The 144,179-nt window shown below is 40.9% G+C and overlaps 1 protein-coding gene across 1 annotated transcript; it reads left to right on the forward strand.

Annotated features, from left to right (window-relative positions):
• The first annotated feature begins 21,340 nt into the window (after nt 1–21,340).
• Nucleotides 21,341–22,844, forward strand: LOC147634853 (aspartic proteinase nepenthesin-2-like). The gene has a single exon (XM_086803422.1). It carries the CDS (start codon nt 21,344–21,346, stop codon nt 22,727–22,729), a length of 1,386 nt encoding a protein of 461 aa, XP_086659548.1. The 5' UTR covers nt 21,341–21,343; the 3' UTR covers nt 22,730–22,844.
• The last annotated feature ends 121,335 nt before the right edge of the window (nt 22,845–144,179 follow it).

Consider the following 144,179-nt stretch of genomic DNA (forward strand, 5'->3'; position numbering starts at 1 on the left):
ATTGCAACCATAGCTAGGACTAGCACTCAAGCTAGTTTAGGATCTTCATCACCATCTTATTGGAGTGCAACCTTGGCAAGGCAAATTGACCTAGAAGCTAGCGGCAATTTCCAATAGGGGAGAGTCTTTTTTTTCTCTAATCTCATCATCATGGCTCTAATCCTTGCCATTAATGGTTCATAAGGCTTAGAAATGGTGTATTTCTTCACATTTTGGATTATTTGAAGCCTTTCTTGGTGGTTATGGAGCATGGAGAAGAAGGGGGAAAAACCAGTAAATTGAGCTTCACAAATCTTTATCTAAATGGCTTCTACTTCAACCATTGACAAGCATACAACTCTTGGGAGATCATTGGTGATGAGTGGCTATTGCCATTAATGCAAGATTTGATGCATTTCTTGAAGGTTTGGGGTAAGAATTAGGGTTTATTACTTGGAAACCCTAATCAATGATCATTGGCTAATCTCTCATGAAATTAGTATTACTTATTCATCATTAGAATCACTAAGAATTAGGGTTTATTACTTGGAAACCCTAATCAATGATCATTGGCTAATCTCTCATGAAATTAGTATTACTTATTCATCATTAGAATCACTAATGATGCTATTATGCAAACTAATGATCCATTTAAGCCATTGAGCAAACCCTAACTTTCAATTGAGGAAATTTGGCCAAATTGCAACAAGCAATGTTAATTACCATGGCTTCTCATAGGATATTGGAAGGCCAGATTGCAATTGGCATTGTTATCATCACTTGGTGTTGTTGGATGTTGCCTTGTGTTCATTGCATCATATGGGATCTGAAGAAGAACATAAAGCATGAGTACATGCTATTGTAATGGTCATATGATAAGCATAAGTCATGCTTAAAAGCATTTGTAAGTGATTCCATCCCTACACTTTGGATTGTACACCACTCTCACACACATTGTATCCACTTTGATTCATAGAATCTAGCATGTGTGTGAGGGTACCCTTGGCATTGGTGGAGAGGCCAAGGGGGAGCATGGAATGAACTCTCCTTGTCGTCGTGAGTGCTTTTGGTAAAGCGGTAAGGAGGGGGATTAGGTACTTGGATGTGAAGACTTGGCCCCAACTTGTGCCTAAAATCGGACTAGGTACGAGGGTGGAAAGGCTTGGTCGGGAGATCGGCAAGCATAAAGCTTTTCTTCAACACACAATCAACTATTGCAAGCATGCGGAGGCTATGGAAGCCATTGATCACTTGATTAGATATGCCATAGATGTTTGCTACTAGTGGAGGTCAGCATAAAGGTCACATGAACAAGCATATGCCTTTGATGATGATTATGTGGGGCATTACATCATGATTGGATATTGGGAAATTGCTTTTACATTTTGATTGAGATTTGGGCCAAATTGCGGGGAAACTATGGCAAAATTTTTGTGAAATTTTTGCACTCTGCAATGGGCAAAGAAGTGCAATTCAGTCCTGTGAGATCCCTGTTCCCACCGAGCAACGGATTCGGGGTACTAGCAGCGGAAGTAGCACTTCTCGCGCGGGACAGGGGTCCCACACTCGGGGCCTCGCCCACGGATATCCGGACAAGAGACTAATTCGTCGGTTTGTCCAAAACCGAAACCGGAAAAACTTCCTTTACCCGGAAAGCACGGGCGATTCCACCAGGATAACTCTTTACTCTAACGTAGTCAAGATCATTACTGATCAAACTGATCTGACTGCACCTTTAACGGTACTTGGTCAAATCAAGGAAGAACTTGCACTTGGATCATTGGGATCAACGCTTTTTTCCCCATCAAGAGGCACAGCCGTTGATTCCTATCCATAGAACAATTTCTATCCGGGATTTACTTCATCTATCGTAATAATAGAATTTAAATCTCGATTTACGGATCCATCAGTCCAGCCTAACCCCATCCGATCCCATGGGTTAGCCAACCGCCCAACCACTGTAGTGATGGGATCCAATTTGGAATTTGGTTAGGTTTTGTCCCGGGTACCAAGGAAAAGAGTTCCAAGGCCCCCTAGCCGGAAGTTCATGCAAACATAAAACTAGCCACACCACTTACACACCCAATATGAAATTGCCTTTTTCTTAGCATCAGCTAACTTTAAAACAATCCTTTAAGGAAACCATAGTACCACTGATCACAATCTTCCAATTTATCCAGTTGATTCATAATTTCCCATCATTCCTTCATCAGAGTATCTATGGCATCATTGGCAACTAGAACGCTCACCACCTGTCCACACAGGGGCCTTTTCAATAGTTCCTAGCCCATAATACTCGGCAATATAATCACTTATAAAAATCAAGATGGACTCTCGTTGAAGATCAGCAAGATCAACCAACAGATCCATATAAAGAGCCATGGACTCATCCATTGAAGACCAGCAAGGTCAATCAACCAGATCCATGCCCGGTTTCACAAAACAACTCTTACTCCTTGTTCCAATATCTTCCACGACGCACGTGTGGGTATCTTCGGCGACCCAGAGCCCGAGCACCGTATGGTCAGCACCCTCTAGGATCCTTCGCAGGTGACCTAGCGCTTCACTCATAGGCCGCTTCCTTGGTCCCTCATCCACCGTACCGGAAGCTCACCATTTAAATCGAACCGAGGCTGGTCAAGACCTCGGTCGACCTTGCTACGCGAGACGTCCTCCATTGACTCTCCGTCAGCAGTTGCAACTTTAACAGTTAGGTCTTCATGACCTTAATCCATAAGACAGTCAAAATGCTTCCCCAGCATTCTTGACATAAAACAGTCATTTACAAACAGTCACAAAATACAGTTTCTAAATCGAACTCTCGTCTTTCCACATTATCCCTCCTTAGTCCACATTACTTATTCCACATTCCATTCAATGTGTACTCATTCTCATCCATTTCCTCATATCGACGACACATTAATTCACATACACATTCACCTTCACATCCATACATCCACATTTACATGTATACATCCATTTTCACATCCTCATTTATACATCCACATCCCATATCCACATTCATACATACACATCCATATCCACATCCAACATCCACATCCACATCCACATTCACATTCATATCCACATTCACATCCTCATTTATACATCCACATCCACATCCACATTCACATCCATACATCCACATCTACATACATACCTCCATTTTCACATCCTCATTTATACATCCACATCCCTTATCTACATTCATACATACACATCCATATCCACATCCATACATCCACATCCACATCCACATTCATATTCACATCCATATATCCACATCTACATGCATACATCCATTATCACGTCCTCATTCATACATCCACATCCACATACATACATACATCCACATCCACATACATACATACATCCACATCCACATTCTCATTCACATCTATACATCCACATCTACATCCACATACATACATACATCCACATCCACATTTCCATTCACATCTATACATCCACATCTACATCCACATACATACATACATCCATATCCACATTCCCATTCACATCTATACATCCACATCTACATCCACATCTACATCCACATTCACATCCACATTCCCATTCACATCTATACATCCACATCTACATCTATATCCACATTCACATCTATGCATATACCTCTTCATGCATACATCCATTTTCACGTTCATATATCCATTTTCACATTCATACATCCATACTCCCATCTCCACATCCACACATCCACATACATACATCCATTTCCACATTCCCATTCATGTAACCCCATATGCCTTCACGTCTAATCTTTTACATCACATCCATTCTCGTCCTATCACAACCCATATGCATCTTATCCTATCACATACACTTCTTACCTCATCCCATACACATCTTATCACATCTTAATTCATCTTATCACCTCTTATCATCTCTTATACACCTCTTATCACATCCTATCACATCTCATATCTATTTATAGAATACAAGAGAACTCTTATATTTGATATAAGATTTATTTACACATTTATTTATGCATAAATTCCATTTAAGAAGATTAATACTTTCGAAGTAAAAATCAATCTTTTTTTGCATCTTCCTATGCATAAATTCATTTTAAATGAAAATGATACTTTTGAATTAAAATTCAATCTTTTATGCATCTTCCTATGCATAAATTCAATTTAGATGAGAATGACACTTTTGAATCAATCTTTTATGCATCTTCCTATGCATAAATTCAATTTGGTAGGAATTACACTTTTAGAATAAAAGAATTTCTCTTATGCATGTAATTTATGCATAAAATCCATCACACTTTTAGTATAAAAAGAATATCTTTTATGCATACCTATATGCATGAAATCCAATATGATAAGAGTAACACTCTTACAATAAAATAATCAACTTTTATGCATACCTCTATGCATGAAATTCAATTATGATAAAAGTCACACTTTTATAATAAAATAATCGACTTTTATGCATACCTCTATGCATGAAATCCAATATGATAAAAGTAACACTTTTGATATAAAAAAATTATCCTTTATGCATACTTCTATGCATGAAAATTAAAAATGATAAAAGTAACACTTTTAATATAAAAAAATTATCCTTTATGCACACTTCTATGCATGAAAATTAAAAATGATAAAAGTAACACTTTTGATATAAAAAATTTATCCTTTATGCATACTTCTATGCATGAAAATAAAATGGATAAAAATAACACTTTTGATATAAAAATTTACCCATTATGCATACTTCTATGCATGAAAATAAAAATGGTAAAAGTAACACTTTTGATATAAAAATTTAACCATTATGCATACTTCTATGCATGAAATTAAAAATGGTAAAAATAATACTTTTGATATAAAAATTTATCCATTATGCATACTTCTATGCATGAAATAAAAATGGTAAAAATAACACTTTTGATATAAAAATTTAACCATTATGCATACTTCTATGCATGAAATTAAAAATGGTAAAAATAATACTTTTGATATAAAAATTTATCCATTATGCATACTTCTATGCATGAAATAAAAATGGTAAAAATAACACTTTTGATATAAAAACTTATCCTTTATGCATGATATTAAAATTTAATTTCTCCATGATTATAATGAAATTCTTTCAATTAATCTAGGATGATAATTCCTAGAATATGGTAGGAAGTCCTCTTTTTATGCTTTGAATGAAATTATTTTATGCATAATTTTTATAAAAATTTTGCCATAGCTCCGCTGCTATGACTGATAAATCTCAATTTTTCTAAGGGATAATGCTTATCATTAAGAAAATAATTAAAATAATCTCTAATTGGATTATCAATCCATAATGGATTGAATCATTAATATACATAAACTAAAAGCATAGAAAAAGCCATTAATTTGGCCTCAAGCATAGCTTAATCTTGGGTTAAGGAAAAGCTTTATGAAAAGCTTGATTTGGATTGAGAACGGTTCATGAGTATGACCATTTCTTGAGTGAGAGAGAGAATTTACATAAAAATCATTAGAATTTAAACATAAATGAAAATTAACTTCAATAGCATTATGTAACTCTTCACTACTATTCAAACTTCAATAGCATTAAAAAAAAACCATACCAATTAAACTTCTCAAGCTTGAGAGGGGTTGAGAAGAGAGAAACATTGAGAAATTATAGAAAGATCAATATTCACTAATTACCTTACAACTTGCTTGATTCTTTGTTCACGGTAGAGGCCCCCAACCAATCAATTGGTTAAGTATGTTGATGGAGCCACTAATTGGGATTGAAGAAAGAGGGAAGCTCCAAAAACTAGTGAATTATTAAATGAATTCACAGTTCTTGGCTTAGGTGGAGTAGAGTAACGATGCATAAACACTATATATTTTTCAACAAGGGGGAGGCTTCTATTTATAGGAAAAATTGAGCTCCTAACCAAACAAACTGATTCTAGAATTTTCTAAATCAGTTTGGTCAATATTTGACCATTTTTAGGTCAGTTAAGCTAACTTTTTGGAACTAGACTTGAATGAGGAGAGAGGAGAGATGAAATATCTCAATTTTTATGAGTTTAAAACTCATTCAAGCATGTGAAATATGCACCTCCTTTAAAGAATTCCCCTTTCTTACATATGTCATATTTTTAATATTGCTCATAGTTTTTTTACTAATAAACCTTGTACATTTTCAACTCTTCATCTTATGTGAAATATGCACCTCCTTTAAAGAATTCCCCTTCCTTACATATGTCATATTTTTAATATTGCTCATAGTTTTTTTACTAATAAACCTTGTACATTTTCAACTCTTCATCTTATGTGAACATTTAAGGGACTCCCCTTCCTTACATATGTGTCATAATAAAATCATTATACCCAAAATATCTCATATTTTTAATATTGCACATAGTTTTTTTACTAATAAACCTTGTACATTTTCAACTCTTCACCTCATGTGAGCATTTACTCATTTTTGGGTATTTTCTTTTTACAAGTTGGATTTATCTCCTCCCTACACATGGATTGATGCTATTGGTCCATAGGAACCTTAATTGGACCATAGTCTAAAGATTTCTGAAAATCTAGACCCTTAGGCTAAGGTTCTTTATAGCTATTTTCAATTAATTCCAATTGCACATTGAAAATTCTTTTTGAATTTCTGTTTCAGGGGAACTCATCTGCATTAGAAGAGATATTTTTCTATCCAAAAATATTCAAAATCTGAATATTCTCTCTCTAGAATATTTTCTCTCTCTAGGTTAAAACAGTTAGAAACAAGTCTTTTATATTTCTGAAGAGGGATTGATTACAGGGGAAGATACTAGACATCAAAAAGGGGTTGGGGGAGGAATCTTACATTCTACCCCACTTAAAAAACGCGAGATGTCCTCATCTCGCAACTTGTGATAATTTCGCAAGATTCACGAATATGAGACTTAGAAAAAAAAATTTAATCAAGATTAACCACCAAGATAAGTCTTAAAGAGAGCAAGATTCAAAATACGAATAAGATTTAAACTTTATTCATTCTCGGAACTTATACAGTAAAGATAGAGGAACTCTTTACACTTCCATAAGCCCGTCCATCATATGGTCACAAAAGCAGTCCTCACAAGCTGCACAAGTATAAGGTAACTCATCTATGGGAATGATTCTGTGGGTTATTGCTGCGCCTATCTCAGTGGTATGAGGTGTTCTAAGAAAAGGACCTCTGAGAGGCAAGCCAAAAACGGGGTAAAGGCATATCTTCTCATGAGGAAGAAAACACGCCAGTAAGAAGACCCGCTCAGAAAACCCAGGATGCCTTGATCTCATGACGCAGTAGTATCGGGGACCCAAACCCAAGGCTTCAATAACCATGGCCAAGCGGACATTGTTGCGAAAGTGCTGCTGACCCCAGGGTGTTACCCTAGTTATGTCTTGATAGGTCCGCCATTTGGTCTGCGCTACAGAAGTTCCTAGGTGAGGAAAAAGTGAGCGCTCATACTGCTCTATAAAATCTTTCTTCACAGACTCCCTTGCGTCTTGAAGGTGAGAAATCATCATGGATAAAACTAATTCTTGTTGCCAAGCCATGAAGGAGATTAAGAAAGAAAGAAGATCGATGGAAGTAAGATTACTGTGAACGACAAGTAAAAGTTACGACTTATATAAAGGAAGGAGCTAGCGTAACTTAGAAGCCAACGGTAACTTGCCACTGAAGTTTTACCGTCTTTTCATGATTTGGGTTTGGCACATTTTTCTATAGAAGGCATTCAGAACCTTGAGATGAGGAGATAAAAGAAGTTCGTAAGCTAAATCACCTACTTTCTTTGGTCCACAATATCTGGGAGATAACTTCTTATACTTCCCAAGAGATAAAGAACTTCTTTTGGGCCGTACTCGAGACCAAAACCTTGATATCCAAAACATCGATTCTCACTTCTGAACTCGTTGTTCTGAATCCTTAAAACAGGTGGGACTCTTGAGAAGTATTCAGGAAAAAGGTTCTTCCTTTTTTAAACAGAATCTTTCTTTTATTTTAGAGAGAGAATAATTATAAGATCAAAAAGGGAGATTCTTACTCCTGTATACCTCTAAGGCTGGGGGAGGAATCTTACATTCTACCCCACTTAAAAGGTGCAAGATGTCCTCATCTCGCAAGTAGAGAACAACTCTTTTGCTTAAGATCCAATTTATTCTAGGGTTCCTTATATTCCGGTCAACCCAACAGAATATGGGGATAAATATCCCTTATATAGAACTCATCATTAAATAACAATTCATTCAGATCATATCATTCATATTTTTAACACGATAATGGTCCATTAGACCGAAAAATTTTCTTCTGAACATTCCTCCACAGGAATTTTAGTCAAGCAAGTTCTCAATTTGTCATCCCTTAACTTGATCCACCAAGTCAAGTATTAATAGTAGCAATCTGACAGCACAATCCACTAATCTCATAGTGATTTGCTGAAATCATTTTCATCATTCCAGTTATGAATATCATCACAGGGACTCATCCCATTCATCCTCATTGAAGCTTATTACATTTCAACCAAATTTCAGGGATCATCATTTTTCAATCAGAATCCAAATCAATTCATCAATTCTCAAACAGAATTAAAAATCATATCAACCACATTCGAAATCATCCTCTGGATAGTATTAACACTTATAATTTCAAGTCTTAGATTTACTCGTATATACTGTCGGTAAAGAGCTGCAGTTATACCCTCGGTATATACGGATAGTCATGATACTCGAAACTATAAGGTAAATACCATCATGTCTAGGTCTCAAGCAAGTCAGGGTTCCATACAATTGCGGTACTTCAATTGAAGACCCAATTACTAATTTACGAATTTCAATTTGAATTAACAATTTGTATGAATTATATCAACAATTACAATCTTTTTGTGCGTCTTGATAAACTTTTGACATAATTTGCTCCTCAGTTGATCTTATTGGAGATCTATGACTTAAGTCTGATAAATAGATTTTTCTTTATCCACAGATCGTCCGCCGTAACAATCATTTATACAACAAGAATTTTTTTTTTCTCCGAAAAACATTTTTTTTTATTTATATAAAAGTTGCATTATGTACATAGAGCAGCTCGGCTCCAGAATTCAAAATCTCCTTGGGAAACGCATATGACGACGGTATTGGGCCATAGCCATGCCCTGATACAAACGTCCACTTACTGACAAGGGAGCTATTATATTCCATTTAGGAATAAAACAACTAAGAAGTCTGTAGACTTGACATGCAAGCCTGAAATTTCGAGGCGTTGAATGATATAAAATGACGCCACGTACGATTTTCAGCTTTAACAAAATCATAGCCAATGAGAGGTTCTCCCACAGCATTGCACAGCGGTTGCAAGAGGCGTGGACATATTGCCCTGCAAACCACTTATGCTGAGTTCTCTCCGCTGGGTTAGGAAAATATAAATCCTCGAAATGGCGTGCGAGTCTTCTTCGGCTTATTCGAGTTGAAGCGGAAGAGATGAGATGCTCGAAGGCAAACGCAATCATATCTTGAGACTGGGTGAGGTCGGGAATACCAGATAAATGGGGAACTTCCATCTATAAAAACAATTTTTTTTTGATTAAAATTTCTTCATTAAAGAAGCTTACGGAATGAAAATACATTATGAAAATGCTATTTCTGAATTCTTTTTACCAATTTCAGATAAGAATTTAATTATCTTTATTAGCTTTCAAAACCGCTCTGATACCAACTGTGAGATCCCTGTTCCCACCGAGCAACGGATTCGGGGTACTAGCAGCGGAAGTAGCACTTCTCGCGCGGGACAGGGGTCCCACACTCGGGGCCTCGCCCACGGATATCCGGACAAGAGACTAATTCGTCGGTTTGTCCAAAACCGAAACCGGAAAAACTTCCTTTACCCGGAAAGCACGGGCGATTCCACCAGGATAACTCTTTACTCTAACGTAGTCAAGATCATTACTGATCAAACTGATCTGACTGCACCTTTAACGGTACTTGGTCAAATCAAGGAAGAACTTGCACTTGGATCATTGGGATCAACGCTTTTTTCCCCATCAAGAGGCACAGCCGTTGATTCCTATCCATAGAACAATTTCTATCCGGGATTTACTTCATCTATCGTAATAATAGAATTTAAATCTCGATTTACGGATCCATCAGTCCAGCCTAACCCCATCCGATCCCATGGGTTAGCCAACCGCCCAACCACTGTAGTGATGGGATCCAATTTGGAATTTGGTTAGGTTTTGTCCCGGGTACCAAGGAAAAGAGTTCCAAGGCCCCCTAGCCGGAAGTTCATGCAAACATAAAACTAGCCACACCACTTACACACCCAATATGAAATTGCCTTTTTCTTAGCATCAGCTAACTTTAAAACAATCCTTTAAGGAAACCATAGTACCACTGATCACAATCTTCCAATTTATCCAGTTGATTCATAATTTCCCATCATTCCTTCATCAGAGTATCTATGGCATCATTGGCAACTAGAACGCTCACCACCTGTCCACACAGGGGCCTTTTCAATAGTTCCTAGCCCATAATACTCGGCAATATAATCACTTATAAAAATCAAGATGGACTCTCGTTGAAGATCAGCAAGATCAACCAACAGATCCATATAAAGAGCCATGGACTCATCCATTGAAGACCAGCAAGGTCAATCAACCAGATCCATGCCCGGTTTCACAAAACAACTCTTACTCCTTGTTCCAATATCTTCCACGACGCACGTGTGGGTATCTTCGGCGACCCAGAGCCCGAGCACCGTATGGTCAGCACCCTCTAGGATCCTTCGCAGGTGACCTAGCGCTTCACTCATAGGCCGCTTCCTTGGTCCCTCATCCACCGTACCGGAAGCTCACCATTTAAATCGAACCGAGGCTGGTCAAGACCTCGGTCGACCTTGCTACGCGAGACGTCCTCCATTGACTCTCCGTCAGCAGTTGCAACTTTAACAGTTAGGTCTTCATGACCTTAATCCATAAGACAGTCAAAATGCTTCCCCAGCATTCTTGACATAAAACAGTCATTTACAAACAGTCACAAAATACAGTTTCTAAATCGAACTCTCGTCTTTCCACATTATCCCTCCTTAGTCCACATTACTTATTCCACATTCCATTCAATGTGTACTCATTCTCATCCATTTCCTCATATCGACGACACATTAATTCACATACACATTCACCTTCACATCCATACATCCACATTTACATGTATACATCCATTTTCACATCCTCATTTATACATCCACATCCCATATCCACATTCATACATACACATCCATATCCACATCCAACATCCACATCCACATCCACATTCACATTCATATCCACATTCACATCCTCATTTATACATCCACATCCACATCCACATTCACATCCATACATCCACATCTACATACATACCTCCATTTTCACATCCTCATTTATACATCCACATCCCTTATCTACATTCATACATACACATCCATATCCACATCCATACATCCACATCCACATCCACATTCATATTCACATCCATATATCCACATCTACATGCATACATCCATTATCACGTCCTCATTCATACATCCACATCCACATACATACATACATCCACATCCACATACATACATACATCCACATCCACATTCTCATTCACATCTATACATCCACATCTACATCCACATACATACATACATCCACATCCACATTTCCATTCACATCTATACATCCACATCTACATCCACATACATACATACATCCATATCCACATTCCCATTCACATCTATACATCCACATCTACATCCACATCTACATCCACATTCACATCCACATTCCCATTCACATCTATACATCCACATCTACATCTATATCCACATTCACATCTATGCATATACCTCTTCATGCATACATCCATTTTCACGTTCATATATCCATTTTCACATTCATACATCCATACTCCCATCTCCACATCCACACATCCACATACATACATCCATTTCCACATTCCCATTCATGTAACCCCATATGCCTTCACGTCTAATCTTTTACATCACATCCATTCTCGTCCTATCACAACCCATATGCATCTTATCCTATCACATACACTTCTTACCTCATCCCATACACATCTTATCACATCTTAATTCATCTTATCACCTCTTATCATCTCTTATACACCTCTTATCACATCCTATCACATCTCATATCTATTTATAGAATACAAGAGAACTCTTATATTTGATATAAGATTTATTTACACATTTATTTATGCATAAATTCCATTTAAGAAGATTAATACTTTCGAAGTAAAAATCAATCTTTTTTTGCATCTTCCTATGCATAAATTCATTTTAAATGAAAATGATACTTTTGAATTAAAATTCAATCTTTTATGCATCTTCCTATGCATAAATTCAATTTAGATGAGAATGACACTTTTGAATCAATCTTTTATGCATCTTCCTATGCATAAATTCAATTTGGTAGGAATTACACTTTTAGAATAAAAGAATTTCTCTTATGCATGTAATTTATGCATAAAATCCATCACACTTTTAGTATAAAAAGAATATCTTTTATGCATACCTATATGCATGAAATCCAATATGATAAGAGTAACACTCTTACAATAAAATAATCAACTTTTATGCATACCTCTATGCATGAAATTCAATTATGATAAAAGTCACACTTTTATAATAAAATAATCGACTTTTATGCATACCTCTATGCATGAAATCCAATATGATAAAAGTAACACTTTTGATATAAAAAAATTATCCTTTATGCATACTTCTATGCATGAAAATTAAAAATGATAAAAGTAACACTTTTAATATAAAAAAATTATCCTTTATGCACACTTCTATGCATGAAAATTAAAAATGATAAAAGTAACACTTTTGATATAAAAAATTTATCCTTTATGCATACTTCTATGCATGAAAATAAAATGGATAAAAATAACACTTTTGATATAAAAATTTACCCATTATGCATACTTCTATGCATGAAAATAAAAATGGTAAAAGTAACACTTTTGATATAAAAATTTAACCATTATGCATACTTCTATGCATGAAATTAAAAATGGTAAAAATAATACTTTTGATATAAAAATTTATCCATTATGCATACTTCTATGCATGAAATAAAAATGGTAAAAATAACACTTTTGATATAAAAATTTAACCATTATGCATACTTCTATGCATGAAATTAAAAATGGTAAAAATAATACTTTTGATATAAAAATTTATCCATTATGCATACTTCTATGCATGAAATAAAAATGGTAAAAATAACACTTTTGATATAAAAACTTATCCTTTATGCATGATATTAAAATTTAATTTCTCCATGATTATAATGAAATTCTTTCAATTAATCTAGGATGATAATTCCTAGAATATGGTAGGAAGTCCTCTTTTTATGCTTTGAATGAAATTATTTTATGCATAATTTTTATAAAAATTTTGCCATAGCTCCGCTGCTATGACTGATAAATCTCAATTTTTCTAAGGGATAATGCTTATCATTAAGAAAATAATTAAAATAATCTCTAATTGGATTATCAATCCATAATGGATTGAATCATTAATATACATAAACTAAAAGCATAGAAAAAGCCATTAATTTGGCCTCAAGCATAGCTTAATCTTGGGTTAAGGAAAAGCTTTATGAAAAGCTTGATTTGGATTGAGAACGGTTCATGAGTATGACCATTTCTTGAGTGAGAGAGAGAATTTACATAAAAATCATTAGAATTTAAACATAAATGAAAATTAACTTCAATAGCATTATGTAACTCTTCACTACTATTCAAACTTCAATAGCATTAAAAAAAAACCATACCAATTAAACTTCTCAAGCTTGAGAGGGGTTGAGAAGAGAGAAACATTGAGAAATTATAGAAAGATCAATATTCACTAATTACCTTACAACTTGCTTGATTCTTTGTTCACGGTAGAGGCCCCCAACCAATCAATTGGTTAAGTATGTTGATGGAGCCACTAATTGGGATTGAAGAAAGAGGGAAGCTCCAAAAACTAGTGAATTATTAAATGAATTCACAGTTCTTGGCTTAGGTGGAGTAGAGTAACGATGCATAAACACTATATATTTTTCAACAAGGGGGAGGCTTCTATTTATAGGAAAAATTGAGCTCCTAACCAAACAAACTGATTCTAGAATTTTCTAAATCAGTTTGGTCAATATTTGACCATTTTTAGGTCAGTTAAGCTAACTTTTTGGAACTAGACTTGAATGAGGAGAGAGGAGAGATGAAATATCTCAATTTTTATGAGTTTAAAACTCATTCAAGCATGTGAAATATGCACCTCCTTTAAAGAATTCCCCTTCCTTACATATGTCATATTTTTAATATTGCTCATAGTTTTTTTACTAATAAACCTTGTACATTTTCAACTCTTCATCTTATGTGAAATATGCACCTCCTTTAAAGAATTCCCCTTCCTTACATATGTCATATTTTTAATATTGCTCATAGTTTTTTTACTAATAAACCTTGTACATTTTCAACTCTTCATCTTATGTGAACATTTAAGGGACTCCCCTTCCTTACATATGTGTCATAATAAAATCATTATACCCAAAATATCTCATATTTTTAATATTGCACATAGTTTTTTTACTAATAAACCTTGTACATTTTCAACTCTTCACCTCATGTGAGCATTTACTCATTTTTGGGTATTTTCTTTTTACAAGTTGGATTTATCTCCTCCCTACACATGGATTGATGCTATTGGTCCATAGGAACCTTAATTGGACCATAGTCTAAAGATTTCTGAAAATCTAGACCCTTAGGCTAAGGTTCTTTATAGCTATTTTCAATTAATTCCAATTGCACATTGAAAATTCTTTTTGAATTTCTGTTTCAGGGGAACTCATCTGCATTAGAAGAGATATTTTTCTATCCAAAAATATTCAAAATCTGAATATTCTCTCTCTAGAATATTTTCTCTCTCTAGGTTAAAACAGTTAGAAACAAGTCTTTTATATTTCTGAAGAGGGATTGATTACAGGGGAAGATACTAGACATCAAAAAGGGGTTGGGGGAGGAATCTTACAAGTCCCAACTCACTCAAGATCTCTCAAGGGCCTTTGGAATTCTTAAAAGAGTGTCTTAAGGAAATTCCAACTAGCTATCAAGTGGTGGATTCGAACACCATCTCAGGGTACAAAGTGCACATTTTTGTCAGGCTGAAAACCCTAATTCATTCAAAAATGGTGTGGGCTGAATTAAAGGTGTTTACATAACTTGAGAAATCTATTCAAGATTTTCCCAAATGAACCAAATAGTTTTCAATTCTGTGACCGTATGGATGGTCAACTCTCATAACTGACTTTCAGCTAAAATTCAAAACAGAGAGGTATAGGGGTGTTCGAAGTGGTGATCCAGGGTAGTAGAAGTGTTCTTCTCCTTGAGATGGAGCCTTTGATCTTTCAATTCCGACATCGGTAGCACCAAAACTCCTAATTTGGTATCGTGGGTGACCATGATACCAAATTCCGACATCGGTAGCACCAAAACTCCTAATTTGGTATCATGGGTGACCATGAACAAGAGGGAATGCCTTTACATAACATTAGTAATCACATGGTGAATGAGAGCATGTTAGGGCACACAAGTGAAAGTGCACAAGTTTCTTTAAAGCACATTAATTTGGATATGCTAAAGGTTACTATCACTGACGCTATGAAGGATGCACAAAGGGATATTTGCTTCCAAAACACTGAGCATTTGCAGCAAAGCAATGTTCTCATGGAGCAAATGTCCAATGCTATGAATGAGGGCTTCAAGAAGCTTGGTGATGGGGTAAATGAAGTGCAAAGGTGTGTGAAAAATATTGACACTTCCCTTGATAGGACAAGAGGCTGGTCACAACCAGAAAGATCACTTCCAAATCCATCATCTTTGAAAGATCCCTGTCCACACCGTGCAACGAATTCTGGGGTGTTAGCAGTGGAAGTAGCACTTCTTGCATGGGGCAAGGTCCCTCACTCGGGGCCTTTTCCCACATATATCTGGATAAGAGACCAATCCCTTAGTTCTTCCAAAACCGAACTCGAAAAAACTTCCCTCGCCCGAAAAACACTGGCGATTCGTCCAAGATATTTTTACTCTAACGTAGTCAAGAGCCTTAACTAACTGAACTGATCTGATCAAACTTGTAAGTCCCATAGTCAGATCAAGGAAAAGATTGCACTTGGATCATAGAGACCAATGCTTTTTTCTTCATTAAGAGACACATCCGTTGATTCTTTTCCATAGAACAATTTTTATCCGGGATTTACTTCATCTATTGGACCATAACAGAATTGAGTCTCATTTTAGGGATCCATCAGTCTAGCCTAACCCCATCCAGTCCCGTGGGTTAGCCAACCGACCACTATAGTGATGGGATCCATTTAAGAATTTGGTTAGGTTTTATCCCGGGTACCAGGGAAAAGAGTTCCCAGGCCCCCTAGCTGAATATTCATGCAAACTTAAAACTAGTCACACCACTTACACACCCAATATGAAATTGCCTTTTTCAAAGATTTAGCTGTCTTTAAAACAAACTTTTAATGAAACCATAGTATCACTGATCATAATCCTCCAAAATTAATCCGGTTGAATCCTAATTTCCAATTTTTCCTTCATCGGTGTACCTACAGCATCATTGGCAACCAGAACGCTCACCACCTGTCCACTCAGGGGCCTTTTCGATAGTTCCTAGCTCATAGTACCTGGCAATATATTCACTTATAAAAATCAAAATGGAATCTCCATTGAAGATCAGCAAGATCAACCAACAGATCCATATAAAAGAGCCATGGACTCATTTGTTGAGAACCAGCAAGGTCAATCAATGAGATCCATGCCTGAATTTAGAAAACAACTCTTACTCCTTGTTCCAATATCTTCCATGACGTACGTGTGGGTATCTTCGACAACCAAGAGCCCGAGCACCGTATGGTCAGCACCCTCTAGGATCCTTCGTAGGTTACCTAGCGCTTCACTCATAGACCGCTTCCTTAGTCCCTCATCCACCGTACCGAAAGCTTACCATTTAAATCGAATCGAGGCTGGTCAAGACCTCGGTCGACCTTGCTACGTGAGACGTCCTCCATTGACTCTCTGTCAGCTATTGCAACTTTATCAGTTAGGTCCCCACGACCTCATTCACAAGACGGTCAAAATGCTTCCCCAGTATTTTTGACATAAAACAGTCATTTAAAAACATGTCATAAATACAGTTGCTATAACGAACTCTCGTCTTTCCACATTGTTCCACATCAATCCACATTATTTAATCCACATCCATTTCCTATGTATTCCCATTATCATCCATTTCCTATATGTATTCCCATTATCATCCAATCACATCATTTTCCATCTCATCACATCTTTCCTCATTTATCCTCACATCAGATCTCATCTATTCTCATCTACCCATATCCACATCTCATCACCTCACATTCATTCACATCTCATCCATTCATATCTACCTCACATTCATTCACATCTCATCCATTCATATCTACCCCAATCCACATCACATCACATCACATCCATTTCACCTCACATCTCATTCATTCACATCTATCCCAATTTACATCACATCCATTTCACATCACATCTCATTCATTCACATCCATCACATCACATTCATTCATATCCATCACATTCATTCTCATCGCCATCCCATCACATACACTCTATCCGCATTACATCACATCCACATCATGTCTCATTCATACACATCTCATCTCATTCATCCACATCATGTCTCATTCATACACATCTCATCTCATTCATCCACATCCATCCAATCGTTCACATGTACGACTACCCACATCTATCCATACATTCACATTTATCACTTCACATCCACATATATTCATGTCACATCACATCACATTCTTTCACATACACATCCACATCCATTCTTTAGCATCCCCATCGACAACCTGAGTTGACAACATGGAGGTTACCAACGACCCCCCTCCATAGCTTGCTCTATCACCTTTGAGCTTATGGGCGAGCAGCCTACTTGGCACACTTAAACCATTCATCTAGGAGCAGTATTACTAGGCACCCCAACATCTATGGATTGACCCTGCCTACTTGCCCATCCTCCACTGACGTTGGGCTTGGGACCCCTTCAAGAAGGAAAAGATGGCACCGACACAACATTTCGTGGTTTGCCCCACCGACACCCAAAGCCCCTACACCAAGGTCACTATGCTCATGAAGATCCATGCCTTCATCGACATATATATGAGCATGTGCCTGATCTAGCGTGTGGCCACCATCCGCTTCTTCCACCTCATTATCACACTTTTGGAAGCATTCCCAGATTGAGACCACTACTACGAGCGCAGCCGAGGCCTCATTTTTGACCTCAACAAAGGCCCCACTTTGAAGTAATTATTCGACTACTACGAGCACATCCAATGGATGCCTGTCTGGCACTTGCAGGCCTTTGAAGATATGATGAAGGCTGCTTTTTGGATGAGCTACAAGGTCTTCGAACGATCCCCCGACATCCCAAGTCACGGTCGACTTCATCCGCACTTACTCCATCTACTACCGCTAAGTATCCTAGCCCACTTTGAGGGATGGATTTGAATTAGGGAGGGGGGTATGTTAAACACACTAGTTAACATTATTTTCAAGCACGGTTATGCTTCTTGTAACTCATTACTATGTAACCATGCTAAGCGCTTCATGAAAAAAGATATATGGGATGACTAAGCTTACTACTTGTGTAATGTAGGTCAGGAATGAGCCTAGGTGTACATAGAGCTGGGAAGTCAATTTTGGACCCCAATTATAAATGGACGGCCAACCATTGTAAAAAGTGAGCTCATGTATATAAGTGATTTATGAAATATGAAAAGGGATAATCCCATGATCACAATTGAGTTTTTCCTTCTCTCTCACACTCTCTTGTGGCTATGGTGGTGGTAAGCTTGTGTTGGTTGATGCATGCTTGCTTGATTGTGGTGTGTGCATGTAGGTGATGATTCTTTTCTTGCCTTCTCTTATACTTCTTCTTGAGATCACTCTTGTATACACACTCGGGGGGTTCATGTAAAAATATGTAAGTATAGCACGTGAGTTGAAATAAAGGGGTTTTTAAATTAAAAATGTAAGGTCAATTTACAGAAATAAATTTACAAAAGGGGTTTAAAAATCAATTTTGGAAAAAAAACCCACGAGTCCATAAAAAAAAGAGGTAATTTTATTCATAAAAAATTCTCAGGTAAGGGGTTTTTTAAATACCTCTTGAATACACATGATACATAGGTTTAGTAGTGCACTCCCAGGTAAAGCTTTCCATAGCTCCCTTCCTCTTTGCTCTCTACATAGCTTGTGGAAGCTCCATTTGAGTGACACAAGTGGAGGTGGAGTGAGCCCCTAGTGGCCTCACATCAGGGAGTTAACCCTCATTAGGGTTGGCTAAGTGCTAGTCTTCGAACCGACCCTTGCATGGCTTTTTTCTCTTCTTCTCTCCCTCGCTTTTGCAAGGTAGCATGTTGATTTGGTTAACAATATGAATGCACACATATATATATAAACACATACATATATATGCACACACACACACACACACACACACACACACACACACACATATAAACATATATATATACATATATATATATATATATATATATATACACACACACACACACACACACACACACACACACACACACACACACACACACACATATATATAGCTATAACTATATATATAGTCATACTTAACATTTAAAACAAATGACCAATATCTAGGTACCCATAGGAACAAGTCACTAAAATAATGATAATTTGGGTACATATAAATTAGGCAATATATATAAATTAGGCACAAATGCCTAAAACAAATTCAAGTCGGGTACATGTAAAAATGAGGCACAATTCTCTTAAAGAACAATAAGCTTGGTACATATGAATCTCGTGAGCATGCGTAGCAAAATCTACTCATCTACATCCTCTCTCATTCTCAGTCTCACTGATTAGTATGCTCTCATGTTCATCCACATCCTCTTTCACTCTCAAAGTCTCAAGTATGCTCTCATGCTCATCCACATCCTTTGTTACTCTCAAAGTCTCAAGTATTCTCTCATACTCATCCACACGAAGATGATATAGTAAGGCTAATAGATGCATTTTTTGCTCTTCACTTGTTCAAGCCGAAGCTGTCAAGATTCCAAATCACAGGGTAAGAGTATAAGTATGCCTCACAGTTAACACGGTATTACTCAAACTCAATGAATCGAACTTGCCTTTGAATGTACAAAAAATTAGCAGCCTCTAACAATCATGCTATGAGCATTAAAATATCCCATCACCAGCCTCTACATCCTCATTGAGCACACTCTTAGGCAAAGAACATCTCAACAAATAGTAATCCACATGCTCTAGCTTTCCATTCATAGCAGCATACACATAATAGATAACAAATTAATCAACTAATCATAGTCTGCATTATACATAGCACCAATCTCCTAGGAAGCAAGTGTTGTGTCTCTTATTATGTAGAGGGAAAACAAATACTCACTCCGTTCATCAGCTCATGCATCATCTCATCCATACATCACACAATCTCTCCAATCACTATCAATGTATCGTATTCACACATCACACATCACACAATCTCTCCGTTCACTATCAATGCATACTCCATAAAAGCAATGCAAATTGTTAGCTGAAGATGGTGGGGTCCTAATAGGCCATCCTCCAGATAGAATGATACTCCAAAGTCTCAATCGCGTCCATCAATCGTGTGTAATTTGATAGCATTACTTCAAATATGAAGCACTAGGGCACCCTTCCAACTTGAGGCCTACCAACATTTTGGATACTTTTTTCCACATTCATTATTAGTACCCATGTGGATGCCAAAAGTCTCCCAAGTGTCACCGAAAAGTCCAATTGTCATCCAATTGTTAGGACAAACTTCACCCAATTACCACCAATTGTTAGGACCCAACTTCACCCAATTCCCACCCAATTGTTGGGACTTAACTTCACCCAATTCCCACCCAATTGTTAGGATTCAAGTGACTCCTAATCCCTTACGTCGACCTCTTCTTTACATTAGTTGTAGGACCCAATTACGAAATCTCAGGCTACTTTCTAAAACTTACAGAACTTTTTGAAAACCTGAGTGTAAGTTCGTGTGTCCCAACTTTCAATTGATACATTCAAACGGCTTGCCGTGCCGTATGAATTAAGCATGGGCAGTAGCTGACTGATTAGTGACTATCAAGTAGGTAGATCTATAATTTAAAAGCTATCCACATGAAAAGACGCATATGCATTGTTAAATAGCTCAAGCTAGGACGTAACAGTTAGATATAATTGATCAGATTAAGAATATGCTCATTCGAAAGCATAGCAGCCTACTAGGCCTCCGTTACAGTATTGAAATGGCTCAATCAACCCGCGCACGTCTCCTCTTCTCGCTTTTTTATCTTCTTTCGGAGCTCAGCTGCGCTCGGCAGCTAGGTCATGATGGCTTGTCAGCAGGCCGAAGCCCCGTGTTTAAGCTGTGCCTCACCCGCTCAGCCAACTTAACTCTCTCTTACAAGATCCACAAGGCCTTGCAGCGCAGTTCCCTTCGCCTGAAGCACTTCCAGCAATTCGTCGCACCTGCGGCAAACTATGAAGCTCCTGTGTTTCAAGCTAGAAATCACGCTGAGTTCCTCACCACTGTCTCCATAGGATCGCCTTCTGTGAGTTTCACTGCAGTGATGGACACAGGGAGCGATCTAGTGTGGCGCCAGTGCAAACCTTGCTTACACTGCTATGCCGGCAGTTATAGTGCCACCATTTTCGATCCTTCCAAATCTTCCACCTACAAGATTGCAACATGCAATGATGCTCTCTGCAACGATCTCCCTCAAACACTTAGTTGCAGTAACGATTCCGCTAGGTGTGCGTACACGTATGAATATGGCGATCAGTCCTTCACACAAGGGGACTTGTCCTACGACACCTTAACTCTCAATGACACATCCGGCCGCCCCCAGCGTATTGCCGGTTTCGGATTTGGCTGCAGCCATGACAATTCCGGCAGCTTTGCCGGAGCAGACGGTGTCATTGGCTTGGGCCAAGGCCCCTTGTCCTTGCCATCTCAACTGGGCATATCCAAGTTCTCCTACTGCCTGCAATCCATCACCGATCCCACCTCCAAAACCAGCCCTCTTTTCCTCGGCTCCAAATCAGCCACCATAGGATCAAGCGCCAAACCTTTGCGCACCCCCATTATCACAAATCTCGTTAACCCTTCTCTCTATTACTTGCAACTCAATGGGATCAGCGTCGCTGGGAAACTTCTCAGCATACCTTCAGGAACCTTTGACCTGCAAGCCGACGGTAGCGGAGGAACGATCATCGACTCCGGCACCACCATCACGTACCTGGAAGTACAAGCATACCATGCGGTGGTGGCCGCCTTCAAGTCCAGCATCTCCTTGGCTGCAGGAAATGGATCGGCGGTGGGCTTCGACTTGTGTTACAAATCAAGCGGGCTAACGGCTGGCCGTGTGCCGTCATTGGTACTTCATTTTGACGGAGCAGACCTGAAACTGCCGCCAGAAAACTACTTCGTCGACGTCGGTGTGGGATTGTCTTGCTTGGCTTTGGGAAAATCCAACAGCATCTCCATCTTCGGCAACATTCAGCAACAGAACTTACACATCCTCTACGATCTCGAGGCACAAAGCCTCGCCTTCGCTCCAGCAACTTGCGACTCCCTCTAGCTTGCAGCATAGTCTTATTTGAGTGTACTAGTTGTCGATCCCTGCGCTGCCCTCGGCATTATTGTTTGCAACTTCAAAAGAGACTTCTTTCTGAGACAAAGCCCACTGATCTCTCCTTTGGTTATCTATTTTGTAATATTGCTTTTAAAAAATCTCTTAACAATTGCCTTTAAAAAATGAACTCCCTCTCTTCCCCTCGTCTGTAAATCACACGGTGCATTTAAGAGGGGGTTCAAGTGGGATCGACGGCTGAGGGGGCCCGATTTTGGGCGGGGCCGATCCGGGCCGTCGGATCCCCGAAAGTAAACTACGGCCGAAAAAAAACTCGGCCTGCCAAGTAAACTAGGGATCCTAGTTTACTTTGCAGGCCGTCGGATCCCCGAAAGTAAACTACGGTCGAAAAAAACTCGGCCTGCGAAGTAAACTAGGGATCCTAGTTTACTTTACAGGCCGAGTTTTTTTTTTGTAGGATCCCTAGTTTACTTCGCAGGCCGAGTTTTTTTTGTCGGGGGCTTGCCAAATTGCCTAGTTTACTCCAGTTCCCGAGTTTGGACTTATAATTTTTTTGCCTAAGTCTCAAATTACAAAAGAATGATTTGAACCCACAACGTGCCGCTAGAGAGGCCATAGTCTTACCATTAGGCTATAATTTCTGCTAGCTAGTGTGTTCGGCCTTTATTAATATATGTGCGCGGCAGCCCTAGTTTACTTTCGGACCCTAGTTTACTTTCGGGGATCCGACGGCCCGGATCGACCCCGCCCAAAATCGGGCCCCCACAGCCATCGATCCCACTTGAACCCCCTCTTGAATGCACCATCCAGATGGACTCAGGGGCCTTTTAGTTCCTAGCTCTCATATTACCCGAAAATATAATCAAGTATTACATTCATTTCTTCCCCAACGTACCTATGGCATCATTGGCAACTAGAACGCTCACCACATGTTCACTCAGGGGCCTTTTTGATAAATCCTAGCTCATAGTACCTGGAAATATAATCAAATAAAAAAGATCCTGATGGACTCTCCGTTGAAAATTAGCAAGATCAACTAACAGATCCATATAAAAGAGCCATGGACTCATCCGTTGAAGACTAGCAAGGCCAATCAACCAGATCCATGCCGCCCGAGTTCAGAAAACAACTCTAACTCCTTGTTCCATTTTCTTCCTCGACGCACGCGTGGGTATCTTTGGTGACTCAGAGCTTGAGTATCGTATGGTCTCGTATGGTCAACACCCTCTAGGCTCCTTTGTAGGTCACCTAGCGCTTCACTCATAGGCCGCTTACTTGGCCCCTCATCCACCGTACCAGAAGCTCACCATTTAAATCGAAATGAGGCTGGTCAAGACCTTGGCTGACCTTGCTACGTGAGACATTTTTCGTTGACTCTCTGTCAGCTGTTGCAACTTTATCACTTAGGTCTCCACGACCTCATTCACAAGATGGTCAAAATACTTCCCCAGCATTCTTGACATAAAACAGTCATTTAAAAATAGGTTTTATAAATACAGCTTCTAAGGAACTCTCATCTTTCCACATTGTTCCACATCATTTCTTGTTATTCCACATTCTTCTACATCAATTCACATTGCTTATTCCACATCCAGGCATATGTATTCCCATCGTCTTCATCCATTCTCATCCAATCACATCATATTACATCTCATCACATCTATCCTCATCACATCACGTCACATCCATCCTCATCACATCTCATCCATTCACATCTACCCATATCCACATCACATCACATCTCATCCATTCACATCTACCCATATCCACATCACATCACATCACATCACATCCATTCACATCACATCTCATCCATTCACATCTACCCAGATCCACATCACATCTCATCCATTCATATCTACCCCGATCCACATCACATCACATCTCATCCATTCACATCTACCTAGATCCACATCACATCACATTCACCCACCTTATATCTTATCCATCCATTCACATTACATCACAACCATTTCCATCCATATCACATCTCATCTATTCACGTCTCATCACATCATATTCACATCCATTTATATCTCATCATCCATCCATTCATTCACATTCACATCTATCCACATCCATCCATTCATTCACATGCACATCTATCACTTCACATCTCATTCTCACCCATTTACGTCACATCACACCCATTCACATCTCATCACATCCACATCCACATCCACATCTATTTACATTACATCACATCTCATCCACATCTCATCACATCCACATCCACATCCATTTACATCACATCACATCTCATCCACATCTCATCACATCCACTCACATCTTATCACATCACATTCACATCTTATCACATCGCATTCGTATCTTATCACATCACATTTACATCTCCTCTTATCACATTCACATCTCATCTAGTCACATCGCATTCATTTACATCCCGTCACATTCATTTACATTCATTCGGCTCTACATCACATCTTATCACATCCACTTTTAGTACTGTTTTCTACTTTCGATACCGATGGGACTTTTCTAAGTTTCTGCCAATTGCTTGGCCTAGTTAAAGGTACTTTTTCTCGATGGATATTTTCATATTCTTTCTCAAATTTTTCACGTGAAATATATTCAATATTCTTCTTTTTGAGTAAAAGATTCATGGGATTTACAAAAATCAATTCCACCCATATTTCCCAATAAAATTAATAATGCTCAAAATTTCACTTTCGATAAATACTCATAATTTGAACTATGCCAAAAATTTCTCTTTTACCATTTAATTACTTGGATCTCAATTATCATGGGAATTCTTCTTTTTGCATAAAAATAAATTCACCAAAATTTACTCTTTTCTCATAAATCAATTAATTATGCATAAGAATAAAAAAGTTATCTCTCATGAATATGATAAAAATCATTCTTTTTGCATAGGATGTCCAATCCTAGAATATGGTAGGAAGTCCTCTTTTAGCGTTATGCATAAAAATAAGATATGTATTATTTTTTAAAAATTTTTCCATAGCTTTGCTGCTATTACTGGTAATTCTCAATTTTTTCTAAAGAATAAAATCTTGTAATGAAAATATGATAGTAGTTCCTCTTTTATGCTTAAAATTAAACTATGAATTTAAATCATAATTTTAACCCTAATTATGATTATTCCACTAGATTGATCTAATTTCAATATTCCTCTTTTTCCAATTTGTTAGGATAATCCATTTCTCATTTAGAATGAGTTAGAGTAGTTTTAACTACTTATAAATAATCTAAAAGAATTTGATCTAATTTCAACATTCCTCTTTTTCTTATTTGTTACGATAATCCATTTCTCATTTAGAATGAATTAGAGTAGTTTTAACTACTCATAAATAATCTAAAAGAATTTACCATTATTTTAATAGCACAAAATCATGAAAATATCATTTTCTTAATCTCTAGCTTATCAAGCCTAGAGTTTAGCTTTGAATTAAGAGACTATCATTGAGAAGCATTCTTTTCCAAGGAATTTAGCCATAAAGATGGCTATTCTTTTAGAGAGAGAGATTTACTTAAAGAAAGTATTACAAATAAGCATAAAGATTAGCTTTCTCTTAATTAAACATTAAGATTTTTAGGGAAAGCTTGATTTGAATTAAAAAATCATTTTGAAAGATTCTCAAGCTTGAGAGGGGTTGAGAAGAAGAAAGTCATTGAGAAAATTAGAAAAAACCATAAAATCTGATTTTACTTCCAAGTAAAATCAAGGTTTTCACTAACCAAACTAGTCCGACCGAACCCATAAGTCTCATGGTCAGATTAAGCAAGAGACTTGCACTTGGATCATAGAGTCCAACGCATTTTTCCTCATCAAGAGTCATAGCCATTGATTCTTTTCCATAGAATAAGGGCTATTTGGGATTTACTTCAACTATCGTAACTTAACAGAATTGAGTCTCATTTTAGGGATCCATCAGTCTAGCCTTAATCCCATGGGTTAGCCAACCACCCAACCACTGTAGTGATAGGATCCATTTAGGAATTTGGTTATGTTTTGCCCCGGGTACCAGGGAAAAGAGTTCCAAGGCCCCATAGCTGGCGCTTCAAGCAAAGTTCAAGATAGTCACACCACTTATACGCCCAATATGAAATTGCCTTTTTCACAGATTCAGTTGTCTTTAAAATAATCTTTTAATAAAACCATAGTATCACTGATCATAATCCTCCAAAATATCTAGCTTGAATTCTAATTTTCAATCATTCCTTCATCGGTGTACCTATGGCATCATTGGCACCAGAACGCTTACCACTTGCTCACTTAGGGGCCTTTTTGATAGTTCCTAGCTCATAGTACCTGGAAATATAATCAAGTATTACATTCATTTCTTCCCCAACGTACCTATGATGGCATCATTGGCAACCAGAACGCTCACCACCTCTTCACTCAGGGGCCTTTTCGATAGTTCCTAGCTTATAGTACATAGAAATATAATCACATAAGAAAGATCCAGATGGACTCTCCATAAGAAAGATCTAGATGAACATTTCTCATGGTGAAATTTTTGAAAATAAACTCAGAAGTGAGCAGAGTTTGGATATGTGAAATCTACTCTTCGTTTGATACCTTTCCAATGATATACAACATGATGGAAAATTTTACAAATTCAAAGAAGTTCCCAAATTTGGTGATGACATGGCATGTTATGTGCCATATCATCACCAAATTTGGGGACTTATTGAATATGCAAAATTTTTCATCATGCTATATATCATTGGAAAGGTCTCGAAGACTAGATTTTAGATGTCCAAACTCCGCTCACTTCTGAGTTGATTTGCAAAAAATTCACCATGATCCCATTTTTGTAGAGAGAGAATGTGTAATCCTTAAAGGGTCCAAGTTGAGTCCAAATTTCCTTTAATGCTATGCATAGTTTATTCTTCTAATTGCTATAGTTGGTTGTGGAGACAAGAAGGTGAGAGAGACTATTTACAAAATGGGAAGCTTGGTGAGGTATGAATCTTCTCTTTATTTCACTAGCTAAGTTATATTGCATATTTGGTATTCTCATGCGCTCACAAGTTATGTATTGGTAAATAGTATACATGATTGCTATGTATTAGGTACATATCCTTAAAGGAGATAGATCCTACATCCATTGAGATGGCTCATCTCAATGCTGTTGAGGCAATCGAGGACAACTTTGCTAGAACAATTCTCACTAGCCAATTGCGTCTTGTGGTGCATTTGGTTGATGAAGTGGTGTTGTGTGGTGTTGTTTATGTTCAATGGATGTTTTTCCTTTTGAAAGGTTCTTGAAAACCTTAAATAAAGGACTTTGTGAGATAAAGAGTAAGGCTAGAAGCAAGCATGGCAGAGGTTGATGCAAGAGTCTCGTGTATATCTTAAAACATCTATCTCGCATAGATCCTTCCATGCTACGATTGTGGAGCAATGAGGAGGTTGACTGACTGATCACTAATGTTTCTCAAGGAAAAGGAAGGCAACGAAGAATGGATGACGCATTATGCCAAAGGTGAATACATTCTGCATTCTAAATAGTTCCATCATAGAGAAGTGGATTGGGAGATACAAGGATGCAATCAGTAGACGAGTTGTTGCAAGATCAGGGTGTCCAGTTTTATCCAGTTTATGCTGGACTGGGACAATGCTTGGAGAGCAAGTTTTGGGGGACAAGGTACTTAAAATGAGATCAAGCAAATAATAGAAAATACGCTTGCCCTTAAGTTAACCCAATATAACTTAAATTAATATAAATTAGTCTAATTAATCAAAATTAATAAAAAATATGATGAAATGATTAAAAAATGATCTTTCCATACTTAGAGTGATCCAATTTATTTTTCCATAGATGCACCATTACAAGCACACTAGTCCCTATAGGTTTTATATGATTCACATCAAAAATGTAATTTTACTAATTAGATTATTAATATTTACAGGCCTTCTGATAGTCTAGAAGAATTTTGAAAAAGAGATTATTAAAAATCCAACCATTGGATTTGTAATTTTTACTAACCACCACATTCTACTAATGTCTCAGTATCTACCCACTCTTTTGATCTACAAGATTGGGGATTTTAAGTGGTAGCTATTGTGGGTACAAAAAGTGGCGTATATTATAACACTTTAAAGACCTTGAAATATTTAAAGAAAATAGACAAATATCTTAAAATTTTCTCAAAAAATCAAGTTAAGCTCCATATTATGTGAAGATCTAAGGTACAAAGTGCGAATCTCATATGAGTTTATATGTAAAAGATATTAGCATTTTATGGAATCAGTTCAAATTTGGGACAGGGTGTATACATTGACTTTGTACCGAAGAAAATGAGGACTTTTGACTATCTAATGCTTAATCAAATTATGCAACTATATTTCCAACTTTGAATATGATGTTCCAACAAAAGAACTTGAAACGAAATTCCTTCATTTACTAGGAGAGATTAGCCTCTAAAGGTAAACAAATGCCTGTTTTTTTACTGTTTACAGGGTGCCTGAGTGGACAAAACTGGGCACCCTGATCTTGCAACCACCCAGTCTACAAAAGGATGAGAGAAGTGCTTTCAGAAGAGCAAATAGACGTTTGCCATTCCCGCCTAGCTTGGAACCTCTACCAAATGTGATCAATATAGAATGGATTCGTATGACGATATTGATGGCATCGCAAAATGGAGAGATGATCACAAGAGAAGAGCATGAGTATGCAATAGGATGTGAGACTCAAGTAAGCACATTCTTCATCTCTGTCTCATGTATATACCTTGTTTAATACACTATACTAAATGTCATGATTTTTTTTAATGTTAGTACAAACTATATAATGCAATATGGTCAGAGGGAAGACACTTTCACACGGAGGGTGTGGATTCTAAAAGAAACACATTTGATTGTGGTGTGATGGCAACATTTGAGCAAGAAAGTCGAGCTAGCAGACATGATACTAATGTCACAGAGGACAATCTTGAGTATTGTGGAATGGAACTGTTCAAGATATTCTTGAGGTTAGATTTAGAGCATTTATTCTATTTATCTTTGATGTCAAATGGTTCAAGGTGATATATAGAGGTGCTCAAGTAACCGTGAAGAAACATCCAAATGGGTTCTTTCAAAGCGATTCCACCAAGTTTTGGAATGATGAGAAAGATACTTTCGTACTACCTTAACACTGTTAACAGGTTAGTAACCCAACCAATTCCAAATTAAATCTTGATGTAGTATAATAAAAGTGTAACCCCTTTGCTTTGTGATATCAAGTTGTGTTTCATGCTGATCGAATTGATCCAAAGTGGTGGTATGTTATACAAGTTTTTCCTTATTCAAAACATATCTTTCAAGATCAAGATGTGGAGGTCGAATCTCTAGATGAGGTGCAAGTACTACCTCAAATCGGCTCATTGGAAGAAGATGATGAAGAAACATTTTGGAGGGGGCCGATCAAGAGCATGAGGAACATCAATCCGAAGAAGATGATGAGTCACCTATCAATCATGAGACAATGCTTCATTGGATCATGATAGTGATATTGATATTTTTATGGAACTCTATCTTTTCATTGAGGTTCCATTAGAAAGAGACATTGATGAAGCAACACATATGGGTTTATAACAAGATGGGATAGATTCATGATCTTAACATTATTTCGCTTCTCAAAAGCTTTCAACTTTTTTTTCTTTGTGTTGCTTGAAACATAGCTCCAAGGATTCTGATTGGATGTTTTTTTAAAACTGTAAATCATTTTATGTGTGTATATGACATGACTTAAATTCAACATCCAACAACTCTCTGAAATATTATGCAGTGAAAATAACAACGCAATCTTACTCCTATTTTCGATGCACAACAGGGAAATCATAGTATAGCAGCGAAATTTCACTGTTATGGGCATTGCTTATTAGCAGCGAAATTTCACTGTTATGGGCATTGCTTATTAGCAGCGAAAACGCATTGCTATAAGCACTGCTGAACAGAAAAAATTCGCTACTATAAGTGCTACCCAGCAACGAAATTTGACTGCTAGATAGTGCTATTTCATTGTTGCAGGACAGTGAGTGGAATCCCGACAAAATAAACGCTGCTATGCCTCGAACGTGTTATAGTGTCGCTGGTGCTATCATTCCTACTTCTGTAGCTATTGGATTACACTTCTACCCAATTTGGGAAGCAACTTCCGTTGATGAATGGCTATACAATGGTGGTTCTTATGAACAAATCGTTCTTCACTTCCTACTTGGTGTAGCTTTGATTGAATGGGAATGAATATTAATTGGGCATTTGGGAAGAGAACCCTTGACCATTGGGTGAGACTAATGAGAGACAAAGATTGTGTTATATTTGTATCTTGTATTTTATTGGTAGAATTTATTTGGAGATTCAAGACCAGTTTAATGGGAGTTACCTGAGGCAAACCCATGAAAAAATCCCTTTCTTAGATATTCTTATGTAATTATTACGTCAGATCTCCCGGTAATATTCTCCTGGTAATATTCTTATCTCCCGGTAATATTCTTATGTATGTCAGATTTTTCTCGATATATAAGTCGAGACTTGCCATCCATTATCTGGACACACTCAAAACATGGCATTGGGAAGTGATTCTGTAACTTTATCCTCCATGTCAATAAGATTCCGTTTCTTAATCATTCGAGAGAGATAAAACTCCCATCTTTCGGCTAGTGATGAGGTTGACATAACCAGCTTGAGCTTTGTAAGAATATTTTCAAAGTGTCTACTAACGATACCAAACCACATCACAACTACTCATAAAGTAGAAGTAGATTCTATGAGAAGTTTTGCATGGAGGCTACAATTTCTTTGCAATTATGTCTAAGCACATCCAAATTCATAAACATGATATCTATAGAAAGACACTCTCTTAGGTCTGTAGTAGACCAAGTGCTACAAGGCTACACACAGGCAACGACTATAGGCGGGCAGTGCTCGAGGTCAACGAGGGCAATGAGCTTATGGTAGGTAGCATGTACGTATGGCCAGGTTTGCAGGTGATGGTGGTGGCGTTACAGGTAGCCCGTTCACAAGGGCAAGGTTGCAGGCATGGAAACAACAAAGGGTTGTATGGCTCTGGCGACACAGCTAGTGAGAGAAGAAAGAGGTGGAGGCAGGGAGAATGTAGGAGCGGGTGTGGACACTTTTTTAAAGAAACATTTAATTAAAGAATGATAGCCACTTGCAGTAGAAGCTTTGCTTGTATCTAAATTTTGTTCTTGCTTTGGATGTTTTTTAACAGATTTTCACTTTAGTTACGAGGTTGAAGATGTATGTGCACCGACAGCGGGGTTGTACCTCTACAATAATCGATGATTGTGAATCTATATCACACAAGATTGGTCACATCATCGACTTTATTATCACAGAGTGACAAAGGTATTCCTATTTTTCTCTCTTTTATATTCGAACAAACTAATGGCCACTTTCAACATTGATGGTGTATCTTTCGTTCACTTTCGATAAAAAGAGTGTTATCTAAGAAACGGGGGAAGGGCACATTTTCTTATTTTTATTAAATTTTGGGGAGGATTGTACCAATGCCCCGCCATACTTTATTTATGGGTTTTTTCCACTTGCACAAACAAGCACAAAATTTGTATGACTTAAACAACGATGTGTAACTCAGATTCACATGTACTAACCAATTTGTAATTATCTCTTTTACCTAGGGTAGCCTAACACCCTTGCACAAAAACAAGCAAGGGTGTGATGTACTAACCAATTTGTAATTATCTCTTTTACCTAGGGTAGTCTAACACCCTTGCACAAAAGCAAGCAAGGGTGTGAGGCCACGTAATCATGCTAGATTTTAAAAAAAATGCAAGCGTAAAAAAAAAGCGCGCATGCATCCCTCATGTCTAAAAGGCACGGTGCATTTAAGAGGGGGTTCAAGTGGGATCGGCGGCTGAGGAGGCCCGATTTTGGGCGGGGCCGATCCGGGCCGTCGGATCCCCGAAAGTAAACTGGGGCCGAAAAAAACTCGGCCTGTCAAGTAAACTAGGGATCCTAGTTTACTTCACAGGCTGAGTTTTTCATTGTGAAAAACTCGGCCTGTAAAGTAAACTAGGATCCCTAGTTTACTTCATAGGCTGAGTTTTTTTTGTGATGTCCGCACTTGTGAAAAACTCGGCCTGTAAAGTAAACTAGGATCCCTAGTTTACTTCATAGGCCGAGTTTTTTTTTGTGATGTCCGCACTTGGCCTTTGAAGTAAACTAGGATCCTTCACCTCCACTAGTTTATAAAAGATCTAGGGCCACCCCGCAGTAAAGTCGGGGGCTTGTCAAATTGCCTAGTTTACTCCAGTTCCCGAGTTTGGACTTATAATTTTTTTGCCTAAGTCTCAAATTGCAAAAGAAAGGATTTAAACCCACGACGTGCCGCTAGTGAGGCCATAGTCTTACCATTAAGCTATAATTTCTGCTCTAAGCTTGTGTATTCGGCCCTTATTAATATATGATTTTGTTATGCGGGGCAGCCCTAGTTTACTTTTGGACCCTAGTTTACTATCGGGCTGCCCTAGTTTACTTTTGGGGATCCGACGGCCCAGATCGGCCGGGCCCCCTCAACCGTCGATCCCACTTGAACCCCCTCTTAAATGCACCGTGCCTTTTAGACACGAGGCTCTCTTCCTTTCTCTCTCCATAAATATATGTCGGCAATGCCAATTAATTATTATCAAAAAATTCATAACACAACAAAAAAAAACAAAATATACAAACCATGTTAAGCTCTACGAAAAAAGTATGGAGGAAAAAGCTATGGAAGGCTTGTCAAGAGAGCCCATCTTTGAGTCCCCAAAAAGAATAGAAAGGAGAAGAAGGGCACAAATTGGTTGCGCTTGCCTAACGGTGTGAACCAGGGGAAGTGGATGCAATTGGTGGTGTGATGATGTAATGAAGGTTGTAATGTTACTCGATACAATACTCAACTAGTTTCCTCTCCAGGAGAGCCTTCCTTGGTATGCCCCAAATAGCATCTTACCCTCAGGGTTTCCATTCCCTTGGGTTTTGCTAACAACAATTAGCCCAATGGGATTTGTACCACAGAAAGTTACTCTCCTTCAAACCTATGCTTGGACCTGGGAGTCGACACCTTCAACACTTAGCTTTCTTGAGCCTAATGCTTTGATATAAATGTCACATGCACGGAGTCACATGTGCACACGGAAGCTTTGTGTGTCTTCTTTTAGCCCTAAGTAATTGAATAGGAACCTTGATGCAAGTCACCAACAAAGTGTGTGTGTGTGTGTGTGTGTGTGTGAGAGAGAGAGAGAGAGAGAGAGAGAGAGAGAGAGAGAGAGAGAGAGAGATGTGTTTTCAATATATTATATAGTACAATAAGTGTCAATATGGTTGTACAAATGTGTGGCCTTTGGCCTTCCAAAAAGGAAATCTAAGACCTATGAAGCCGTAACTCTTGACCTACCCCAAAAGGGGGTCAAAGGAATATAATGATTTTTCTAGCCTAGCCTTTTTATTGGCCGTTAACATGCTAGTTAGTTTTCCCTTACAGAGCTGGTGGCTTGCTCAGGATGTCTGATGACATCTACATTTAATGAGGCTGGTCGATAGCTATCTATGCTGACAAGGTCCTAGTCTTATCATAAGGCTTCCCTAAGTGCTTTAAAACAATCTTCAGGCAACAGATTATCTCTCCTTAGAAGCCTATACTCCTTGTCTCCATCTAGCAAAATATATTTACGATAAAAACATTAGCTATTGCAAGATGTAATTTTTGAAGAAAAAGGATAAACCTTACAAAACTCATTTGGTGGATTAATATTTGAGGCGAATGGTATTTGAACAGGCTTGTAGACAACAAATCAAAAAATTCTGTATTTTCCAGTGCCTTTACACCAAAAATCTAACTTATTAGGCTTTTCATAGTCCACAAACATTACATGTACATGAAGTTGATTCGCAATCTTTCACAATCTTAGATTGTAAACTCCAAAGCCCAAAGCTCTCATTGTAAGTGTCTCGACCATACAAACCTAGCAATAATCTTGGTTCTAAAAAATAAAGATATTCGTTGTTGCAAAAAGAATTTATCAATAACAATATAAATTTATCAAATAAAAAGTAAAAGCTACATAAAAAGCAGGTTTTTATATATACCATAAAACACTCGTGCTCTCTAATAGTTTGATAATTAGAGATGCTATTGCTTGTCCTTCCCAAAATGGAGGGTCTACAATTGAGTCACGAATATTAAATAGATTATGAAAAACAATAATATATATGTTATAGCAACTATAAAAAAAAAATTTACCTTCAATATCTTGTCCATCACCATAAACAAATGAAAATGATCTCCTTGCCACATCCATCCTAAGCAATATACCTCTGATATCAAATATAACACTCACTGCACTACTCATTTATATAAGACTTTAAGATCTCTCTCTCTCTCTCTCTCTCTATATATATATATATATATATATGTTCAATATTTTTGTGTCAAGCAAGAAAAATAAATAATGCCATTGTATATAAAAGCAAGTCAAAAGCTAACATTTGCTTATCCAAATGTTAAAAAAAATAAAACAGGAACTCACCGAGCCCCTTCAATCATCTCAACAATTTGAACCACCTCTTGACCAATGATGGGGCACTCCCCTTTTGTGGATCTACATGGCGGCTTTAGCTCAATGCAAGTAGATTTATACACATGAATTTGATATTACCAAAGAGAGTACAACATCAATGTGAAAGATTGCAGAGAAAGACAACATAGATTGCATATGTCACATCTTTGCAAACATGAATCTCCTTTCAAATGCTTACTTCATTGATACACAGATATCTATGAATGTAGTCTCTAGAGTTTGTAAGCTGCTTTATCAATAGCTCATTCTCTACTTTTTGGGCATAGATTATATTTACATTCTTCTACATGCCATTTGCAAAACCTTCTTGTAGACAACATTGGTTGTGAAAACTTCGTTTGAACCTTCTATGTTGCTTTCGTGTTCCACAGTATACTTTACACACACTTTCATTACATCAGATGATCTTACACGTGACATAACAACGTACAATTGTCCATGTGTGAATACTTGTGTGGCCAGATAAAGTCCCAATACACTCAGTGTTTATCCTTGGGATTTATTTATTGATATACCAAAAGCTAACCTTACAGGAAATTGTCTCCTTCTCATGTCAAAAGGCAATTGAAGTATAGTAGGTATGAATGTTATCCTAGGAATAAAGACCATGTCTCCACCAGTGTTTGTTGTAAGATTTACCTGAAGTCACCACCAAAGAGCATAACTTTCCTACCAAACATTGTATCACTTTGCATAATGTTTGTCAATGTCTTGTCCAATGCTTCATATGCATACTGATGCATCATTGGAGCCTCATCCCAAATGATTAACCTTGCAAGCTTCAACACCTCAGCCAATGGGATACTGGCTTTGATACCACATGTGCTAGAAGCACTGAGCACCAATTGGATTTTGAAACGTGAGTGTGTTGTATGACCATTTGAAGGCAACAATGTAGCTATTCGAGAGGATGCACATCAACTTGATTATCTCCACCTAATCGAGACAGCAGGGCATTATAAAGACATGTTTTTCCTAATCCACCTGGTCCATTAGCGAAAAATACACCACCCTGGTTCAAAGAAACAACCTCAAGTATAGTATCAAATTCTCTTTTGACAACTATTTAGACTCCTTTCCATGGAAATGGACAAATCAACTTGTTGAACAGAATCAAACATCATCTCTTCCATCAGTAAAACATTATTGATATAGTAGCAACACTTGATCTATTAGGAATAGGCAACCCTTCTAAATCATGTAGCCACTTTCCATACTATTTTAAGAGGTCTTGCATGTGCAACACAGCTTGATTCTTAGCTATAGAATGACAAACACCAATATCGATACACCCTCTTTACTGCAAGGAATGGAAAACATCATCTAAAAGTTTGATGGAGAGTTTATTCCAAAGCTATCCATGGTATATAGGCTCATAAAAAACCATTATAATGACAAACAATTGATGGAGTTGGAATTATGTTTTCTGAAATGCAGCTTCTTAGAGACACATATACCACTCCTCATCACTCTCCAGCATTCCTCTAGCTTCACATGTAGCCTTAAAATAGGGATACAAATGTCCATTCACTGTTTTTAAATCCTCAAAATATTTGTAGCCTTTGCACACTTCATAAAGTAATATTGCTCACCTGCATCGGACTAACATTATACATATGTTTGATCATATTTTCCCTTTTCCTTTTAGTCCGTGAACGAAGAGCTGAATTCCACACCCACTTGAAAGGAAAATTAACATATAGCAAGCCATTTGCATCTGCATACAATTGATTAGCTATGAACCATTCGGTGAGAGATGTTCTTTGGTTTCTGTCACAACAACTAAAGACTGTATTAGGTAAAGTGGGAAAAATCCCATTCCCACATTGAAAAATTTAATGCATTTAATCTAAAATCTACCTTTTTCAACCTATAAAAAATTTAAAAATGGTTTACTTTATCAAGTGATGCTAGATCGAACCTAGCTTGATCTTAAAATAGAAAGGTTTCAAGATTTTTTAGATCCACCACTTGTATATTTTACAATTGAAGAGGATTTTTAGATCCACCACTTGGCCATTCTACAGTCCATAAGAACCCAAGATCAGATTCTACCATTTGGTCAACCTAGACCCCCAATTAAAAACAATGGTACAAGAGATTGTATATTGAGAGTCCCCTTAGAGTAGGATGCACTCTTCAATTTAAGACTTCATTGTAATGAACAAGACTAAATGAACAAGAATTTTAAAAGTTGACATGGTGAAGGTATCCTTATATACACAACCACTACAAATTAACATTATTAAGGATAGAAAGAGTCTCCTTGGAGTAGGATGCACTTTGTCAAAATTACGATTATAAATTTTCATTTTGATGAAGCTTATTCTACTAAAGAAATAATAAAACTTTTGCATTAACAACCAAAAGATAAAAGGATAAAAGGAGTCCCCTTAAAGTAGGATGCACTTTGTGGATGCATAAGAGGAGTCTCCTTAGACTAGGATGATGCACTCCATCTATGAATTTATTTATTGTGTTAAAAATTATTCAATGCATTGCAAAGATACACAATTGAACAGTCTGCTCCCAAAGTTGGCTAACAAAATGTGCTACTATCATGGGGGTGTAATTTTGATTTTAAGGGGTTCTAGCTCCACCACATGGTAGAGCTAGAATTTCGAGCTAGCTCTACCATGTGGAGCTACAACACATTGAGGAGGATTTAAAGATTTTTAGATCCACCACTTGGCCATTCTACAGTCCATAAGAAACCAAGATATAACATTAAATTGATTGATCTAGACCCCCAATTACAAACATTGATACAAGAGATTGTATATTGAGAGTCCCCTTAGAGTAGGATGCACTCTCCAATTCTAAAGCTTCATTGTAATGAACAAGGCAAAATGAACAAGATTTTATAAATTGAGGTGGTGAAGGTATTATACTTATATATACAATCGCTACAGATTAACATTATTAAAGATAGAAAGAGTCTCCTGGAGTAGGATGCACTTTGTCAAAATTACGGTTAAAAGATTTCATTTTGATGAAGCTTATTCTACTAAAGAGTCCCCTTAAAGTTTGATGCACTTTGTCAATAGATAAAAGGAGTCTCCTTAGAGTAGGATGCACTCCATCTATGACTCCATTATAATAAAACATTGTAAATGAAAATGAATTTATTTTTTTGTGTTAAAATATGTTCAATGCCTTGCAAAAGGCACACAATTGAACGGCACGCTCCCGAAGATGGCTAGATTACAAAGACCCTTTATATTTTATTATAATAGAGATCATTTACAAAGACCATTTACATTCAATTACAAAAGGGAGTAACAAAGACCATTTACATTCAATTACAAAGACCATTTACATTCAATTACAGAAGGGAGTAACAAAATGTGCTAGTGTCATGGGGGTGTATTGGTTGAATGAGGTATTGAGCTTCTTTTTAAGCATGCTCATTTTGTGTACTCTCACAAGATCACACACTTAGATTATTCTCTCAATTATTATCTTGATTATTGAACACATTGTAGTAGCTATCATCAAGTTTCAATGTATTCTTGTTGTTGTTGATTATCATCTTGATTGTTGAACACATTGTAGTAGCTATCATCGAGTTTCAATGTATTCTTGTTGTTGTACAAAACATGGAGACCCCAAAAGAAATGAACTTTTTTGAAGAAAACTCGTGTAGTTATTTGTCTGAAATGGACAATGTAGCGAGATATTTGCCTTGTTGCTCATGTTGAGGTGTCTAGCATGGCTAGCAGTCCAACGTCAATCACTTTATCTCTTCACTTTAGATCTAGCACTTGTCTATTATAGAGCTGAAAAGGATTTCTTGATCCATGACTTATCCATTCTAGATCCTGTTCCACTACTTGGACATTATAGAACTAGACTTCAGTGGATGCAAGCTCCACCAAACGGTAGATCTAGACTCAAAATTCTAGTCGTATTGTATGACTTCCAAAGGTTTAGGTCTACCACACATGGATACTAGCTCCACCATGTGGTAAGGACAACATTCCATGAAGAGACCATGGATGCTACCTCCACCACATGGTGGAGCTAGAGCTCAATATGATACCACATGGTGGAGCTAGCTAGCTCCATGAAATTATACAACTAGACTTCAATGGATGGTAGCTCCACCACATGGTAGATATAGACATAGAATTCTAGCTCTACCATCCCACATGGTAGAGCTAGAATTCTGAGCTAGCTCTACCACGTGGAGCAGGAATGCATTGAAAGAACCAAGATCTACCATTTGTTCAATCTAGACCACCAAGTAAAAACATTGATACAAGAGATTGTATATTGAGAGTCCCCTTAGAGTAGGATGCACTCTCCAATTTTAAGACTGCATTGTAATGAACAAAGACTAAATAATTTGAAACAAGAATTTATAATTTGACATGGTGAAAGTTTCCTTATATACACAACTACTACAAATTAACATGATTAAAGATAGAAAGAGTCTCCTTGCAGTAGGATGCCCTTTGTCAAAATGATAGTTAAAAGTCTTCACCTACTCTACTAAAAAAATAATAATTTGCAAAGTTTGACCTAAAGATAAAAGGATAAAAGGAGTCCCCTTAGAGAAGGATGCACTCCATTTACGACTCAATTATAATAAAACATTGTAAATGAACATGAATTTATTGCTTGTGCTAGAATTTGTTCAATGCTTTGCAAAGGCAAACATTTGAACAGTATGCTCCATAAGAGGCCTGATTACAATATCATATTTCAATATATGGACTTTTATTACATTAAAAAAGGCCAAATGACTTGCATCCTCTACATTTGATTATATTATGGACAAACAAAATGAGCTTCATGGTGGTGTATTACTTTCATGATGCCTCCTCTTGTTGCTTTGCTTGATTTTCACTCTCTGCTTGCCTCTCTGCCTCAGCTTCAGCCTCCTCTCGTTGCTTTCTTTGAATTTCAAGTTGTTCCTGCCTCTCTGCCTCAGCATCAGCCTCCTGCTGTCACTTCCACACCTTTGCCTTTTTCCTATTCTCTACTTCCAATTTCTCTTCTTCAAGCCATTTCTTCATCACATCATCTGAGAATTGGTTAGGTTTTTCTTCAAAGGCATTATCCCATGTATACTCTTGTCGATCTTTATTCTGTAGCCATAAAAACAACCAATTTCTTAAATCTTCTGTCAAAAAACTATACCTTTCCTTGGAAGGTTGATGGTACAATTTTGGGACTGTTAAACCAGGTTCCTCGCTCATTCTTAAACACCTTATAGTAGCTATCATCAATTATCAATGTATTTTTCTTGTTGTACAAAGGATGGAGACCGCAAAAAGTCTCAAGCTTTTTAAAGAAAACTTGTCTATTCTACACAACCCATGTGGATTTTGAACAATGCTCTTGTGAGAGAACACCTGCAAACTTGGGCTTTTGTTGTGGAAATACTGTGTCAATTATTCCAGAGAGCTTAGTTCTCCTACATGCGCTCCAAATAAAAACATAAAAGAATTGAATACAACAATCTAAGAACTCATGTGTATCCTTGTGACATAGGACATAACGATATTGGTTAATTGGGTATTTTACCAACTCATTGCTATAAGGAGGATCCTTCTCATCATATTGGGTTTCGACAACATGGCACAACAAACCATTGAGGTTTAGAATAATAGCCCTCCTATCATCCTCTTTGCATAGGGGTATGCATATTGGGTATGACAAATACCATGTCAGTATGATAACCCCCTTAGAGGGATGCACAAAGTGTAACCTTGCATCAATTTCTTGTAGACGGTCAAGACGGCGCTGAACCAACTGTTTTCATACACTCTGGATTTTCTCGGACATGTGACGTACTAATGCTCTGTGACGAAGAAGTCGCCTTTGCCAATTAGAATCAATCACATGACCTGGAAAAAAATGAGCATGCTTAATGATAAAGGTGGGCATGTGGGGGAAGGCAGGGTCTAGCTCTACCATGTGGTGGAGCTAGAGTCGTAGAGGTAGAAAGCTTTGAGGTCTAGCTCTACCATGTGGTAGAGTAAGAATGCATCGATCTAGCTGTGTTCCATACACATTAACAAAACCAATTACTCCAAGAAGAGACCTACTTCACATGACAATAACCAAGGAGCTAGAATTGCATTTGATCTAGCTCTACGACGTGGTAGAGCTGTATTCTACCTAGACCACATCGTAGGGCTAGAATGCTTTGAGGTCCAACTCTACCATGTGGTGGAGGTAGACTTGCATTCTTCTAGCTCTACCATGTGGTAGAGCTAGACTTCAACGAATGTAACCGACTGAGGTTGAATGTAACTGTGGTAGAGCTGTATTCTACCTAAACCACATTGTAGAGATAGAATGCTTTGAGGTCTAGCTCTACCATGTGGTGGAGCTAGAATTGCATTTGAGGTCTAGCTCTACCATGTGGTGGAGCTAGAGTCGTAGAGGTAGAAAGCTTTGAGGTCTAGCTCTACCATGTGGTAGAGCAAGAATGCATCGATGTAGAAGTGTTCCATACACATCAACAAAACCAATTACTCCAAGAAGAGACCTACTTCACATGAAAAGATCCAAGGAGCTAGAATTGCATTATATCTAGCACTACCACGAGGTAGAGGTGTATTCTACCTAGGCCACATCGTAGAGCTTGAATGCTTTGAGGTCTAGCTCTACCATGTGGTGGAGCTAGAATTGCATTTGAGGTCTAGCTCTACCATGTGGTAGAGCTAGACTTCAATGAATGTGACCGGCTGAGGTTGAATGTAACTCTGGTAGAGCTGTATTCTACCTAAACCACATTGTAGAGATAGAATGCTTTGAGGTCTAGCTCTACAATGTGGTGGAGTTAGAATTGCATTTGAGGTCTAGCTCTACCATGTGTTGGAGCTAAAATCGTAGAGGTAGAAAGCTTTGAGGTCTAGCTCTACCATGTGGTAGAGCAAGAATCCATCGATCTAGCTGTGTTCCATACACATCAACAAAACCGATTACTCCAAGAAGAGACCTACTTCACATAACAAGAACCAAGGAGCTAGAATTACATTTGATCTAGCTCTACCACATGGTAGAAATGTATTCTACCTAGACCACATCGTAGAGCTAGAATGCTTTGAGGTCAAGCTCCACCATGTGGTGAAGCTAGAATGCATTCTTCTAGCTCTACCATGTGGTAGAGCTAGACTTCAATGAATGTAACCGGCTAAGGTTGAATGTAACTGTGGTAGAGCTGTATTCTACCTAAACCACATTGTAGAGATAGAATGCTTTAAGGTATAACTCTACCATGTAGTGGAGCTAGAATTGCATTTGAGGTCTAGCTCTACCATGTGGTGGAGCTAGAATTGCATTTGAGGTCTAAAGCTTTAAGGTCTAGCTCTACCACGTGGTAGAGCAAGAATGCATCGATCTAGCTATGTTCCATACACATCAACAAAACCAATTACTCCAAGAAGAGACCTACTTCACATGACAAGAATGAAGGAGCTAGAATTGCATTTGATCTAGCTCTACCACGTGGTAGAGCAAGAATGCATCGATCTAGCTATGTTCCATACACATCAACAAAACCAATTACTCCAAGAAGAGACCTACTTCACATGACAAGAATGAAGGAGCTAGAATTGCATTTGATCTAGCTCTACCACGTGGTAGAGCTGTATTCTACCTAGACCACATCGTAGAGCTAGAGTGCTTTGAGGTCTAGCTCCGGTGGAGCTAGAATGCATTTTTCTAGCTCTACCATGTGGTAGAGCTAGACTTCAATGAATGTAACCGACTGAGGTTGAATGTGACTGTGGTAGAGCTGTATTCTACCAAAACCACATTGTAGAGATAGCATGCTTTGAGGTCTAGCTCTACCATGTGTTGGAGCTAGAATTGCATTTGAGGTCTACCTCTACCATGTGGTGGAGCTAGAATTGTAGAGGTAGAAAGCTTTGAGGTCTAGCTCTACCATGTGGTAGAGCAAGAATGCATCGATCTAGCTGTGTTCCATACACATCAACAAAACCAATTACTCCAAGAAGAGACCTACTTCACATGACAAGGACTAGAATTGCATTTGAGGTCCAGTTATACCACGTGGTAGAGCTGTATTCTACCTAGACCACATCGTAGAGCTAGAATGCTTTGAGGTCAAGCTCTACCATGTGGTGGAGCTAGAATTGCATTTGAGGTCTAGCTCTACCATGTGGTAGAGCTGTATTGTGAGATCCCCCGTTCCCACCCAGCAATAGATTCGGGATACTAGCAGCGGAAGTAGAACTTCTCACGTGGGACAGGGGTCCCACATTCGGGGCCTCGCCCACGGATATCCGGACAAGAGACTAATCCGTCGGTTTGTCCAAAACCGAAACCGGAAAAACTTCCTTTACCCGGAAAGCATGAGCGATTCCACCAGGATAACTCTTTACTCTAACATAGTCAAGATCATTACGGATCAACTGATCTGACTGCACCTTTAACGGTACTTGGTCAAATCAAGGAAGAAACTTGCACTTGGATCATTGGGATCAACGCTTTTTTTCCCATCAAGAGGCACAGCCGTTGATTCCTATCCATAGAACAATTTTTATCCGGGATTTACTTCATCTATCGTAATAATAGAAATTAAATCTCGATTTACGGATCCATCAGTCCAGCCTAACCCCATCCGATCCCATGGGTTAGCCAACCGCCCAACCACTGTAGTGATGGGATCCAATTTGGAATTTGGTTAGGTTTTGTCCTGGGTACCAAGGAAAAGAGTTCCAAGGCCCCCTAGCGGAATTTCATGCAAACATAAAACTAGCCACACCACTTACACACCCAATATGAAAATTGCCTTTTTCTTAGCATCAGCTAACTTTAAAACAATCCTTTAATGAAACCATAGTACCTCTGATCACAATCTCCCAAATTATCCAGTTGATTCATAATTTCCCATCATTCCTTCATCAGAGTATCTATGGCATCATTGGCAACTAGAACGCTCACCACCTGTCCACTCAAGGGCCGTTTCAATAGTTCCTAGCCCATAATACTCAACAATATAATCACTTATCAAGATGGACTCTCGTTGAAGATCAGCAAGATCAACCAACAGATCCATATAAAAGAGCCATGGACTCATCCGTTGAGGACCAGCAAGGTCAGTCAACCAGATCCATGCCCGGTTCCAGAAAACAACTCTTACTCCTTGTTCCAATATCTTCCTTGACGCACGCGTGGGTATCCTGGGCGACCCAGAGCCCGAGCACCGTATGGTCAGCACCCTCTAGGATCCTTCGCAGGTGACCTAGCGCTTCACTCATAGGCCGCTTCCTTGGTCCCTCATCCACCGTACCGGAAGCTCACCATTTTAATCGAACCGAGGCTGGTCAAGACCTCGGCCGACCTTGCTACGCGAGACGTCCTCCATTGACTCTCCGTCAGCAGTTGCAACTTTATCAGTTAGGTCTCCACGACCTTAATCACAAGACGGTCAAAATGCTTTCCCAGCATTCTTGACATAAAACAGCCATTTACAAACAGCATTTACAAACAGTTTACAAATACAATTTCTATATTAACTCTCATTTTTCCACATTATCCCTCATGCAATCCACATTACTTATTCCACATTTCATTTATATGTGTACTCATCCAATCATATCATTTTCCATCTCTTCACTTCAGATTCCTTCACATCACATATCATATATTCACATCCATATCCACATCCATACATCCACATCCACATCCACATTCGCATCCATACATCCACATCTACATGCTTATCTCCATTTTCACATCCTCATTTATACATCCACATCCCATATCCACATTCATACATACACATCCATATCCACATCCATATCCGCATTCATACATACACATCCATATCCACATCCACATGCATACATTCATTATCACGTCCTCATTCATACATCCACATCCACATACATACATACATACATCCACATCCACATCCACATTCTCATTCACATCTATACATCCATATCTACATGCACATTCACATCCATACATCCACATCTATATCCTCATTCACATCCATACATCCACATTCATGCATCCACATCTACATGCCTACATCCATACATACAAATCCACATTTACATCCATGCATCCACATCCACATCCTCATTCACATCCATACATCCACATTCATACATCCACATCCACACCCACATTCACATCCATACATCCACATCTACATGCTTATCTCCATTTTCACATCCTCATTTATACATCCACATCCCATATCCACATTCATACATACACATCCATATCCACATCCACATGCATACATACATCCACATCCACATTCCCATTCACATATATACATCCATATCTACATGCACATTCACATCCATACATCCACATCTATATCCTCATTCACATCCATACATCCACATTCATGCATCCACAACTACATGCATCTTATCATATCTTATCACTTCCCATATCTTTTATGCATACCTCTATGCATGAAATTCAATTATGCTAAAAGTAACACTTTTATAATAAAATATTCAACTTTTATGCATACCTCTATGCATGAAATCCAATATGATAAAAGTAACACTTTTGATATAAAAAAATTATCCTTTATGCATACTTCTATGTATGAAAATTAAAAATGATAAAAGTAACACTTTTGATATAAAAAATTTTCCTTTATGCATCCTTCTATGCATGAAAATTAAAAATGATAAAAATAACACTTTTAATATAAAAAAATTATCCTTTATGCATACTTCTATGCATGAAAATTAAAAATGATAAAAGTATCACTTTTGATATAAAATTTTTCCTTTATGCATACTTCTATGCATGAAAAATTTAAAAAAATGATAAAAGTAACACTTTTGATATAAAAATTTTTCCTTTATGCATACTTCTATGCATGAAAATTAAAAATGATAAAAGTAACACTTTTGATATAAAAAAATTATCCTTTATGCATGATATTAAAATTCAATTTCTCCATGATTATAATGAAATTCTTTTCAATTAATCTAGGATGATAATTCCTAGAATATGGTAGGAAGTCCTCTTTTTATGCTTTGAATGAAATTATTTTATGCATAATTTTTATAAAAATTTTGCCATAGCTCCGCTGCTATGACTGATAAATCTCAATTTTTTCTAAGGGATAAAGCTTATCATTAAGGAAATAATTAAAATGATCTCTAATTGGATCATTAATCTATACTGGATTGAATCATCAATATGCATAAACTAAAAGCATAGAAAAAAGCCATTAAATTGGTCTCAAGCATAGCTTAATCTTGGGTTAAGGAAAAGCTTTATGAAAAGCTTGATTTGGATTGAGAACGGGTCATGAGTATGACCATTTCTTGAGTGAGAGAGAGAGTTTACATAAAAATCATTAGAATTTAAACATAAATGAAAATTAACTTCAATAGCATTTATTAACTTATGTAACTCTTCACTACTATTCAAACTTCAATAGTATTTAAAAAAAAACCATACCAATTAAACTTCTCAAGCTTGAGAGGGGTTGAGAAGAGAGAAACATTGAGAAATTATAGAAAGATCAATATTCACTAATTACCTTACAACTTGCTTGATTCTTTGTTCACGGTAGAGGCCCCCAACCAATCAATTGGTTAAGTATGTTGATGGAGCCACTAATGGGGATTGAAGAAAGAGGGAAGCTCCAAAAACTAGTGAATTATTAAATGAATTCACAGTTCTTGGCTTAGGTGGAGTAGAGTAACGATGCATAAACACTAACTATTTTTCAACAAGGGGGAGGCTTCTATTTATAGGAAAAATTGAGCTCCTAACCAAACAAACTGATTCTAGAATTTTCTAAATCAGTTTGGTCAATATTTGACCATTTTTAGGTCAGTTAAGCTAACTTTTTGGAACTAGACTTGAATGAGGAGAGAGGAGAGATGAAATATCTCAATTTTTATGAGTTTAAAACTCATTCAAGCATGTGAAATATGCACCTCCTTTAAAGAACTCCCCTTCCTTACATATGTGTCATAATGGAATCATTTTAATATTGCTCATAGTTTTTTTTTACTAATAAACCTTGTACATTTTCAACTCTTCATCTTATGTGAAATATGCACCTCCTTTAAAGAATTCCCCTTCCTTACATATGTGTCATAATGGAATCATTTTAAAATTGCTCATAGTTTTTTACTAATAAACCTTGTACATTTTCAACTCTTCATCTTATGTGAAATATGCACCTCCTTTAAAGAATTCCCCTTCCTTACATATGTGTCATAATGGCATCATTTTAATATTGCTCATAGTTTTTTACTAATAAACCTTGTACATTTTCAACTCTTCATCTTATGTGAGCATTTACTCATTTTTGGATACCCAAAATATCTCATATTTTTAATATTGCTCATAGTTTTTTACTAATAAACCTTGTACATTTTCAACTCTTCACCTTATGTGAGCATTTACTCATTTTTGGGTATCTTCTTTTTTACAAATTTGGATTTATCTCTTCCCTACACATGGATTGATGCTATTGGCCCATAGGAACCTTAATTGGACCATAGTCTAAAGATTTCTGAAAATCTAGACCCTTAGACTAAGGTTCTTTATACCTATTTCCAATTAATTCCAATTGCACATTGGAAAATTCTTTTTGAATTTCTATTTCAGGGGAACTCATCTGAATTATAAGAGATATTTTTCTATCCAAAAATATTCAAAATTTGAATATTCTCTCTCTAGAATATTTTTCTCTCTCTAGGCTAAAACAGATAGAAACAAGGTCTTTATATTTCTGAAGAGGGTTGATTACAGGGGAAGATACTAGACATCAAAAAAGGGGTTGGGGGAGGAATCTTACATTCTACCCCACTTAAAAAACGCGAGATGTCCTCATCTCGCAACTTGTGATAATTTCGCAAGATTCACGAATATGAGACTTAGAGAAAAATTTTAATCAAGATTAACCACCAAGAAACGTCTTAAAGAGAGCAAGATTCAAAATAAGAACAAGATTTAAACTTTATTCATTCTCGGAACTTATACAGTAAAGATAGAAGAACTCTTTACACTTCCATAAGCCCGTCCATCATATGATCACAAAAGCAGTCCTCACAAGCTGCACAAGTATAAGGTAACTCATCTATGGGAATGATTCTGTGGGTTATTGCTGTGCCTATCTCAGTGGTATGAGGTGTTCTAACAAAAGGACCTCTGAGAGGCAAGCCAAAAACGGGGTAAAGGCATATCTTCTCATGAGGAAGAAAACACGCCAGTAAGAAGACCCGCTCAGAAAACCCAGGATGCCTTGATCTCATGACGCAGTAGTATCGGGGACCCAAACCCAAAGCTTCAATAACCATGGCCAAGCGGACATTGTTACGAAAGTGCTGCTGACCCCAGGGTGTTACCCTAGTTATGTCTTGATAGGTCCGCCATTTGGTCTGCGCTACAGAAGTTCCTAGGTGAGGAAAAAGTGAGCGCTCATACTGTTCTATAAAATCCTTCTTCACAGACTCACTTGCGTCTTGAAGGTGAGGAATCATTATGGATAAAACTAATTCCTGTTGCCAAGCCATGAAGGAAATTAAGAAAGAAGGAAGATCGATGGAAGTAAGATTACTGTGAGCGACAAGTAAAAGTTACGACTTATATAAAGGAAGGAGCTAGCGTAACTTAGAAGCCAACGGTAACTTGCCACTGAAGTTTTACCGTCTTTCCATGATTTGGGTTTGACACATTTTTCTATAGAAGGCATTAAGAATTTTGAGATGAAGAGATAAAAGAAGCTTGTAAGCTAAGTCACCTACTTTCATTGAATTCAGATATAAGGCTCACAATATCTGGGGGATAACTTCATATACTCCCCAAGAGATAAAGAACTTCTTTTGGGCCGTACTCGAATGAAGACCAAAACCTTGATATCCAAAACATCGATTCTCACTTCTGAACTCATTGTTCTGAATCCTTAAAACAGGTGGGACTCTTGAGAAGTATTCTAGGAAAAGGGTCTTCCTTTGTTAAACAGAACTTTCTTTTATTTTAGAGAGGGAATAATTATAAGATCAGAAAGGGAGATTCTTACTCCTGTATACATCGAAGGCTGGGGAGGAATCTTACATTCTACCCCACTTAAAAAGTGCGAGATGTCCTCATCTCGCAAGGTAGAGGACAACTCTTTTTCTTAACATCCAATTTTATTTTGGGGTTCCTTATATTCTGGTCAACCCAGCAGAACACTAGGATAAATATCCCTTATATAGAACTCATCATTAATATTCAGATCATATCATTCATATCTTTAACATGATAATGGTCCATTAGACCGAAAAATTTCCTTCTGAACATTCCTCCACGGGAATTTCAATCAAGAAAGTTCTCAATTTGTCATCCCTTAACTTGATCTACTCATCAAGTGTTAACAGTAACAATTTGACAGCACAACCCACTAATCTCATAGTGATTTGCTGAATTCATTATCATCATTCCAGTTATGAATATCAACACTGGGACTCGTCCCATTCATCCTCATTGTGGTTTTGTTCAGATTTTTATATTTCAACTAATTTCAGAAATCATCATTTTTCAATCAGAATTTTCAATCAGAATCCAATTCAATTCATCAATTCTCAAACAGAATTAAAAATCATATCAACCACATTCGAATTCATCATCTGGATAGCATTAACGCTTATAATTTCAAGTCTTAGATTTACTCGTATATACTGTCAGTAAAGAGCTGCAGTATACTCTCGGTATATACGGGTAGTCGTGGCTCTTGGAATTATAAGGTAAATACCATCATGTCTAGGCCTCAAGCAAGTCAGGGATTCTATATAATTGCGGTACTTCCATCTGAAGACCCAATTACCAAATTACGAATTTCAGTTTGAATATCAAATTGTATGAATTATATCACACAATTACAACCTTTTTGTGCTTCTTGATAAATTTTTGACATATTTGTCTTCTCAGTTGATCTTTATTAACCAAATGCTCTGATACCAACTGTGAGATCCCCCGTTCCCACCCAGCAATAGATTCGGGATACTAGCAGCGGAAGTAGAACTTCTCGCGTGGGACAGGGGTCCCACATTCGGGGCCTCGCCCACGGATATCCGGACAAGAGACTAATCCGTCGGTTTGTCCAAAACCGAAACCGGAAAAACTTCCTTTACCCGGAAAGCATGAGCGATTCCACCAGGATAACTCTGTACTCTAACGTAGTCAAGATCATTACGGATCAACTGATCTGACTGCACCTTTAACGGTACTTGGTCAAATCAAGGAAGAAACTTGCACTTGGATCATTGGGATCAACGCTTTTTTCCCCATCAAGAGGCACAGCCGTTGATTCCTATCCATAGAACAATTTTTATCCGGGATTTACTTCATCTATCGTAATAATAGAAATTAAATCTCGATTTACGGATCCATCAGTCCAGCCTAACCCCATCCGATCCCATGGGTTAGCCAACCGCCCAACCACTGTAGTGATGGGATCCAATTTGGAATTTGGTTAGGTTTTGTCCTGGGTACCAAGGAAAAGAGTTCCAAGGCCCCCTAGCGGAATTTCATGCAAACATAAAACTAGCCACACCACTTACACACCCAATATGAAAATTGCCTTTTTCTTAGCATCAGCTAACTTTAAAACAATCCTTTAATGAAACCATAGTACCTCTGATCACAATCTCCCAAATTATCCAGTTGATTCATAATTTCCCATCATTCCTTCATCAGAGTATCTATGGCATCATTGGCAACTAGAACGCTCACCACCTGTCCACACAAGGGCCGTTTCAATAGTTCCTAGCCCATAATACTCAACAATATAATCACTTATCAAGATGGACTCTCGTTGAAGATCAGCAAGATCAACCAACAGATCCATATAAAAGAGCCATGGACTCATCCGTTGAGGACCAGCAAGGTCAGTCAACCAGATCCATGCCCGGTTCCAGAAAACAACTCTTACTCCTTGTTCCAATATCTTCCTCGACGCACGCGTGGGTATCCTGGGCGACCCAGAGCCCGAGCACCGTATGGTCAGCACCCTCTAGGATCCTTCGCAGGTGACCTAGCGCTTCACTCATAGGCCGCTTCCTTGGTCCCTCATCCACCGTACCGGAAGCTCACCATTTTAATCGAACCGAGGCTGGTCAAGACCTCGGCCGACCTTGCTACGCGAGACGTCCTCCATTGACTCTCCGTCAGCAGTTGCAACTTTATCAGTTAGGTCTCCACGACCTTAATCACAAGACGGTCAAAATGCTTTCCCAGCATTCTTGACATAAAACAGCCATTTACAAACAGCATTTACAAACAGTTTACAAATACAATTTCTATATTAACTCTCATTTTTTCACATTATCCCTCATGCAATCCACATTACTTATTCCACATTTCATTTATATGTGTACTCATCCAATCATATCATTTTCCATCTCTTCACTTCAGATTCCTTCACATCACATATCATATATTCACATCCATATCCACATCCATACATCCACATCCACATCCACATTCGCATCCATACATCCACATCTACATGCTTATCTCCATTTTCACATCCTCATTTATACATCCACATCCCATATCCACATTCATACATACACATCCATATCCGCATTCATACATACACATCCATATCCACATCCACATGCATACATTCATTATCACGTCCTCATTCATACATCCACATCCACATACATACATACATACATCCACATCCACATCCACATTCTCATTCACATCTATACATCCATATCTACATGCACATTCACATCCATACATCCACATCTATATCCTCATTCACATCCATACATCCACATTCATGCATCCACATCTACATGCCTACATCCATACATACAAATCCACATTTACATCCATGCATCCACATCCACATCCTCATTCACATCCATACATCCACATTCATACATCCACATCCACACCCACATTCACATCCATACATCCACATCTACATGCTTATCTCCATTTTCACATCCTCATTTATACATCCACATCCCATATCCACATTCATACATACACATCCATATCCACATCCACATGCATACATACATCCACATCCACATTCCCATTCACATATATACATCCATATCTACATGCACATTCACATCCATACATCCACATCTATATCCTCATTCACATCCATACATCCACATTCATGCATCCACAACTACATGCATCTTATCATATCTTATCACTTCCCATATCTTTTATGCATACCTCTATGCATGAAATTCAATTATGCTAAAAGTAACACTTTTATAATAAAATATTCAACTTTTATGCATACCTCTATGCATGAAATCCAATATGATAAAAGTAACACTTTTGATATAAAAAAATTATCCTTTATGCATACTTCTATGTATGAAAATTAAAAATGATAAAAGTAACACTTTTGATATAAAAAATTTTCCTTTATGCATCCTTCTATGCATGAAAATTAAAAATGATAAAAATAACACTTTTAATATAAAAAAATTATCCTTTATGCATACTTCTATGCATGAAAATTAAAAATGATAAAAGTATCACTTTTGATATAAAATTTTTCCTTTATGCATACTTCTATGCATGAAAAATTTAAAAAAATGATAAAAGTAACACTTTTGATATAAAAATTTTTCCTTTATGCATACTTCTATGCATGAAAATTAAAAATGATAAAAGTAACACTTTTGATATAAAAAAATTATCCTTTATGCATGATATTAAAATTCAATTTCTCCATGATTATAATGAAATTCTTTTCAATTAATCTAGGATGATAATTCCTAGAATATGGTAGGAAGTCCTCTTTTTATGCTTTGAATGAAATTATTTTATGCATAATTTTTATAAAAATTTTGCCATAGCTCCGCTGCTATGACTGATAAATCTCAATTTTTTCTAAGGGATAAAGCTTATCATTAAGAAAATAATTAAAATGATCTCTAATTGGATCATTAATCTATAGTGGATTGAATCATCAATATGCATAAACTAAAAGCATAGAAAAAAGCCATTAAATTGGTCTCAAGCATAGCTTAATCTTGGGTTAAGGAAAAGCTTTATGAAAAGCTTGATTTGGATTGAGAACGGGTCATGAGTATGACCATTTCTTGAGTGAGAGAGAGAGTTTACATAAAAATCATTAGAATTTAAACATAAATGAAAATTAACTTCAATAGCATTTATTAACTTATGTAACTCTTCACTACTATTCAAACTTCAATAGTATTTAAAAAAAAACCATACCAATTAAACTTCTCAAGCTTGAGAGGGGTTGAGAAGAGAGAAACATTGAGAAATTATAGAAAGATCAATATTCACTAATTACCTTACAACTTGCTTGATTCTTTGTTCACGGTAGAGGCCCCCAACCAATCAATTGGTTAAGTATGTTGATGGAGCCACTAATGGGGATTGAAGAAAGAGGGAAGCTCCAAAAACTAGTGAATTATTAAATGAATTCACAGTTCTTGGCTTAGGTGGAGTAGAGTAACGATGCATAAACACTAACTATTTTTCAACAAGGGGGAGGCTTCTATTTATAGGAAAAATTGAGCTCCTAACCAAACAAACTGATTCTAGAATTTTCTAAATCAGTTTGGTCAATATTTGACCATTTTTAGGTCAGTTAAGCTAACTTTTTGGAACTAGACTTGAATGAGGAGAGAGGAGAGATGAAATATCTCAATTTTTATGAGTTTAAAACTCATTCAAGCATGTGAAATATGCACCTCCTTTAAAGAACTCCCCTTCCTTACATATGTGTCATAATGGAATCATTTTAATATTGCTCATAGTTTTTTTTTACTAATAAACCTTGTACATTTTCAACTCTTCATCTTATGTGAAATATGCACCTCCTTTAAAGAATTCCCCTTCCTTACATATGTGTCATAATGGAATCATTTTAAAATTGCTCATAGTTTTTTACTAATAAACCTTGTACATTTTCAACTCTTCATCTTATGTGAAATATGCACCTCCTTTAAAGAATTCCCCTTCCTTACATATGTGTCATAATGGCATCATTTTAATATTGCTCATAGTTTTTTACTAATAAACCTTGTACATTTTCAACTCTTCATCTTATGTGAGCATTTACTCATTTTTGGATACCCAAAATATCTCATATTTTTAATATTGCTCATAGTTTTTTACTAATAAACCTTGTACATTTTCAACTCTTCACCTTATGTGAGCATTTACTCATTTTTGGGTATCTTCTTTTTTACAAATTTGGATTTATCTCTTCCCTACACATGGATTGATGCTATTGGCCCATAGGAACCTTAATTGGACCATAGTCTAAAGATTTCTGAAAATCTAGACCCTTAGACTAAGGTTCTTTATACCTATTTCCAATTAATTCCAATTGCACATTGGAAAATTCTTTTTGAATTTCTATTTCAGGGAAACTCATCTGAATTATAAGAGATATTTTTCTATCCAAAAATATTCAAAATTTGAATATTCTCTCTCTAGAATATTTTTCTCTCTCTAGGCTAAAACAGATAGAAACAAGGTCTTTATATTTCTGAAGAGGGTTGATTACAGGGGAAGATACTAGACATCAAAAAAGGGGTTGGGGGAGGAATCTTACATGTATTCTATCTAGACTACATCGTAGAGCTAGAATGCTTTGAGGTCCAGCTCTACCATGTGGTGGAGCTAGAATGCATTCTTCTAGCTCTACCATGTAGATCTAGAGTTCAATGAATGTAACCGGCTGAGGTTGAATGTAAGTGCGGTAGAGCTAGACCTCAAAGCTTTCTACCTCTATGATTGTAGCTCCACCATATGGTAGAACTAGGCCTCAAATGCAATTCTAGCTCCACCACATGGTAGAGCTAGACCTCAAAGCATTCTATCTTAATTACTCCATCTTGGAGCTCTCAATACATTTATTAGTCTTGCTCTACCACATGGTAGAGCTAGATAAATGCATTCTAGTTGGACTTCAAAGTATTCTAGTGCTGGTTATTCAATGATATTAATTATCTCTACTAGGTGGCAGAGCAAGATTAATAAATGTATTGACCAGAATGCTTTGAAATCTAGCTCTTCCATGCGGTGGAGCTAGAATGCATTCTTCTACCTCTACCATGTGGTAGAGCTAGACTTCAATGAATGTAACCGACTGAGGTTGAATGTAACTGTGGTAGAGCTGTATTCTACCTAAACCACATTGTAGAGATAGAATGCTTTGAGGTCTAGCTCTACCATGTGGTGGAGCTAGAATTGCATTTTAGGTCTAGCTCTACCATGTGGTGGAGCAAGAGTCATAGAGGTAGAGAGCTTTGAGGTCTAGCTCTACCATGTGGTAGAGCAAGAATGCATCGATCTAGCTGTGTTCCATACACATCAAAAAAACCAATTACTTCAAGAAGAGACCTACTTCACATGATAATAACCAAGGAGCTAGAATTGCATTTGATCTAGCTCTATGAGGTCCAGCTCTACCATGTGGTGGAGCTAGAATTGCATTCTTCTAGCTCTACCATGTGGTAGAGCTAGACTTCAACGAATGTAACCGACTGAGGTTGAATGTACTTGTGGTAGAGCTGTATTCTACCTAAACCACATTGTAGAGATAGAATGCTCTGAGGTCTAGCTCTACCATGTGGTGGAGCTAAAATTGCATTTAAGGTGTAGCTCTACCATGTGGTGGAGAGCAAGAATGCACCGATCTAGAAGTGTCCCATACACATCAACAAAACCAATTACTCCAAGAAGAGACCTACTTCACATGACAAGATCCAAGGAGCTAGAATTGCATTTGATCTAGCACTACCACGAGGTAGAGCTGTATTCTACCTAGGCCACATCGTAGAGCTAGAATGCTTTGAGGTCTAGCTCTACTATGTGGTGGAGCTAGAACCGCATTCTTCTAGCTCTACCATGTGGTAGAGCTAGACTTCAACGAATGTAACCGGCTGAGGTTGAATGTAACTGTGGTAGAGTTGTATTCTACCTAAACCACATTGTAGAGATAGAATGCTTTGAGGTCTAGCTCTACAATGTGGTGGAGTTAGAATTACATTTGAGGTCTATCTCTACCATGTGGTGGAGCTAGAATCGTAGAGGTAGAAAGCTTTGTGGTCTAGCTCTACCATGTGGTAGAGCAAGAATGCATCGATCTAGGTGTGTTCCATACACATCAACAAAACCAATTACTCCAAGAAGAGACCTACTTCACACAACAAAAACCAAGGAGCTAGAATTACATTTGATCTAGCTCTACCACATGGTAGAAATGTATTCTACCTAGACCACATCGTAGATCTAGAATGCTTTGAGGTCAAGCTCTACCATGTGGTTGAAAAGATGCAGGGGGGAAGAGAGCTTGAGCTCTTGCAAGCACACACACACACTCACAAAACCCTAATAGAGAACACACAAGGTGAGAGGCTGAAAATCTTCTTCTTCTCTACTCAACACTCAACACACCATATACAAGAATAAGAGTACACAATAATATGGAAGGTACTCAACCAATACATACACGGGTTCTCTATAGTGTGAACTCGACTAAATGAGCTGGCGCTATAACTATGCCAGTCTCTAGAATGGCTGTCACACAACCTGTCATCCCACTGGCCGCATATCTCCCATGATCTCACCAACTATGCCAGTGGTGTAAGTGTGGGGCCTATCCCCCAGGCGGGTCATTAGTGGCCACCGCCTCACTAGACGAGCTCGATATCTCAACACTCCCCCTCGAGCTCAACTCCATCTCATGTACACCAAGCGAAGCCCTCAATCTGCGAAGCTTCTCTGTACCCAATGTTTTGGTGAAGATGTCAGCTACTTGATCCTCTGTGCTGACATAAACAAGGTCAAGATCTCCTGCCAAGACCTTCGCTCTGACGAAGTGGTAGTGGACCTCTATGTGCTTCGTACGAGCATGAAAGACTGGGTTCCTGGCCAACTGTATACTGCTAATGTTGTCACAGAAAATGACAACTTGTCTATCCACTGATAGACCCAAATCTGCAAGTAGCTTTCTTAACCAAGCTACCTCACATGCTGCCATAGCAGCTCCCCTGTACTCGGCCTCTGTACTCGATAGAGCAACCGTAGGCTGCTTCTTGCTGCTCCAAGTCACAGCAGCACTCCCCAAAGAAAACATGAATCCACTGGTAGATCTTCTATCTGAGATACTACCAGCCCAATCAGCATCTGTGTACCCATGTACACATATCTCTGTCCCAGTCTCATAGAATAGTCCACAATGCAAAGTAGACTTCACATACCGCAGTATGCGTCTCACTGCATCCAAATGCGGTTTCCGTGGAACCTGCATAAACTGACTCACCAACCCAACAGCATAGCTCAAATCTGGTCTGGTAATCGTCATGTAGATCAAACTTCCTACTATGCGTCTATACATAGTAGGATCCTCCAAGATCTCTCCTGAATCTGCACTCAACTTGCCATTCTGATCCAATGGCACAGAAATAGGCTTACACCCTGTCATACCATACTTGGACAACATGTCCAAGCCATACTGTCTCTGCAGTAATCCAATACCATGTGGTGACCTAATCACCTCAATGCCCAAGAAATATCTGAGCTCCCCCAGATCCTTCATCTCGAACTTCTGTCTAAGCAAGATCTTTACATCAAAGATCTCTGCATCATGGTCCCCCGTAATGATCAAGTCATCTGCATAGATGACAACAAGCATAACCCCTCTATCACCATGTCTCACATACAGCGAGAAATCTGCATTGGCTACATGAAAGCCAATAGTGACAAGATATTCAGAAATCTTGTCAGACCATGCTCTTGGTGCTTGCTTTAAGCCATACAAGGCTTTCTTCAACCTGCAAACATGCTCGGGGTGACCCACATCCTCATAACCAGGTGGCTGCAACATATACACCTCTTCTTGCAAATCCCCATGCAAGAATGCATTCTTTACATCCATCTGATGTAAAGACCATTGCTTTGACACAGCCACTGCTATCACAACTCTCACCATTGCCATCTTAGCAACTGGGCTGAAAGTTTCCTCATAATCAATCCCGTATGTCTGTGCATATCCTTTGGCTACCAATCTAGCCTTGTACCTGTTTATGCTTCCATCATTGTTATGTTTAACTTTGTACACCCACTTGCATCCAATGGCTTTCTTGCCTTCAGGCAATTGCACTAAATCCCAAGTTTCATTTCCATATAGTGCATCCATCTCCTCATCCATAGCTTTCTCCCAACACACATTTCCAACAGCCTCATCAATGCATGTGGGCTCTACAACCTGCACAACCTTTGCCATATATGCATAGTGATGTGCCACATAACCATCATATGTAAATCTCTGCACAGGGTTCTTCACTCTCCCTGATCTTCGCAGCTTTTCATTCATGGCTTCCATAGCCTTCTTTACACCAGGTGTTCTCATAGCTGGGATCCCAAGCTCCTCATCAAGGCTCATATCTGAGCCACTAGACTCTCCATCAACATGAGAATGCCCTGCAGAAATGTCAGGCATACCAAGGGGCTCAACCACTTCCTCTTTTCCTTTACGTGATGTACTAATCACATTTGCAGGGCTGGTATTATGACGCAGCCTGCCACTCCATGGTCTATCAATAGACCCACTAGATGAGGACTCTCCTGGTCCACTCAAAGATTGTGATTGCTGACCTGCATTCTGTGCAACCACACTTCCACTCACATCAGCCCCAACAGCTTCTTTTTCAGCAGCATACCAGCTGCTCATCTCATCAAAGACTACATCCCTGCTTACCCTCAACTCACGTGTAGCAGGGTTATAACACCTGTATCCCTTTTGCTCAAGGGAATATCCAATAAACACACATTTTTCAGCCTTCGGATCCAGCTTAGTTCTTAGCTCATCTGGCACATGCACATATGCAATGCATCCAAAGACTTTCAGATGAGATAAATCTGGTTTTCTGCCAGTAAACCTCTCTTCTGGTGGAGTTACATCATGTATGGCTGCCGTTGGAGTCCTGTTCATGATGTATACCGCTGTAGAAACAGCCTCAGCCCAATAGCAATGCGGCATATTCTTCTCTTCCATCAATGCTCGCGCAATCTCAGCAATGTGACTGTTTTTTCGCTCAGCAACTCCATTTTGCTGCGGAGTGTATCTGCATGTATACTGTCTCCGAATACCATTCTTCTTCAAATATTCAGAGAACTCATTGGAGAAGTACTCTCCCCCTCCATCTGACCTTAGGCACTTTACATATTTCCCTGTTTGCTTTTCAACCAAAACTCTGAAATTCTGAAAGTGAGTGAACACCTCACTCTTCTCCTTCATGAAATATACCCACACTTTCCTTGTGTGGTCATCAATGAAAGTCACATAATACCTGCAGCCTCCCATAGATATGGTCTTCTTAGGACCCCATACATCTGAATGCACAACATCTAGTGCATTTCTGCTCACATATCTGTTACGTGGAAACACATGCTTTGTTTGCTTCCCAAATTGGCATGCTTCACAGATTTTATGCATACTTTCCACTTTAAATTTTGGCAGCCCTGTCACAATTCCTTTTGTCTGCATAGACTTCAATCTCTGCACATTCACATGTCCAATTCTTTTATGCCATATGTCTGTGTCTGCAACAATTCCTGAACCATTTGCAAACATCGCAGCACTCATCTCAGGCATGTCTACATCCAACATAAACATTCTGCCCACTCTGTTGTCTTTTGCAACCAACCTGCACTTGTCTTTAAAATCTTCAACATAACATCCATCAGGGTTAAATCGAACCTGCAAACCCTGCTCAATCATCTGGCCAACTGAAACCAGATTCTTTGTTATGTTCGGTACATGAAGTACATCTGCAAGGTACTTCACTTTGCCATCCTACATATACAATGGCACATCTCCAATGTGGGCAATTGGAAGAGCAGTGTCATCCCCTGTTTCCACAAAACCTGGTCTTTCCGGGTTTTTCATCTCCTTGAACCACTCCCCATGACTTGTCATGTGGTTCGAAGCGCCTAAATCCACATACCATACATTATCTTTTTGTGCTGCATCAACATTTTCAGACATGGCATTCACAACATGCTGCATAACAAACAACCTTTCATTATCCTCATTATTTCTGCTTGAGGATGCATAGTTGTTTTGCTACACTTTCCCATTTTGCATGTCAGCCTGCTTCTTATAACATTCTGCCTGCACATGTCCAGTCTTACCACAATAATAGCATTCACGTGCATCATTGTACTGCCTTTGCCAATTTCCACGTCCTCTTTGACTCCCCCTGCCTCTGAATTTGCCTCTTCCACCTGCGTGTTGTTGTTGTTGTTGTTGATTCTGGGACTGTTGTTGTTGCTGCTGCTGCTGACCATAATTCTGATTACCTGTTCGGCCACCTCCTTGACCGCATCCACGGCCTCCTCTACCTCGTCCTCTTCTTGAACTCATGTAGAAGGCCTGTTGCTCTGAACTGTTTTTGCTTTGTGAAGACTGTTGGTCTTCACCCAAGCTCTTCTCTTCGATAATCAGCATAGACACCAAATCTGTAAAGTTGGGAATGTTTTCCCGAGTCTGAATAGACGTCTTAAACGCCTTGTATTGTGGCCCGAGACCACGTAGACAGACTTCCACCTTGTCATCATCATCTACTGACACACCAATAGATGCAAGGGATTCCACAATACCCTTTATCTTCAACGCATAGTCATTCATAGACATGCTCTTTTTCTCCACAGTATGAAGTTCATTCTTCAACTGTATCTTACGTGCCTTGGTATTTGTTTCATAAAGCTTTACCAAGGTGTCCCACGCCTCCTTGGGGGACTTGGCATCCTGAATGTGCCCAATCATGGTGTCCTGTATACTAATGGATAGCCAATACATAACCTTCCTGGCTCCTTGGTTCCAGTCTTTAAACTCTTTCACATCTGCAGCAGTAGGATTTATGTCCGGTATCTCCGATGCCTCTTCATGTTCACCTTCTATGTAGTCCCAATAGCCTTTTCCCATCAGGAAATTAGTCAACCTGAACCTCCAAGCATGGAAGTTATTCTTATCTAGCTTCTCAGCCACAATCTGTGTTATGCCATCATTAGACATCTTGCCAAACACACAATTTTACCAGAAACTGCACTCTGGTTTTTCCTGCACAAATGCTGTATTTTCTGCACAGCGGTACTGCAGTCCACTCAAATGTCACAACCAGTGACCTCAATGTGCATACATACACCCAATGGCAACTGTAGACCTCTTTGCAGCACCCACAGTGTCTGCATAGTCAATCTGTCTTCCTGCAGTTCTTAAAACAGAGTTCTGCAGAGAATCGATGACTTACCCGCAGTGCTCAAAATTGCCTGCTTTCTGAAAAACGGAGGTCCAGACGCGCCCGAAATGCGTTTTCGGCCCAGAAAAAAGCTCCCGCGAAGAAAGCTCCTCAATCAGAGATCGTTTGCCGGTGCCTCCCGTAGAGCTCCCGACAAGGGTGTAGTCACCAACACAATAGGGAAGAGTAGTTGAAGCTCTTACCCTCGTACCGCTTCCTATGGTTCTCTTGCTTGCAGCTTAGCCCTTAGCACGAACCACGCTCTGATACCATGAAAAGATGCAGGGGGGAAGAGAGCTTGAGCTCTTGCAAGCACACACACACACTCACAAAACCCTAATAGAGAACACACAAGGTGAGATGCTGAAAATCTTCTTCTTCTCTACTCAACACTCAACACACCATATACAAGAATAAGAGTACACAATAATATGGAAGGTACTCAACCAATACATACACGGGTTCTCTATAGTGTGAACCCGACTAAATGAGCTGGCGCTATAACTATGCCAGTCTCTAGAATGGCTGTCACACAACCTGTCATCCCACTGGCCGCATATCTCCCATGATCTCACCAACCATGCCAGTGGTGTAAGTGTGGGGCCTATCCCCCAGGCGGGTCATCAGTGGCCATCGCCTCACTAGACGAGCTCGATATCTCAACAGTGGTGGAGCTAGAATGAATTCTTTTAGCTCTACCATGTGGTAGAGCTAGACTTCAATGAATGTAACTGGCTGAGGTTTAATGTAACTGTGGTAGAGCTGTATTCTACCTAAACCACATTGTAGAGATACAATGCTTTGAGATCTAGCTCTACCATGTGGTGGAACTAGAATTGCATTTGAGGTCTAGCTCTACCATGTGGTGGAGCTAGAATTGCCTTTGAGGTCTAAAGCTTTAAGGTCTAGCTCTACCATGTGGTAGAGCAAGAATGCATCGATCGATTGTGTTCCATACACATCAACAAAACCAATTACTCCAAGAAGAGACCTACTTCACATGACAAGAATGAAGGAGCTAGAATTGCATTTGATCTAGCTCTACCATGTGGTAGAGCTATATTCTACCTAGACGACATCGTAGAGCTAGAATGATTTAAGGTCAAGCTCCACCATGTGGTGGAGCTAGAATGTATTCTTCTAGCTCTACCATGTGGTAGAGCTAGACTTCAATGAATGTAACCGGCTGAGGTTGAATGTGACTGTGGTAGAGCTGTATTCTACCTAAACCACATTGTAGAGATAGAATACTTTGAGGTCTAGCTCTACCATATGGTGGAGCTAGAATTGCATTTGAGGTCTACCTCTACCATGTGGTGGAGCTAGAATCGTAGAGGTAGAAAGCTTTGAGGTCTAGCTCTACCATGTGGTGGAGCTAGAATCGTAGAGGTAGAAAGCTTTGAGGTCTAGCTCTACCATGTGGTAGAGCAAGAATGCATCGATCTAGCTATGTTCTATACACATCAACAAAACCAATTACTCCAAGAAGAGACCTACTTCACATGAGAAGAACCAAGGAGCTAGAACTGCATATTTGAGGTCTTGCTCTACCATGTGGTAGAGCTATATTCTACCTAGAGCACATCGTAGAGCTAGGATGCTTTGAGGTCCAACTCTACCATGTGGTGGAGCTAGAATTGCATTTGAGGTCTAGCTCTACCATGTGGTAGAGCTGTATTCTATCTAGACTACATCGTAGAGCTAGAATGCTTTGAGGTCCAGCTCTACCATGTGGTGGAGCTAGCATGCATTCCTCTAGCTCTACCATGTGGTAGAGCTAGAGTTCAATGAATGTAACCGGTTGAATGTAACTGTGGTAGCAATAGACCTCAAAGCTTTCTACCTCTATGATTCTAGCTCCACCACATAGTAGAGCTAGACCTCAAATGCAATTCTAGCTCCACCACACATGGTAGATCTAGACCTCAAATATAATTCTAGCTCCACCACATGGTAGAGCTAGACCTCAAAGCATTATATCTTAATTACTCCATCTTGGAGCTCTCAATACATTTATTAGTCTTTCTCTACCACATGGTAGAGCTAGATAAATGCATTCTAGCTGGACTTCAAAGTATTCTAGTGCTGGTTATTCAATGGATACTATCTCTACCAGGTGTGGCAGAGCAAGATTAATAAATGTATTGACCAGAATGCTTTGAAATCTAGCTCTACCATGTGGTGGAGCTAGAATGCATTCTTCTTGCTCTACCATGTGGTAGAGCTAGACTTCAATGAATGTAACCGGCTGAGGTTGAATGTAACTATGGTAGAGCTGTATTCTACCTAAACCACATTGTAAAGATAGAATGCTTTGAGGTCTAGCTCTACCATGTGGTGGAGCTAGAATTGCATTTCAGGTCTAGCTCTACCATGTCGTGGAGCTAGAGTCGTAGAGGTAGAAAGCTTTGAGGTCTAGCTCTACCATGTCGTGGAGCTAGAGTCGTAGAGGTAGAAAGCTTTGAGGTCTAGCTCTACCATGTGGTAGAGTAAGAATGCATCGATCTAGCTGTGTTCCATACACATCAACAAAACCAATTACTCCAAGAAGAGACCTACTTCACCTGACAATAACCAAGGAGCTATAATTGCATTTGATCTAGCTCTACCATGTGGTAGAGCTGTATTCTACCTAGACCACATCGTAGGGCTAGAATGCTGTGAGGTCCAGCTCTACCATGTGGTGGAGGTAGAATTGCATTCTTCTAGCTCTACCATGTGGTAGAGCTAGACTTCAACGAATGTAACCGACTGAGATTGAATGTAACTTTGGTAGAGCTGTATTTTACCTAAACCTCATTGTAGAGATAGAATGCTTTGAGGTCTAGCTCTACCATGTGGTGGAGCTAGAATTGCATTTTAGGTCTAGCTCTACCATGTAGTGGAGCTAGAGTTGTAGAGAAAGAAAGCTTTGAGGTCTAGCTCTACCATGTGGTAGAGCAAGAATGCATCAATCTAGAAGTGTTCCATACACATCAACAAAACCAGTTACTCCAACAAGAGACCTACTTCACATGACAAGATCCAAGGAGCTAGAATTGCATTTGATCTAGCTCTACCACGAGGTAGAGCTGTATTCTACCTAGGCCACATCGTAGAGCTAGACTACTTTGAGGTCCAGCTCTACCATGTGGTGGAGCTAGAATTGCATTTGAGGTCTAGCTCTACCATGTGGTAGAGCTAGACTTCAACGAATGTAACCGGCTGAGGTGGAATGTAACTGTAGTAGAGCTGTATTCTACCTAAACCACATTGTAGAGATAGAATGCTTTGAGGTCTAGCTCTACAATGTGGTCCAGGAGTTAGAATTGCATTTGAGGTCTAGCTCTACCATGTGGTGGAGCTAGAATCGTAGAGGTAGAAAGCTTTGAGGTCTAGCTCTACCATGTGGTAGAGCAAGAATGCATTGATCTAGCTGTGTTTTATACACATCAACAAAACCAATTACTCCAAGAAGAGACCTACTTCACACAACAAGAACCAAGGAGCTAGAATTACATTTGATCTAGCTCTACCACGTTGTAGAAATGTATTCTACCTAGACCACATCGTAGAGCTAGAATGCTTTGAGGTCAAGCTCCACCATGTGGTGGAGCTAGAATGCATTCTTCTAGCTCTACCATGTGGTAGAGCTAGACTTCAATGAATGTAACCGGCTGAGGTTGACTATGGTAGAGCTGTATTCTACCTAAACCACCTTGTAGAGATAGAATGCTTTGAGGTCTAGCTCTACCATGTGGTGGAGCTAGAATTGCATTTGAGGTCTAAAGCTTTAAGGTCATCGATCTAGCTGTGTTCCATACATATCAACAAAACCAATTACTCCAAGAAGAGACCTACTTCACATGACAAGAACCAAGGAGCTAGAATTGCATTTGATCTAGCTCTACCACGACGTAGAGTTGTATTCTACCTAGAGCACATCGTAGAGCTAGAATGCTTTAAGGTCCAGCTCCGGTGGAGCTAGAAATTCATTCTTCTAGCTCTACCATGTGGTAGAGCTAGACTTCAATGAATGTAGCCGGCTGAGGTTGAATGTGACTGTGGTAGAGCTCTATTCTACCTAAACCACATTGTGGTAGAGCTAGAATGCCTTGACCTAGCTGTGTACCATGCAAATTAATAAAACCAATTACTCCAAGAAGAGACCATGATGAGAACTAAGGTGCTAGAATTACATTTGATCTAGCTTTACCACGCGGTAGAGCTGTATTCAACCTAGACCACATTTTAGAGCAAGAATGCTTTAAGGTCCAGCTCTACCATGTGGTGGAGCTAGAATTAATTTGAGGTCTAGCTCTATCATGTGGTGAAGCTAGAATGCATCGATCTAGTTGTGTACCATGCGGATCAACAAAATCAATTACTCCAAGAAGAGATCTACTTCACATGACAAGAACCAAGAAGCTAGAATTGCATTTGATCTAGCTCTACCACGTGATAGAGCTGTATCCAACCTTGACTACATCGTAGAGCTAGACTGCTTTGAGGTCTAGCTCTACCATGTGGTGGAGCTAGAATTGCATTTGAGGTCTAGCTCTACCATGTGGTAGAGCTATGCATTGATCTAGCTGTGTACCATGCAAATCAACAAAACCAATTACTCCAAGAAGAAACCACGAAGAGAACCAAGGAGACAAACAAGTGTGTTGAATGGCGATGGGACCCAACTTTGACGCGCTGGGGGGAGAAGTGATTGCGATGCCCAAATCCATGCACGGAGTAATGTGGACATAGAGCAACTTCCCTAGCACAAGTCCATGTGGTTTGTTCTCTGATGGGGTCCCAGATCCTCAACTTCTAACTGTCCGAATTCGGGTTCTCAAAAAAGATGCACGAGCATGCCAAATGGTAGAAATTTCCAACCGTGGCCCAAACAGCACCGAAGAGGCATGAAATTCGAATCATGCATGGACAAATGTGTGGCAACCAACCCGGATCTTTCTTGTTGTGTTCACAGATGCGATTCGGACTCATTTCGGATCCGAAACTCTGTTATGGTGATTTTGCACTATCTTCGTCTCGGGACCCAACTTTGACGCGTTGGGAGAAGTGATTGCGATGCCCAAATCCGTGCACGGAGTGATGTGGACATAGAGCAACTTCCCTAGCACAAGTCCATGTGGTCCGTTCTCTCATGGGGTCCCAGATCCATTTTGCATCTTTCTATGCAAAGAAATTAATTTTAATAATTAATATCAGTGATATCCATGCATATTTATAGGTGAATATGTACATGGAGTAAATTAAAATTTTTCTATAGAATGCACAAATAGGGGGAATTACTCTTTTGGAATAACATAAAAAAAAACTTTCTTTTCCACAAAAATATGAAAAATTTTACCATAACCTCCTTTGTATGGCTGACCATTTCTCATTTTTATCATTCTAATTCTAACCTAAATTAACCCCAATTAGATGTATAGTACTCTAATCTACACAATTTTTAATTTCCAAGAGAATAAATAAAAAGAAAAGTTTGATTAATTTTTTTGTTAATCATTCTAGGATAAAGAAAGGCTGGAATGTAAAGAAGAGAAGAAGGTGGCCTATTCATCAAGCTAGCATTAGAATTTACTTTAATCAACTATAAAACAAGAAAATCAAGAAAACCATAGATTTAAAATTTAAAAAAAAGAAAAATTTAGCTTACATGGAGTTGTAAGCTTTCCTTTGTCTTGAGGGATTGAGGGTTCTACTCTTGTTTTAAGCAAGAGTGGCCACCAATTACTTTGGACATAGAGCAACATCCCTAACACAAGTCCATGTGGTCCATTCTCTGATGGGGTCCCGGATCCTCAACTTCTAATTGTCCGAATCCGGGTTCTCAAAATAGATGCACGAGCATGGCAAATGGCAAAAATTTCCAACAATAGCCCAAACGGTGCCGAAGACGCATGAAGTTTGAATCATGCATGGACAAATGTGTGGAAAGCAACTTGGATCTTTCTTGTTGTGTTTAGATGCGATTCTGACTCATTTCGGACTCGAAACTCTGTTATGGCAATTTTGCACTATCTTCCCGAGACCCAACTTTGACGCGCAGGGAGAACTGATTGCGATGCCCAAATCCATGCACGAAGTGATGTGGACATAGAGCAACTTCCCTAGCACAAGTCCTTGTGGTCCGTTCTCTGATGGGGTCCCGGATCCTCAACTTCTAACTGTCCGAATTCGGGTTCTCGAAAAAGATGCACGAGCGTGCCAAATGGCAGAAATTTCCAACGGTGGCCCAAACGGCACCGATAGGGCATGAAAATGGACTCATGCATGGACAAATGTATGGCAAGTAACCCGGATCTTTCTTGTTGTGTTCGGATGCGATTTGGACTCATTTCGGATCCGAAACTCTGTTATGGCGATTTTGCACTATCTTTGCTGGGACCCAACTTTGACGCGCTGGGAGAACTGATTGCGATGCCCAAATCTATGCACAGAGTGATGTGGACATAGAGCAACTTCTCTAGCACAAGTCCATGTGGTCCATTCTCTGATGGGGTCCCGGATCCTCAACTTCTATTTGTCCGAATCCGGGTTCTCGAAAAAGATGCACAAGCGTGCCAAATGGCAAAAATTTCAAACCGTGGCCCAAACGGCACCGAAGAGGCATGAAAATGGAATCATGCATGGACAAATGTGTGGCAAGAAACCCGGATCTTTCTTGTTGTGTTCAGATGCAATTCGGACTGATGTTGGATTCGAAACTCTGTTATGGCGATTTTGCACTATCTTTGGCAGGACCCAACTTTGACGCGCGGGGAGAACTGATTGCGATGCCCAAATCCATGCACAGAGTGATGTGGACATAGAGCAACTTCCCTAGAATAAGTCTGTGTGGTCTGTTCTCTCATGGGGTCCCAGATCCTCAACTTCCAACTGTCCGAATCCAGGTTCTCGAAAAAGATGCACGAGCGTGCCAAATGGCAAAAATTTCCAACCGTTGCCCAAACGGCTCCGAAGAGGCAAGAAATTCGAATCATGCATGGAAAGATGTGTCGCAACCAACCCGGATCTTTCTTGTTGTGTTCAGATGCGATTCGGACTCATTTTGGATCCGAAACTCTGTTATGGTGATTTTGCACTATCTTCGTCGAGACCCAACTTTGACGTGCTGGTGGGGGAGAACTGATTGCGATGCCCAAATCCATGCACGGAGTGATGTGGACTTAGAGCAACTTCCCTAGCACAAGTCCTTGTGGTCCGTTCTCTGATGGGATCTCGGATCCTCAACTTCTAACTGTCCGAATCCGGGTTCTCGAAAAAGATGCACGAGCGTGCCAAATGGCGAAAATTTCCAACCGTGGCCCAAACGGCACCGAAGAGGCATGAAAATTGATTCATGTATGGAAAAATGTGTGGCAAGCAACCCGGATCTTTCTTGTTGTGTTCAGATGCGATTCGGACTCATTTCGGATCCGAAACTCTGTTATGGCGATTTTGGACTATCTTTGCCGGGACCCAACTTTGACGCGCTGGGAGAACTGATTGCGATGCCCAAATCCATGCACGGAGTGATGTGGACATAGAGCAACGTCTCTAGCACAACTCCCTATGGTCCGTTCTCTGATGGGGTCCTGGATCCTCAACTTCTAACTGTCCGAATCCGGGTTCTCGAAAAAGATGCACGAGCGTGTCAAATGGCAGAAATTTCCAACCGTAGCCCAAACGGCGCCGAAGAGGCATGAAAATTGAATCACGCACGGACAAATGTGTGGCAGGAAACCCGGATCTTTCTTGTTGTGTTCAGATGCGATTCGGACTCATTTCGGATCCGAAACTCTGTTATGGCGATTTTGCACTATCTTTGGCGGGACCCAACTTTGACACGCGGGGAGAACTGATTGCATTGCCCAAATCCATGCACAGAGTGATGTGGACATAGAGCAACTTCCCTAGAATAAGTCCGTGTGGTCTGTTCTCTCATGGGGTCCCAGATCCTCAACTTCTATCTGTCCGAATCCAGGTTCTCGAAAAGATGCACGAGCGTGCCAAATGGCAGAAATTTCCAACCGTGGCCTTAACGGCACCGAAGAGGCAAGAAATTTGAATCATGCATGGAAAGATGTGTGGCAACCAACCCCGATCTTTCTTGTTGTGTTCAGATGCGATTCGGACTCATTTCGGATCCGAAACTCTGTTATGGCGATTTTGCACTATCTTCGTCGGGACGCAACTTTGACGCGCAAGGAGAAGTGATTGCGATGCCCAAATTTGTCCACGGAGTGATGTGGACATAGAGCAACTTCCCTAGTACAAGTCAGTGTGGTCCGTTCTCTGATGGGGTCCCGGATCCTCATTTTCTAATAAACTGTCCGAATTCGGGTTCTCAAAAAAGATGCACGAGCGTGCCAAACGGCAAAAATTTCCAACCGTGGCCCAAACGGAGGCATGAAAATTGAATCATGCATGGACAATTGTGTGGCAAGCAACCCGGATCTTTCTTGTTGTGTTTAGATGCGATTTGGGCTCATTTTGGATCCGAAACTCTGTTATGGCAATTTTGCGCTATCTTTGCCGGGACCCAAATTTGATGCGCTGGGAGAACTAATTGCGATGCCCAAATCCATGCACGGAGTGATGTGGACATAGAGCAACTTCCCTAGCACAAGTCCGTGTGGTCCGTTCTCTCATGGGGTCCCAGATCCTCAACTTCTAACTGTTCGAATCCGGGTTCTCGAAAAAGATGCACGAGCGTGCCAAAGGGTGGAAATTTCCAACAGTGGCCCAAATGGCACCGAAGAGGCATGAAATTCGAATCATGTATGGAAAAATGTGTGGCAACCAACTCGGATATTTCTTGTTGTGTTCAGATGCGATTCGGACTGATTTTGGATCCGAAGCTCTGTTATGGCGATTTTGCACTATCTTGGCCGGGACCCAACTTTGACGCGCTGGGAGAACTGATTGCGATGCCCCAATCCATGCACGGAGTGATGTGGACATAGAGCAACTTCCCTAACACAAGTCCATGTGGTCCGTTATCTTATGGGATCCCGGATCCTCAACTTCTAACTGTCTGAATCCGGGTTCTCGAAAAAGATGCACGAGCATGGTAAATGGTGGAAATTTCCAACAGTGGTCCAAACGGCGTCAAAGACGCATGAAATTCGAATCATGTATGGATAAATGTGTGGCAAGCAATCCAGATCTTTCTTGTTATGTTCAGATGCTATTCGGACTCATTTCAAATCCAAAACTCTGTTATGGCGATTTTGCACTATCTTCGTCGGGACCCACCTTTGACGCATTGGGAGAAGTGATTGCGATCTCCAAATGCATGCACGGAGTGATGTGGACATAGAGCAACTTTCCTAGCACAAGTCCGTGTGGTCCGTTCTCTTATGGGATCCTGGATCCTCAACTTCTAACTGTCCAAATCCACGTTCTCGAAAAAGATGCACGAGTGTGCCATATGGCGGAAATTTTCAACCGTGGCCCAAACGGCACCGAAGAGGCATGAAAATGTAATCATGCATGAAAAAATGTGTGGCAAGAAACCCGGATCTAGCTGTGTACCATGCAGATCAACAAAACCAATTACACAAAGAAGAGACCTACTTCACATGACGAGAACCAAGGAGCTACAATTGCATCAGATCTAGCTCTACCATGTGGTGGAGCTAGAATGCATCGATCTAGTTGTGTACCATGCAGATCAACAAAATCAATTACTCCAAGATGAGATCTATTTCACATGACAAGAACCAAGAAGCTAGAATTGCATTTGATCTAGCTCTACCATGTGGTAGAGCTGTATCCAACCTAGACCACATCGTAGAGCTAGACTGCTTTGAGGTCTAGCTCTACCATGTGGTTGAGCTAGACTTGCATTTGAGGTATAGCTCTACCATGTGGTAGAGCTACAATGCATTGATCTAGCTGTGTAGCATGCAAATCAACAAAACCAATTACTCCAAGAAGAGACTATGACATGAACCAAGGAGATAAACAAGTGTGTTGAATGGCGCTGGGACCCAAGTTTGACGTGCTGGGAGAAGTGATTACGATGCCCAAATCCATGCACGGAGTGCTATGGACATAGAGCAACTTCCCTAGCGCAAGCCCGTGTGGTCCGTTCTCTGATGGGGTCCTGGATCCTTAACTTCTAACTGTCCGAATTCGGGTTCTCGAAAAAGATGCACGAGCGTGCCAAATGGCGAAAATTTCAAACCGTGGCCCAAACGACGCCGAAGAGGCATGAAAATTGAATCATGCATGGACAAATGTGTGGCAAGCAACCCGGATCTTTCTTGTTGTGTTCAAATGCGATTCGGACTCATTTCGGACTCATTTCGGATCCGAAACTCTATTATGGCAATTTTGCACTATTTGCCGGGACCCAAGTTTGACGTGCTGAGAGAGCTGATTTCTGGTGCCCAAATCCATGCACAGAGTGATGTGGACATAGAGCGATTCGGACTCATTTTGGATCCAAACTCTGTTATGTGGCGATTCTGCACTATCTTTGCCGGGAGCCAACTTTGACGCGCTGGGAGAACTGATTGCGATGCCCAAATCCATGCACGGAGTGATGTAGACATAGAGTAGCTTCCCTAGCACAAGTCCGTGTGGTCCGTTCTATGATGGGGTCCCAGATCCTCAACTTCTATCTGTCCCAATTCGGGTTCTCGAAAAAGATACACGAGCATGCCAAATGGCGCAAATTTCCAACCGTGGCCCAAACGGCACCGAAGAGGCATGAAATTCGAATCATGCATGAAAAAATGTGTGGCAACCAACCGGATCGTTCTTGTTGTGTTCAGATGTGATTCGGACTCATTTCGGATCTGAAACTCTGTTATGGCGATTTTGCACTATCTTCGCCCGCCGGGACCCAACTTTGAAGCGCTGGGAGAAGTGATTGCGATGCCCAAATTTGTGCACGGAGTGATGTGATCATAGAGCAACTACCCTAGCACAAGTCCATGTGGACATAGAGCAACTACCCTAGCACAAGTCCATGTGGTCCGTTCTCTGATGGGGTCTCGGATACTCAACTTCTAACTGTCCGAATCCGGGTTCTCGAAAAAGATGCACGAGCATGCCAAATGGTGGAAATTTCCAATAGTGGCCCAAACGACACCGAAGAGGCATGAAAATGGAATCATGCATGGAAAAATGTGTTGCAAGCAACCCAGATCTCTCTTGTTGTGTTCAGATGCGATTCAAACTCATTTCGGATCTGAAACTCTATTATGGCGATTTTGCACTATCTTCGCCGGGACCCAAATTTGATGCGCTGGGAGAAGTGATTGCGATCTCCAAATGCATGCACGGAGTGATGTGGACATAGAGCAACTTCCCTAGCATAAGTCCGTGTGGTCCATTCTCTGATGGGGTCCCGGATCCTCAACTTCTAAACTGTCCAAATTTGGGTTCTCGAAAAAGATGCACGAGCATGCCAAATGGTAGAAATTTCTAACCGTGGCCCAAACGGCACTGAAGAGGCATAAAAACTGAATCATGCATAGACAAATATGTGGCAAGCAACCCGGATCTTTCTTGTTGTGTTCAGATGCGATTCGGACTCATTTCGGATCGGAAACTCTGTTATGGCAATTTTGCGCTATCTTTGCCAGGACTCAACTTTGACGCACTGGGAGAACTAATTGCGATGCCCAAATCCATGCACGGAGTGATGTGGACATAGAGCAACTTCCCTAGCACAAGCCCGTGTGGTCCGTTCTCTCATGGGGTCCCAGATTCTCAACTTCTAACTGTCCGAATCTGGGTTCTCGACGAAAAAGATGCACGAGCATGCCAAATGGTGAAAATTTCCAATAGTGGCCAAAACAGCACCGAAGAGGCATGAAATTCGAATCATGCATGGAAAAATGTGTGGCAACCAACCCGGATCTTTCTTGTTGTGTTCAGATGCGATTCGGACTCATTTTGGATCCGAAACTCTGTTATGGCGATTTTGCACTATCTTCGCCGAGACCCAACTTTGACGCACTGGGAGAAATGATTGCGATGCCCAAATCTATGCACGGAGTGATGTGGACATAGAGCAACTTCCCTAGCACAAGTCCTTGTGGTCCATTCTCTGATGGGATCTCGGATCCTCAACTTCTAACTGTCCGAATCCGGGTTCTCGAAAAAGATGCACGAGCGTGCCAAATGGTGAAAATTTCCCCAAACAGCACCGAAGAGGTATGAAAATTGATTCATGCATGGACAAATGTGTGGCAAGCAACCCGGATCTTTCTTGTTGTGTTCAGATGGGATTCGGACTCATTTCGGATCCGAAAATCTGTTATGGCGATTTTGCACTATCTTTGCCGGGACCCAACTTTGACGCGCTGGGAGAACTGATTGCGATGCCCAAATCCATGCACGGAGTGATGTGGACATAGAGCAACATCTCTAGCACAACTCCCTATGGTCCGTTCTCTGATGGGGTCCTGGATCCTCAACTTCTAACTGTCCGAATCCGGGTTCTCGAAAAAGATGCACGAGCGTGCCAAATGGCAGAAATTTCCAACCGTAGCCCAAACGGCGCCGAAGAGGCATGAAAATTGAATCATGCATGGACAAATGTGTGACAGGAAACCCAGATCTTTCTTGTTGTGTTCAGATGCGATTTGGACTCATTTCGGATCCGAAACTCTGTTATGGCGATTTTGCACTATCTTTGGCGGGACCCAACTTTGACACGCGGGGAGAACTGATTGCATTGCCCAAATCCATGCACAGAGTGATGTGGACATAGAGCAACTTCCCTAGAATAAGTCCGTGTGGTCTGTTCTCTCATGGGGTCCCAGATCCTCAACTTCTATCTGTCCGAATCCAGGTTCTCGAAAAGATGCACGAGCGTGCCAAATGGCAGAAATTTCCAACCGTGGCCCAAACGGCACCGAAGAGGCAAGAAATTTGAATCATGCATGGAAAGATATGTGGCAACCAACCCGGATCTTTCTTGTTGTGTTCAGATGCGATTCAGACTCATTTCGGATCCGAAACTCTGTTATGGCGATTTTGCACTATCTTCGTCGCGACGCAACTTTGACGCGCAAGGAGAAGTGATTGCGATGCTTAAATTTGTCCACGGAGTGATGTGGACATAGAGCAACTTCCCTAGTACAAGTCAGTGTGGTCCGTTCTCTGATGGGGTCCCGGATCCTCAACTTCTAATAAACTGTCCGAATTCGGGTTCTCGAAAAAGATGCACGAGCGTGCCAAACGGCAAAAATTTCCAACCGTGGCCCAAACGGAGACATGAAAATTGAATCATGCATGGACAATTGTGTGGCAACCCGGATCTTTCTTGTTGTGTTTAGATGCGATTTGGGCTCATTTCGGATCCGAAACTCTATTATGGCAATTTTGCGTTATCCGGATCTTTCTTGTTGTGTTTAGATGCGATTTGGGCTCATTTCGGATCCGAAACTCTGTTATGGCAATTTTGCGTTATCTTTGCTGGGACCCAAATTTGATGCGCTGGGAGAACTAATTGCGATGCCCAAATCCATGCACGGAGTGATGTGGACATAGAGCAACTTCCCTAGCACAAGTCCGTGTGGTCCATTCTCTCATGGGGTCCCAGATCCTCAACTTCTAACTGTCCGAATCCGGGTTCTCGAAAAAGATGCACGAGCGTGCCAAATGGTGGAAATTTCCAACAGTGGCCCAAATGGCACCGAAGAGGCATGAAATTCGAATCATGTATGGAAACATGTGTGGCAACCAACTTGGATATTTCTTGTTGTGTTCAGATGCGATTCGAACTAATTTCGGATCCGAAACTCGGTTATGGCGATTTTGCACTAACTTGGCCAGGACCCAACTTTGACGCGCTGGGAGAACTGATTGCGATGCCCCAATCCATGCACGGAGTGATGTGGAAATAGAGCAACTTCCCTAACACAAGTCCATGTGGTCCGTTATCTTATGGGATCCCGGATCCTCAACTTCTAATTGTCTGAATCCGGGTTCTCGAAAAAGATGCACGAGCATGGTAAATGGTGGAAATTTCCAACAGTGGTCCAAACGGCGTCAAAGACGCATGAAATTCGAATCATGTATGGACAAATGTGTGGCAAGCAATCCGGATCTTTCTTGTTGTGTTCAGATGCTATTCGGACTCATTTCAAATCCAAAACTCTGTTATGGCGATTTTGCACTATCTTCGTCGGGACCCCCTTTGACGCATAGGGAGAAGTGATTGCCATCTCCAAATGCATGCACGGAGTGATGTGGACATAGAGCAACTTTCCTAGCACAAGTCCGTGTGGTCCATTCTCTTATGGGATCCCGGATCCTCAACTTCTAACTGTCCAAATCCACGTTCTCGAAAAAGATGCACGAGTGTGCCATATGGCGGAAATTTTCAACCGTGGCCCAAACGGCACCGAAGAGGCATGAAAATGGAATCATGCATGAAAAAATGTGTGGCAAGAAACCCGGATCTAGCTGTGTACCATGCAGATTAACCAATTACACAAAGAAGAGACCTACTTCACATGACGAGAACCAAGGAGCTACAATTGCATCAGATCTAGCTCTACCATGTGGTGGAGCTAGAATGCATCGATCTAGTTGTGTACCATGCAGATCAACAAAATCAATTACTCCAAGATGAGATCTATTTCACATGACAAGAACCAAGAAGCTAGAATTGCATTTGATCTAGCTCTACCACGTGGTAGAGCTGTATCCAACCTAGACCACATCGTAGAGCTAGACTGCTTTGAGGTCTAGCTCTACCATGTGGTTGAGCTAGACTTGCATTTGAGTAATAGCCCTACCATGTGGTAGAGCTACAATGCATTGATCTAGCTGTGTAGCATGCAAATCAACAAAACCAATTACTCCAAGAAGAGACTATGACATGAACCAAGGAGATAAACAAGTGTGTTGAATGGCGCCGGGACCCAACTTTGACGCGCTCGTGGGAGAAGTGATTACGATGCCCAAATCCATGCACGGAGTGCTATGGACATAGAGCAACTTCCCTAGCGCAAGCCCGTGTGGTCCGTTCTCTGATGGGGTCCTGGATCCTTAACTTCTAACTGTCCAAATTCGGGTTCTCGAAAAAGATGCACGAGCGTGCCAAATGGCGAAAATTTCAAACCGTGGCCCAAACGACGCCGAAGAGGCATGAAAATTGAATCATGCATGGACAAATGTGTGGCAAGCAACCCGGATCTTTCTTGTTGTGTTCAAATGCGATTCGGACTCATTTCGGACTCATTTCAGATGCGAAACTCTATTATGGCAATTTTGCACTATTTGCCGGGACCCAAGTTTGATGTGCTGGGAGAGCTGATTTGTGGTGCCCAAATCCATGCACAGAGTGATGTGGACATAGAGCAATTCGGACTCATTTTGGATCCAAACTCTGTTATGTGGTGATTTTGCACTATCTTTGCCGGGAGCCAACTTTGACGCGCTGGGAGAACTGATTGCGATGCCCAAATCCATGCACGGAGTGATGTAGACATAGAGTACCTTCCTAGCACAAGTCCATGTGGTCCGTTCTATGATGGGGTCCCAGATCCTCAACTTCTATCTGCCCGAATCCGGGTTCTCGAAAAAGATACACGAGCGTGCCAAATGGCGCAAATTTCCAACCGTGGCCCAAACGGCACCGAAGAGGCATGAAATTCGAATCATGCATGAAAAAATGTGTGGCAACCAACCCGGATCGTTCTTGTTGTGTTCAGATGTGATTCGGACTCATTCCGGATCTGAAACTCTGTTATGGTGATTTTGCACTATCTTCGCCCGCCGGGACCCAACTTTGAAGCGCTGGGAGAAGTGATTGCGATGCCCAAATTTGTGCACAGAGTGATGTGATCATAGAGCAACTACCCTAGCACAAGTCCATGTGGTCCGTTCTCTGATGGGGTCCCGGATACTCAACTTCTAACTGTCCAAATCCGGGTTCTCGAAAAAGATGCACGAGCATGCCAAATGGTGGAAATTTCCAATAGTGGCCCAAACGACACCGAAGAGGCATGAAAATGGAATCATGTTTGGAAAAATGTGTTGCAAGAAACCCAGATCTCTCTTGTTGTGTTCAGATGCGATTGAAACTCATTTCGGATCCGAAACTCTATTATGGCGATTTTGCACTATCTTCGCCGGGACCCGAATTTGATGCGCTGGGAGAAGTGATTGCGATCTCCAAATGCATGCACGGAGTGATGTGGACATAGAGCAACTTCCCTAGCATAAGTCCGTGTGGTCCATTCTCTGATGGGGTCCCGGATCCTCAACTTCTAAACTGTCCAAATTTGGGTTCTCGAAAAAGATGCACGAGCATGCCAAATGGTAGAAATTTCTAACCGTGGCCCAAACGGCACTGAAGAGGCATAAAAACTGAATCATGCATAGACAAATATGTGGCAAGTAACCCGGATCTTTCTTGTTGTGTTCAGATGCGATTCGGACTCATTTCGGATCGGAAACTCTGTTATGGCAATTTTGCGCTATCTTTGCCAGGACTCAAATTTGACGCACTGGGAGAACTAATTGCGATGCCCAAATCCATGCACGGAGTGATGTGGACATAGAGCAACTTCCCTAGCACAAGCCCGTGTGGTCCGTTCTCTCATGGGGTCCCAGATTCTCAACTTCTAACTGTCCGAATCTGGGTTCTCGACGAAAAAGATGCACGAGCATGCCAAATGGTGAAAATTTCCAATAGTGGCCAAAACGGCACCGAAGAGGCATGAAATTCGAATCATGCATGGAAAAATGTGTGGCAACCAACCCGGATCTTTCTTGTTGTGTTCAGATGCGATTCGGACTCATTTTGGATCCGAAACTCTGTTATGGCGATTTTGCACTATCTTGGGCGGGACCCAACTTTGACGCGCTGGGAGAAATGATTGCGATGCCCAAATCCATGCACGGAGTGATGTGGACATAGAGCAACTTCCCTAACACAAGTCCGTGTGGTCCATTCTCTTATGGGGTCCCGGATCCTCAACTTCTAACTATCTGAATCTGGGTAAATGGCGGAAATTTCCAACAGTGGCTCAAACGGCGCCGAAGAGGCATGAAATTCGAATCATGTATGGACAAATGTATGGCAAGCAACTCGGATCTTTCTTGTTGTGTTCAGATGTGATTCGGACTGATTTCAGATCCGAAACTCTGTTTTTATGGGCAATTTTGCACTATCTTCGCTGGGACCCAACTTTGATGCGTTGGGAGAAGTGATTGCGATCTCCAAATGCATGCACGGAGTGATGTGGACATAGAGCAACTTCCCTAGCACAAGTCCATGTGGTTTGTTTTGTTATGGTATCCCGGATCCTCAACTTCTAACTGTCCAAATCTGGGTTCTCGAAAAAGATGCACGAGCGTGCCAAATGGCAAAAATTTTCAACCGTGGCCCAAACGGTGCCCAAGAGGCATGAAAATGGAATCATGCCTGGAAAAATGTGTGGCAAGAAACCCGGATCTAGCTGTGTACCATGCAGATCAACAAAACCAATTACTCTAAGAAGAGACCTACTTCACATGACGAGAACCAAGGAGCTACAATTGCATCAGATCTAGCTCTACTATGTGGTGGAGCTAGAATGCATCGATCTAGCTGTGTACCATGCAGATCAACAAAATCAATTACTCCAAGATGAGATCTACTTCACATGACAAGAACCAAGAAGCTAGAATTGCATTTGATCTAGCTCTACCACGTGGTAGAGGTGTATCCAACCTAGACCACATCATAGAGCTAGACTGCTTTGAGGTCTAGCTCTACCATGTGGTGGAGCTAGACTTGCATTTGAGGTATAGCTCTACCATGTGGTAGAGCTACCATGCATTGATCTAGCTGTGTACCATGCAAATCAACAAAACCAACTACTCCAAGAAGAGACCATGACGTGAACCAAGGAGATAAACAAGTGTGTTGAATGGTGCTGGGACCCAACTTTGACGTGCTGGGAGAAGTGATTGCGATGCCCAAATCTGTGCACGGAGTGCTGTGGGCATAGAACAACTTCCTAGCACAAGTCTGTGTAGTCTGTTCTCTCTGATGGGATCCCGGATCCTCAACTTCTAACTGTCCGAATCTGGGTCCTCGAAAAAGATGCACGAGCGTGCCAAATGGCAAAAATTTCCAACTGTGGCCCAAACGGCGCCGAAGAGGCATGAAAATTGAATCATGCATGGACAAATGTGTGGCAAGCAACCCGGATCTTTCTTGTTGTATTCTATTCAGATACGATTCGGACTCATTTCGGATCCAAAACTCTGTTATAGCGATTTTGCACTCTTTGCCGGGACCCAAGTTTGACGCGCTGGGAGAACTGATTGTGATGTCCAAATCCATGCATGGAGTGATGTGGACATAGAGCGATTCAGACTCATTTCGGATCCGAAACTCTGTTATGGTGATTTTGCACTATCTTTGTCGGGACCCAACTTTGACATGCTAGGAGAACTATTTGCGATGCCCAAATCCATGCACGGAGTGATAAGGGCATAGAGCAACTTCCATAGCACAAGTTCGCGTGGTCCGTTCTCTCATGGGGTCCCAGATCCTCAACTTCTAACTGTCTGAATCTGGGTTCTCTGACGAAAAAGATGTACGAGCGTGCCAAATGGCAAAAATTTCCAACAATGGCCCAAACAGCACCGAAGAGAAATGAAATTCGAATCATGCATGGAAAAATGTGTGGCAACCAACCCGGATCTTTCTTGTTGTGTTCAGATGCGATTCGGACTCATTTTAGATCCGAAACTCTGTTATGGCGATTTTGCACTATCTTCGTCGGGACCCAACTTTGACGCACTGGGAGAAGTGATTGCGATGTCCAAATCCGTGCACGGAGCGATGTGGACATAGAGCAACTTCCCTAGCACAAGTCTGTGTGGTCCATTCTCTGATGGGGTCAGGGATCCTCAACTTCTAACTGTGTGAATCCGGGTTCTCGAAAAAGATGCACAAGCGTGCCAAATGGCGGAAATTTCCAACACTGGCCCAAACGGCGCCAAAGAGGCATGAAAATCGAATCATGCATGGACAAATGTGTGGCAAGCAACCCGGATCTTTCTTGTTGTGTTCAGATGTGATTCGGACTTATTTCGAATCCGAAACTCTGTTATGGTGATTTTGCACTATCTTCGTCGGGACCCAACTTTGACGCGCTGGGGAGAAGTGATTGTGATCTCCAAATGCATGCACGGAGTGATGTGGACATAGAGCAACTTCCCTAGCACAAGTCTGTGTGGTCCGTTCTCTGATGGGGTCCCGGATCCTCAACTTCTAACTGTCCGAATTCGGGTTCTCGAAAAAGATGCACGAGCGTGCCAAATGGCGGAAATTTCCAACTGTGACCCAAACGGCGCCCAAGAGGCATGAAAATGGAATCATGCATCGAAAAATGTGTGGCAAGAAACTCGGATCTCGCTGTGTACCATGCGATTACTCTAAGAAGAGACCTACTTCACAAGACGAGAACCAAGAAGCTACAGTTGCATCAGATCTAGCTCTACCATGTGGTGGAGCTAGAATGCATCGATCTAGCTGTGTACCATGCAGATCAACAAAATCAATTACTTCAAGATGAGATCTACTTCACATGACAAGAACCAAGAAGCTAGAATTGCATTTGATCTAGCTCTACCACGTGGTAGAGCTGTATCCAACCTAGACCACATCGTAGAGCTAGACTGCTTTGAGGTCTAGCTCTACCATGTGGTGGAGCTAGACTTGCATTTGAGGTATAGCTCTACCATGTGGTAGAGCTACAATGCATTGATCTAGCTGTGTACCATGAAAATCAACAAAACCAATTACTCCAAGAAGAGACCATGACGTGAACCAAGGAGATAAACAAGTGTGTTGAATGGCGCTGGGACCCAACTTTGACGCGCTGGGAGAAGTGATTGTGATGCCCAAATCTGTGCACAGAGTGCTGTGGACATAGAGCAACTTCCCTAGCACAAGTCCGTGTGGGCCGTTCTCTGATGGGGTCCCGGATCCTCAACTTCTAACTGTCCGAATCTGGGTCCTCGAAAAAGATGCATGAGCATGCCAAATGGCAAAAATTTCCAATCATGGCCCAAACGGCGCCGAAGAGGCATGAAAATTGAATCATGCATGGACAAATGTGTGGCAAGCAACCCGGATCTTTCTTGTTGTGTTCAGATGCGATTCGGACTCATTTCGGATTCGAAACTCTGTTATGGCGATTTTGCACTATCTTTGCCGGGACCCAAGTTTGACGCGCTAGGAGAACTAATTATGATGCCCAAATCCATGCATGGAGTGATGTGGACATAGAGCGATTCAAACTCATTTCGGATCCAAAACTCTGTTATGGCGATTTTGCACTATCTTTGTCAAAACCCAACTTTGACGTGCTGGGAGAACTGTTTGCGATACCCAAATCCATGCATGGAGTGATGTGGACATAGAGCAACTTCCCTAGCACACAAGTCCGTGTGGTCCATTCTCTCATGGGGTCCCAGATCCTCAACTTCTAACTGTCCAAATCCGGGTTCTCGAAAAAGATGCACGAGCATGCCAAATGGCAAAAATTTCCAACCATGGACCAAATGGCACCGAAGAGGCATGAAATTCGAATCATGCATGGAAAAATGTGTGACAACCAACCCGGATCTTTCTTGTTGTGTTCAGATGCGATTCGGACTCATTTCGGATCCGAAACTCTGTTATGGCGATTTTGCACTATCTTCATCGGGACCCAAATTTGACGCACTGGGAGAAGTGATTGCGACACCCAAATCCGTGCATGCAGTGATGTGGACATAGAGCAACTTTCCTAGCACAAGTCCGTGTGGTCCTTTCTCTGATGGGGTCCGGGATCCTCAACTTCTAACTGTCCGAATCTGGGTTCTCGAAAAAGATGCACGAGCGTGCCAAATGGCGGAAATTTCCAACACTGGCCCAAATGGCACCGAAGAGACATGAAAATCGAATCATGCATAGACAAATGTGTGGCAAAAAGCAACCCGGATCTTTCTTGTTGTGTTCAGATGCGATTCGGACTCATTTCGAATCCGAAACTCTATTATGGCAATTTTGCACTGTCTTCGTCTCGGGACCCAACTTTGACGCGCTGGGGAGAAGTGATTGTGATCTCCAAATGCATGCACGGAGTGATCTGGACATAGAGCAACTTCCCTAGCACAAGTCCGTGTGGTCCGTTCTCTGATGGGGTCCCGGATCCTCAACTTCTAACTGTCCGAATCCGGGTTCTCGAAAAAGATGCACGAGCGTGCCAAATGGCAAAAATTTCCAACCGTGGCCCAAACGGCACCGAAGAGGCATGAAAATTGAATTATGCATGGACAAATGTGTGGCAAGCAACCCGGATCTTTCTTGTTGTGTTCTGATGCGATTCGGACTCATTTCGGATCCGAAACTCTGTTATGGCGATTTTGCACTATCTTCGTCGGGACGCAAATTTGACGCACTCATAGAAGTGATTGCGACGCCCAAATCGGTGCACGCAGTGATGTGGACATAGAGCAACTTTCCTAGCACAAGTCCGTGTGGTCCTTTCTCTAATGGGGTCCACGATCCTCAACTTCTAAATGTCCGAATCTGGGTTCTCGAAAACGATGCACGAGCGTGCCAAATGGCGAAAATTTCCAACACTGGGCCAAATGGCGCGAAGAGGCATGAAAATTGAATCATGCATGGACAAATGTGTGGCAAAAAGCAACCCGGATCTTTCTTGTTGTGTTCAGATGCGATTCGGACTCATTTCGAATCCGAAACTCTATTATGGCAATTTTGCACTGTCTTCGTCTCGGGACCCAACTTTGACGCGTTGGGGAGAAGTGATTGTGATCTCCAAATGCATGCACGGAGTGATCTGGACATAGAGCAACTTCCCTAGCACAAGTCCGTGTGGTCCGTTCTCTGATAGGATCCCGGATCCTCAACTTCTAACTGTCCGAATCCGGGTTCTCGAAAAAGATGCACGAGCGTGCCAAATGGCAAAAATTTCCAACTGTGGCCCAAACGGCACCGAAGAGGCATGAAAATTGAATCATGCATGGAAAAATGTGTGGCAAGCAACCCGGATCTTTCTTGTTGTGTTCAGATACGATTCGGACTCATTTCGGATCCGAAACTCTTTTATGGCGATTTTGCACTATCTTTGCTGCGACCCAACTTTGACGCACTAGGAGAACTGATTGCGATGCCCAAGTCCATGCATGCAGTGATGTGGACATAGAGGAAACTCCCTAGGACAAGTCCGTGTGGTTTGTTCTTTCATGGGGTCCCAGCTCCTCAACTTCTAACTGTCCGAATCCGGGTTTTTGAAAAAGATGCATGAGTGGCCCAAATGGCGGAAATTTCCAACCGTGGCCCAAATGGCGCTGAAAAGGCATGAAATTTAAATCATGCATGGAAAAATGTGTGGCAACAAACCCGGATCTTTCTTGTTGTGTTCAGATGCGATTCAGACTCATGTTGGATCTGAAACTCTGTTATGGCGATTTTGCACTAACTTGGCCGAGACCCAAATTTGACGCGCTCGGAGAACTGATTGCGATGCCCAAATCCATGCACGGAGTGATGTGGACATAGAGCAACTTCCCTTACACAAGTTTGTGTGGTCGGTTCTCTTATGGGATCCCGAATTCTCAACTTCTAACTGTCTGAATCCGGGTTCTCGAAAAAGATTCACGAGCGTGCCAAATGGCGGAAATTTCCAACTGTGGCCCAAACGGTACCCAAGAGGCATGAAAGTGGAATCATGCATGGAAAAATGTGTGGCAAGAAACTCGGATCTCGCTGTGTACCATGCGCAGATCAATAAAAGCAATTACTCTAAGAAGAGACCTACTTCACATGACGAGAACCAAGGAGCTACAGTTGCATCAGATCTAGCTCTACCATGTGGTGGAGCCAGAATGCATCGATCTAGCTGTGTACCATGCAGATCAACAAAATCAATTACTCCAAGATGAGATCTACTTCACATGATAAGAACCAAGAAGCTAGAATTGCATTTGATCTAGCTCTATCACGTGGTAGAGCTGTATCCAACCTAGACGACATCGTAGAGCTAGACTGCATTAAGGTCTAGCTCTACCATGTGGTGGAGCTAGACTTGCATTTGAGGTATAGCTCTACCATGTGGTAGAGCTACAATGCATTGATCTAGCTGTGTACCATGCAAATCAACAAAACCAATTACTCCAAGAAGAGACCATGACGTGAACCAAGGAGATAAACAAGTGTGTTGAATGGTGCTGGGACCCAACTTTGACGCGCTGGGAGAAGTGATTGCGATGCCCAAATCCATGCATGGAGTGCTGTGGACATAGAGCAACTTCCCTAGCACAAGTCCGTGTGGTCCGTTCTCTGATGGGGTCCCGGATCCTCAACTTCTAACTGTCCGAATCCGGGTTCTCAAAAAAGATGCACGAGCGTGCCAAATGGCAAAAATTTCCAACCGTGGCCCAAACGGCACCGAAGAGGCATGAAAATTGAATTATGCATGGACAAATGTGTGGCAAGCAACCCGGATCTTTCTTGTTGTGTTCAGATGCGATTTGGACTCATTTCGGATCCAAAACTCTGTTATGGCATTTTTGCACTATCTTTGCCAGAACCCAAGTTTGATGCGTGGGGAGAACTGATTGTGATGCCCAAATCCATGCACGGAGTGATGTGGACATAGAGCGATTCGGACTCATTTCGGATCTGAAACTCTGTTATGTCAATTTTGCACTATCTTTGTCGGGACCCAACTTTGACGCGCTGGGAGAACTATTTGCGATACCCAAATCCATGCACGGAGTGATGTGGACATAGAGCAACTTCCCTAGCACAAGTCCGTGTGGTCCGTTCTCTCATGGGGTCCCAGATCCTCAACTTCTAACTGTCCGAATCCACGTTCTCGAAAAAGATGCATGAGCGTGCCAAATGGCGAAAATTTCCAAATGTGGACCAAACGGCACCGAAGAGGCATGAAATTTGAATCATGCATGGAAAAATGTGTGACAACCAACCCGGATCTTTCTTGTTGTGTTCAGATGCGATTCGGACTCATTTCGGATCCGAAACTCTGTTATGGCGATTTTGCACTATCTTCGACCCAACTTTGATGCACTGGGAGAAGTGATTGCGATGCCCAAATCCGTGCATGCAGTGATGTGGACATAGAGCAACTTCCCTAGCACAAGTCCGTGTGGTCCATTCTCTGATGGGGTCCGGGATCCTCAACTTCTAACTGTCTGAATCCGGGTTCTCGAAAAAGATGCACGAGCATGCCAAATGGCATAAATTTTCAACACTGGCCCAAACGGCACCGAAGAGGCGTGAAAATCGAATCATGCATGGATAAATGTGTGGCAAGCAACCCGGATCTTTCTTGTTGTGTTCAGATGCGGTCCAGACTCATTTCGAATCCAAAACTCTGTTATGGCGATTTTGCACTATCTCGGGACCCAACTTTGACGCACTAGAGATAAGTGATTGCGATCTCCAAATGCATGCACGGAGTGATCTGGACATAGAGCAACTTCCCTAGCACAAGTCCGTGTGGTGTTGATAAAACGTGGTGCTCACCCTAGATCAAGTGTGTGGAGAGGAGAGATTCACAAAATACAAGAATAATATCTTGCTTATTAAGTTGCTTATACATACAACTAGGCCTTGCTCTCATGCAAAATGCCTCATGGCCTCACCTTTAAATAGGTGAACAAGTGGACCTCAAGTCCATTCACACTCACACCCTTCTCTCACCCTTCTACATAACCTTAGTCTCTTAATACCCCCCCTCAATACCAACTATGGAAGGATGGAATAGGTGGTATTGGACATAAGATGCCTTTATAACATTAGGCGTACAAGGCTTGAATATAGGTGTGGTTATCTAGGATTTACAAAAGTGTTCCTAGAGCCTTAGAGGCTAATACATTGTTGCCATCTAAGTCTTTAATTTGTTGTCGATGAAGATGTACACCTAGATGATGGTGCACCCCACTCTTTGTGTTTACTTGGCTTCTTGTAGATGACATGGTCGAGACATACATGCCATTGCTTCCACCATATGCTTTCCACCTTGACCATTCTCACACAATGATCATGACAAGGCTGCCACCCTTGCTTAAATGGTTTGCTTTTATATGGTCCTCCAACATGCTTTATGCTTTCTTGAATACCATATCTCCTCCATGAGTAGTGAGGTAGATTTAAATGGGGAAGGAAAAGGGAGGGTCTTACCACTTGCCTTATGCATTGGTCAAGGGCAGTGTCTACTCCACAATTACAATAGCTTTTATGCATGTTGGTTAAATGATACCCTTTAGGGTTTGAAGTTACAAGCTTAATGAGTAATTGGTTGAGGTAAATACTCAAACAAATAAGGTTTATCATCTTTGGCTCAAGAAGGAGAGGACATGGCTCATAATGTTGCCAATGCCTTTTACAAAAGTAATGCCAAAAAATGCTTAAAATCATGACAACCAACAAGGTAGAGCATTTAGGGATGCTATGCTCAACCTTAGAACTCATCTTGGATGATGAAAATACAGAATATGCAGCGGAATGAAATGCCTTGGGCTTGGGAAACGAGAGCATACGGCTCATGGCATGCCTATGCCTCTTACAAACAAAGGCCTCAAGGGTAATAAACATAAACATTGAAGATGAGCACTTAATGTACATGTTCCCAACTTTAAGAACACTCAAAAATTTGAGTTTTATGATAAAAAACTAGAATTCTTCAACCTCTTTAGCTTATGAGATGAAGACTATTGGTTCATGGTTGCACCATTTCTTTTTGGAAGAAGCGGTTGATGATGAAAACTTGAAATGTAGCACTTATGGTGTGTGCCCGGCCTCCATGTTGATGAAGAAGAGCCTCCGTAATGTAGATGACCTCCTCCTTTGATGATTAAGACCACCTTAGTGTTTAGCAACACTTTAGTTGATGATTAATATCACCATTTGTGTGTATAAAACATAATTAGTGCTAAAAAGCACATTTTTAGTGTAAAATAACACTTATTTTGGTGAATTAGTGTTTAATAACACTATGAGTGTTTAAAAACACTTTAAGATAACCTCCCTTTGTTGGATTAATAGAGTGATTAGTGTTAAACAACATAATTAGTGCTTAGAAGCACACTTTAATCACTTTGAAAGCTTAAAACTTGATGTCGGTGTTGAAGCTTGACGGGCATGAGGTTTATGGCTACCTCATATGAATGAGAACTCTTCAAAAACAAGAGAGGAACTCAGCAACTAAGCATTCACACCACCATTTTAGTGATTAAATCAAGGGAGTGATGATTGAGCAAGAAAAACCCAAAAACAAGCTTTAATGGAAAGCTTGAGTGTGAAAGATGAAAGTGGCGCCTGGTTTTTTTCGTGTAGCCGTTGCGTTGTTGCATTGTTGGAGCTAAAATCAGAGCTATAGGTCCTCCTCTCATGGGCCTACACAAGCCCTAAGCTTGTGCATGCTATAATGCACTATAGAGGGCGAATTAATGTACGACCACGCCTGCAGCTCAGAACTGCGCCGGTTTGCTACAGTCGGAATGCCTCCGAGTTGAGAGGAGATTTTCAGCAATTAGCAGTATGAATGTGAACGTCCACGCCTTTTCTACAAGTTTCTTGAAGAAATCTTGGCGAGTTAAGGCTTCTACAGGCTGCTGGAAGGCCCCCAATGGAAGAGGGTTGTGCTCCACACAAGAAAGATAAGGAAAAAATGGATATTTTTGACCTAATCTACACCACAAGTGGTTCAAATCACCTAGGCTCTAAATACCATGTTGATAAAACATGGTGCTCACGCTAGATCAAGTGTGTGGAGAGGAGAGACTCACAAAATACAAGAATAATATCTTGCTTATTAAGTTGCTTATACCTAGGCCTTGCTCTCATGCAAAATGCCTCATGGCCTCACCTTTAAATAGGTGAACAAGTGAACCTCAAGTCCATTCACACTCACACCCTTCTCTCACCCTTCTACATAACCTTAGTCTCTTAATATGTGGTCCATTCTCTGATGGGATCCCGGATCCTCAACTTCTAACTGTCCGAATCCGGGTTCTCGAAAAAGATGCACGAGCGTGCCAACTGGCAAAAATTTCCAACTGTGGCCCAAATGGCGCCGAAGAGGCATGAAAATTGAATCATGCATGGAAAAATGTGTGGCAAGCAACCCGGATCTTTCTTGTTGTGTTCAGATGCAATTCAGACTCATTTCGGATCCGAAACTTTTTTATGGCGATTTTGAACTATCCTTGCCGCGACCCAACTTTGACGCACTGGGAGAATTGATTGCGATGCCCAAATCCATGCATGCAGTGATGTGGACATAGAGCAAATTTCCTAGGACAAGTCCGTGTGGTCCGTTCTCTCATGGGGTCCCAGATCCTCAACTTCTAAATGTCCGAATCCAAGTTCTAGAAAAAGATGCAGGAGTGTGCCAAATGGCGGAAATTTCCAACCGTGGCCCAAACGGTGCCGAAGAGGCATGAAATTCGAATCATGCATGGAAAAATGTGTGGCAACAAACCCGGATCTTTCTTGTTGTGTTCAGATGCGATTCGGACTCATTTCGGATCCGAAACTCTGTTATGGCGATTTTGCACTATCTTGGTCGGGACCCAACTTTGACGCACTGGGAGAACTGATTGCGATGCCCAAATCCATGCACGGAGTGATGTGAACATAGAGCAACTTCCCTAACACAAGTCCGTGTGGTTCATTCTCTTATGGGGTCCCGGATCCTCAACTTCTAACTATCTGAATCCGGGTTCTCGAAAAAGATACACGAGCATGGTAAATGGTGAAAAAACGATGCCGAAGAGGCATGAAATTCGAATCATGCATGGACAAATGTGTGGTAAGCAACTTGGATCTTTCTTGTTGTGTTCAGATGCGATTCGGACTCGTTTCATATCCGAAACTCTGTTATGGCAATTTTACACTATCTTCATCGGGACCCAACTTTGACGCGTTGGAAGAAGTGCTTGCGATCTCCAAATGCATGCACCGAGTGATGTGGACATAAAGCAACTTTCTTAGTACAAGTCTGTGTGGTCCGTTCTCTTATGGGGTCCCGGATCCTCAACTTCCAACTGTTTGAATCCGGGTTCTCGAAAAAAAGCACGAGCGTGCCAAATGGCAAAAATTTCCAACACTGGCCCAAACGGCGCCGAAGAGGCATGAAAATCGAATCATGCATGGACAAATGTGTGGCAAGCAACCCGGATCTTTCTTGTTGTGTTGAGATGCGATTCGGACTCATTTCGAATCCGAAACTCTGTTATAGCGATTTTGCACTATCTTCGCCACCAGGACCCAACATTGACGCGCTAGGGAGAAGTGATTGCGATCTCCAAATGCATGCACGGAGTTATGTGGACATAGAGCAACTTCCCTAGTACAAGACTGTGTGGTCCGTTCTCTAATGGGGTCCCGGATCCTCAACTTATAACTGTCCAAATTTGGGTTCTCGAAAAAGATGCACGAGCATGCCAAATGGTGGAAATTTCCAACTGTGGCCCAAACGGCGCCGAAGAGGCATGAAAATTGAATCATGCATGAAAAAATGTGTGACAAACAACTCGAAACTTTCTTGTTGTGTTCAGATGCGATTCGGACTCATTTCGGATCCGAAACTCTTTTATGGCGATTTTGCACTATCTTTGCCGTGACCCACCAACTTTGACGCACTGGGAGAACTGATTGCGATGCCCAAATCCATGCACGCAGTGATGTGGACATAGACCAAATTCCCTAGGACAAGTCCGTGTGGTTTGTTCTCTCATGGGGTCCCAGATCCTCAACTTCTAACTGTCCGAATCCGAGTTCTCAAAAAAGATGCACGAGCATGCCAAATGGCAAAAATTTCCAACCATGGACCAAATGGCACCGAAGAGGCATGAAATTCGAATCATGCATGGAAAAATGTGTGACAACCAACCCGGATCTTTCTTATTGTGTTCAGATGCGATTCGGACTCATTTCGGATCCGAAACTCTGTTATGGCGATTTTGCACTATCTTCGCTGGGACCCAACTTTGACGCATTGGGAGAAGTGATTGCGATGCCCAAATCCATGCACGGAGTGATGTGGACATAATGCAACTTCCCTAGCACAAGTCCGTGTGGTCCATTCTCTGATGGGGTCCCGGATCCTCAACTTTAAACTGTCTGAATTTGGGTTCTCGAAAAAGATGCACGAGCGTGCCAAATGGCGGAAATTTCCAACAGTGGCCCAAACGGCGCCGAAGAGGCATGAAAATCGAATCATGCATGGACAAATGTGTGGCAAGCAACCCGGATCTTTTTTGTTGTGTTCAGATGCGATTCGGACTCATTTCGAATCTGAAACTCTGTTATGGGGATTTTGCAATATCTTCGTCGGGACCCAACTTTGACGCGCTGGGGAGAAGTGATTATGATCTCCAAATGCATGCACGGAGTGATGTGGACATAGAGCAACTTTCCTAGCACAAGTCCGTTTGGTCCGTTCTCTGATGGGGTCCCGGATCCTCAACTTCTAACTGTCCGAATCCGGGTTCTCAAAAAAGATGCACGAGCGTGCCAAATGGCAAAAATTTTCAACTGTGGCCCAAATGGCACCGAAGAGGCATGAAAATGGAATCATGCATGGAAAAATGTGTGGCAAGAAACTCGGATCTCGCTGTGTACCATGCGCAGATCAATAAAACCAATTACTCTAAGAAGAGACCTACTTTACATGATGAGAACCAAGGAGCTACAGTTGCATCAGATCTAGCTCTACCATGTGGTGGAGCTAGAATGCATCGATCTTTCTGTGTACCATGCAGATCAACAAAATCAATTACTCCAAGATGAGATCTACTTCACATGACAATAACCAAGAAGCTAGAATTGCATTTGATCTAGCTCTACCACATGGTAGAGCTGTATCCAACCTAGACCACATCGTAGAGCTAGACTGCTTTGAGGTCTAGCTCTACCATGTGGTGGAGCTAGACTTGCATTTGAGGTATAGCTCTACCATGTGGTAGAGCTACAATGCATTGATCTAGCTATGTACCACGCAAATCAACAAAACCAATTACTCCAAGAAGAGACCATGACGTGAACCAAGGAGATAAACGTGTGTGTTGAATGGGGTTGGGATCCAACTTTGACGCGCTGGGAGAAGTGATTGCGATGCCCAAATCCGTGCACGGAGTGCTGTGGACATAGAGCAACTTCCCTAGCACAAGTCCGTGTGGTCCGTTCTCTGATGGGGTCCCGGATCCTCAACTTCTAACTGTCCGAATCTGGGTCCTCGAAAAAGATGCACGAGCGTGCCAAACGGCGCCGAAGAGGCATGAAAGTTGAATCATGCATGGACAAATGTGTGGCAAGAAACCCGGATCTTTCTTGTTGTGTTCAGATGCGATTCGGACTTATTTCGGATCCGAAACTCTATTATGGCGATTTTGCACTGTCTTTGCTGGGACCCGAGTTTGACACGCTGGGAGAACTGATTGTGATGCCCAAATCCATGCATGGAGTGATGTGGACATAGAGAGATTCGGACTCATTTCGGATCCGAAACTCTGTTATGGCGATTTTGCACTATCTTTGTCGGGACCCAACTTTGACGTGCTGGGAGAACTGTTTGCGATACCCAAATCTATCCACGAAGTGATACCCAAATCTATGACGTGCTGGGAGAACTGTTTGCGATACCCAAATCTATGCACGAAGTGATGTGGACATAGAGCAACTTCCCTAGCACAAGTCCGTGTGGTCCGTTCTCTCATGGGGTCCCAGATCCTCAACTTCTAACTGTCCGAATCCGGGTTCTCGAAAAAGATGCACGAGCGTGCTAAATGGTGAAAATTTCCAACCGTGGACCAAACGGCACCGAAGAGGCATGAAATTCGAATCATGCATGGAAAAATGTGTGACAATGATGACCCCTGGATCGAAGCCATTTTTAGAAAATTTTAGGGTTTAAATAGGGTCAATTATGGTCATTTTGGATGCATTTCCATAGTATTTGAAAGCATGTGTGTGTTGAATGTCATGGTATTTGCATGCATCATGATTGTCGATGTTGTCCATTGGTGTATGCACATTGCATGGGAATGGTGACGATTAACATTGTTTTGTACATAAAGAGGAGGTTGTATGTAAGTGGGTAGAGAGAGATCAAGGGGGAGAGAACGAGGGTTAGTATGATGAGTTTCGAGCTCAAGCTTTGAGGATGGTTAGGTGGGAACGCAAGTTTGGAGACCTTAATGTGGTTACAAATGAAAAGTTTCAAATTAAAAATGGAAGGGTGGGTAGTTTTAGCACCCGTTGGTACCCGCCAACCTCTTGAGAGCATATAAGAGAAAGAGAGAGGGAGCGTTTCTTTCTCTGGCTACTAACGTGAAGAATAGGAGGAGGAGGAGGAGGAGGTAAGCCTGTTTGTTTGTTTGTTGTTAATGTATGTGTGTGAACTCTGTACATAAAGAGAGAGAGAGAGAGAGAGAGTATGGGTGTGTGCGTGTCTTGTATGAGAAAGAGAGAGAGGGTGCCACTCGTGTAGAGAGAAGGAGGAATAGCATGTAGGCCTGGCGCCTGCACGTAGAAGGTGGCGGGAGGCTCTGTGGCCGCCATGGCCAGTGATGGCAGGTGTTGAGAGCACCCGCGCCTTGAGCACGTAAGGCAGGCCGACGCATGGGCCTTGTGTCTGGAATGCCAACAAAGCACATGGGGACCGAGCCCATTAGAGTGTTGGCCGCCTGGAAGCTTGCGCATCACAAGGAGGAGGCCAGGCCCTTGCCCTTGAAGTAGCCGGGCTAGTCGCCTACAGATTGGAGCCGGATGCACCTAGCAATGGTGAGGTTGGCACCAAGTGCTTGAGGGCCCGTGGCCGGTGCACCACCGGTCGGCTGGCAGGTCACATAGCTGTGCGCCCATGGTTGGCCGGGCTGGAGTGCTCAAGGCTAAGCGCCTAACGGCTGTAGCCGTGAGCGTTGTGGGGAGCCGACGCGTGCGCAAGGAGACCCCTTTCCTCCATGTAACATGGAGGCGCCTCTTTGTGTAGGAGGCCACCATGGTCGAGCACGAGGGGCTGCTCTTGGCTGGACAGGTTGGTGGAAGGAGGCCATACGCTAGCATGTACACCTTGGTGGCAGTGCTGGTGCGCTTGGAGCTCTATACAACGGTTTCCAACAGTTAGGGGTTGAGAGTCGTGATGGGCTCGATCCCACGGCGTGTGTGCCTTATGGTTGGCCGACAATTGGCTGTGCATGGAAGCAGCCATGTGGGCCTTGAGCGCTAAGGCAAAGAGATGGCTGGCCGCTGCATGGAGTTGGCCGCGAGGCCGTGTTGGTCACGCATGGTGGGGCACGGACCATGGAGCAAGCGCATAGCCTTGACGGAGCTGTGTGCGGAGGTAGTCATGGAGTTGGCTGCCAGTGTGCCATAGGCCATGGAGAGGCAAGCCGCCTTCCGTAGAAGGTGGTCGGTCATGTGTTATGGGTGGACCTTTTAAGGCCGCCGTGCCATGGATCAGACCGAGTCACAAAGGCTGATGGTGTGTCAGCAGTAGGGAGAGGCCGCATGGCTCAATGAGGTCGTGTCTTGGAGCCAACCAGCATACACATGGACAAGGTACCATAATGGCGGACCTTGGCCACACTACTAAGGGGGATGCTCATGAAGAGAGCAAGCATACACCTAGGAAGGCCACCCATGGTAGACTCTGAGAGAGAGAAAGAAACGTGTGTGTGCATGTGGGAGATCTCCATGCTCTCAAGCTAAAACGAGGAGAGAGAAGGTGGGGAGCCATAGCAAGTAGAGGAGACATTGTGTGTGGGTAAAAGAAGAAGGAAAGAAGAGAGAGGGCAATATGACTGCGCTATGTGTGTACATGCAAAATAGGAACGAGAGAGAAAGAGATTTGATCACTTTGAAATGGTGCATACTTAAAAGTAAAAGCATGAGAGTGTGAGAGAATGTATTAGATTGTGTGCATTATTCTTGTGTTTGTGACGAGAAAGAGAAAGAAAGAAGAAGAGGAAGAGAGTTCATGAGAATAGTGAGTAGAGAGAGAGAAGAAAGAAAGAAAGAGTTTTGAAGTGTGAAAGAGAGAGAGTGAAGAGTGGAGTGAAGTGAAGATTAGCCAAATGTTGAATGCAGTGATGCTGTTGCAGATTGACTAAAACGTGGAAGTGTTGGAAATATTGGTTCTTTTTCATTAAATTCTTTGAAACAACTTACACAAAACCATTTTGACATTAAATTTCTTTATTCATTTTGGAATGGTGAAGTTGTGTCTTGATGATCTGTTGGGTCGTAGTAGTTTGTTCTTTTCCATTTGTGTGTCTGTGTGGGTGTGTGTAAATAAAACATTGTAAATTATTTCATACAAAAAGATGTCTTTTCGGTGTGTGTTTCTAGGATTTAGGCTATGTGTGGTTGTTATTTAGGACGCATTCACTGTTTTAGTGGGTATTTAGTGCGTTGGACTAGAGAGTAGGAAGGCCAATCATTTTTTGGTGCGTTCGTCGGGAGATCACTAGCTAGTTTAGTAGCTACGGGATATCTCGGCGCATATATTTTGCGTGTGAGAACCAGGGTTTAGGAGTTCAAAAAAAAAATGGCACAACTCCTAGGATCAGAAGGACTTAGGAGTGGCCGCGAGGAGTCAAATGAGAGAGAGGCATTGGTAAACACATGTGATTTTTTGGAGAGTTTTGCTAGCTGGGTTTCGTACGAAGAAGAATGACAAGAGTGGGAGGACATATTCATTCAAGAATATTACCCACGGTTTCCCAGTGATGTGATACGTAAGATCAAGGCCACATACTGCAAGGATTATCTTAGATCCATAGAGCCCTTTGGTTTGTTCCATGCACCAATCTGGTGGAAGTGGTTTATCAAGGCAATTTTAAGGCCTATCAAGCTAGATAATCTAAAGAATCATGAAGAACCTCAGGAAGTAAGAAGTGCATGAGTGAGTCTACTCAAGGTCGAACAATTGACCCAAGACAAGCAAGGGAAGAAAGGAGGAAAAGGAGGGCTGAACGAGCTGAAATCCGTCTCACTGCGCAATTAGAGTTAGTGAACCTATTGTTGAGAGAGCAAGAACCGAACGTGACACAAGGAAGATCCTTGGATAGCGGTCAATTTCAGGTTAGCGTTCCTTCTAGTCTAAGCGGGGAAGATCTTTCGTGTGATGACCAAACAATAAGGGATTTAGGAGTCAGCAATCGACCTGTACAAGTTGATAGCCCAATAAGAGAAGAAAGAGAGACTATTGCAGGCACTAGCGGTAGTGTGCCTAGAGGACTTAGAAGCTATCTGCGATTACCTAGGGTAAGACCTAGAGCTTTAAATTTCTAGGACGATCCAACTTTTGAGGTATTACCATTTTTCCAAATGGCTGTTCCAGCACAAAGAGCAACAATCAGGTTAGCCGACTTTGTGCAATTTGCGGGACTTTGGGACGAGGATCCTGATGCGCATTTACAAAAGTTTGAGGTGACATGTGTTGCTAACGAGATAATTGATCAAGATCAAAAACTGCATATCTTTCCGGCAACTTTTAAAAACAAAGCAGCAAGTTGGTATGGCAACTTGGATGCAGCCTCCAAGGCCACGTACCAAAATCTATCAACATCTTTTTTGGCCAAATTTAGAAGGCAAGGTTTTCAAGATAGATTGGCCCAGCAATTAGACTACTTGTTGCAAGGAGTGAACGAGAGCATTGACCATTACATACAATGCATGGAGACCATTGTGAGGAAGATGGGAGTAGCAGCCCTTAATGATGACACATAAAAGCGTCGTTTGATTGATGGTTTAAGGGATCCAGAGGCTCAGAAGTATGTTGGGGGCTTTGTCGGCCTGTTGATTTGAACGCGGCCAAACAAGAAGCTAGAAACTGGGAAGAGGTACAGCTGGGAGAGCAACGAGGGGAATTACTTTATGGCCCTATGGGGACATCACCTATGGTTAGCTCTATGAGACCCCAGGAGGTCTCAACAATTGCCGGTCCCTCACAACCACAAGTGGTTGTTAATACGAATCCAGCATCATACATGCCTCCAAACCCATATATGACTGCACCGGCATACATGCTTCAGACCGGAACACCACCACCACCTTTAGTGAGCAAGGCAAGGGTGGGGGACATTGTGACAAGTGTGTTGGGAAAATTTAAAGAGGAGATCTTAAGTGCTGTGCGAGCTCCAGTAAGGGACATTATGGCTATAGAGCCACAACTGCCTACTATGCAAGCCAGTGCGCAAAGTCCACCGCGATCGAATATATGGTGTGGGAAATGTTATGGCTATGGCCACTTGGCTACAGGTGTCCTACTATATCTCGAGTCATACCTGATCAACCACAAATCTTGTTTTGTACTTATTGCTTGAAAAACAATCATACAGAGGAAAACTACTTCATTAAGCAAGCACATGAGAGAAGGCAAGCGCAGGGGATGAACACTAATTTTAATTGCATGGATAAGAATAATATTACTTATGAAATTGGACCTCCACCTTGATCTTTCATGCAAAGAGGAATCCTAGAACCCTATAAGCAACAATTGCAGCAAGGATTACCCGCACAAGCCCGCCGACCTCCACTTCCACGAGGGCGAGGGCAAGGTGGAATGAGGGGACAAAGGCCAGGGTCACCATATCGGCCATATGTTGGCCGGGGTTATCAAGGATATGGAAGTCCTAATACAATTACCCAAGGAACAGTGATTTGTTGGAACTGCCACCAAGAAGGCCACATTGCTGCATATTGCCCGAATGCAAGGGCACACCAAGATTATGTTCCTTTATGCAAGCAATGTAGTGAGGAGGGCCACAAGGAGAAAGATTGCCCTAAAAGTAATGCAAAATTAATAGGGGACAAAGGGAAGCAAATTGTAGATGAGGGTCCAAGTACTTCAGCAAATTTAGTGGAAGTAGTCCCTATAGTAGGTGCTAGGAAAGAATCGAGACAGAAAATCTAGAAAGGTGACATTTTCTCATAATCATCCAATGGTGGGGGAGTTGTCACTAGATCCCATGTGAAAGTGCAAAGGACTGCGGAAAGCTTGCCGAAATCAACCCAATTAGAAGGAGGAAAAGTAAGCATGCTTAAGGAGGCATCTTTAGAGGAAGTTGCAGAGAGTCAAGAGCCAGTGTGTCGGATGAGCAATCGTCTGATCAACCTCCCATAGCACGCATAGGAAAAGGTCGGTGTAACACCTTTCCCTGATAGATTAAAATTACCACGTGCTAAGAAGGTCGGGATAGGTGCTAAAGTTGATCCAAAACCTCAATTTGATTTATGGGATATATTGGAACGGTGTGAGGTGTCTATTAGTCTACCTACATTAGCGGAGATCTCTCCAATATGTCGAAAGCAGATGTATCAACAACGACTTGCATGTCGACGTTCGCGGGTGATAAAAGAAGTGACCCCCTAAAGAACCTTTGGAAACAGGAGTGCAAGCAATTGATATGTTTATGGATTCTGAGGCTCCGACTATAACGGTAGAAATTGGACATCATCAGGTCATGGGGGTACAGCTAGATGGAGGAGCTGCGAGCAGTGAATCTCATGATTGAACACACAATGGAAGAGTTGGGCCTAAAGGGTTTAGAGCCCACAGATATCATGTTGCGAGTAGCAGATCAACGTCGAGTGAAACCATTAGGTCTACTTCAAGGAGTAAAGGCTATAATAGCTGGATTGGAGTTTTGCATTACCTATCTAGTAGTGCGACCGCATTCCTATGGTGCAACGTTTCCAATCTTGGTAGGACGACCTTGGTTAGTACAAGCTCGATGTGTTCAAAATTGGCATAAAGGGATAATAACCATAGGTCCACGCATGGATAGAGTTCAATTGAGGGTTGTGTCTAAAGAATTCTTGAGGGAGTTCACTAAACCACCTTCTACAACCGAAGAAATGACGGGATATGGAAGTGATACATCCGTTAGTGAGGAAGTAGTCCAAGAACGCTTTGCATTAAATAAAGATAAGTATGCTCGTTTTCTTCAAAATGGGTATCAAATGCAAATGGTTGATATGGATGAGCCTATAATGCAAAAGAGAGAGTGCTCTAACTTTGCTTTGGATGCCAGTATGGGAGAATATCGAGTGCATTTTTCTTCGGAGAATGACTCTAACAATGACATTACCGATTGGTTGTCATCACTAGAGGAGTGCGTAGTGGATTGCTTTTGCATGGATACAATCAAGCAGAGGAGAGCAGACGATGGGGATAAAGCAAGGCACCAAGAGCTATATGCCCTTATTGAGAAATTGCAAGAGCAGTTAGAGCTAGAACGAGTTTTTTCTAGTGAGTCAATGGACGCATTATTAAAGAAGGTGAAGCTGCTAGAGGAAGATAAGGGACGAGCTGAGATAAAAATTAGACATTTGCAAGATTTGACCTTGCAACTTGAAGAGTGCCGTCATGAAGAAGAAATTTCTTGGGAAGCCTTACTTCGAGAAAAAGATCGTGAGATTGGTCGTTGTCGACAGGAACTCAAATATAATGTGAGGTATACTCGAAAGTTGCTCAGAGAATGTGAGAGATATAAGCAAAAAGATAACAAGAGTGAGGATGGCTCGTCGTTGCAAAAGATGAGTAGAAGGAAAAATAAGTCATTTTCTAGAGAGTTCTTGAAAGCACAATACAATGAAACAATAGGAGGTGATGGAGGAGAGTTCAATGATTGGACTGATTTCAAGATGATTGAGGTAGTGAGGGATGCTTTTATGGTCCAAATTGAGGAGCCTATCAATGATGAAGAGGAAATAGACCCTTTAATGGTGATACCTTATACCCATGAAAGTCTTGTAAGTGCTCATTCTTCGCACGAAGAGGAGGAGGAGTGTAACACCAAGCAAAAGTTTCTAGAAAATATTTGTTTCAAAGTGAGAGACCATCCACCTATACAAGCTAGATCTCGTCGACGATCAGCCTTTGTTTCTGATGCATTAGAAATTACTCAGCGCTGGGAAGTTGAAGAGGGAAAATGCTTTACATTGGGGAGTCAATTGCAAGAACGAACCTTAACTAGATTGAGAGAGGTTCTACAAACATACAAACATGTCTTTGCTTGGTCCTATAAAGACTTGTAGGGAGTGAAACCTGAGATATGCCAGCATTACATCGATTTAAAGCCAAACGCGAGGCCGGTATGCCAACGTCAAAGGCGCACAAACCCTGTCTATGCAGAGCTTGTGAAAGTATAAATAACAAAGCTGTTAGATGCGGGTTTCATTTATCCTGTGGCATACAGTGAGTGGGTCTCCCCAATTGTAATTGTTCCAAAGAAAAATCGTAAGATTAGAATTTGTGTGGATTATCGAAAGCTAAATGATAAGACTAAGAAGGATCACTTTCCATTGCCTTTCACTGATCAAGTTCTAGACCGAGTAGCAGGGCATAAATTGTATTCCTTCTTAGATGGTTTTAGCGGTTATAATCAAATACAAATCCACCCAGATGATCAACCAAAAACCACTTTTACAACAGAATGGGGAACTTATGCTTATCGAGTGATGCCATTTGGATTATGTAATGCTCCATCTACTTTCCAATGGGTGATGATGGCTTCATTTCAAGAGTTTTTACAAAAGTGGATGGAAATCTTTTTGGACAATTTTTCAGTTCAAGAGGATGAGGAGGATATGCCTGAGAAGTTGGCTAAGGTCTTTGATCGTTGTCAGCAAACCGGTATTTCCTTGAATCTAGAGAAATGTGTTTTTGGTATTAAGAAAGGAATCTTGTTAGGTCACGTGATTTCATCTGAGGGCATTACTGTGGATGATAGTAAAATCAATAAGATACGTGATCTGCCTGCTCCTACAACCATGAAGTAATTACGAGGGTTTTTGGGACATGTTAATTATTATCGCCGATTCATATTGAATTTTGCTTCGGTGGTAAACCCTTTAACTACTCTTCTTCGGGGAAGGATGTACACTTTGAATGGTCACAAGATTGTCAGGAGGCTTTTGATACGATCAAAGATCGATTGATAAAAGCACCAATTTTGATACCCCCAGATTGGTCTAAAGCTTTTCATATTCATGCAGACGCTTCACACACAGCTTTAGGAGTAGTTCTTTGTCAAGTAGATGATAAGAAGGTAGACCATCCGATTTATTATGCGAGTCGCAATTTGACAGAGACAGAGAGAAATTACACTACAACGAAGAAGGAATGTTTATCCATGGTATTTGCCGTGAATAAATATCGACATTATTTATTGGGCAAGTTTTTTACAATTTATGTGGATCATCAAGCACTAAGATACCTTTTGAACAAGACAGATCTTGCGGGGCGAGTAATTCGATGGATGTTACTTTTTCAAGAGTTTGATTTTGAGGTGGTTACTCGTCGTCCTAGAAAATCTCATGTATTGGCAGATCATCTTTCTCGGCTTTTGCCTGAGGATATTGAGGAGGGAGTGGATGATGAATTGCCTGATGCGGCATTATTTTTGATCGATTGTACACTTCCTTGGTTTGCGGATATTGTAAATTTCTTGAGCACTGCTCAAGAAATTATCCAGGAGGCGCCAGCAAGTATGAAAAAAGAAAATTTTATTGCAATCTCGCCACTACACCCTCTTTGGTGGTTATTTGTATCGTTATTTTCCTAGGGAGGGGGTGTATCGTCGTTGTGTGAGAGAGGATGAGATACCTTCTATCTTATGTGCACTTTATGATGAGCCATGTGGAGGTCATTTTGCGGGGGAATTAACCGCTCGCAAAGTATTGCTAGCAGGGTATTGGTGGCCAACTGTTTATAAAGACTCTTTTTAGCATTGTAAACGTTGTGATAAGTGTCAATGGGTTGGTCGACCCACACCACAATTTGTGACCCCTTTAAATCCAATCTTGGCTTTAAAACCTTTTGAGAAATGGGGAATTGATTTTGTGGATCCGATTGATCCACCCACTCGTTATCGATCCAATCGATACATTCTTGTGTGCACGGATTATGTGACCAAGTGGGTTGAAGCTAAACCTTTGAAAACGGATAGGGCATTGGATGTCGCCAAATTTTTATATGAAAATATCATTACTCGTTTTGGTTTTCCGTTGGAGTTGGTGAGTGATCGTGGTTCTCATTTTTTAAATGAGACCATTACGAAATTAACGAAACTTTACAAAATCAAGCATCGGAAATCCACTCCATATTATCCTCGAGCTAATGGTCAAGTGGAGGTGACCAATTGAATACTGGGAACGATTTTAACCAAGACAGTATCGGAAAATCGACGCGATTGGGATGAGCGATTGTTTGAGGCTTTGTGGGCATACCGTACCACATTTAAGGTTATGCCTCAAAATACACCTTTCACTCTAGTGTATGGTACAGAAGCAATTTTCCCAATAGAGAAGGAAATACCCACATTACGCGTTGCCTTGGAATCTCGACTAGGTGAGAAGGAATCTTTAGAGGCTCGATTACTGGCCTTGGTGAGGTTGGATGAGATACGTTTAAAGGCTCTACAAAATGTTGAGGCGATGCAACATAGACGAAAGGCTTGGCACGATCGTCACATTAAGGTGAGGGAGTTTCAAAAGAATGATTAGGTTTTAGTTTATGACAATTGATATTATAAGTTTCCTAGCAAATTACAAATGAGGTAGTTAGGCCCTTTCAAAGTGTTAGAGGCCTTTAATAATGGTTCTTTGATTGTCCAAGACCCTGATGCTGTAATAGCTCCTTTTCGTGTTAATGGTCTTAGGGTGAAACATTATTTTGTTTAAGTTGGTAATTACGTGGGTCAAGTTGGCTCATTGTATATTTTTCACATGAGTTTTGCTCTTTATTATTTTGCATTGTTTTGATGGGATTGGTGGGTTTATCAGGTTTTGGTGTGATCGATTCGATCTTCTTTCATACAGGTGGTATACAGGTGGTATGGAGTTTTCTCTCAATGCTTTGTTTTATTTTCTTCATCCTTATGTGGTTTGGTTTGGGTGGGATGGTATTTTAGCATTAGTTGTAGACCCTGATTGGGTTGATGAGTTGGAGTGATTGTTTCGGTGGTTGGCTGCTGGGGAATCTCTTCCAATTGCCGAGAGCGACTTTGGTCGCATGGCCCAATCTTTGGCCGTTATTGTGCCAGAGATTTTTGGTTCAGGTGTGGACACCTTAACCGATGCGTCCGATGATTCTTCGGATGATTCTTTTCATCTTGAAGATGTTGTGGTAGACTATCTTGATGAGGAGGATAAGGATGAGGGTTTGGGCTTTGGCCTTCCTCATGGCTTGTATCGGATACTTCTACCTAGAGAGAGTAGCTTTGTTTCGAGAGCTGTACTTTTGAACAAGACAGAGGGCCATGGGGTGACACCTCAACTTTTGCCTTTTGGTGTAGTGAATGTGCCTGCACCGTTTTTTCTGAGTCCCATGATGTCAATTAGTTTTGTTTTTCTTGTTATTTATTTCCAAAAAAAAACCTTTAAAAAGAAACAATTGTTTTGTTTGTGTGATTTGTTATGTGTCTTTGTTGTTTGTTTTGGTTTACATGTGGATTGGTTTTTTGTGTTTGTTTGTTTTCAATTTTAGGTACATTATGTTTCTTGGAAGTTGTAAGCTAATTGTTTGAATGGTTAGTATGTGCAGATATGGTATTTTCTTTGTATTTTTGCATTGCTAGGTGCAAGGAGATGGGGGAGTAACTTGGGAACAATGATATCATAGTATTGAAGATTGTTTCTGGACATGCAATTTTTGCTACTCAGAGGATATGCAGTGTTTCACACGTGTATTTTCTCCAATATATTTGGTTATTTTTTTAGTATCACTTGCATGGTGTGTGTAATAATGGGGATTGTGAGTTGTGTTAATCCAGTTGCAATTGCTTGGTACTTGACTTATATGATTCTTTCTTTTGGAAAGATTTGGGCTTTATTAGTCAAGGATACTAATTCTATAAGTTTCTTGTTGAGCTCTGTAGTAGAAATTGGTCATTACCGCATTCATCTTAACTAGACATGTGCCGCAGTGACTATATTTTTTCTCTTTAATGGTAGGTAACAGCTTGGAAGTGCTTAAGAACTCTAGTGGAAGGAACTTTTCTCCCTTATTTCTAGGTTATAATGACCATAAGTTTTGTAGTTATGGATGGGTTGTTTCCTATTTATTAAAGTGGAAATATTATAGACATAGTGAGGATGTTATGGTAGTTGCTAATTTTTACTGTTTCTTGGGATTTGATGTTTGCTTAATAAACCTTTTTGGTTTATCTATTGGTTAGTGTTATATAAGTTCTTGTAGTGGTGTTTGCAACTTGGATTTTCATTCACTCATTTATGTGTGCTGATGTGAAGATGTTGAAGGTTTGTTTTTGTTTTTGTTTGTTTGTTTGGTACGGTATAATTCTAGTGTATGGTTGGTGATTGTTTCAGAGTGATAAAGTGGAGATGTGATGCTAGGCAGTGATGGTGAAGAAGTTAAGTGTGGGGGAAGCTGTAAAGTGAAGTTGCTGCTGTATTCGCGAGGACGCTCACATTTCAGTGTGGGGGGGAATGATGACCCCTGGATCGAAGCCATTTTTAGCAATTTTTAGGGTTTAAATAGGGTCAATTATGGTCATTTTGGATGCATTTCCATAGTATTTGAAAGCATGTGTGTGTGGAATGTCATGGTATTTGCATGCATCATGATTGTCGATGTTGTCCATTGGTGTATGCACATTGCATGGGAATGGTGACGATTAACATTGTTTTGTACATAAAGAGGAGGTTGTATGTAAGTGGGTAGAGAGAAGAGAGAGATCAAGGGGGAGAGAATGAGGGTTAGTATGATGAGTTTCGAGCTCAAGCTTTGAGGATGGTTAGGTGGGAACGCAAGTTTGGAGACCTTAATGTGGTTACAAATGAAAAGTTTCAAATTAAAAATGGAAGGGTGGGTAGTTTTAGCACCCGTTGGTACCCGCCAACCTCTTGAGAGCATATAAGAGAGAGAGAGGGAGCATTTCTTTCTCTGGCTAACGTGAAGAACAGGAGGAGGAGGAGGAGGAGGTAAGCCTATTTGTTTGTTTATTGTTAATGTATGTGTGTGAACTCTGTACATAAAGAGAGAGAGAGAGAGTATGGGTATGTGCGTGTCTTGTATGAGAAAGAGAGAGAGGGTGCCACTCGCGTAGAGAGAAGGAGGAATAGCATGTAGGCCTGGTGCCTGCACGTAGAAGGTGGCGAGAGGCTCTGTGGTCGACGGCCGCCATGGCCAGTGAGATGGCAGGTGTTGAGAGCACCCGCGCCTTGAGCACGTAAGGCAGGCCGACGCATGGGCCTTGTGTCTGGGCTGCCAACAAAGCACGTGGGGACCGAGCCCATTAGAGTGTTGGCCGCCTGGAAGCCTGCGCATCACAAGGAGGAGGCCAAGCCCTTGCACTTGAAGTAGCCGGGCTAGTCGCCTACAGCCGGGTGCGGCTAGCAATGGTGAGGTTGGCGCCAAGTGCTTGAGGGCCCGTGGTGGCCGGTGCACCACCGGTCGGCTGGCGGGTCACATAGCTGTGTGCCTATGGTTGGCCGAGATGGAGTGCTCAAGGCTAAACGCCTAACGGTTGCAGCCGTGAGCATCGTGGGGCACCGACGCGTGTGCAAGGAGACCCCTTTCCTCCATGTAACGTGGAGGTGCCTCTATGTGTAGGAGGCCACCATGGTCGAGCACGAGGGACTGCTCTTGGCTGGACAAGTTGGTGGAAGGAGGCCATACGCTAGCGTGTACACCTTGGTGGCAGTGCTGGTGCGCTTGGAGCTCTATACAACAGTGCCCAACAATAAGGGGTTGAGAGTCATGATGGGATCGATCCCACGGCGTATGTGCCTTATGGTTGGCCGACAATTGGCTGTGCATGGAAGCAGCCATGTGGGCCTTGAGCGCTAAGGCAAAGAGATGGCTGGCCACTGCATGGAAGCAGCCATGTGGGCCGTGTTGGTCACGCATGGTGGGGCACGGACCATGGAGCAAGCGCATAGCCTTGACGGAGCTGTGTGCGGAGGTAGACATGGAGTTGGCTGCCAGTGTGCCATAGGCCATGGAGAGGCAAGCCGCCTTCCGTAGAAGGTGGTCGATCATGTGTTATGGGTGGACCTTTTAAGGCCGCCGTGCCATGGATCGGGCCGAGTCACAAAGGCTGATGGTGTGTCAGTAGGGAGAGGCCGTATGGCTCAATGAGGCCGTGTCTTGGAGCCGACCAGCATACACATGGACAAGGTACACTAATGGAGGACCTTGGCCACACTACTAAGGGGGATGCTCATGACGAGAGCAAGCATACACCTAGGAAGGCCACCCATGGTAGACTGTGGGAGAGAGAAAGAAACGTGTGTGTGCATGTGGGAGGTCTCCATGCTCTCAAACTAAAATGAGGAGAGAGAAGGTGGGGAACCATAGCAAGTAGAGGAGACATTGTGTGTGGGTAGAAGAAGAAGAAAAGAAGAGAGAGGGCAATATGGCTATGCTATGTGTGTACATGGAAAATAGGAAAGAGAGAGAAAGAGATTTGATCACTTTGACATGGTGCACACTTAAAAGTAAAAGCATGAGAGTGTGAGAGAATGTATTAGATTGTGTGCACTGGGAGAAGTGATTGCGATGCCCAAATCCGTGCATGTAGTGATGTGGACATAGAGAAACTTCCCTAGCAGAAGTCCGTGTGGTCCATTCTTTGATGGGGTCCCGGATCCTCAACTTCTAACTGTCCGAATCCGGGTTCTCGAAAAAGATGCACGAGCGTGCCAAATGGCGAAAATTTTCAACACTGGCCCAAATGGTGCCGAAGAGACATGAAAATCGAATCATGTATGGACAAATGTGTAGCAAGCAACCCGGATCTTTCTTGTTGTGTTCAGATGCGATTCGAACTCATTTCGAATCCGAAACTCTGTTATGGCAATTTTGCACTATCTTCGTGTTGGGACCCAACTTTGACGCATTGGAGAGAAGTGATTGCGATCTCCAAATGTATGCACGGAGTGATGTGGACATAGAACAACTTCCCTAGCACAAGTCCATGTGGTCCGTTCTCTGATGGGGTCCGGGATACTCAACTTCTAACTGTCCGAATTCGGGTTCTCGAAAAAGATGCACGAGTGTGCCAAATGGCGAAAATTTCCAAGTGTGGCCCAAATGGCACCGAAGAGGCATGAAAATTGAATCATGCATGGAAAAATGTGTGGCAAGCAACCCGAAACTTTCTTGTTGTGTTCAGATGCGATTCGGACTCATTTCGGATCCGAAACTCTTTTATGGCGATTTTGCACTATCTTTGCCGCGACCCAACTTTGACGCACTGGGAGAACTGATTGCGATGCCCAAATCCATGCATGCAGTGATGTGGACATGGAGCAAATTCCCTAGGACAAGTCCGTGTGGTCCATTCTCTCATGGGGTCCCAGATCCTCAACTTCTAACTGTCCGAATCCATGTTCTTGAAAAAGATGCACGAGTGTGCCAAATGGCGGAAATTTCCAACCGTGGCCCAAACGGCGCCGAAGAGGCATGAAATTCGAATCATGCATGGAAAAATGTGTGGCAACAAACCCGGATCTTTCTTGTTGTGTTCAGATGCGATTCGGACTCATTTTGGATCTAAAACTCTGTTATGGCAATTTTGCACTATCTTGGCCGGGACCCAACTTTGACGCGCTGAGAGAACTGATTGCGATGCCCAAATCCATGCACGGAGTGATGTGGACATAGAGCAACTTCCCTAACACAAGCCCGTGTGGTCCATTCTCTTATGGAATCCCGGATCCTCAACTTCTAACTGTTTGAATCCGGGTTCTCGAAAAAGATACATGAGCATGGTAAATGGTGAAAATTTCCAAGAGTGGCCCAAACAATGCCGAAGAGGCATGAAATTTGAATCATGCATGGACAAATGTGTAGCAAGCAACTCGGATCTTTCTTGTTGTGTTCGGATGCGATTCGGACTCATTTCATATCCGAAACTTTGTTATGGCAATTTTACACTATCTTCGCCGGGACCCAACTTTGACGCGTTGGGAGAAGTGCTTGCGATCTCCAAATGCATGCACGGAGTGATGTGGAAATAAAGCAACTTCCCTAGTACAAGTCCGTGTGGTCCGTTCTCTTATGGGGTCCCGGATCCTCAACTTCTAACTGTTTGAATCTGGGTTCTTGAAAAAGATGCACGAGCGTGCCAAATGGCAGAAATTTCCAACACTGGCCCAAACGGCGCCGAAGAGGCATGAAAATCGAATCATGCATGGACAAATGTGTGGCAAGCAACCCGGATCTTTCTTGTTGTGTTCAGATGTGATTCGGACTCATTTCGAATCCGAAACTCTGTTATGGCGATTTTGCACTATCTTCATCACCAGGACCCAATATTGACGCGCTAGGGAGAAGTGATTGCGATCTCCAAATGCATGCACGGAGTGATGTGGACATAGAGCAACTTCCCTAGCACAAGTCCGTGTGCTCCGTTCTCTAATGGGGTCCTGGATCCTCAACTTCTAACTGTCCGAATCCGAGTTCTCAAAAAGATGCACGAGCGTGTCAAATGGTGGAAATTTCTAACTGTGGCCCAAACAGCGCCGAAGACGCATGAAAATTGAATCATGCATGGAAAAATGTGTGGTAAGCAACCCGGGTCTTTCTTGTTGTGTTCAAATGCGATTCGAACTCATTTCGGATCCGAAACTCTTTTATGGCGATTTTGCACTATCTTTATCGTGACCCAACTTTGACACACTAGTGGGAGAACTGATTGCGATGCCCAAATCCATGCACGTAGTGATCTGGACATAGAGCCAATTCCCTAGGACAAGTCCGTGTGTTCTGTTCTCTCATGGGGTCCCAGATCCTCAACTTCTAACTGTCCGAATCCGGGTTCTCGAAAAAGATGCACGAGCGTGCCAAATGGTGAGAATTTCCAACCGTGGACCAAATGGCACCGAAGAGGCATGAAATTTGAATCATGCATGGAATAATGTTTGACAACCAACCCGGATCTTTCTTGTTGTGTTCAGATGCGATTCGGACTCATTTCGGATCCGAAAATCTGTTATGGCAATTTTGCACTATCTTCGCCGTCGGGACCCAACTTTGACGCACTGGGAGAAGTGATTGCGGTGCCCAAATCCGTGCACGGAGTGATGTGGACATAGAGCAACTTCCCTAGCACAAGTCCGTGTAGTCCATTCTTTGATGGGGTCCCGGATCCTCAACTTCTAACTGTCCGAATCTCGGTTCTCGAAAAAGATGCATGAGCATGTCAAATGGCGGAAATTTCCAACACTGGCCCAAACGGTGCCGAAGAGGCATGAAAATCGAATCATGCATGGACAAATGTGTGGCAAGCAACCCGGATCTTTCTTGTTGTGTTCAGATGCGATTCGGACTCATTTCGAATCCGAAACTCTGTTATGGCGATTTTGCACTATCTTCGTCGAGACCCAACTTTGACGCGCTGGGGAGAAGTGATTGTGATCTCCAAATGCATGCACGGAGTGATGTGGACATAGAGCAACTTTCTTAGCACAAGTCCGTGTCGTCCGTTCTCTGATGGAGTCCCGGATCCTCAACTTCTAACTATCCGAATCCGGGTTCTCGAAAAAGATGCACGAGCGTGCTAAATGGCGGAAATTTCTGACTGTGGCCCAAACGGCGCCGAAGAGGCATGAAAATGGAATCATGCATGGAAAAATGTGTGGCAAGAAACTCGGATCTTGCTATGTACCATGCGTAGATCAATAAAACCAATTACTCTAAGAAGAGACCTACTTCACATGACGAGAACCAAGGAGCTACATTTGCATCAAATCTAGCTCTACCATGTGGTGGAGCTAGAATGCATCGATCTAGCTGTGTACCATGCAGATGAACAAAATCAATTACTCCAAGATGATATCTACTTCACATGACAAGAACCAAGAAGCTAGAATTGCATTTGATCTAGCTCTACCACGTGGTAGAGCTGTATCCAACCTAGACCACATCGTAGAGCTAGACTGCTTTGAGGTCTAGCTCTACCATGTGGTGGAGCTAGACTTGCATTTGAGGTATAGCTCTACCATGTGGTAGAGCTACAATGCATTGATCTAGCTGTGTACCATGCAAATCAACAAAACCAATTACTCCAAGAAGAGACCATGACATAAACCAAGGAGATAAACAAGTGTGTTGAATGGCGCTGGGACCCAACTTTGACGCGCTTGGAGAAGTGATTGCGATGCCCAAATCCATGCACGGAGTGCTGTGGACATAGAGCAACTTCCCTAGCACAAGTCCGTGTGGTCCGTTCTCTGATGGGGTCCCGGATCCTCAACTTCTAACTGTCCAAATTCGAGTTCTCGAAAAAGATGCACGAGCGTGCCAAATGGCAAAAATTTCCAACCATGGCCCAAACGGCGCTGTAAGATTCCTCCCCAGCCTCTCAAAATGTCCAGCATCTTCCCCTGTAATCAATCCCTCTTCAGAAATATAAAAGACTTGTTTCTAACTGTTTTAATCTAGAGAGAGAAAATATTTTAGAGAGAGAATATTCAAATTTTTAATATTTTTGGATAGAAAATTATCTTATCTTATTAAAATAAGTTCCCCTGAAACAGAAATTCAAAAAGAACTTTCCAATGTGCAATTGGAATTAATTGGAAATGGGTATAAAGGACCTTAGCCTAAGGGTCTAGATTTTCAGAAATTTTTGGATTATGGTCCAATTAAGGTTCCTATGGGCCAATAGCATCAATCCATGTGTAGGGAGGAGATAAATCCAATTTGTAAAAGAAGATACCCAAAAATGAGTAAATGCTCACATAAGATGAAGAGTTGAAAATGTACAAGGTTTATTAGTAAAAAACTATGAGCAATATTAAAAATATGAGATATTTTGGGTATCCAAAAAGGAGTAAATGCTCACATAAGATGAAGAGTTGAAAATGTACAAGGTTTATTAGTAAAAAACTATGAGCAATATTAAAATGATTCCATTATGACACATATGTAAGGAAGGGGAGTTCTTTAAAGGAGGTGCATATTTCACATAAGATGAAGAGTTGAAAATGTACAAGGTTTATTAGTAAAAAACTATGAGCAATATTAAAATGATTCCATTATGACACATATGTAAGGAAGGGGAGTTCTTTAAAGGAGGTGCATATTTCACATAAGATGAAGAGTTGAAAATGTACAAGGTTTATTAGTAAAAAAACTATGAGCAATATTAAAATGATTCCATTATGACACATATGTAAGGAAGGGGAGTTCTTTAAAGGAGGTGCATATTTCACATGCTTGAATGAGTTTTAAACTCATAAAAATTGAGATATTTCATCTCTCCTCTCTCCTCATTCAAGTCTAGTTCCAAAAAGTTAGCTTAACTGACCTAAAAATGGTCAAATATTGACCAAACTGATTTAGAAAATTCTAGAATCAGTTTGTTTGGTTAGGAGCTCAATTTTTCCTATAAATAGAAGCCTCCCCCTTATTGAAAAATAGATAGTGTTTATGCGTCGTTACTCTACTCCACCTAAGCCAAGAACTATGAATTCATTAATAATTCACTAGTTTTTGGAGCTTCCCTCTTTCTTCAATCCCCATTAGTGGCTCCATCAACATACTTAACCAATTGATTGGTTGGGGGCCTCTATCGTGAACAAAGAATCAAGCAATTTGTAAGGTAATTAGTGAATATTGATCTTTTCTATAATTTCTCAATGTTTCTCTCTTCTCAACCCCTCTCAAGCTTGAGAAGCTTAATTGGTATGGTTTTTTAAATGCTATTGAAGTTAATTGGTGAATAGTAGTGAAGAGTTACATAATTTAATAAATGCTATTGAAGTTAATTTTCATTTATGTTTAAATTCTAATGGTTTTTATGTAATTTCTCTCTCGCACTCAAGAAATGGTCATACTCATGACCATTCTCAATCCAAATCAAGCTTTTCATAAAGCTTTTCCTTAACCCAAGATTAAGCTATGCTTGCGGCCAAATTAATGGTTTTTTTTCTATGCTTTTAGTTTATGTATATTGATGATTCAATCCATTATTGAATAATGATCCAATTAGAGATCATTTTAATTATTTTCTTAATGATAAGCTTTATCCCTTAGAAAAATTGAGATTTATCAGTCATAGCAGCGGAGCTATGGCAAAATTTTTATAAAAATTATGCATAAAATAATTTCATTCAAAGCATAAAAAGAGGACTTCCTACCATATTCTAGGAATTATCATCCTAGATTAATTGAAAGAATTTCATTATAATCATGGAGAAATTGAATTTTAATATCATGCATAAAGGATAAGTTTTTATATCAAAAGTGTTATTTTTACCATTTTTATTTTCATGCATAGAAGTATGCATAATGGATAAATTTTTATATCAAAAGTGTTATTTTTATCAATTTTCATGCATAGAAGTATGCATAAAGGATCAGTTTTTATATCAAAAGTGTTATTTTTACCATTTTTATTTTCATGCATAGAAGTATGCATAATGGATAAATTTTTAAATCAAAAGTGTTATTTTTATCAATTTTATTTTCATGCATAGAAATATGCATAATGGATAAATTTTTATATCAAAAGTGTTATTTTTATCAATTTTATTTTCATGCATAGAAGTATGCATAAAGGATAAGTTTTTATATCAAAAGTGTTATTTTTACCATTTTTATTTTCATGCATAGAAGTATGCATAATGGATAAATTTTTATATCAAAAGTGTTATTTTTATCAATTTTCATGCATAGAAGTATGCATAAAGGATAAGTTTTTATATCAAAAGTGTTATTTTTATCATTTTTATTTTTATGCATAGAAGTATGCATAATGGATAAATTTTTATATCAAAAGTGTTATTTTTATCAATTTTATTTTCATGCATAGAAGTATGCATAGAAGTATGCATAATGGATAAATTTTTATATCAAAAGTGTTATTTTTATCAATTTTATTTTCATGCATAGAAGTATGCATAAAGGATAAGTTTTTATATCAAAAGTGTTATTTTTACCATTTTTATTTTCATGCATAGAAGTATGCATAATGGATAAATTTTTATATCAAAAGTGTTATTTTTATCAATTTTATTTTCATGCATAGAAGTATGCATAAAGGATAAGTTTTTATATCAAAAGTGTTATTTTTACCATTTTTATTTTCATGCATAGAAGTATGCATAATGGATAAATTTTTATATCAAAAGTGTTACTTTTATCATATTTGAATTTCATGCATAAAGGTATGTATAAAAGTTGATTATTTTATTATAAAAGTGTGTCTTTTATTATATTGGATTTCATGCATAGAAGTATGCATAAGAGATGATTATTTTATTATAAAAGTGTTATTTTTATCATAATTGGATTTCATGCATAGAGGTATGCATAAAAGTTGATTATTTTATTATAAAAGTGTTACTTTTATCATAATTGAATTTCATGCATAGAGGTATGCATAAAAGTTGATTATTTTATTATAAAAGTGTTACTTTTATCACAATTGAATTTCATGCATAGAAGTATGCATAAGAGGTGATTATTTTATTATAAAAGTGTTACTTTTATCATATTTGGATTTCATGCATATAAGTATGCATAAAAGATATTCTTTTTATACTAAAAGTGTGATTTTCATCATAAATGGATTTTATGCATAACTTAGATGCATAAGAGAAATTCTTTTATTCTAAAAGAGTAATTCCTATTAAATTGAATTTATGCATAGGAAGATGCATAAAAGATTGATTCAAAAGTGTCATTTTTATCTAAATTGAAATTATGCATAGGAAGATGCATAAAAGATTGAATTCTAATTCAAAAATGTCATAAATTTATGTATAGGAAGATTCATAAAAGATTGACTTTTACTTCAAAAGTATTAATCTCCTTAAATGGAATTTATGCATAAATAAATGTGTAAAGAAATCTTATATCAAATATAAGAATTCTCTTGTATTCTATACACAGATATGAGATGTGATGGGATGTGATAAGAGGTGTATAAGATGTGATAAGAGGTAATAAGATGCTTATGAAATAAGTTAGCAGGTGATAAGATGCTTATGAAATAAGTTAGCAGGTGATAAGATGAATTAAGATGTGATAAGATGTGTATGAGATGAGGTAAGAAGTGTATGTGATAGGATAAGATGTATATGGGTTGTGATAGGACAAGAATGGATGTGATGTAAAAGATTAGATGTGAACGCATATGGGGTTATATGAATGGGAATGAAAAAATGGATATATGTATGTGGATGTGTGGATGTGGAGATGGGAGTGTGGATGTATGAATGTGAAAATGGATGTATGCATGAAGATGTATATGCATAGATGTGAATGTGGATGTAGATGTGAATGTGGAATGTGGATGTGGATGTATGTATATATGTGGATGTAGATGTGGATGTATAGATGTGAATGGGAATGTGGATGTGGATGTATGTGAATGTGGACGTAGATGTGGATGTATAGATGTGAATGTGGAATGTGGATGTGGATGTATATATGTATGTGGATGTAGATGTGGGTGTATAGATGTGAATGGGAATGTGGATGTGGATGTATGTGAATGTGGATGTAGATATGGATATGGAATGTGAATGTGGATGTATGTATGTATGTGGATGTAGATGTAGATGTATAGATATGAATGGGAATGTGGATGCGGATGTATGTGTGTGGATGTGGATGTATGAATGAGGACGTGATAGTGGATGTATGCATGTGGATGTGGATGTATGGATGTGAAAATGGATGTGTATGTATGAATGTGGATATGGGATGTGGATGTATAAATGAGGATGTGAAAATGGAGGTAAACATGTAGATGTGGATGTATGGATGTGGATGTGGATATGGGATGTGGATGTATAAATGGAGATGTGAAAATGGAGGTAAACATGTAGATGTGGATGTATGGATGTGGATGTGGATGTGGATGTGGATGTATGGATGTGGATATGGATGTGTATGTATGAATGTGGATATGGGATGTGGATGTATAAATGAGGATGTAAAAATGGATGTATGCATGTAGATGTGGATGTAGGAATGTGAATGTGAATGTGTATGTGAATTAATGTGTCGCCGATATGAGGAAATGGATGAGAATGAGTACACATTAAATGGAATGTGGAATAAGTAATGTGGACTAAGGAGGGATAATGTGAAAAGACGAGAGTTCGATTTAGAAACTGTATTTTGTGACTGTTTGTAAATGTCTGCATTATGTCATGAATGCTGGGGAAGCATTTTGACCGTCTTGTGGATTAAGGTCATGAAGACCTAACTGTTAAAGTTGCAACTGCTGACGGAGAGTCAATGGAGGACGTCTCGCGTAGCAAGGTCGACCGAGGTCTTGACCAGCCTCGGTTCGATTTAAATGGTGAGCTTCCGATACGGTGGATGAGGGACCAAGGAAGCGGCCTATGAGTGAAGCGCTAGGTCACCTGCGAAGGATCCTAGAGGGTGCTGACCATACGGTGCTCGGGCTCTGGGTCGCCGAAGATACCCACACGTGCGTCGTGGAAGATATTGGAACAAGGAGTAAGAGTTGTTTTGTGAAACCGGGCATGGATCTGGTTGATTGACCTTGCTGGTCTTCAATGGATGAGTCCATGGCTCTTTATATGGATCTGTTGGTTGATCTTGCTGATCTTCAACGAGAGTCCATCTTGATTTTTATAAGTGATTATATTGCCAAGTATTATGGGCTAGGAACTATTGAAAAGGCCCCTGTGTGGACAGGTGGTGAGCGTTCTAGTTGCCAATGATGCCATAGATACTTTGATGAAGGAATGATTGGAAATTATGAATCAATCGGATAAATTGGAAGATTATGATCAGTGGTACTATGGTTTCATTAAAGGATTGTTTTAAAGTTAGCTGATGCTAAGAAAAAGGCAAATTTCATATTGGGTGTGTAAGTGGTGTGGCTAGTTTTATGTTTGCATGAACTTCCGGCTAGGGGGCCTTGGAACTCTTTTCCTTGGTACCCGGGACAAAACCTAACCAAATTCCAAATTGGATCCCATCACTACAGTGGTTGGGCGGTTGGCTAACCCATGGGATCGGATGGGGTTAGGCTGGACTGATGGATCCGTAAATCGAGACTCAATTTCCGTTATTACGATAGATGAAGTAAGTCCCGGATAGTAATTGTTCTATGGATAGGAATCAACGGCTGTGCCTCTTGATGGGGAAAAAAGCATTGATCCCAATGATCCAAGTGCAAGTTTCTTCCTTGATCTGACCGAGTATCTTTATAGGTGCAGTCGGATCAGTTTGATCTATTAATGGTCTTGACTACGTTAGAGTAAAAAGTTATCCTGGAGGAATCGCCCGTGCTTTCCGGATAAGGGAAGTTTTTTTCGGGTTCGGTTTTGGAAAAACCGACGGATTAGTCTTTTGTCCGGATATCCGTGGACGAGGCCCCGAGTGTGGGACCCTGCCTCGCGCTAGAAGTGCTACTTCCGCTCCTAGTACCCTGAATCCGTTGCGCGGTGGGAACAGGGATCTCACAGGCGCCGAAGAGGCATGAAAATTGAATCATGCATGGACAAATGTGTGGCAAGCAACCCGGATCTTTCTTGTTGTGTTTAGATGTGATTCGAACTCATTTCGGATCCAAAACTCTGTTATGGCGATTTTGCACTATCTTTGCCCCGGGACCCGAGTTTGACACGTTGGGAGAACTGATTGTGATGCCCAAATCCACGCACGGAGTGATGTGAACATAGAGCGATTCGGACTCATTTCGGATCCGAAACTCTGTTGTGGCAATTTTGCACTATCTTTGTCCGGACCCAACTTTGACGCAGTGGGAGAACTGTTTGCGATACCCAAAACCATACACGGAGTGATGTGGACATAGAGCAACTTCCCTAGCACAAGTCCGTGTGGTCCGTTCTCTCATGGGGTCCCAGATCCTCAACTTCTAACTGTTCGAATCCAGGTTCTCGAAAAAGATGCACGAGCGTGCCAATTGGCAAAAATTTCCAACCGTGGACCAAACGGCACCCAAGAGGCATGAAATTCGAATCATGCATGGAAAAATGTGTGACAACCAACCCGGATCTTTCTTGTTGTGTTCAGATGCGATTCGGACTCATTTCGGATCCGAAACTCTGTTATGGCGATTTTGCACTATCTTCTTCGGGACCCAACTTTGACGCACTCGGAGACGTGATTACGATGCCCAAATCTGTGCACACAGTGATGTGGACATAAGGCAACATCCCTAGCACAAGTCCGTGTGGTCCATTCTCTGATGGGGTCCCGGATCCTCAACTTCTAACTATCCAAATCCGGGTTCTCGAAAAAGATGCACGAGCGTGCCAAATGGCGGAAATTTCCAACACTGGCCCAAACGGCGCCGAAGAGGCATGAAAATCGAATCATGCATGGAAAAATGTGTGGCAAGCAACCCGGATCTTTCTTGTTGTGTTCAGATGCGATTCAGACTCATTTCGAATCCGTAACTCTGTTATGGCGATTTTGCACTATCTTCGTCTCGGGACCCAACTTTGACGCGCTGGAGAGAAGTGATTGCGATCTCCAAATGCATGCACGGAGTGATGTGGACATAGAGAAACTTTCCTAGCACAAGTGCATGTGGTCTGTTCTGTGATGGGGTCCCAGATCCTCAACTTCCAACTATCCGAATCTGGGTTCTCGAAAAAGATGCACGAGCGTGCTAAATGGCGGAAATTTCCAACTGTGGCCCAAACGGCGCCGAAGAGGCATGAAAATGGAATCATGCATGGAAAAATGTGTGGCAAGAAACTCGGATCTTGCTGTGTACCATGCGTAGATCAATAAAACCAATTACTCTAAGAAGAGACCTACTTTACATGACGAGAATCAAGGAGCTACATTTGCATCAAATCTAGCTCTACCATGTGGTGGAGCTAGAATGCATCGATCTAGCTGTGTACCATGCAGATGAACAAAATCAATTACTCCAAGATGAGATCTACTTCACATGACAAGAACCAAGAAGCTAGAATTGCATTTGATCTAGCTCTACCACGTGGTAGAGCTGTATCCAACCTAGACCACATCGTAGAGTTAGACTGCTTTGAGGTCTAGCTCTACCATGTGGTGGAGCTAGTTGAGGTATAGCTCTACCATGTGGTAGAGCTACAATGCATTGATCTAGCTGTGTACCATGCAAATCAACAAAACCAATTACTCCAAGAAGAGACCATGACGTGAACCAAGGAGATAAACAAGTGTGTTGAATGGCGCTCGGACCCAACTTTGACGCGCTGGGAGAAGTGATTGCGATGCCTAAATCCATGCACGGAGTGCTGTGGACATAGAGCAACTTCCCTAGCACAAGTCCGTATGGTCCGTTCTCTGATGGGGTCCCGGATCCTCAACTTCTAAATGTCCAAATCCGAGTTCTCGAAAAAGATGCACGAGCGTGCCAAATGGCGAAAATTTCCAACCGTGGCCCAAACGGAGCCGAAGAGGCATGAAAATTGAATCATGCATGGACAAATGTGTGGCAAGCAACCCGGATCTTTCTTGTTGTGTTTAGATGTGATTCGAACTCATTTCGGATCCAAAACTCTGTTATGGCGATTTTGCACTATCTTTGCCCCGGGACCCGAGTTTGACGCGTTGGGAGAACTGATTGTGATGCCCAAATCCACGCACGGAGTGATGTGAACATAGAGCGATTCGGACTCATTTCGGATCCGAAACTCTGTTGTGGCGATTTTGCACTATCTTTGTCCGGACCCAACTTTGACGCAGTGGGAGAACTGTTTGCGATACCCAAAACCATGCACGGAGTGATGTGCACATAGAGCAACTTCCCTAGCAGAAGTCCGTGTGGTCCGTTCTCTCATGGGGTCCCAGATCCTCAACTTCTAACTGTTCGAATCCAGGTTGTCGAAAAAGATGCATGAGCGTGCCAATTGGCGAAAATTTCCAACCGTGGACCAAACGGCACCCAAGAGGCATGAAATTCGAATCATGCATGGAAAAATGTGTGACAACCAACTCGGAACTTTTTTTGTTGTGTTCAGATGCGATTCGGACTCATTTCGGATCCGAAACTCTGTTATGGCGATTTTGCACTATCTTTGTCGGGACCCAACTTTGACACACTCGGAGACGTGATTACGATGCCCAAATCTATGCACGCAGTGATGTGGACATAAGGCAACATCCCTAGCACAAGTCCGTGTGGTCCATTATCTGATGGGGTCCTAGATCCTTAACTTCTAACTGTCCAAATCCGGGTTCTCGAAAAAGATGCACGAGCGTGCCAAATGGCGGAAATTTCCAACACTGGCCCTAACGACACCGAAGAGGCATGAAAATCAAATCATGCATGGAAAAATGTAGCAAGCAACCCGGATCGTTCTTGTTGTGTTTAGATGCGATTCAGACTCATTTCGAATCCGAAACTCTGTTATGGCGATTTTGCACTCGGGACCCAACTTTGACGCGCTGGAGAGAAGTGATTGCGATCTCCAAATGCATGCACGGAGTGATGTGGACATAGAGCAACTTTCCTAGCACAAGTGCATGTGGTCTGTTCTCTGATGGGGTCCCGGATCCTCAACTTCTAACTGTCCGAATCTGGGTTCTCAAAAAAGATGCACGAGCTTGCCAAATGGCAGAAATTTCCAACTGTGGCCCAAACGGTGCCGAAGAGACATGAAAATTGAATCATGCATGGAAAAATGTGTGGCAAGCAACCCGGATCTTTCTTGTTGTGTTCAGATGCGAGTCGGACTCATTTCGGATCCGAAACTCTTTTATGGCGATTTTGCACTATCTTTGCCATGACCCAACTTTGACGCACTGGGAGAACTGATTGCGATGCCCAAATCCATGCATGCAGTGATGTGGACATAGAGCGAATTCCCTAGGACAAGTCCGTGTGGTCCATTCTCTCATGGGGTCCCAGATCCTGAACTTCTAACTGTCCGAATCCGGGTTCTTGAAAAAGATGCACGAGTGTGCCAAATGGCAGAAATTTCCAACCGTGGCCCAAACGGCGCTGAAGAGGCATGAAATTCGAATCATGCATGGAAAAATATGTGGCAACAAACTCGGATCTTTCTTGTTGTGTTCAGATGCGATTCGGACTCATTTCGGATCCGAAACACTGTTATGGCGATTTTGCACTATCTTGGCCGGGACCCAACTTTGACGCGCTGGAAGAACTGATTGCGATGCCCAAATCCATGCACGGAGTGATGTGGACATAGAGCAACTTCCCTAACACAAGTCCGTGTGGTCCATTCTCTTATGGGGTCCCGGATCCTCAACTTCTAACTGTCTGAATCCGGGTTCTCGAAAAAGATACACGAGCATGGTAAATGGTGAAAATTTCCAACAGTGGCCCAAACGATCCCGAAGAGGCATGAAATTCGAATCATGCATGGACAAATGTGTGGCAAGCAACTCGGATCTTTCTTGTTTTGTTCAGATGCAATTCAGACTCATTTTATATCCGAAACTCTGTTATGGTAATTTTACACTATGTTCGTCGGGACCCAACTTTGCCGCATTGGGAGAAGTGCTTGCGATCTCCAAATGCATGCATGGAGTGATGTGGACATAAAGCAACTTCCCTAGTACAAGTCCGTGTGGTCCATTCTCTTATGGGATCCCGGATCCTCAACTTCTAATTGTTTGAATCCGAGTTCTCGAAAAAGATGCACGAGCGTGCCAAATGACGAAAATTTCCAAAACTGGCCCAAACGGCGCCGAAGAGGCATGAAAGTCGAATCATGCATGGAAAAATGTGTGGCAAGCAACCCGGATCTTTCTTGTTGTGTTCAGATGCGATTCGGACTCATTTCGAATCTGAAACTCTGTTATGGCCATTTTCCACTATCTTCGCCAGGACCCAACTTTGACGCGCTGGGGAGAAGTGATTGCGATCTCCAAATGCATGCACGGAGTGATGTGGACATAGAGCAACTTTCCTAGCACAAGTCTGTGTGGTCCGTTCTCTGATGGGGTCTCGGATCCTCAACTTCTAACTGTTCGAATCCAGCTTCTCGAAAAAGATGCACTAGCGTGCCAAATGGTGAAAATTTCCAACTGTGGCCCAAACGGCGCCGAAGAGGCATGAAAATTGAATCATGCATGGAAAAATGTGTGGTGAGCAACCCGGATCTCGCTGTGTACCATGCGCAGATCAATAAAACCAATTACTCTAAGAAGAGACCTACTTCACATGATGAGAACCAAGGAGCTACAGTTGCATCAGATCTAGCTCTACCATGTGGTGGAGCTAGAATGCATCAATCTAGCTGTGTACCATGCAGATCAACAAAATCAATTACTCTAAGATGAGATCTACTTCACATGATAAGAACCAAGAAGCTAGAATTGCATTTGATCTAGCTCTACCACGTGGTAGAGCTGTATCCAACCTAGACCACATCATAGAGCTAGACTCCTTTGAGGTCTAGCTCTACCATGTGGTGGAGCTAGACTTGCATTTGAGGTATAGCTCTACCATGTGGTAGAGCTACAATGCATTGATCTAGCTATGTACCATGCAAATCAACAAAACCTTGCATTTAAAGTATAGCTCTACCATGTGGTAGAGCTACAATGCATTGATCTAGCTATGTACCATGCAAATCAACAAAACCAATTACTCCAAGAAGAGACCATGACGTGAACCAAGGAGATAAACGTGTGTGTTGAATGGCACTGGGACCCAACTTTGACGCGGTGGGAGAAGTGATTGCGATGCCCAAATCCGTGCACGGAGTGCTGTGGACATAGAGCAACTTCCCTAGCACAAGTCCGTGTGGTCCGTTCTCTGATGGGGTCTTCGATCCCCAACTTCTAATTGTCCGAATCTGGGTCCTTGAAAAAGATACACGAGCGTGCCAAATGGCGAAAATTTCCAACCGTGGCCCAAACGGCACCGAAGAGGCATGAAAATTGAATCATGCATGGACAAATGTGTGGCAAGAAAGTTCACCCGGATCTTTCTTGTTGTGTTCAGATGCGATTCGGACTCATTTCGGATCCGAGACTCTGTTATGGTGATTTTGCACTATCTTTCCTGGGACCCGAGTTTGACGCGCTGGGAGAACTGATTGTGATGCCCAAATCCATGCACGGAGTGATGTGGACATAGAGCGATTCGGACTCATTTCGGATCCGAAACTCTGTTATGGCGATTTTGCACTATCTTTGTCGGGACCCAACTTTGACGCGCTCGGGGAACTGTTTGCGATACCCAAATCCATGCACGGAGTGATGTGGACATAGAGCAACTTCCCTAGCACAAGTCCGTGTGGTCCGTTCTCTCATGGGGTCCCAGATCCTCAACTTCTAACTGTCCGAATCCGGGTTCTCGAAAAAGATGCACGAGCGTGCCAAATGGCAAAAATTTCCAATCGTGGACCAAACGGCACCGAAGAGGCATGAAATTCGAATCATGCATGGAAAAATGTGTGACAACCAACCCGGATCTTTCTTGTTGTGTTCAGATGCGATTCGGACTCATTTCGGATCCGAAACTCTGTTATGGCGATTTTGCACTATCTTCGTCGGGACCCAACTTTGACGCACTGGGAGAAGTGATTGCGATACCCAAATCCATGCACGGAGTGATGTGGACATAGAGCAACTTCCCTAGCACAAGTTTGTGTGATCCGTTCTCTCATGGGGTCCGGGATCCTCAACTTCTAACTGTCCGAATCCGGGTTCTCGAAAAAGATGCACGAGCGTGCCAAATGGCAAAAATTTTCAACCGTGGACCAAACGGCACCAAAGAGGCATGAAATTCGAATCATGCATGGAAAAATGTGTGACAACCAACCCGGATCTTTCTTGTTGTGTTCAGATGCGATTTGGACTCATTTTGGATCCGAAACTCTATTATGGCGATTTTGCACTATCTTCGTCGGGACCCAACTTTGACGCACTAGGAGAAGTGATTGCAATGCCCAAATCCGTGCATGCAGTGATGTGGACATAGAGCAACTTCCCTAGCACAAGTCCGTGTGGTCCATTCTCTGATGTGGTCCATTCTCTGATGGGGTCCCGGATCCTCAACTTCTAACTGTCCGAATCCGGGTTCTCGAAAAAGATGCACGAGCGTGCCAAATGGCGGAAATTTTCAACACTGGCCCAAATGGCGCCGAAGAGACATGAAAATCAAATCATGTATGGACAAATGTGTGGCAAGCAACCCGGATCTTTCTTGTTGTGTTCAGATGCGATTCGGACTCATTTCGAATCCGAAACTCTGTTATGGCAATTTTGCACTATCTTCGTGTTGGGACCCAACTTTGACGCATTGGAGAGAAGTGATTGCGATCGCCAAATGTATGCACGGAGTGATGTGGACATAGAGCAACTTCCCTAGCACAAGTCCATGTGGTCCGTTCTCTGATGGGGTCCTGGATACTCAACTTCTAACTGTCCGAATCCGGGTTCTTGAAAAAGATGCACGAGCGTGCCAAATGGTGGAAATTTCCAACTGTGGCCCAAACAGCGCCGAAGAGGCATGAAAATTGAATCATGCATGGAAAAATGTATGGCAAGCAACCCGAAACTTTCTTGTTGTGTTCAGATGCGATGCGGACTCATTTCGGATCCGAAACTCTTTTATGGCAATTTTGCACTATCTTTGCCGCGACCCAACTTTGACGCACTGGGAGAACTGATTGCGATGCCCAAATCCATGCATGCAATGATGTGGACATAGAGAAAATTCCCTAGGACAAGTCCGTGTGGTCCGTTCTCTAATGGGGTCCCAGATCCTCAACTTCTAACTGTCCGAATCCGGGTTCTTGAAAAAGATGCACGAGCCAAATGGCAGAAATTTCCAACCGTGGCCCAAACAGCGCCGAAGAGGCATGAAATTCTAATCATGCATGGAAAAATGTGTGGCAACAAACCCGTATCTTTCTTGTTGTGTTTAGATGCGATTCAGACTCATTTCGGATCTGAAACTCTGTTATGGCGATTTTGCACTATCTTGGCCGGGACCCAACTTTGACGCGCTAGGTGAACTGATTGCAATGTCCAAATCCATGCACGGAGTGATGTGGACATAGAGCAACTTCCCTAACACAAGCCCGTGTGGTCCATTCTCTTATGGAGTCCCGGATCCTCAACTTCTAACTGTCTGAATCCGGGTTCTCGAAAAAGATACACGAGCATGGTAAATGGTGAAAATTTCCAACAGTGGCCCAAACGATGCCGAAGAGGCATGAAATTCAAATCATGCATGGACAAATGTGTGGCAAGTAACTCGGATCTTTCTTGTTGTGTTCAGATGCGATTCGGACTCATTTCATATCCAAAACTCTGTTATGGCAATTTTACACTATCTTCGCTACCGGGACCCAACTTTGACGCGTTGGGAGAAGTTCTTGCGATCTCCAAATGCATGCACGGAGTGATGTGGACATAAAGCAACTTCCCTAGTACAAGTCCGTGTGGTCCGTTCTCTGAAGGGGTCTCGGATCCTCAACTTCTAACTGTTCGAATCCGGGTTCTCGAAAAAGATGCACGAGCGTGCCAAATGGTGAAAATTTCCAACACTGGCCCAAACGGCGCCGAAAAGGCATGAAAATTGAAACATGCATAGACAAATGTGTGGCAAGCAACCCGGATCTTTCTTGTTGTGTTCAGATGCGATTCGGACTCATTTTCAATCCGAACCTCTGTTATGGCGATTTTGCACTATCTTCACCAGGACCCAATTTTGACGCGCTAGGGAGAAGTGATTGCGATCTCCAAATGTATGCACGGAGTGATGTGGACATAGAGCAACTTCCCTAGCACAAGTTCATGTGGTCCGTTCTCTAATGGGGTCCTGGATCCTCAACTTCTAACTGTCCGAATCCGAGCTCTCGAAAAAGATGCTCGAGCATGCCAAATGGAGGAAATTTCCAACTGTGGCCCAAACGGCACCGAAGAGGCATGAAAATTGAATCATGCTTGGAAAAATGTGTGGCAAGCAACCCGAAACTTTCTTGTTGTGTTCAGATGCGATTCGGACTCATTTCGGATCCGAAACTCTTTTATGGCGATTTTGCACTATCTTTGTCGCGACCCAAATTTGATGCACTGGGAGAACTGATTGCGATGCCAAAATCCATGCACGTAGTGATGTGGACATATAGAAAATTCCCTAGGACACGTTCGTGTGGTCCATTCTCTCATGGGGTCCCAGATCCTCAACTTCTAACTGTCTGAATCCGGGTTCTCGAAAAAGATGCACGAGCGTGCCAAATAGTGAAAATTTTCAACCGTGGACCAAATGGCACCGAAGAGGCATGAAATTCGAATCATGCATGGAAAAATGTCTGACAACCAACCCGGATCTTTCTTGTTGTGTTCAGATGCGATTCGGACTCATTTCGGATCCGAAACTCTATTATGGCAATTTTGCACTACCTTCGCCGGGACCCAACTTTGACGCACTGGGAAAAGTGATTGCGATGCCCAAATCCGTGCACGGAGTGATGTGGACATAGAGCAACTTCCCTAGCACAAGTCCGTGTGGTCCATTCTCTGATGGGGTCCCGGATCCTCAACTTCTCTGATGTGGTCCATTCTCTGATGGGGTCCCGGATCCTCAACTTCTAACTGTCCGAATCCGGGTTCTCGAAAAAGATGCACAAGCGTGCCAAATGGCAGAAATTTCCAACACTGGTCCAAACGGCGCCGAAGAAGCATGAAAATCGAATCATGCATGGACAAATGTGTGGCAAGCAACCCGGATCTTTCTTGTTGTGTTCAGATGCGATTCGGACTCATTTCAAATCTGAAACTCTGTTATGACGATTTTGCACTATCTTCGTCGAGGCCCAACTTTGACGCGCTCGGGAGAAGTGATTGTGATCTCCAAATGCATCCACGGAGTGATGTGGACATAGAGCAACTTTCCTAGCACAAGTCCGTGTGGTCCGTTCTCTGATGGGGTCCCGGATCCTCAACTTCTAACTGTCCAAATCCGGGTTCTCGAAAAAGATGCACAAGCGTGCCAAATGGCAAAAATTTCCAACTGTGGCCCAAACAGTGCTGAAGAGGCATGAAAATGGAATCATGCATGGAAAAATGTGTGGTAAGAAACTCGGATCTGACTGTGTACCATGCGCAGATCAATAAAACCAATTACTCTAAGAAGAGACCTACTTCACATGACGAGAACCAAGGAGCTACAGTTGCATCAGATCTAGCTCTACCATGTGGTGGAGCTAGAATGCATCGATCTAGCTGTGTACCATGCAGATCAACAAAATCAATTACTCTAAGATGAGATCTACTTCACATGATAAGAACCAAGAAGCTAGAATTGCATTTGATCTAGCTCTACCACGTGGTAGAGCTGTATCCAACCTAGACCACATCATCGTAGAGCTAGACTGCTTTGAGATCTAGCTCTACCATGTGGTGGAGCTAGACTTGCATTTGAGGTATAGCTCTACCATGTGGTAGAGCTACAATGCATTGATATAGCTGTGTACCATGTAAATCAACAAAACCAATTACTCCAAGAAGAGACCATGACGTGAACCAAGGAGATAAACTATAAGATTCCTCCCCCAACCCCTTTTTGATGTCTAGTATATTCCCCTGTAATCAATTCCTTTTCTGAAATATAAGAGATCTTGTTTGTGGCTGTTTTAACCTAGAGAGAGAAAATATTCTAGAGAGAGAATATTCAGATTTTGAATATTTTTGGATAGAAAAATACCTCTTATAATTCAGATGAGTTCCCCTGAAACAGAAATTTAAAAAGAATTTTCCAATGTGCAATTGGAATTAATTGGAAATAGGTATAAAGAACCTTAGCCTAAGGGTCTAGATTTTCAGAAATCTTTAGACTATGGTCCAATTAAGGTTCCTATGGGCCAATAGCATCAATCCATGTGTAGGGAGGAGATAAATCCAAATTGTAAAAAGAAAATACCCAAAAATGAGTAAATGCTCACATGAGGTGAAGAGTTGAAAATGTACAAGGTTTATTAGTAAAAAAAACTATGAGCAATATTAAAATGATTCCATTATGACACCTATGTAAGGAAGGGGGAGTTCTTTAAAGGAGGTGCATATTTCACATAAGATGAAGAGTTGAAAATGTACAAGGTTTATTAGTAAAAAACTATGAGCAATATTAAAATGATTCCATTATGACACATATGTAAGGAAGGGGAGTTCTTTAAAGGAGGTGCATATTTCCCTTAAATGATTTTATTATGACACATATGTAAGGAAGGGGAGTCCCTTAAATGCTCACATAAGATGAAGAGTTGAAAAGGTACAAGGTTTATTAGTTTAAAAAACACATATGTAAGGAAGGGGAGTTCTTTAAAGGAGGTGCATATTTCACATAAGATGAAGAGTTGAAAATGTACAAGGTTTATTAGTAAAAAAAAAACTATGACACATATGTAAGGAAGGAGAGCTCTTTAAAGGAGGTGCATATTTCACATGCTTGAATGAGTTTTAAACTCATAAAAATTGAGATATTTTATCTCTCCTCTCTCCTAATTCAAGTCTAGTTCCAAAAAGTTAGCTTAACTGACCTAAAAATGGTCAAAAAGTGACCAAACTGACTTGGAAAATTCTAGAATCAGTTTGTTTGGTTAGGAGCTCAAATTTTCCTATAAATAGAAGCCTTCCCTTGTTGAAAAAAAGATATAGAGTCTTATGCCTTGTTACTCTACTCCACCTAAGCCAAATTAGATAGAGTCTTATGCCTTGTTACTCTACTCCACCTAAGCCAAATTAGATAGAGTCTTATGCCTTGTTACTCTACTCCACCTAAGCCAAATTAGATAGAGTCTTATGCCTTGTTACTCTACTCCACCTAAGCCAAATTATATAGTGTCTTATGCTTTGTTACTCTACTCCATCTAAACCAAAATATATAGTGTCTTATGCTATGTTACTCCACCTAAGCCAAGAACTGTGAATTCTTTAATAAGTCACTAGTTTTTGACACTTCTCTCTTTCTTCAATCCCCATTGATGGCTCCATCAACATACTAAACCAATTGATTGGTTGGGGGCCTCTACCGTGAATAAAGAATCAAGCAAATCATAAGGTAAGTATATTGAATTTTGATCTTTTCTATGATTTCTCAATGATTCTCTCTTCTCAACCCCTCTCAAGCTTGAGAAGTTTAATTGGTATGGTTTTTTTAAATGCTATTGAAGTTAATTGGTGAATAGTAGTGAAGAGTTACATAATTTAATAAATGCTATAGAAGTTAATTTCCACTTATATTTAAATTCTAATGGTTTTTATAATTTCTCTCTCTCACTCAAGAAATGGTCATACTCATGACCCATTCTCAATCCAAATGAAGCTTTTCATAAAGCTTTTCCTTAATCCAAGATTAAGCTATGCTTGAGGCCAAATTAATGGCTTTTGCTATGCTTTTAGTTTATGCACATTGATGATTCAATCCATTATGGATTGATGACCCAATTAGAGACCATTCTAATTGTTTTCTTAATGATCCAATTAGAGACCATTATGGATTGATGATCCAATTAGAGACCATTCTAATTGTTTTCTTAATGATCCAATTAGAGACCATTATGGATTGATGATCCAATTAGAGACCATTCTAATTGTTTTCTTAATGATCCAATTAGAGACCATTATGGATTGATGATCCAATTAGAGACCATTCTAATTATTTCTTTAATAATGAGCTTTATTGTAAGGTTCCCCCCCTTCCACAAATAGGGGAAACACTTAAGATAGTCCACTAAGTCTAAACTTGGAGAAAATTTCCTACTCATCGACACCTTGACCATGCAGAGATTCAAGGATACGATTCATAGGTAAGACCTAGTTCTATCCCGCAGGGGGAGCGTGGTCTTCTAAAATCAAATCACCTATAGGGTAATTGATCACATAAATTAGGTAACTACTAGTCTTGATTCCTAGAGACAACGCTTTTTTCCTCATCCATGCAAGGCACAGCCGTTGGCCTAGTCTTCTAGAATAGAATTACTCGAGAACCTATTTATCTAACGTAGGGCTTTCACTTAATATGTTGGAAAGCTACCCGACTAATCGGGTCCACCCGTCCGTAGGATGGTGCCGTCGGGGCATTCCATCCTCCCACTTTCCACCCTACTCACGTGTCAATTCGTTTTCTAATTCTACCACACTGTTTGACATAAACAAACATGTTCCTTAATTAAGGCCCTTTTCACAAGGTTTATTAAAACAGCCTTTGCCTTTTTTCACAATACAATAATGCCAAAGATAAGATTTATAAAAACAAAGTTTAAACATGAATCAATTTCATACAAGCCAAACTGGCTCTCTTATTCTTTTCCTTTATACCGCCGATGATCTAGAATTCGGCCTTCCAGCCTCCATATGCTGGGCAAAACCCTACGGGACCATACACCTCATCGTCGGCAGCTGGCGAGGACTCAAGCCGGCCTGTCGCCCTCTCAGGCTCCATCGCTCGATCCTCCCGCCCCTCAGAGGGATGTCTGCGCACTAGGGTGGGCTAATTCACCGCACTAGCCTGGGCCCTCAGAACTAGGCAGCATCATCACAATCACTTGCCTCAATCGGCAAACCTCATTCTCCCAATGGTATGAGGGATACCATGGGCCAACTCCGGGCCTTACTAACGTCTCCGCCGTCCGGCTATACAAGCACAAGAACGGGGCAGCGTCAAGGCAGAGAGAAGTTATACCTGTACCTTAATTTAACCAAGATAGCAATCCATTTATTCAACTAAACCATAGTACTAGAATCCATGTTACCTTCTCAAGAAAACAATCCTTTTCACAAAGATTTTAGCATTTCAACTTGAGATTGCGATAAGACATTCTTTATTCAGGCATATGCTATTGCTTAAAAGAATACAAACTTTAAATGGTAAATCAATCAAATAGATCACTGTAACAATCAATAGAGAAGCCGGGGCCATACCTCAACCCCTAAGAATGATATATAATTGAAAAACAAAATATGTATATACCTTACAGAAATTTGTCGTTTATCGTTGCCTTTGCTCGTTATTAACAAGAGCTTTAGAATATAGAGTCTTCTAATACCTTCTCTTATGATTGAAATCATCCAATCATCTCCAAGATTTATCTCCTCTTACTCATACTGTGACTCTTCTCTCTTTCTAAGATCTATGGCAAAATAACCTTCTCTTACAGGGCTACGGCATACTATTCTTTCTCTAAAAGAAAAGCTATGGAGTTTTGGTCTCTTCCTCCGAAAGACTATAGCAATCTAAGCTTCTTTTCTGAGATATTAGATAAGAATGAAGGGATAAATGCATCTCAAACTCTAGGATTACCTTGAGGCTACTTGCTGCCTTCTCACAGTTTTCTCTATGTAGAGATCCTGACAGAAACAGCAAACTGTTTTGGCCATAACTCTCTAATAAAAACTCAGAATATGGTCATATAACCAGTCAAAAGAACGGGAAGGCATCTGGTCTACAAGCCAACGCGGGCAGAATAGGCAAAAACGTCTGTATATAGCCGCAAACGCACTATCTTTAGAAACGCGTTGTTTTTCCACATTTTTAGTATGCATGGACTCTAAATGTGTAAAAGTACTCTAAATATGACCTCTCATCACCTAAAATCGAAATTCTATTTTTGGGGATACTTATCTCTTTCTTATGTTCTTATTTCTTTTGAATTTTTGGAGCTAATATTTTTATTCTAACACTTTTCTAATGTTTCTAGCCTTATTGTCTCACTCTTTCTAATTACACTCTCTTTTCTTATTGAAATCTATATTAAAAAGAGACACATACATACATGGCTTGGGAGGGACGTTACAATCTCCCCCACTTAAAAGATTCGAGATGTCCTCATCTCGCGAGCCAGGGTAGTATCTAAGTAAATCCTCCTGTCTCTTTCAAATTGGTGTCCCCACCACTAGGTAAAAATCTTCTTTTATCTAAACATTGTTCTTAAAGAGTCTTTTATTTCATGTGTTTGGCTTGTTTTGTTGTGCCTCCAAAAGGTCTTTATTATTCTAAAGTTAATTGGCCTTATTATCCTAATTTCATGCATCCATATACCTCTCATATGATATGAACCTTCGAATTCCTTATTCTATACCCCCATGTAGTATGGTACTTAACAAATTATCATGGAAAAACGTAAGGGAATCAATCCTTTACGCAATCTAACCTATGATAGCAATTTCATAATCTTAGTATTGTCTTGTAGAATACCTCTATTCATCATGCACATTACTTCACATGAATCTTGCACCATCCTCTTCTATTTACTCATAGAAATACTTGTTGAATTCGGTTATCTTTAACCCTGCTATCCCTATTTCTTGACCTAATTTTTGCTCTAGCTCATGATTCCTTGTAGCCAAGAGTGGACTTGACGTTCCTCTTGAATTAGGGGACCTCTTGAATTAGGGGACCTCTTCTTGATTAACATGGAAGGACTCATGTCCTTCTCGACACTTTCTATATAAAAAAACTTTATCACAGTCTCTAGCTATAATTATGGCTTCTAAAATAGAGGATGGTTTTACATTCTTGATGAGGTTATTCAAAGGTAGATTAAGCTTCCAAATGAATCGATGGAGAAGAGTTACCTCATCTATCTCTACAACAAATCGGAGAAGTCTAACAAAAGTTTTGTGGTATTCTTTTAGGGTCTTTCTTTCTTGGGTTAGCTCCAAAAATTCGTTCATTTTATCCTCTCGAAATCCTGGAGAACAAAACCTTTCACGAAGGTGTACTTTCATGGCATCTCATAACTAATTCTAGCTCCAGTGGTTAGATTGACAACAATGCTTCTAACTTTCTAGCTCCAATGGTTAGATTGACAACAATGCTTCCAACTAATTTAGCATTTCTTACGATTTTTAGACGCGAGCAAGGGTGAGCTTGCTTCTTTCATTATATCCATTAAAAGTTCAAAACTATCAAATACTTATCATAGCACCACATTTGAAGGTAGTCAGGATTAATACATCTGAGATCTTCATTTTTTTGAGAATTACACATCTGGTACCTTGGAATTGACACATCCAAAGATTACCAGGATGATTGACATATCTAAGATGATTAGTTTTCTGAAAATTACACATCTAGTATCTTGGGATTAACACATCTAAGAGCATGATCCTCTGGGAATTACACATCCGAGATTCATGTTTGTCTGAGATGGGTTCTAGATCTTGGATGATCGTCCTAGTGTAAAGCATCCAATGGATGACATTCACACATCAACTATTCAAACCTTATAATCTTAATAATTTATAATATGCGAACTAATGAGATATATCCTGAAAATCTCTCTAAATAAGTTTCGGTCTATCCTTCTAGTCATTCAGTCTATCCTTCTAGTCATTCAATCTCTCACTAGTTTCTTAATTTGATCACCCTATGTTTTCCTCACAAAAGGTTTTCTCCCCAATCTCATTTCTCAAATTTAGTGTACAAATATCTTGCGTGTGCACCCCCAAGATACAAGCACAATTTCATAAGATGATTGTCTCAACATGTGAGGATATTCAAATCACTTCTATGGCCAGTAGAGATGATTGATTCGTCCTCATATGATAAACAATCACTTGTTTTAATCCCTTGACAGTTAACCTTTGAAAAACAATTCCTAGGAACTAAGATCGGCTCTGATACCACTTGTAAGGTTCCCCCCTTCCACAAATGGGGGAAACGCTTAAGATAGTCCACTAAGTCTAAACTTGGAGAAAATTTCCTACTCATCGACACCTTGACCATGCAGAGATTCAAGGATACGATTCATAGGTAAGACCTAGTTCTATCCCGCAGGGGGAGCGTGGTCTTCTAAAATCAAATCACCTATAGGGTAATTGATCACATAAATTAGGTAACTACTAGTCTTGATTCCTAGAGACAACGCTTTTTTCCTCATCCATGCAAGGCACAGCCGTTGGCCTAGTCTTCTAGAATAGAATTACTCGAGAACCTATTTATCTAACGTAGGGCTTTCACTTAATATGTTGGAAAGCTACCCGACTAATCGGGTCCACCCGTCCGTAGGATGGTGCCGTCGGGGCATTCCATCCTCCCACTTTCCACCCTACTCACGTGTCAATTCGTTTTCTAATTCTACCACACTGTTTGACATAAACAAACATGTTCCTTAATTAAGGCCCTTTTCACAAGGTTTATTAAAACAGCCTTTGCCTTTTTTCACAATACAATAATGCCAAAGATAAGATTTATAAAAACAAAGTTTAAACATGAATCAATTTCATACAAGCCAAACTGGCTCTCTTATTCTTTTCCTTTATACCGCCGATGATCTAGAATTCGGCCTTCCAGCCTCCATATGCTGGGCAAAACCCTACGGGACCATACACCTCATCGTCGGCAGCTGGCGAGGACTCAAGCCGGCCTGTCGCCCTCTCAGGCTCCATCGCTCGATCCTCCCGCCCCTCAGAGGGATGTCTGCGCACTAGGGTGGGCTAATTCACCGCACTAGCCTGGGCCCTCAGAACTAGGCAGCATCATCACAATCACTTGCCTCAATCGGCAAACCTCATTCTCCCAATGGTATGAGGGATACCATGGGCCAACTCCGGGCCTTACTAACGTCTCCGCCGTCCGGCTATACAAGCACAAGAACGGGGCAGCGTCAAGGCAGGGAGAAGTTATACCTGTACCTTAATTTAACCAAGATAGCAATCCATTTATTCAACTAAACCATAGTACTAGAATCCATGTTACCTTCTCAAGAAAACAATCCTTTTCACAAAGATTTTAGCATTTCAACTTGAGATTGCGATAAGACATTCTTTATTCAGGCATATGCTATTGCTTAAAAGAATACAAACTTTAAATGGTAAATCAATCAAATAGATCACTGTAACAATCAATAGAGAAGCCGGGGCCATACCTCAACCCCTAAGAATGATATATAATTGAAAAACAAAATATGTATATACCTTACAGAAATTTGTCGTTTATCGTTGCCTTTGCTCGTTATTAACAAGAGCTTTAGAATATAGAGTCTTCTAATACCTTCTCTTATGATTGAAATCATCCAATCATCTCCAAGATTTATCTCCTCTTACTCATACTGTGACTCTTCTCTCTTTCTAAGATCTATGGCAAAATAACCTTCTCTTACAGGGCTACGGCATACTATTCTTTCTCTAAAAGAAAAGCTATGGAGTTTTGGTCTCTTCCTCCGAAAGACTATAGAAATCTAAGCTTCTTTTCTGAGATATTAGATAAGAATGAAGGGATAAATGCATCTCAAACTCTAGGATTACCTTGAGGCTACTTGCTGCCTTCTCACAGTTTTCTCTATGTAGAGATCCTGACAGAAACAGCAAACTGTTTTGGCCATAACTCTCTAATAAAAACTCAGAATATGGTCATATAACCAGTCAAAAGAACGGGAAGGCATCTGGTCTACAAGCCAACGCGGGCAGAATAGGCAAAAACGTCTGTATATAGCCGCAAACGCACTATCTTTAGAAACGCGTTGTTTTTCCACATTTTTAGTATGCATGGACTCTAAATGTGTAAAAGTACTCTAAATATGACCTCTCATCACCTAAAATCGAAATTCTATTTTTGGGGATACTTATCTCTTTCTTATGTTCTTATTTCTTTTGAATTTTTGGAGCTAATATTTTTATTCTAACACTTTTCTAATGTTTCTAGCCTTATTGTCTCACTCTTTCTAATTACACTCTCTTTTCTTATTGAAATCTATATTAAAAAGAGACACATACATACATGGCTTGGGAGGGACGTTACATTTATCCCTTAGAAAAAAATTGAGATTTATCAGTCATAGTAGCGGAGCTATGGCAAAATTTTTATAGAAATTACGCATAAAATAAATTCATTCAAAGCAAAAAAAGAGGACTTCCTACCATATTCTAGGAACTATCATCCTAGATTAATTAAAAGAATTTTATTATGCATGGAGATGTGGATGTTTGCATGTAGATGTATAGATGTAGATGTGGATGTGGAGGTGGATGGATGCATGTAGATGTAGATGTATAGATGTAGATGTGAATGGAGATGTGGATGTATGCATGTAGATGTAGATGTATAGATGTGGATGTGGATGTATACATGTAGATGTAGATGTATAGATACGGATGTGGATGTGGAGGTGGATGTATACATGTAGATGTAGATGTATAGATGTAGATGTGGATGTGGAGGTAGATGGATGCATGTAGATGTAGATGTATAGATGTAGATGGGAATGGAGATATGGATGTATGCATGTAGATGTAGATGTATAGATGTAGATGTGGATATGGAGGTGGATGGATGCATGTAGATGTAGATGTATAGATGTAGATGTGAATGGAGATGTGGATGTATGCATGTAGATGTAGATGTATGGAGGTGAATGTGAATGTGGATGTGGATGTATGCATAGAGATGTAGATGTATGCATGTAGATGTGAATGTACGCATATAGATGTGGATGTATGGATGTGAATATACGATATGCGATGTGAGGGAATCTGAAGTGATGAGATAGAAATGATGTGATGGGATGAGTATACATATAAATGGAATATGGAATAAGTAATGTAGATTGATGAAGGATAAGGTGGAAAAATGAAAGTTAAAATAGAAATTGTGTTGTAAACTGTTTGTAAATACTGTTTGTAAATGCTGTTTGTAAATGATTGTTTTATGTCAAGAATGCTGGGGGGAGCATTTTGACCGTCTTGTGATTAAAGTCGTGATGGTAAAGTTGCAACTGCTGACGGGGAGTCAATGAAGGACGTCTCGCGTAGCAAGGTCGGCCGAGGTCTTGACCAGCCTCGGTGCGATTAAAATGGTGAGCTTCCGGTACGGTGGATGAGGGGCCAAGGAAGCGGCCTATGCGTGAAGCGCTAGGTTACCTGCGAAGGATCCTAGAGGGTGCTGACCATACGGTGCTCGGGCTCTGGGTTGCCTAGGATACCCACGCGTGCGTCGAGGAAGATATTGGAACAGAGTTGGAGTTGTTTTCTGAAATCGAGCATGGATCTGGTTGATTGACCTTGCTGGTCTTCAATGGATGAGTCCATGGCTCCTTATATGGATCTGTTGGTTGATCTTGCTGATCTTCAACGAGAGTCCATCTTGTTAAGTGATTATATTGCCAAGTATTATGGGCTAGGAACTATCGAAACGGCTCCTGAGCGTTCTAGTTGCCAATGATGCCATAGATACTCTGATGAAGGAATGATGGGAAATTAAGAATCAATTGGATAAATTGGAAGATGGTGATCAATGATACTATGGTTTTATTAAAGGATTGTTTTAAATTGGTTGAATCTGGTTGAAAAAGGCAATTTCATATTGGGTGTGTGAGTGGTGTGACTAGTTTTATTTTGCATGAACATCCGGCTAGGGGGCCTTGGAACTCTTTTCCTTGGTACCCGGGACAAAACCTAACCAAATTTTTAATTGGATCCCATCACTACAGTGGTTGGGCGGTTGGCTAACCCATGGGATTGGATGGGGTTAGGCTGGACTGATGGATCCGTAAATCGCGACTCAAACTTTTGTTTTTACGATAGAAAAAAAAAATCCCGGACAGAAACTGTTCTATGGATAGGAATCAACGGCTGTGCCTCTTGAATGGGGAAAAAAGCGTTGATCCCAATGATCCAAGTGCAAGTTTCTTCCTTGAACTGACTAAGTATCTTATAGATGTAATCGGATCATCTCGATCAGAAATGATCTTGACTACGTTAGAGTAAAAAGTTATCCTGGTGGAATCGCCCGTGCTTTCCGGTAAAGGAAGTTTTTCCGGGTTCGGTTTTGGAACAACCGACGGATTAGTCTCTTATCCGGATATCCGTGGGCGAGGCCCGAGTGTGGGACCCCTGTCCCGCGCGAGAAGCGCTACTTCCGCTGCCAGTACCCCGAATCCGTTGCTCGGTGGGAACAGGGATCTTACAGTTGGTATCAGAGCCTTTGGTTAATAAAGATCGACTGAGAAGATAAATATATCAAAAATTTATCAAGAAACACAAAAAGGTTATAATTGTGTGAGATAATTCATACAATTTGATATTTAAACTGAAATTCGTAATTTGGTAGTTGGGTCTTCAGATGGAAGTACCGCAATTATAGAGAATCCTTGACTTGCTTGAGGCCTAGACATGATAGTAGTTACCTTATAATCCCAAGGGCCGTGACTACCCGTATATACCGAGAGTATACTGCAGCTCTTTACTGACAGTATATACGAGTAAATCTAAGACTTGAAATTATAAGCGTTAATGCTATCCAGATGATGATTTCGAATGTGATTGATATGATTTTTAATTCTGTTTGAGAATTGATGAATTGATTGGGATTCTGATTGAAAATGCTGATTGAAAAAAAAATGTTGATTTTTAAAAATTAATTGAAATATAATAAAACCACAATGAGGGGGAATGGGACGAGTCCCTGTGATGATATTCATAACTAGAATGATGATAACGAATTCAGCAAATCACTATGAGATTAGTGGGTTGTGCGGTCAGATTGCTACTGTTAATACTTGACCGGTAGATCAAGTTAAGGGATGTCAAATTGAGAACTTGCTTGACTGAAATTTTCGTGTGGAGGAATGTTCCGAAGGAAACTTTTCGGTCTAATGGACTAGTATTATGTTAAAGATATGAATGATATAATCTGAATGAATTGTTATTTAATGATGAGTTCTATATAAGGGATATTTATCCCAGTGTTCTGTTGGGTTGACCACCCAGAATATAAGGAACCCCAGAATAAAATTGGATCTTAAGAATAAGAGTTGTCCTCTACCTTGCGAGATGAGGACATCTCGCACTTTTTAAGTGGGGTAGGATGTAAGATTCCTCCCCAGCCTTCGAGGTATATAGGAGTAAGAATCTCCCTTTCGGATCTTATAATTATTCCCTCTCTAAAATAAAAGAAAGTTTCTGTTTAAAAAAGGAATACCCTTTTCCTAAAATACTTCTCAGGAGTCACGCCTATTTTAAGGATTTAGAACAATGAGTTTAGAAGTGAGAATCGGTGTTTTGCATACCAAGGTTTTGGTTTTCATTCGAGTATGGCCCAAAAGGAAGTTCTTTATCTCTTGGAGAGTATAAGAAGTTATCCCCCAGATATTGTGATCATTATATCTGAATTCAATGAAAGTAGGTGACTTAGCCTACAAGTTTCTTTTATCTCCTCATCTCAAAATTCTTAATGCCTTCTATAGAAAAATGTGTCAAACACAAATCATGGAAAGACGGTAAAACTTCAGTGGCAAGTTACCGTTGGCTTCTAGGTTACGCTAGCTCCTTCCTTTATATAAGTCGTAACTTTTACTTGTCGCTCACAGTAATCTTACTCCCACCAATCTCCTTTCTTTCTTAATCTCCTTCATGGCTTGGCAACAGGAATTAGTTTTATCCCTGATGATTTCTCACCTTCAAGACGCAAGAGATTCTGTGAAGAAAGACTTTATAGAACAGTATGAGCGCTCACTTTTTCCTCACCTAGGAACTTCTGTAGCGCAGACCAAATGGCGGACCTATCAAAACATAACTAGGGTAACACCCTGGGGTCAGCAGCACTTTCGTAACAATGTCCGCTTGGCCATGGTTATTGAAGCTTTGGGTTTGGGTCCTCGATACTACTGCGTCATGAGATCAAGGCATCTTGGGTTTTCTGAGCGGGTCTTCTTACTGACGTGTTTTCTTCCTCATGAGAAGATATGCCTTTATCCCGTTTTTGGCTTGCCTCTCAGAGGTCCTTTTGTTAGATCACCTCATACCACTGAGATAGGTGCGTCAATAACCAGCAGAATCATTCCCATAGATGAGTTACCCTATACTTGTGCAGCTTGTGAGGACTGCTTCTGTGACCATATGATGGACGGGCTTATGGAAGTGTAAAGAGTTTCTCTATCTTTACTGTATAAGTTCCGAGAATGAATAAAGTTTAAATCTTGTTCTTATTTTGAATCTTGCTCTCTTTAAGACTTTTCTTGGTGGTTAATCGTGATTAAAATTTTTCTCTAAGTCTCATATTCGTGCATCTTGCAAAATTATTCCAAGTTGCGAGATGAGGACATCTCGCGTTTTTTAAGTGGGGTAGAATGTAAGATTCCTCCCCCAACCCCTTTTTGATGTCTAGTATATTCCCCTGTAATCAATTCCTTTTCTGAAATATAAGAGATCTTGTTTGTGGCTGTTTTAACCTAGAGAGAGAAAATATTCTAGAGAGAGAATATTCAGATTTTGAATATTTTTGGATAGAAAAATACCTCTTATAATTCAGATGAGTTCCCTTGAAACAGAAATTTAAAAAGAATTTTCCAATGTGCAATTGGAATTAATTGGAAATAGGTATAAAGAACCTTAGCCTAAGGGTCTAGATTTTCAGAAATCTTTAGACTATGGTCCAATTAAGGTTCCTATGGGCCAATAGCATCAATCCATGTGTAGGGAGGAGATAAATCCAAATTGTAAAAAGAAAATACCCAAAAATGAGTAAATGCTCACATGAGGTGAAGAGTTGAAAATGTACAAGGTTTATTAGTAAAAAAAACTATGAGCAATATTAAAATGATTCCATTATGACACCTATGTAAGGAAGGGGGAGTTCTTTAAAGGAGGTGCATATTTCACATAAGATGAAGAGTTGAAAATGTACAAGGTTTATTAGTAAAAAACTATGAGCAATATTAAAATGATTCCATTATGACACATATGTAAGGAAGGGGAGTTCTTTAAAGGAGGTGCATATTTCCCTTAAATGATTTTATTATGACACATATGTAAGGAAGGGGAGTCCCTTAAATGCTCACATAAGATGAAGAGTTGAAAAGGTACAAGGTTTATTAGTTTAAAAAACACATATGTAAGGAAGGGGAGTTCTTTAAAGGAGGTGCATATTTCACATAAGATGAAGAGTTGAAAATGTACAAGGTTTATTAGTAAAAAAAAAACTATGACACATATGTAAGGAAGGAGAGCTCTTTAAAGGAGGTGCATATTTCACATGCTTGAATGAGTTTTAAACTCATAAAAATTGAGATATTTTATCTCTCCTCTCTCCTAATTCAAGTCTAGTTCCAAAAAGTTAGCTTAACTGACCTAAAAATGGTCAAAAAGTGACCAAACTGACTTGGAAAATTCTAGAATCAGTTTGTTTGGTTAGGAGCTCAAATTTTCCTATAAATAGAAGCCTTCCCTTGTTGAAAAAAAGATATAGAGTCTTATGCCTTGTTACTCTACTCCACCTAAGCCAAATTAGATAGAGTCTTATGCCTTGTTACTCTACTCCACCTAAGCCAAATTAGATAGAGTCTTATGCCTTGTTACTCTACTCCACCTAAGCCAAATTAGATAGAGTCTTATGCCTTGTTACTCTACTCCACCTAAGCCAAATTAGATAGTGTCTTATGCTTTGTTACTCTACTCCATCTAAGCCAAAATATATAGTGTCTTATGCTATGTTACTCCACCTAAGCCAAGAACTGTGAATTCTTTAATAAGTCACTAGTTTTTGACACTTCTCTCTTTCTTCAATCCCCATTGGTGGCTCCATCAACATACTAAACCAATTGATTGGTTGGGGGCCTCTACCGTGAATAAAGAATCAAGCAAATCATAAGGTAAGTATATTGAATTTTGATCTTTTCTATGATTTCTCAATGATTCTCTCTTCTCAACCCCTCTCAAGCTTGAGAAGTTTAATTGGTATGGTTTTTTTAAATGCTATTGAAGTTAATTGGTGAATAGTAGTGAAGAGTTACATAATTTAATAAATGCTATAGAAGTTAATTTCCACTTATATTTAAATTCTAATGGTTTTTATAATTTCTCTCTCTCACTCAAGAAATGGTCATACTCATGACCCATTCTCAATCCAAATGAAGCTTTTCATAAAGCTTTTCCTTAATCCAAGATTAAGCTATGCTTGAGGCCAAATTAATGGCTTTTGCTATGCTTTTAGTTTATGCACATTGATGATTCAATCCATTATGGATTGATGACCCAATTAGAGACCATTCTAATTGTTTTCTTAATGATCCAATTAGAGACCATTATGGATTGATGATCCAATTAGAGACCATTCTAATTGTTTTCTTAATGATCCAATTAGAGACCATTATGGATTGATGATCCAATTAGAGACCATTCTAATTGTTTTCTTAATGATCCAATTAGAGACCATTATGGATTGATGATCCAATTAGAGACCATTCTAATTATTTCTTTAATAATGAGCTTTATCCCTTAGAAAAAAATTGAGATTTATCAGTCATAGTAGAGCGGAGCTATGGCAAAATTTTTATAGAAATTACGCATAAAATAAATTCATTCAAAGCAAAAAAAGAGGACTTCCTACCATATTCTAGGAACTATCATCCTAGATTAATTAAAAGAATTTTATTATGCATGGAGATGTGGATGTTTGCATGTAGATGTATAGATGTAGATGTGGATGTGGAGGTGGATGGATGCATGTAGATGTAGATGTATAGATGTAGATGTGAATGGAGATGTGGATGTATGCATGTAGATGTAGATGTATAGATGTGGATGTGGATGTATACATGTAGATGTAGATGTATAGATACGGATGTGGATGTGGAGGTGGATGTATACATGTAGATGTAGATGTATAGATGTAGATGTGGATGTGGAGGTAGATGGATGCATGTAGATGTAGATGTATAGATGTAGATGGGAATGGAGATATGGATGTATGCATGTAGATGTAGATGTATAGATGTAGATGTGGATATGGAGGTGGATGGATGCATGTAGATGTAGATGTATAGATGTAGATGTGAATGGAGATGTGGATGTATGCATGTAGATGTAGATGTATGGAGGTGAATGTGAATGTGGATGTGGATGTATGCATAGAGATGTAGATGTATGCATGTAGATGTGAATGTACGCATATAGATGTGGATGTATGGATGTGAATATACGATATGCGATGTGAGGGAATCTGAAGTGATGAGATAGAAACGATGTGATGGGATGAGTATACATATAAATGGAATATGGAATAAGTAATGTAGATTGATGAAGGATAATGTGGAAAAATGAAAGTTAAAATAGAAATTGTGTTGTAAACTGTTTGTAAATACTGTTTGTAAATGCTGTTTGTAAATGATTGTTTTATGTCAAGAATGCTGGGGGGAGCATTTTGACCGTCTTGTGATTAAAGTCGTGATGGTAAAGTTGCAACTGCTGACGGGGAGTCAATGAAGGACGTCTCGCGTAGCAAGGTCGGCCGAGGTCTTGACCAGCCTCGGTGCGATTAAAATGGTGAGCTTCCGGTACGGTGGATGAGGGGCCAAGGAAGTGGCCTATGCGTGAAGCGCTAGGTTACCTGCGAAGGATCCTAGAGGGTGCTGACCATACGGTGCTCGGGCTCTGGGTTGCCTAGGATACCCACGCGTGCGTCGAGGAAGATATTGGAACAGAGTTGGAGTTGTTTTCTGAAATCGAGCATGGATCTGGTTGATTGACCTTGCTGGTCTTCAATGGATGAGTCCATGGCTCCTTATATGGATCTGTTGGTTGATCTTGCTGATCTTCAACGAGATTCCATCTTGTTAAGTGATTATATTGCCAAGTATTATGGGCTAGGAACTATCGAAACGGCTCCTGAGCGTTCTAGTTGCCAATGATGCCATAGATACTCTGATGAAGGAATGATGGGAAATTAAGAATCAATTGGATAAATTGGAAGATGGTGATCAATGATACTATGGTTTTATTAAAGGATTGTTTTAAATTGGTTGAATCTGGTTGAAAAAGGCAATTTCATATTGGGTGTGTGAGTGGTGTGACTAGTTTTATTTTGCATGAACATCCGGCTAGGGGGCCTTGGAACTCTTTTCCTTGGTACCCGAGACAAAACCTAACCAAATTTTTAATTGGATCCCATCACTACAGTGGTTGGGCGGTTGGCTAACCCATGGGATTGGATGGGGTTAGGCTGGACTGATGGATCCGTAAATCGAGACTCAAACTTTTGTTTTTACGATAGAAAAAAAAAATCCCGGACAGAAACTGTTCTATGGATAGGAATCAACGGCTGTGCCTCTTGAATGGGGAAAAAAGCGTTGATCCCAATGATCCAAGTGCAAGTTTCTTCCTTGAACTGACTAAGTATCTTATAGATGTAATCGGATCATCTCGATCAGAAATGATCTTGACTACGTTAAAGTAAAAAGTTATCCTGGTGGAATCGCCCGTGCTTTCCGGTAAAGGAAGTTTTTCCGGGTTCGGTTTTGGAACAACCGACGGATTAGTCTCTTATCCGGATATCCGTGGGCGAGGCCCGAGTGTGGGACCCCTGTCCCGCGCGAGAAGCGCTACTTCCACTGCCAGTACCCCGAATCCGTTGCTCGGTGGGAACAGGGATCTTACATAAACAAGTGTGTTGAATGGCACTCGGACCCAACTTTGACATGCTGGGAGAAGTGATTGCGATGCCCAAATCCGTGCACGGAGTGCTGTGGACATAGAGCAACTTCCCTAGCACAAGTCCGTGTGGTCCGTTCTCTGATGGGGTCCCGGATCCTCAACTTCTAACTGTCTGAATCCGAGTTCTCGAAAAAGATTCACGAGCGTGCCAAATGGTAAAAATTTCCAACTGTGGCCCAATCGGTGCCGAAGAGGCATGAAAATTGAATCATGCATGGACAAATGTGTGGCAAGAAACCCGGATCTTTCTTGTTGTGTTCAGATGCGATTCGGACTCATTTCGGATCCGAAACTCTGTTATGGCGATTCTGCACTATCTTTGCCGGGAGCCAAGCTTGACGCCCTGGGAGAACTGATTGTAATGCCCAAATCCATGCACGGAGTGGTGTGGACATAGAGCGATTCAACCTCATTTCAGATCTGAAACTCTGTTATGGCATTTTTGCACTATCTTTGTCGGGACCCAACTTTGACTCGCTACTAGGAGAACTGTTTGTAATACCCAAATCCATGCACGAAGTGATGTGGACATAGAGCAACTTCCCTAGCACAAGTTCGTGTGGTCCGTTCTCTCATGGGGTCCCAGATCCTCAACTTCTAACTATCCGAAAACCGGGTTCGCGAAAAAGATGCACGAGCGTGCCAAATGGCAAAAATTTCCAACACTCGCCCAAACGGCGCTGAAGAGACATGAAAATCGAATCATGCATGGACAAATGTGTGGCAAGAAACCCGGATCTTTCTTGTTGTGTTCAGATGCGATTCAGACTCATTTCGAATCCGAAACTCTGTTATGGCAATTTTGCACTATCTTCGTCGCGACCCAAATTTGACGAGCTGGAGAGAAGTGATTGCGATCTCCAAATGCATGCACGGAGTGATGTGGACATAGAGCAACTTCCCTAGCACAATTCCTTGTGGTCCGTTCTCTGATGGGGTCCCGGATCCTCAACTTCTAACTGTCCGAATCCGAGCTCTCAAAAAAGATGCTCGAGCATGCCAAATGGCGGAAATTTCCAACTGTGGCCCAAACGGCACCGAAGAGGCATGAAAATTGAATCATGCTTGGAAAAATGTGTGGCAAGCAACCCGAAACTTTCTTGTTGTGTTCAGATGCGATTCGGACTCATTTCGGATCCGAAACTCTTTTATGGCGATTTTGCACTATCTTTGTCGCGACCCAAATTTGATGCACTGGGAGAACTGATTGCGATGCCAAAATCCATGCACGTAGTGATGTGAACATAGAGAAAATTCCCTAGGACACGTCCGTGTGGTCCATTCTCTCAT

The sequence above is a fragment of the Cibotium barometz genome, chromosome 10, assembly GCF_041138505.1.
Source record: "Cibotium barometz isolate CiBa-2024 chromosome 10, ASM4113850v1, whole genome shotgun sequence".
In the NCBI taxonomy this organism is placed as follows: Eukaryota; Viridiplantae; Streptophyta; class Polypodiopsida; order Cyatheales; family Cibotiaceae; genus Cibotium; species Cibotium barometz.

Bases quoted from the DNA above. Each gene is read 5' to 3' on its own strand.
- LOC147634853 (XM_086803422.1), top strand. From the start codon at position 21,344: ATGCTCATTCGAAAGCATAGCAGCCTACTAGGCCTCCGTTACAGTATT.